The sequence below is a fragment of the Siphateles boraxobius genome, unplaced genomic scaffold (genome assembly GCF_051911475.1).
Source record: "Siphateles boraxobius isolate OS27281-9 unplaced genomic scaffold, OSU_SipBor_1 195, whole genome shotgun sequence".
Lineage (NCBI taxonomy): Eukaryota > Metazoa > Chordata > Actinopteri > Cypriniformes > Leuciscidae > Siphateles > Siphateles boraxobius.
Window position 1 is genome coordinate 107,319 of NW_027508805.1, and position 144,179 is coordinate 251,497.

Sequence of the window (144,179 nt, forward strand, 5' to 3'; positions counted from 1 at the left end):
TCTCTCCTTCCAAAGAACAACATTTCAATGATCTGCAAGTTGTCCTGGATACACTGAGAAATGCAGGACTCACTTTGAATATGAAAAAAAGTAATTTCTTTCAAGAGACCTTGAAATTCCTTGGCCATGTGGTTTCTTCTGAAGGCATTCAAGTAAATTCGGAAAAGACTCATGCCATCAAAAACTTCCCTGTGCCCTCTAATCTGAAATCCCCTCAACGTTTCTTGGGAATGGCAGGCTGGTATCACAGGTTTGTACCTGATTTCTCACAAACAGCAGAGCCACTCACTGCCCTGAAACGAAAAGGAGCGAGGTTTAAATGGACTTCTGAATGTCAAATTGCTTTTGACACCCTTAAGGAGCATTTGGTGAAGCCCCCAATCTTAGGACATCCTAATTTTGATTTACCATTTGTGGTGTACACTGATGCTAGTGACATTGGCCTGGGAGCTGTACTTGTCCAGCAGAGAGGTTTAGGCTCTGAAGAAGTTCTTGCCTTCGGCAGTCGGACTCTAAACAAGGCAGAACGTAATTATTCTACAACAGAACAAGAATGCCTTGCTGTAGTTTGGGCCCTGGAGAAGTGGCGGTACTACCTGGAAGGTCGTTATTTCACAGTGGTAACTGACAATGCATCACTAGCGTGGGTATTTAAGACCAATAAACCTAGCACACGACTTATGCGCTGGGCATTACGTTTGCAGGAATTCACATTTGCTGTCGAATACAGAAAAGGAAAATACAATAGAGTCCCAGATGCCCTTTCCCGTGCTCCATCAGACCAACCTATCCTGTCAACCTGTGCCACAGTGTTAAAATCCACCAAAAAGGAGTTGCCTGTCTTTCCTTGTACCGATGATGAGGTATGGAAAGCCCAACAAGAGGATGCAGAAGTGCAAGCGTTGTATCAATCTGTTCTTGAAGATGGAAAGAATAGAGTTAATTCCTCTATTACTCTGAACATTATTGAGGACAAAGTCTATCGTATAGTCCAGCTCCCACACCGGACTAACTACCAGGTGTGGATACCCAGTTTTTTACATGACAGACTTTTGAGTTTCTTTCATGATGATCCTCTTTAAGGTCATCTAGGGAGATACAAAACCTATAGGAGATTGCAGTCTCTTGTTTACTGGCCAAATATGAGTTTGGATGTCAAGAACTATGTCCAGAATTGTTAAATTTCTCAATGCTACAAACCAGAAGCTAAGAAACCAGCAGGCAAGTTACAGCAAACTTTGGTAACAAAATCCTGGGAAATGCTTGGTGTTGATTTAATGGGACCTTTTCCCATAAGTTCCCAGCTAAATTCTTATCTACTGGTCTTTGTTGACAATTACTCCAGATGGGTGGAACTTTTTCCCTTGCGGAAAGCTACAGCTCTTTCTGTCTCACGAATACTGGTCAAAGAAATCATTACTCGTTGGGGAGTCCCAGAGTACATTCTTTCTGACCAAGGACCTCAATTTGTGTCAGAAATCTTTGACTTGATCAACGACTTGAAAATTTTTTTTTCAAAGCTCGCCTGAGACAGCAAAGGAATTATGATAAGAAGAGACGCAATCTTGAATTCAAAAACAATGATAGGGCTTGGCTACGTTCTCACCCCCTTTCTAGAGCAGAAAAGAAATTCTCAGCCAAGCTTGCACCAAGGTGGCAAGGTCCTTATAGGATTATACGTCGGATGGGACCTTTAAATTACCAGGTTGAAATGGAAGAAACAGGAGAGGGTTTGCGTACTATACATGTATGTCAACTAAAACCATGTTATCCCACAGCAAAAGACCTGGAGGAGAGTCAGCGCGTAAAATTGACGGATCTTTTCCAAGAAGATACCGATGAAGAGGAATTCCTTGGATTTTCTGACCTCAACAATAAGCCTGTCACCTAATTGTTTTGCTTTTTACAAGGGAAAAGGAGTGTGACATATGTTCTGAGTCACATGATGTTCTGAGTCACATGATGTTCTGAGTCACATGATGTTCTGAGTCACATGATGTTCTGAGTCACATGTTGTGTGGAGCACCTGGCTTAAGAGAGTTTGAAGACGGCAGTTGAGCAATGCCTTGTGCAGTGGAAAGATGTGGGAAGTGAATCCCTGCATATCTCCTAAACAACCTGTGAGGTAAAATGAACATTTCATTGATTTGCCTTGGGATTTATGGATCTTTTGGAAGTTGGTGGATGTTCAGAGAAACTACCTATGGTCCAAACGGCAATGGAGGACAGATCATTTCTCTGACTGACTGGGACAGGTCATCAACTGACTGACTGGGCAAAAACCAAACAAGAATTGTTTTTTTCTTATATTTTCATGTTGGGTTTGCAGTTGAGATTTTTGACCATGATACTTTTTAAGTATTATTTAAAGTGCTGAGAAAGCTCTTTTTGAACTGCACAGTGGACTGGTTGCTCAGTGCTGGTCTGAATGGACTTAAAGGTCTAAGTGCATGTACCAGCACCTATGCTGGATTGAAAACTCAGTCAAGAACTGTTAATGTGGACTTGTGACACTGGGGGTTTGCACTCTAAATGAGTTGAAAAGGAATTAACTGAATTTGAATGAATTTAACTTTTGAATGAACTGATTTGTTTGTGTTGAAAGATTTTGACATGTTAAATGAGCCCCATTGAGTATTTGAATTTCTTGGCTAAATTGAATAATTTTTTGGTTTCTGGTTTTGTAGGGTTTTTGTTTGCATTTGTGAACCATGAATGTTTTCCCCTGGCTGAATATTATATTGCTCAAAAAACTAATAACAGTCTATATGAATTGAGCCTGTTGCTGGTTGTGTAGTAATTCTTCATCCACATATTAAGGGTACCAACTTTTTTTTATGTTTGCATCCTTTGTATGGTTGACTGACTTTAAAGAAATTTAGTAGGTTGAAACCCCTGCTTGGCACCCCAATTAATTAGGTCAATCGTTACACTATAGCAACAGCTTTCTGGGTGGCGTCCGTGGTTTTTTTCCGACTCAGACGCACAAAACATACCAGAATGCTTGAAGTGTGGAAGTGACGTCATATCCGAGGGCCAAGTCCGTTCTTGACAATAATAGAATGCCGGGTTAGCTCTATGGGGCTTATGGGCTTACCCTGCGTTCTATTATTGTCAACGAACCGACTTGGCTCTCGGATATGACATCACTTCCAGACCTTGAGCGTGGATGGAGCATGGCCTGCATCCAGCAGCTCTTGGAGAAATTAAAGTATCAGTAATACTTCACACAAGACTGGGTCCTGGTTCACAGAAGACGGAGCTCTAGCCTCGCTGATTGTGCTTAGGATACTCACTGGGAGGTCCACTACCTCCTGTGTAGGAGCCACACATGGAGGGCCCATAGTTTGGGACCGGGGTGCCAAATTATCCTGTTCGCCTGGGAAAGAAGGTCTTTCCTCAGGGGTATTGGCCATGGGGCTGCTTTGAGGAGTTGAATCATCTCTGGGAACCAAGGTTGGGTCTGCCAGAGAGGGGCCACTAGTAGGACTAAATGTCTTCCCTCCCTGATCCTTTTTATGACCTGAGGGAGGAGTGAGACTGGAGGAAACGCATAAAGGGGAAGCCTGGGGCATTTCGTGGGCCAGCGCATCCCTGCTCTTCGAGAAAAATATTGGGCAATGAGATTTGTCTTTGGAGGCGAAGAGGTCGACCCCTGCCCTCCAGAAAACGTTCCAGATCATTTGAACCATTAGGGAATGGAGGGTCCATTCCCCTGGGGACACGTTGCCCCGGGACAGCATATCTGCTCCCTGGTTCAGTTTGCCCGGCACATGCGTCGCTCTCAGCGAGCGCAGATTGCTTTCTGTCCATAAGATGAGACTTCAGGCCAGTTTGTACTGTTGTCTCAACCTGAGCCGTCCTGGCGGTTTATATAGGACACTACTGTCGTGTTGTCCATACGGACCAGGACCTGGTGACCTGTCAGACGGGGTAGGAAGGTTTTGGCGCACAGGGCCAGGTCTGTGGTGCTACAGAGGTCACGAAAAGCTTCTGGGTCTGGTCTAGACTCGTCCATGGAGTGGAGGAGTTTGAACTGGAAAACTTGGATGACCGCCATTGAGCCTCCCTGGCCAGAGGACACATAAGTCCTACCAGCGAAGGCTGAGGTCGTCCTGCAGGGCTTGGATGGATCAGTCACTTTAGATTTCCATCCGATGGGAGGGCAGTTTCTCATAGCCCTTCTCCTCTGTGCTGTGGATGTTTGAGAGCGCTGCTGAGGGGGAAAGTCACAGGAGGGATGAAGACTATCTTATATTCTGGTGGAAAGTGAGCAGTCACAAGACGTCTGGTCAGAGACGTATATCTCTTTAATGGTGGTAATTTGCAGCAACATTTAAACAGTAGTGGTTTGGTATATGAACACACTCTGTCAAACCGATCCAACAAGCAGCATAACTCCATCCAACTGTCTCTGTGTATGCGCTATAGACCATGCCCCAATAACTAGACTGTTCCACTAATGCACTTCTATCTCTTAACGTAATATTTACTTAGCCACAAGGGGGCATTAGTGTCTCTTATATAATACAGCTAGGAGAGCCTTTTCAACAAGGGGGCACGCCATGACTTGGGAAGTTCCTCGTGAACTTCAGGAAAGAACGGTGCGGCTCTCTGGCGAGGGGCCTGTTGGCGCCCCGGCAGGAACCATTCGTCCAGGCGGCTGTGTGTGGGCTCCTCAGGCGAGGCCCAGTCGAGACCAAGCTCATCGGCTGCTCTGGAAAGGATGCGGATCATCCTCAGATCCACACTCGCTGACTCGCACTCGCTGTGACAGTCCTCGTCTTGCAGAGGGGCTCTGCATTTGCCACCGCCGTGGCGCGACATTTGCAACAGCGTTGCTGCTCTTTTAGACAATGAAGAAAAAGATAAAAGAATACGCCTGAAGATCACCGGAGACTGCAGGGAAACAGCTCGCTTAGGATCGCGACCAAATTAAGCGCGCTGGATAAGTCAGTGCGCTAGCCTGCTGTTCCACTGCTGGCTCCACTTGTCTCGGCGAAGAAGGTGAAGGCTTCGTAGAAGGGAGTTCAGCGAAGGTCCGAAGATTGTCGCTGAAGGAGATAAATCTGAATCCATGGCAAAGTCGAGTGTCTTTTATAGGCAGATGCCCCTCCCATTCTGGCGGGCTCTGTGCTCAGCATGGCGGCTTCGCACCGATTGGTTCACGCAATTACTCTGTTCTGCAATAGGTTCGTGCAGTTACCACTGACCAGCCAATGGCGTGCGAGTAAGTCTCAGCACTATGCTGGCTGTGCAGTAGCACTGCGCTGTTATTATTATAAAAGGCTTCAGTATTCAGAGAAAAAGGAGTTTTCCCCATAGCGTATAGCTACGCAATACGACTGACTGTTCGAAAGGGAACCAAGGTTAGGTTAGTAACCGAGTCGTTTACTCGGATGTACGTCATTGGTTACACTGCACGAGCGCCCACTACTAGCGGAACTGAATTGAACTTTATTGTCCAGTCTTTTTTCACAGAGCGCAAATTTTTCTTTGACACTGTAACATAAGACACATCACATATCAACAACACAAATACAAAAAATAATATAGTTATCAAATTAAAAATATTAGCAGTTGCTCTATTGTTTCAATTAAAACACTGTACAATTTAAGATAATCACTGCCATACGAAGAAACGATCTTTTGTAGAGATTTTTTCTAGCCAAGGGAATTTTTAGTCTACGTCCAGATGGGAGCAATTCAAAAGCAGAGTGAAGAGGGTGAGTGTTATCTTCATTTTCATTTTTCCCATAAAATGATCAAACAAGCTCTGTAGTGGCTGTTGTTTTTGTCCAGTAATCTTATTTGCTTGATTGATTATGTGTGAGAGTTTGTTCTTTTGTTTCAGTGTTAGATTGCTGTACCATGAAATAATGTTATATGTGAGAATACTCTCAATCATTGATCGATACAACATAGTTAGGGTCTGCTGCCTAACATTGAAGCTTCTCAGTTTCCTAAGGAGACCGAGGTGTTGTCGTGCTTTTTTATGAATCTACTCCACATTACTTTCAAAATTGAGTTTCTCATCTATAATTGTACCCAAATATTTGAAAGTCGAGACTTGCTCTACAACCCTTGAAATGTGTTTAAATGGAATGCACTAAGCCCTTGATCACTTGAAATCCACACTGGAAATTATTTGTTTAAGTTTTTTTTTTCCCTTATGAATTTGTTTCATTCTATACTGTTGGCCTGTATGTGGAATTTTGGAGCAAATATAAAGAAATTACACAAATGAAAATTATACAATAAAATCGGTGTTAAAAAATCAGTTTAGCTACACTAACGTAACCTCGGTTCCCTGAGATAAGGCAACGAGTATTGCGTATACGGCCGTGCTATGGCGCACATGACTTTTCACTTCAGTCGATAAACCTGAATCCATGACAAAATCGAGCGTCTTTTATTGGCAGATGCCCCGCCCATTCGAAAGGGAACAAGAGGACATAAAAATAGACATAAATGCAGTGCAGATTACATTGATACTAATATATAGAACATACTTTTTTTTGCAGTTAGTAAGTAATTACTTATTCAAAATAAGTATTTACTCTAGAGAGTATGGGATTTCAGACGAGGGGTCGAGGGTCAGTCCAAATTAAGTTCCCTCGCCCACTTGACGAAGTTGAATGCACTTCAAAATGGCTGGATTGGGAAGTGCTTAGGGAAGTTTGCGAGTGCATGTCTAAAAGTGGAGTAGAACGCAGCCTGTGAGTGTTTACTTTGCTATTTGGAACAGGGCCAATAAACTCTTCCTTCTTCCTTGTTCCTGCACTCTTTCATGAAATGGGCATTGTTACACAGAAGAAAGAGTCATGGCTGTACAAAGATTAAATAATACACTGCTTTATTGTGTAATAATGTTTTTTTTACACTATAAGTTTCCTCATCTCACTTTAACTTTCTTCTATTATCTCTTGAAGCAACAATGGATTAAGAGGGGGTTTTCTCTGGTCTAGACAAAGAAAGAAAACAGATGCCAGCAGGAAGTCTGAGAACATTTAATAAAAACATAACTAATGAATGATATTTTTAAGTGATTTATCTGATGCAAACATTTTTGCTTCATTCAAACATAAATTCACTAAACATATAATGTAAAAAGTCAGATTACCCCCCCCCCCCCCCTTATTTTTTTCTTTTGGTGAAAAATACAAAAGAAAGATAAAAATGATTTTAAAGAATCCAAATATAGATTCCGACAAATGACTGTTTTGTACAATTAGGCTACATGGAATAAACTATAAAAATGCAGAGCACATTTTACAGCCACATTTAATTAAATTACAGTATATTAACACTGTTGATCAGATAAATTGTGGCAAAATACATTAAAAACAATACTTTTCAGATTATTCTCAATAAATGTAGGACTTTTATTAAAGCTGCTCTGTATATACAGTAATTCACTTTTAAAATAGCCTATTTCTTTCATGTACATTAACTAAAATAATAAGTTTATAGCTATAAAAGTGTTTTATGATAAAATATTGGGCTCTACATGGGGAAGAAAACTATGATGCCCACATGGACTTAAAGGACACGCGCATACGGCAGCCATTGTAAGTCGACAAGACCGAAAGTGCATATGAAGTGTGGCGTTTGGTTTGGGACAGGGCCAGTGACGCTTAAGTTTTAAAGTCCCCTTGAAATAAAAACAATTGGGGCTTTTAGTATGAATATGTTAGCCTTACTGTTATCTATAAGCTAGTGGGCTCCAAAACAATGACACAATTTGCCTTTAGAAGATATTAGCATTCAAAACTTACAGTTCTGCATAGAATACTGTATTTTAAAGTGATATGGAGGAGATTATGAGGAGAAACGGTTAGAGATTAGGAGGAAACTGCTGGTCAACGGCTCTGGCCGAGCTGTAATATAAACTAAACGCTATTGGCTATTTCTTTGAAAAGGGGAGGAGCTGTTCGATTTGCCCCGCCCTGTTTTCCTGTTTCAGTGGAAATTACGTCAACACACTAAATAATGCTGAGCGCTTATGTAGTGTTTGGAGTTTTCCTGCAACTGTTCCAGCAAACTTTTATTTGTTCAATAATTAAATTGGTTAAATAGAATTCAATTTACATCATCAATATAATCTTTATTTTGTTCTGCAAGACAGGGAAAATATGTATTTTTGGTTATAATTAATATTTTGAGTTTGTTCTGTGAATGACGTCATCGGTAATGGACCGGTCGCGCGCGCGCCTGCTCTCTCTCAGAACAGCCTGTGACTGGAGAGAGTCAGCTGGAAAAGAGTGAACCTTGAAGGCGTGTGTGTTGATTGTCTGTCCTCTGTCAATAAACTGCAGGTATGTTTAACAACAACAAGGGAAAAAAACCACTATACGAGCTGACAAATTGAGACATAGGCTATTGCTATAATATTAATGTAAAAACATGTACTTTTGATGGAATTTAATTGCTTTAATTTGATTTTTGTGAATGTGAATTGTCATAAATGAGACGCAGAAAGAAATTAATTGTTGTAATACAAGACTTTATTGTAAAAACTGCTCTCAGAACAGCCTGTGACTGGAGAGAGTCAGCTGGAAAAGAGTGAACCTTGAAGGCGTGTGTGTTGATTGTCTGTCCTCTGTCAATAAACTGCAGACGTGGTCCACCGAAGCCAGTGGTGTCGTGGGAGTTTCTTTGTAGCGTGAGACGAGATCCGCTACAAATTGGTGCCGTGACCCGGATCAAGGGATCAGCCATCGCAGATCACCGGGAAAAGTCATCGACATCACCAGTCAACAGAACTTTTGTGGTAGATAAGCAGTGTGACTTAAACATGGACAGTTACGGATTTACACACAACAAAACACCAGAACACATGTCAGATGCAGATGTTAATCATGCAAACGTGACACCTATCTGTGTAAGGAGTAGTGTTTTAAGCTCACAGAGGTTCTCTACTGGAATGGGGAGGGGGGCCCAGTTAAATAGTATGCTAGAACAAAACAGAGTAGCTACTCCAGTACGTCTAGCCACTCCAGCACGTCCCTCCACTAGTAGCCCAACTATGCAAGGCATGAGTAGTGACACAACAGTGCCTCATGGAGAAAGACTATACAACTCCCCAGTGGGCGAACAAGTAAATCAGTGGCAAACAATGGCAGATTTGATGAAGCAACTGGGTAGTGAAATAGGGAACCAAATTTCTGCAAACCTGAGATCTGCAGGGCCAAATGCTCAGAGAGACTATGTTGATGCCAAACAGCCTTCACCTCAAATTCCTGATTTGTCAAATTTTAACCTAATCGTGAGGCATCAAGATATCAAAGAACCACCTACCTTTAGAGGTGATAAGACAGATCGATGCACCATTAGTGAATGGCAAGAATTGATGCAAGCTTACTTGAACAAGAAGGGCTTCAGTGAATCTGAACAGGGCCAAGAGATTCTCGACAAGCTAATGGGCCATGCCAAAGATGTCGTGAGGACATGTATTCGCAACAATCCCCTGCTTGATGTGGCTAGAGACCCGCATGTCATCTTTTCAATTCTGAGGCAACATTTTGGAGATGCAATTTCCTCCACAACACCTTTAAGAGACTTTTATGAGACCTTGCCAAAGCAGTCAGAGAGTGGCTTGGATTACTGGATCAGACTAAATAAGGCTGTTGACCTAGCTGATGAATGCCTAAAAAGACAAGGGAAAAGAGTTGAAGACCCTAGTCACGAAGTGACAATGATGTTTGTAAGGTATTGCCCTGAGCCTGGTCTGTACACCGCCCTTCGGAGTAAACCATTAGAAGGTTGGAATGCACATGAAATTCAAGCATTAATTGACAGCCACCACAGAGACAAACAGTCTACAAGAGTAGATAGGGAGAGAAGGGTTGACGAAACCTCATCTAATGCCTGGTGCATGACCCAACAGCAGTCCACTACTGTTAATCAGGCAAGTGGTACAGATTCTGTTCTCCTCGGGCGAGTGGTTTCTCTTCTAGAGCAGTTCCTTGTCAAACAGAAGGGGCAAGAACAGAAAACTGAACAGGTCAAGGCCGTGCCTGAAAGCTCTGCAGTCCCCTGCAAAATATGTAGGGCTCAAGATCATACTACAAAGATACTACATACTCACTGTTTTAAGGAGGGACTGTGTTTTAGGTGTTTCAAGACCGGGCACAGGGGTTTTGAATGCCCTGACAAAAGACAAGTAAAACAAGTCACAGACAGCATAGCCACTAGACCTGAGCACGATTTAAACTAGAAAACCTGCACTGTGGGGGGGACAGTGTGGGTGTTAGACAAGCAAAGACCCCAGAAAACCCATTAGCTGTTCATGTAACTACTAGTGACCACTTAAGTCAAAACAGTGCAAGTGAAGTAACTGCAGTTCAGCAAAAGACTCTCTGTGAGGCTCCAAAAGCTACCTACTAGAAAATTAATGTTGAAGATGATCTGTTCTATGCTCTAGTATCGGTTGAGGGGAAAGTGAAACTATTAGCCCTCGTCGATAGTGGATCCGTTACCTGTACATCGAGTGAAGCAGCTGAACAGACACTTAAAGATTGGAACTTGATCTGCACAGATTCGAGTAAACCCACAAAAAAAGTACTTACTGGCTGTGGAGGGAATGAAACAAAACCAAAGTGTACATATGAGTTGAGTGTGGATATGCTTGAATGCAAGATGACAATCAACTTTCTAGTTGTCCCAGGTCAAAAAGATGAAATGATCGTTGGATCGAATGTCATCAGGCATGTGACTCGGCAGATGAGGAAAACGGAGTGGTACTGGAAAAGCTTATCTCAGCCAGTTCAAGATAATGTTCAAGAACCCTTGCTGAATGTGCTTTCTAATGTTGACCGCTGGCATGGAGATAAGATACCACAGAGAGTTGGCACAGTAGTATTGAGACAATGTCTCACACTAGAGCCACAACAAGAACATTTGGTTTGGGGAAGATTAAAGGAAGAAGTTCCCTTGTCTGTTGGAGAACTGTAATGCTCGAACCCTCCACTTCCCGTTCTGCACCAAGAAATGTTATGGTAGCTCGCAGTGTTTGCCCACTCTGGGGTGATAAGTGGATTCCTATGAGAGTGATCAATATGATTGACCGCCCCATTGTTTTGCGCCGCAATACTAAAATACCTAACGTGCACCCATGCCTCGGGCTAGAGGAACTAGATCTCGCAGGAAAAAGTACAGAATACCAGCAGGAAGGGGTTCAGCAGAATGTTGTTCAAGTTAATGAGCTTAATGAGAAAAGCAAACTGCATTCTGACTATAAAGTCAAGCTGAGAGAATTGGGGCTGACAGAAATTGACATTGAGTCTTGTGAAGTAAGTGATTACTGGAAAGGAGAGCTGACTGACCTCATAGTACAGTATGAAAGTACCTTCTCTCGTGACAAGCTAGATTGTGGTGAAGTAAAGAACACTGTTCATCGGATACGACTCAAAGATGAGAAGGCTTTTCGACTGCCTTACAGAAGGGTTCCACCCACCCATTATCAAAAATTGAGACAAACATTGGATGAGATGGAGGTGCGCGGTATCATTCAAAAATCAAACAGTGAATGGGCGTCACCCTTAGTCTTAGTTTGGAAACCATCTGGGGAGTTAAGGATATGTACAGACTTTAGGTGGCTCAACCAAAGGAGAGAGAAGGATGCATATCCTTTGCCCCATCAAGCTGATGCCCTCGCATCATTAGGAGGAAATAGTTATTTTAGCACCATGGATCTAACATCGGGCTTCTATAACATTCCAATTCATGAGGATGATCGGAAATATACAGCATGCACAACTCCAGTAGGGCTCTATGAATATAACCGTATGGCTCAAGGTTTATGTAACAGCCCAGCAACGTTCTCGCGCATGATGACATCTATCTTTGGAGACCAGAACTTCCTTTTGCTTCTTTGCTACTTAGATGATCTACTCGTCTTCGGTAAAACTGAGAAGGAAGCGCTTGATCGCCTTGAGATGGTGTTTTCCCAGCTTAGAGAGCATAACCTGAAACTGGCACAAAAGAAGTGCTATTTCTTGAGAAAAACTGTCAAGTTTTTAGGTCATATTGTAACTGAGAGTGGCATAGCAGCCGATCCAGCAAAAGTGTCTGCAATCAGTGACATTAAATCCACAGATCTGATGGAAACAGACGGAAAGACTCCTTCACCAACCAAAGTAAAGTCTTTTCTTGGGATGGCAAATTATTATTCCCATTTCATTGAAGGCCTCTCGACTTTAGCGAAACCATTGTTTAAACTGACTGCCGGGCAGAAAATCGGGAGGAGACATGGACAAAAGAAGCCCTTCGTTTCCAAACCTAGGCGTTTAAGACCTGAAGACTGGACTGCAGAGTGTGACACAGCTGTAGAAAATATAAAACATGCACTTTCTCACACCGTTGTTCTTGCCCACCCAGACTTCCACAGACCTTTTCTTTTGTCTACCGATGCATCTATGGATGGTTTTGGTGCAGTCTTGAGTCAGATTCCAGAAGGTGAGACAAAACCTAGACCAGTCGCTTTTGCAAGCAAGACCCTGTCAAAAGCCCAGTCCCATTACCCTGCTCATAGGTTAGAGTTCTATGCACTGAAATGGGCAGTTTGTGATAAATTCGCCCATTGGCTGAAGGGGACTCAATTTACAGTGCTGACTGATAACAATCCCCTGACGTACATTATGTCAAAGCCAAAACTAGATGCCTGCGAGCAGAGATGGGTATCTAAGCTTGCCCCTTTTGCTTTTGACCTGAGATATATACCCGGTACCAAGAACATCCCTGCTGATCTTTTGAGCCGCCGACCTTTTGCCAGAACATTAGAGGTCTGTGATGCGCTTGAGATTAAATCTAAACATGTGACTTCTGAGACCATACAGGAAACTTTCCGGTTATCAGTGAATGTGCACCATCAAATGGGTGAAAGCAGCATGGATTCCCATGGTGAAAAACTGAAGGTGGTTAGTAGTGAAGGGGTGAGAGCTGTCTTTGAGTCCTGTCTCAACTGGGAAGCCAGCAGTCCAGTTCATAGTGTTCATCTAGCCCAGAATAATAATTTTGTCCTTGGAGGTGTCAGCACTCTTCCAGTTTTCTCTATGGAGGATATACGGATGAAGCAGAGAGCAGATCCCACGGTGTCCCGTGTCGCATTCTTTGTCGAAAGAAAAAGGAGACCATCACGCAGAGAGAGAGACAATGAAACTGCTCCAGGAATGAGACTTCTGAAACACTGGGAAAAGCTTGAAGTTAAAGATGGAGTACTGTACCGCAGGTCCAAAGATCGGGTCGGTAAAGTCAGGTATCAGCTTGTACTTCCACTGTCACTGAGAATTGTTGCTCTCAGAGGAACTCATGACGATGCAGGCCATCAAGGACAAAGCAGAACCCTTCATCTTGTACGCACGTTTTTTTTGGTCTGGAATGGACACAGATGTTAAGAAGTATGTCTCGCACTGTAAACGATGTGTTGTCGGAAAGACGCAGGAACCTGAGGCTAGAGCGCCACTAGAGTCTATCAGAACGAATGCACTACTTGAGCTTGTGTGTATAGATTTCTGGTCTGCAGAAGGAACACATGGAGAGAGTATTGATGTTCTGGTCATAACAGACCATTTCACAAAACTAGCCCATGCGTTCCCCTGTCCCAACCAGACAGCCAAAGTAGTTGCTCAGAAATTGTGGAACAACTTTTTCTGTGTGTATGGCTTTCCACAGAGAATACATTCTGACTAAGGTGCAAATTTTGAGAGCAAATTGATCGCTGAGTTGTTGCTGGTGTCTGGTGTTGAAAAGTCACATACCACACCATACCATCCTATGGGCAATGGTCAGACTGAGAGATTTAATCGCACTCTTGGTAGCATGATCCGCTCTTTGCCTCCTCGAGCAAAGGAGAAGTTGCCACAAATCATTCAGACACTCACGTTTTCCTATAATTGTACTACCCACGAAACAACAGGGTTTGCGCCTTTCTACTTAATGTTTGGAAGGATTCCAAGGTTACCTGTAGATGTCATGTTTGGAAGTGCCCTCAGAAATGAGGATGTTCAGACTTATGATGAGTATGTGAAATCTCTTCAGAAAGATCTCAGAGAAGCTGTGCATATTGCTAAAAGCAACACTACTGATGCACAGAGAAAACAGGCACAAGGGTATAACAAAAGATCTAAGGGCGCTCCTCTGGAAGTTGGAGACCGTGTTCTCTTAGTAAATAAAAAGGAAAGAGGAAAAGGGAAGTTGGCAGACGTGTAGGACTCAGCAGTTCATGTAGTGATATGGAAAGATCCATCAATGCCCATCTACAGAGTTGAGAATCCTACAACAAAGAACAGCAAGGTTGTCCATCGTAACTTCCTCCTCCCAGTCAATTTCCTTCCATTGGAAGAGCCGGACATCGAATCGACAGTCTTATCAACAGTGTCAGAAGACCAAAGATCTTTGCTCAGCATGGAAAGAGAATCGAGGAGCAGTAGAACAGCTGCATGGATTTTTCAAGGTGTAGGCCCAAAAGCACCTCAGAGCACTGGAAAATGTGCTGTGAAGAAGACCAAAGAACGTGTCACAGAGTTGGAAAAATCAGTCTGTGTAAGTCAAACAAGAGAGAAGAATCTTTCTACCAGAAGTGAAAGTGAACACACTGAAAGTTCAAGTGATGAACATGAAGCTAGGGATATGAACTCTGACAGTGAGCAGTCTGATGATGACAATGGTGTACATGAATTCGAACCAGATCAATTGTGCTGCAGGAATGGGGAAAGGCTCAAAGAATCTGTGAGCAACCAGAGTGTTCCAGCTGAATCAATTGTCATGTCAAATGATGCCAGTTCAATGAGCAGATCAGTTGGAAGCTTCAAGCATCCAGCCTCAAGTTGCAAAAGTGGACACGCACAGAGAAAGTCCCCAAGAACAGTGACTTTAGCAGACACTGCCTTGAAACCAAATGAAGGAACAGTGAGAACCAGGGCAGGACGGCTAGTGAAACCTGTCAGGCGCCTGCTTGAGTGTATGAGTATGATATTGACTGAGTCGGGGCAGAGAGATCCTCTTGCAGAGTTGCTCAAAATTCTGTCAAATTTGGTAGAGGGTTGAATTGATCCTTGAAGTCAAATATTAAGCTGACCTTGAGAACTGATCAGAAATAAGAACTGAGTGAGCTTTAAATAGGTTTGAGAAGTACTTTTTGTGGGAATGTATGGTAATATGTATAAGGGCATATTTCTCCCGAGCAAAATGTTTTGCTATTCATTTGAATGACTATGGTCTGGGTATCCCGCTTCAAAGGAAAATGTCTCTCCTACAGCCTTAAAGTTTGCTGAAATTTAGGAGGGGAGAGTGTAGTGTTTGGAGTTTTCCTGCAACTGTTCCAGCAAACTTTTATTTGTTCAATAATTAAATTGGTTAAATAGAATTCAAAATAATTACTTACATCATCAATATAATCTTTATTTTGTTCTGCAAGACAGGGAAAATATGTATTTTTGGTTATAATTAATATTTTGAGTTTGTTCTGTGAATGACGTCATCGGTAATGGACCGGTCGCGCGCGCGCCTGCTCTCTCTCAGAACAGCCTGTAACTGGAGAGAGTCAGCTGGAAAAGAGTGAACCTTGAAGGCGTGTGTGTTGATTGTCTGTCCTCGGTCAATAAACTGCAGGTATGTTTAACAACAACAAGGAAAAAAAAACACTATACGATCTGACAAATTGAGACATAGGCTATTGCTATAACATTAATGTAAAAACATGTACTTTTGATGGAATTTAATTGCTTTAATTTGATTTGTGTGAATGTGAATTGTCATAAATGAGACGCAGAAAGAAATTAATTGTTGTAATACAAGACTTTATTGTAAAAACTGCTCTCAGAACAGCCTGTGACTGGAGAGAGTCAGCTGGAAAAGAGTGAACCTTGAAGGCGTGTGTGTTGATTGTCTGTCCTCTGTCAATAAACTGCAGACGTGGTCCACCGAAGCCAGTGGTGTCGTGGGAGTTTCTTTGTGGCGTGAGACGAGATCCGCTACACTTAAAGCCACTTCATTGGGCCTTAAAGATCAGTTCACACTACTATAAAAATAAAGTTTATAACTGTATTAGTTTTCACTCGCTGCAGTTTTGTGGTCTGTCACTTTAAATGCTCGCGCTCGTTAAAGCAGGATGGATTCTGATTGGCTGTCAATGTTTTTATGGTTCATCAGCTGGAAAGAAAAAAGTTCTGAAAGTGATTTCAACAATATCAATCCTCTGTGTCATCATTATAGTTGTGCTGCTGGACTGCTGTTCTTTTCATTTCAATTCAGTGGGCCTATAATGTGGTAAGATGTAAGTAGCATTTTTGTATGTAATATTAAACATTTAATATTTGACAATTTTTTTTTTTTATTAATTAATTCACAACAAAATTCTAAGGTTCTAATTCCCTTAATTCTCCTTTAAACGTATTTAATTCCTTTATTTCTTTAATAAAATTAAATAAATAAAGGATTTTTGAAGACATTGTTACGGGACAAGAAGCAGCAGCACCTCCAGTTCGGCAGGGGGCGATAATTCGCCCTTAGGTTGTTTGACAACCGGCAATAGACGCTAGAAGAAGAGTTTTGCTCCTGTAGTCCTAAAACAAAAATGGCAGCGCCAACGCCGGAGGTTTTGTCGAGCACACACGTGGAGAAAAAGAGCAAGCAAAAGGTAAATATTATCAATCTTTGCTCTGGTTTCAACAGCAGTCGCTTTTCACTAAGATGTGAAAAGTCTATAACCATAGTATTAATGTCTAATTTAATATATCGGATAGTCAAAGTAAAGATAAGATGTTGTCATCATCGCAAATTACGTCGCTTCTTGATTTTCACGGCTTTATAATATTATACTCGACATTTCTTCTTGAGCTTTTTGATAGAATGTAAGAGTAAATCTATCGTCTAAAAAGTGTAGTTACAGTGTGGTTGATGGTGTCATGTGTGGTAATATCATGGTACTCTGATATACAATAGTACTGAATAAATAGTATATTAGCTATTATTATCGTATTATTTCAATGTTACACCTTTTTTGCAATGAGCATGTTTTGAATTAATATTCATTAAGAAAAAAATCCTTATTGAGCAATGAAGTTCTTGAAAACATAAATATCATATCTATATTATTTACATATTATTTCAATACACCTCTTCTGCAATGAGCACGTTTTGAATTAATATTCATTCAGAAAAAATCCTTATTGCGTAATGAAGTTCTTGTAAACAGAATCTTAAGAAGTTTAAAAATATCTTAAAACATTATCACTGCTTTTCAAAAACCTTTAATCCACTTAAACAAGTGTCACCACATTTGCAGACACTCATTACTGTCTGTATTTCTAAGAACTTCTAGAATTTTTTGGTTACACTTTATTTTAATGTATCAGTGTTACAGTGTGTAATAATAATTAAATTACTCACTATAGTGTTCAGTTTAGGTTACTTGCATGTAGTTATGCATAATTTATAGATATTACATGTAATGTGTAACAAGGACACTGAAAAATGAAAGGTTGCCAAATTTTATCATGGACACTGGACAGTTTTATTTATTTACCCACCAAGGTAAATATTGTTTACCATTCAGGGACAATTGTTGTCATGATCATCTGCGTTTGTTTTTCCCATGGAAGACATTTGTTCTTGATTGAAAATGTAAAATAAAGAAAATAATCATGAATTTTTTTGTCTTTTTCTTGCTCAGGTTTCAAAACGTTACTGGGAGGAAACAAAAAACACAGAGCAGAAGAAACCCGAGGAAGAACCGAGTAAAGATGTGCAGAACCAGAATGAAGCCACAGTAAAAGAAAGCTCATTAAAAAGGAAGAAAGGTGAAAGTGACAAACCAGTGGTAAGAGTTTGTTTTTCCATTCAGTGACTTTAGTTTACTAGTATGCTATGTATGTATGTGCTAGTATGCTAATCAGATTAATGCTTCTACTCACGTCTTGACATAAGCTTTTATTTTTACAGCAGCCACTTTGGAAAAAACAAATGTTTATGATTCTTACGTTTTGATCAACTTTTATGTATTTTGGAGCCTAAATGCAATCGGCAGAAGTCCAAAGCTAAACGCAGGCTTTAAACAAACTACATAAAATACGTTCAATTTTTTCCCAAATTATTTTTTTTCCGTTTTAATATTTCTGGATTCAGTAAAAAAAAAAAAAAAATGACTCCATTTTAATGGTTAAATAAGAATTTTAGTAATCAAAAAGCATTTCCAATTAATTGAAATCATGAAACTTGTACAATTTAACAGCAATTTATTAAATATTTTACAAAAATTACATGTTGGCTTGTGGTTTGCCAAAGTTAAAACTTAGCCACTCAGCATTTTCACTGGCCACAATTTGGACTAGGATTGTAACGGTATGGCGGTTTATCACGATATTGACATGTATGATTATCATATCGTGAACATTTGCTTATCCAAGGTTTTGGATAAAGAATTTAACCAGATCTCACCTGCGCATAGGCAACTTCTTTCCACTTGAGCTTAGACTCCACCCATACAGAGGTTGCGAATTCTAATCTCTTTCCCCCGCAGAAAAAAAAGTTGAAATCTGCAGTGTGGGAATACTTTGGGTATCCGAAAAACGAACGCAGGGTTTTCCTTGAAGGTGGATATCCAGTTGTGTCCAGAAATGTGGACGAAGAGTGGCTGCAAAAGGAGGATACGTCGAACATGTTCTCCCATATTCGCGAACACCATCCCTCCCTGCAGATAAAGTTCCTTTTATAACTCAAGGCCTTATTATTTCCATTTTGAAATATGTCACGAAGATGTCACGAAAAATGCGCGATTTGATAGATGGATGAATAAATCTAGAATATAGCTGTGCAATAAATCAAATCGATATATGAGTGTGTGTCAAAAAACTGCTATACTGTAAATCTATATTCTGTAGTATGTCTCACGCTCATGGTGTTTAAAGCGTCTGCCGTCTCACTCACTATATGAGGACGTGAACACATGAACATATCCAGAGCTGCTCTGAGAGAACTAAATGAGCATTTCATAATTTTATTTAAAAGAATCATCGTCAAATACACTCTTGACTGAAACTCATAGGAGTTTAGTACAACCTGTCAAAATAAAAGTTCATAGACTCATTAAAAATTTTCATTAAAAAAAGTTTCTTTTAATAAACCATGTTCAACCAAAAAACCCTATCTGTTTTCATTCATTTTAGGGTCATTGTAGCTGATGATTATAATAATAATGATTCTTTAATACCGTATACCGTGAAACCATGATATTTTCTGAGACTATTATCATACCGTGAAAATCTCATACCGTTACAACCCTAATTTTGACATCGATATCATGGTCAATGATATCAAACTGCCATAAAGATATTTTTATCTCTTTATCTCGCAATTCGGCCGCAGGTTTGTTAGGCTGCTGTCACTTTAAGGCCTGACACATGTTAGCAGCCGCTTTTACAGGACGAATAACAGCTTTAAAGAAACACAAGAGGATGTTATGTTACTGATGTTTTTTTAATTTTGTTGAATAAAACGTGAAAATACTTTGAGCTTGTGCTCACCACAGACCTTATTTCAGGCATTTAACCTATTCAAAAAACCCATTGACTTCAGGAAGATGAAACCAGAAGTGCTAAAGTACATGCATTTTGAACAATACCTGTTCTTGTCTTAGGACAACTTTAATAAACTTTTCTGATCCACTTCAAATGTTTATTCTTCTGCTTCTCTAAAGAAAAGCACTATAAAGGGTTGCCTTGATTTCAAAACATTTGAGAACAACTGCTTAAGGCATGAAATTTGCTTATTTTGCACCATAATCGTGGTTCTCAAATAATCACAATTAAATAATTTAACAATCGCCAACGTCTTAACTTAATCACACCCCCATAATTGTTTTAACTTCACCTTTGGCTTCCTGCACCTAGAAGTTTTTGCTTCAATTATATCCTAATTTGAACAGTCAAAAAGTCAATATTTCAGCAGCCCTTCTCATCGGATCATGTTGTGTATTTAGAAAGAGGACCCTTTTCCCGGTCAGGCTCCGATACCAACAGAACGGCTCCAGAAGTTCCAGAGAGGAGAGAAACACAAAACGGTGAGTCCGGAGTTATACTCATATTTGTGACATTGTCCAAATGCGTTCCTGTATATTCTAACACTTATTGTTTTGAGTCTATTCAGCATATAGAAATGGATGCAAGTTGCTGTTAGGGGTGGGAAATATGATCAAAATCTTATATCACTTTATGAGAATTATGAGAGTTTTTTTGTTGTTGCTTGAAATAATATTTTTACAACACCAAAATGATAGATCCCAGTGAAATTTCGTACATTTCAATACCAATTTCATATGCCATTGCTAGTATGGTCATTAGATTCGCTGTTTTGGATTGTAGTCTTAAACTTAAATACAGAATGACACGACCAGCAGATTTTGTGAGATTCACCGTGTTTAACCGTGTCAATAACTCTTGATACATTATCTGAATCTTTACATAAATTCTAGGGATGCACGATGTATCATGTCAGCCACCATGTCGGTATCGGCCGATATGTGTTCATTTTCAATGTTATCGTTATCGGCATGATAAGAAAATTTGGCCGATATATTAAAGCCGATAAATAATGGATTATTTCCTTCATCTGAGACGCTTCAGATGCGCAATGTTCAACATGATGGTTTTGAATTGCTTGAAATAGGATTAAAATTACTTCAAAAAAGGAAAATACAGTAAAGTGCAACATGTGCAGCGCAAGTCTGTCATATCAGCTACATAAAATTATTATAAGAACATTATAATTGTGTGTTTGGGACATGGATTTTAATGATGAGACTTTTGTTTTTGTAATCCCAAATTTGGATTTAAGTGTATCGTCCAATATATCGGTTATCGGCTTTTAAATATAAACAATTAGCGGTATCGGACACAATTTTCATATCGTTGCATCCCTAATAAGGACTGTATTTTGTGTTTTCACACTCTTTCTCTCTCGTCAGCCCGCAGGAGCCAGGAGAAAGCTGAAAGAGGCCATTGTGTTCTCGGAGTCCGTGTCTGAACTCGCTCAGAAACAGGCCGCACGATACGATCTCCTACTTCCAGAGGATGCTGGGTAATGTAGTTCACATATTGTGCCAGATGAAAAGAAGAATGACATTATGACAAACACCCACATGATCTCATTCCTAAATGACAACGATTCAGCCATGTGTATTAAAAATACAGTTTGCGCTTCAGACAACGAGTGTAAATTACACCAGTAGGTGGCGACAAGTGACTAAAAAAATGCATTTGTCATTGAATCATTGAAGAAATTCATTCAGAAATGCGTATTCATCCAGTAATGAAACAAATGAAGTATTTATGAGTGAGCCATTGAATCAAGTTACAAGTTACAAATGGCAGTGCCTGCTCTTGGATAGAAAAGATTAGCTTGGACATTAGGTTTAACTACTGTTTGTGTGTTTGTATTCTTCATATATTCGTGAATGTACACACACATAGAGCTCATGTCTGTCTGCTTGTCTTCAGCTTCCTTGAAGGAGACGAGGGTGAAGACACAAGTACAATCTCTCAAGATGACATCGCAGATGCTGTTGACATCACTTCTGGGTCAAAGGTGAATTATTTTAGCATGTTTGAACACTAGAAACTGCAGCGAGACCAATAATAATCAGTAGAGTTTGTTGACGATCATTTGGTGATCGTCATTTGGCAAGCATTCAAAAATTCTAGGGGTACCAACGTGTTTTGGAGAAAAACATTTTTCATAATGTGATTTTCCCTCCACTTTCAATTCTTTTACTTCAATGAAAGGTTAAATTTTTGGCAATTTTTTGAATGAAAGATCAAAAGGATAAACGATGCAGATTTATTTTTTACAGCCAGTTTTGATCATATTTATCAGGGGTGCCATTAATTCTGACCATGACTGTAGGTGTATCGTCCCAGCCCTAGTTTTCAATAGTTTTTCTATTATATGTAAACTTGCGCTTGATGGACGTTGGCCGAGATTCATCATCATCATCACTGTGGATACTATTGTGTGACGTCTGGTGTTTTTAAGAGCAAAAATGCATTCTGTGTGATCAGACCCTTTACGCCTGTCACTCAAAAGCAAAAAAGGCTAATTACCGAGGATTACCAGTATTTTTGGTGCTGATGTGTAAATGGTCTCTTAATGGTTAAAAAACTCAATGTCATTGCTTTTGTGAACAGCATATATAGTGCATTTACCAGAAAAGTCAATCTGGTAATTTACACTAAATTTAACATGTTTAGTGTATAAAAGGTGGTAATGAATTTCATAGATGGAGGATTTAGCGTTTGCTTTGAGATTAATATTAGCATAAGCATCACTGGTCAAAGTTTGGATAAGGTGTTTTGAAAGAAGAGCGTTTGTGTCCTCAGACTGAAGCCTTTCATAAGTGTGTCAAATCAGTCCCTGCGGCCTCGTCCCCGGATTCACGGATAAAAGCCTGAACATGAAGGGTCTTTTCTGCTTGGATGTTCCAGTGATATTTTTAAACTGTTTTAATTCAGATCATCAAGCCACATGCAGAAGCGTTGCGAAAGAATCTAGAGGAATGAATCAAAGTAAATGGATTACTTCTTTAGAAATCTAGAAAAAATCAAGTATTTCTGCTTTGCTACTATATATTTGTTCAACATGACATTTTAGAAAGTGAACAAGCATGTATAAATAGTAGTGTAAAATGTTCTTTTTCTGTCCCCACAGTACTTCAACCTGCATCTCTCCCAGTTTGGGCCGTATAGGCTTGACTACAGCAGAAATGGACGGTATGTGCTAAAGGTTTATTACACATGTGTTCTAGTTCAGAACTGATGTATCACTACATGTACTTGTATTAAAAGGGTCAGTAACAACTAAGAATGTGTTATATGATGAAAGGGAGAAACCTTTAGAAATCTTTTTTTCAAACATGCCCAGTTAAAACTTGTTTATTAATAAATGTTGGTAAAAAATACTCTTTATGCGTTTATAAAATGAAAAACCCAGATGGGTCATTTAAAAGAAGTCTTTCACTTTTAATATTTTGTCTAATATGTAAAAAACGCAAAACATTTCTTGTCTTGTCACTTCAGTTATGTATTACATGATTGCCATTTTCAATTCAAAAATGGCAAATTTTGATAAAACAGTTGCGTAGTTTGCATCACTGGATTTTACTGTCGATCATTATACATTTCTATCATAACATGAACAAATTTGTATTTTTATATGCATGAAATTGGGAAAAAATGTCTTAAAGGATGAGTTTGACTATTTGTGTCGACACCTCAGTATTTAAATTATTGTACCTCTTTTTTTTCCCCTTAATGTACATTATTTATATCACTGTACCTTGTCTAATAATATTCTGACTGTTGGTTTCGTTGGGAGATTGTTTGGATTAAACTCGTAATCATATAAAGTGTGAACGGAAGTAGATTTCTTCACTTGTCTCACTCACATTTACACACACCTTTTGGAACCTAGTAATTACATTTCTGTGTTTTCTATAAATAGCTTTACACATTAACTGACAAAAGTCTGCAATTAATTGTGAATTCTTTTCTTTTTTAACAGCCAACCCCGTTTTGTTTGTTATTTTACCATTTAACTACCATAATTAATCTTATTAATTCAAGTAAACATTTAATCAGATTTTTAAGAAGGAATAAAAATGTGTGTGCTTTCTGCACTTTTTCTTTATGATCTCAGGACATTTACTTCAATATACCATGAACATTTTAATCCAGAAATTTAAAATGTGTTCATAATATGAAGAGGTTTATTTAAAATGCCTTTTTATTGCATGTATCAAAATAATTAAACTATAGATCCATACCAATTATATTTGTCTGCCACAGGCATCTGCTATTGGGTGGAAAGAAAGGTCATGTGGCCTGTATCGACTGGCAGTCCAAAGACCTGATGTGTGAGATGAACGTCATGGAAACGGTGAATGACGTCAAGTAAGTGCACATTCATTAAGACGCATCTTGATTTTAAATTTTTTTTAATATTTTTTGTTATATTTTGTTTTGTTGTTATTAATATATTAGATTTTGTTTTGCTTTGCTGGCTAAAACAATTTTTTTAATACTAAGCAAGCAACCTCTTCCAAACTCTTGTCTTGGGTTCATGAAGAGTAATGCCACTGTCTGACGGGCCAGTTTTCAGTTCTGCTGATTTCTACTTGTGAATCTCATTTCTGTAATCACTGGGAAATCAGAGGGAGTTATTTTGGGTGCGGCAGCATGAGTTAATTGTTTCTTTTCCATCTGTAAATATACTTGAAAATATCAGCCTGTCGGCAGCTTGCAGTCTTCAGGCCGGGGTAGTAGGCTGGGTAATAAAACTGTTAAAATGATGATTATATATATATATATACATATATTGCTGAAGATATTTCTACCATTTTAAATATTTTTGTGTCATGGTTATAAAACTTTCCAGTAGGGCTACATGATATTGAAGAAAAATGCGATGACTCATTAAATAATGTGATACGATAATGCTTAGTGTGTAAAATAAACTTAAATTATCTTAAAAATATATTTTAAAATTATTTTTCTTGTTTCACATTCTTTTTGTGACAAGAAAACATCCCTGGAACTTCTGAAAGTGAACCTCAGTGTTTTACTGTCGCATAAGAAGTGTTATTTTAACATCAGTGTAAACCACAGGGTTTAGGGGTTCAGGTTATCCTACATTAGGTTTATTTAACAACAGAAACTGAATAATCAAATGTAAAAATAAACACTGCTTAGTACCAGGGCTGTCACTTTACGTTCGAAAATCGATTGCACAATCGATCGGACCAACCAACACAAGTTTCGGAAACGAAAATAGGGAATCGATTTTAACTGCCTTTTTTTTTAAACCAAAAATGTGTTTTAGGTAGACAGATTAATACAGTACACAGAACATGTAGGATGTTGGAAAATAACAATGTCTTTTCTGTTAACCAAATGCTTTTTAATATTCGCTATTACTTCAGTGCAAGTGAACAAGCGCGCCGTTATTTGTTGCTTAGTGACGTGTGTGTTCAAGCAAGCCAGAAATGCGCAGATTCTGCGCAATACACTGTATTTAATATATCATGAGGACTCACGAGTTGCGCTAAATCAACGCAGATTTGGCTTACACGAACTTCCCCAGCAAAGTGAGTAAACATAGAAACACGCCAAATTGGCTCGTGATATGACAGCGTTACCCGCCAAAGTTCATTTTTATCCGAATTTGGCGGGTGTTCATTTCAATCCTTGAATGTTGCACTCCTGTTTGTCATTGGGCAAAAAACTTCACGCCAATAAATCATCAGAAATATTGCTGACTTCTGCGCGTCTCAAGCGCCCTCTTTACGTTCATCCTAATGCCTGTTAGTTGTCCGTGGATTTGCCAATAAGTGAAAGTGAAAGTGAAAGTGACACATGATGGCCAAGTATGGTAACCCATACTTGGAATTTGACCTCTGCATTTAACCCATCCAAGTAAGTGCACAATATTTGGTGTTGAAAATGGAAACGTCTTTAGACATGCGAAAATTGATTTTACAATCGATTCAATGAACACATATGTCTCAAATCGAACAGGATTTTTTCACAACAGTGACAGCCCTACTTAGTAGACATTAAAATGTATACTGATTCTTATTAAAGCTACAAAAGTTATTCAGCCAAGAGCAGTGAGTGATTTTCTCTGTCTTTTGTTCATGACCCCAGTTATTGCAAGCTGTTAATATACATTTGCGATATTTTGATAATTTCGATATATTGTGCAGCCCTACTTTCCAGCAATGCTGAATCTTCTGTGTCATGGCATAAAAACAAGAATAACATTTTCCCAATTTGTCATTTTGCGGTCTTAATCAGTGCAATGTTCATGACAATAAAAATAAATAAAAAAACTCTGTATTTTCCTTTTTTGCAGCGATTCCAATTTTATTTTAAGCAATTTAAAACCATCATGTTGAACAGTGCGCATTTGAAGTGTCTCAGCTGAAGGAAATAATACATTATTTATCAGCTTTAACATATCGGCCAAATAATTTCCTTATCTGGCCGACAACGTTAACATTAAAAATGAACACATATCAGCCGATAACGATATGGTGGCTGATATATCATGCATCCTTTTTTTTAATGCATTTTTTTCGTGCATCCCAGATTTATAAGTTTTTGCTTCATTCACCCACCCCAACTGATCCATTTCCTCAGCCAAAGTAAAGCAACACAACAAAAACCCTGATTGCATTCAAGCTTTTTTTTCTGGGTGTCTCTTGAGGCAGAACAGGCTGAGTTTGTAGAAATCCTGGAGGAAGTTCTTTTTTTTAATCTTTTTTCTTTATTTTTTCTTGGATTTTTTTATTATTATTTTTATTTATGTTTGAAATTAAGTCTGTCCAGATTCAATTTATTTAGGTTTTTATCGCTATACATCCTATACCCCTGTGCTTCAGGAATGAGTAATTGTCTCTCGTTCTACCTCCAGGTGGCTTCATACGGAGGCCATGTTTGCTGTGGCACAGAAGAAATGGCTCTACATCTATGACTCTAAAGGTGTGGAGCTCCACTGCGTGAAGAAGTTCAATGACGTCTTGAAAATGCAGTTTCTGCCCTACCACTTCCTACTCGCCACTGCGGTGCGTCACCAGATGCTTTTGGACAAACTTTGAACTTCTTGAAGGCTTTGTTAACCTTCCAAATAGGATTCTTTTCAAAGTAATGAAAAAGTTGTTAAAGGGATAGTTCACCCAAAAAATAAAATTCTGTCAGTATTTACTCTCCCTCATGTTGCTCAACCCCGTAAGACCTTTGTTCATCTACAGAACACAAATTAAGATATTTTTGATTAAATCTGAGAGCTGGATCACTCGTCCATAGTCCCGCCCCTTACCATAACCAGTTTAACACACTACTAACTAACTCAACCAGGCCCCGCCCCTTTATTCTGCATATGTGGATCCTGAGGCTCAAACAGTAGAGCGTTGGCGCTTGCAACGCCAAGGTCATGGGTTTGATTCCCAGGGAAAGCAAGAACTGACAAGAATGTAAATGTGTACCTTGAAATGCAAGGTAAGTCGCTGTGGATGAAACCGTCTGCAAAATGTAAATATGAACATTTTGTCTTCTACAATAATTCTTTATATTTGAAGGCTAATAACCGATATATTGGCCGATAAATCTAAATCCAAATTTTTATATAAATTGAGTCAAAAATTTTAACCATTAAAAGCCAGGTCCCAAACACACAATTATAACATTCTTATTATAATTTTATGTAGCTGATATGACAGACTTGCGCTGCACATGTTGCACTGAACTGTATTTTAATTTTTTGAGGTGATTCCAATCATATTTCAAGCAATTCAAAACCATCATGGTGAACAGTGCGCATCTGAAGTCTCTCAGCTAAAGGAAATAATACATTATCGGCTTTAATATATCGGCCAAATTTTCTTATCGGCCCTATAACATTATAAATGATCATATGTAGGCCGATACCAATATGGTGCATCCCTAAATTATTCAAATTAGGAATATTGTGATGTGTTCGTTCCCGGAAGAAAACTCAAGACTCCAATGGAGGCGTTTCAGGGAGTTTCAGACAATCAAAGTTTTTGTGTATTTGTATTTCAAACTGTATTCCTTACAGGTTTTCCATAATGTCAGTAATAATGTTTTGAACTTTCAGAGTGCCACAGGGTTTCTGCAGTATCTGGATGTGTCGGTTGGTAAAGAGGTCGCAGCCATCGGCACGAAACTGGGGCGTCTAGATGTGATGGCGCAGAATCCCTATAATGCAGTGGTTCACTTGGGTCACCCGAACGGGACCGTCAGTCTGTGGTCGCCCAACCAGAGAGAGCCGCTTGTGAAGATGTTGTGTCATCGGGGTGCTGTGCGTTCCTTAACGGTGGATAAAACCGGCATGTGAGTATCACTATATACTGGGGGAATTCACTTCAGTGCCTGACTCAATAAATTATACAAATCTGCTTGTTGACGCTGAGTCTCGGTTCATTTGTTCACGGAGTTTGTTTGTATATTAAGTTATGCCCCGTTTACACGAAGGGAAGACGCAGAGATTTCACTGCGGTTTGGCCTCTCATTTTTTATTTGTTCTTTTTTAATAACTTAAAAAAGAGTGTTTACTTGTTTTTAATAATACTTTACTTTTATATTAGTCAGGCTAGTTGTTTTTCTGTGGTATTTTTAAACCGCAGGCAAACGTTCCTTGTGTAAGTGTTCTTTAGCATGCTGAGTTTTGTTCATGATATTCAGCTACAATTAAATGTTTTGCAAGAAGACTAAATCTCAATGATATCTAAGTTTTTTTACCTTATTGGAATCAAAATTAGGAATCGATAAGAATCGGATTCCAATTAGCAGAATCATAATCGTTAAAATTCAAACGATACCCAACCCTAGTTGTAAATATGTAAGTGTAATGATTTGTTTTCTTCCCCTTTACTGTAATCTGTCAACATTCTAGCTTTACTGCTTCACCCAAAGTCCTTTTACATTATTGCCAATACAAAAGCACAAATTCATTTGGAAGAGGTTTAAAACACGTAGCCTACCGACTAGCAAACCACAACCATCCAATCAATTCCCCACAGACAAAATCAAGCCCCGCCCACATTTGTTCTTGTTTAACGCCCCGTTTACGAAGGGAAGACGCAGATATTTCCCTGTGGTTTGGCCTCTCATTTACACGAAAACCCCGTTTTTATCACAGAAAACGATTATTTCTAAGAACTCCGGCCAAAGTTGAGATTTCTGATAACGCCGGTTATGTTTTGCCGTGTCAACTGGGAGAAACGGGGTTTTAGGTTCTCAAACGTCACATTATGTGGCATAAAAATGTTTAATGTCATGTGAGCGCCCAGTTTGGCGTAGTTATTACGAAGGCCCTCAACGGCGTATTTATGCGGGTTGATGTAAATGACAACTTTTTTGAATACGATTTTGTGTGCACGATGTTATTATTGAAAACGGAGGGGGGGAAATATATTCGTTTCTCTAAATACCCGGCTATGTGTAAATGCGGCCTCAATTTATGTTCGCGCTCCAGTTCACGGAGACCGTCACTGCAGAAAGCACATTCTGTTTGTTTTCCTAATTTTACAAAAGCACAATGTTTTGTTGTTATTGTAAGTTTACTCAAATAAAAGTAGACCCTTCACAGTTTTGAATGATGCATTACTCATACTTATCTGTATGACAAAAAACAAGTACTGTTTATAGAGATCACTTTATACTGGGGGAATTGAATTCAAGAAATTATACGAATCTGGTTGTTGCATCTTTAAAAAAAGAAAAGAAATCTAATTTTGCCGTGGCAAAACACCAGTTCTACTGCTTTCTGTGGGTATAGTCAAGTCACCTTCATTTATATAGCACTTTTTACAATACAGATTGTTTCAAGGCGGCTTTACAGTGATGATAGGAAATTAATGCAACAGAGATTGTCCAGCTTAAGTTTTTAATTGATTAATTTCCATTGTAAAAATCATTAGTTATTAACTTAGGGGCCGCTTACACTGCACTTTTAATGCGCTCTGGTTGTTTATTCACACAATAACAGCATTTCAGTGGTCTAAGAACGCAAACTTTGAAGTACGTTTCAAAATTGTAGTAATTGTAGTATCTATTATTATTGATTTAGTCGTTGCAGTGCTGGACCATACCTTACAAGACCCTTCATTTATACCAATGAAATGTCAAATTTGTTTATTGCAGGTACATGGTGACGTCAGGTCTGGACCGGAAGCTAAAGGTGTATGACATCCGAGCGTTTAAACCCCTTCACTCCTGTTTTCTCCCTGCTGGAGCCTCTTGCTTGTCTCTGAGCCAGAAAGGACTGCTAAGTGCTGCTACTGGAGATGTTGTACAGGTAGTGTACATGGACACATGATACACACACACACACAAGATCAACATCCACAGTCCTAACCCAACCCTTAAAGTCGTCATGAAACGGAAGTTGAGATTGTCCTTTTTTCCTTATTGTGACGTATGTCCGAGTGAAACGGCTTCTGAAATTAGAAAAAAATGTAGGGCGGGGCTTGATTTCGTCCTTCGGGAATTGATTGGATCGTTGGAGGTTGGGCGTTGCTAACAAAATGGAGGCAGATTAAAAAGCCAGTTTACAGGTCAGTTATGGAGGATTTCTCTCCACCGGATTTACCACCGTTACCCTCCCATGAAGCATTTTTAATTGAGGAACCCGACGATGAGAACGAGGACGAGCAGCCAAATTTTCCGGAAGGAATCGCCCCATATTTATATGAGCCTCCCGCGAACCAAGATGAGGCGTAAATAGCCACGCCCTCTAGTAATAGATTTTGACCGGAAGAGAAGTCGTTTCGAGGGGGGAGGGAGTATTTGATTACAGATTATAAGGGTACATGAATTTTTAAAAAAATAATAAATTGCACAGATAAATCATTTATAATAAATACTACAATATTATATATAAAAATACGAATGGTAAAATTTGATTTCATGACGACTTTAACAATAACCTATCCCTGAAATCAGACCAGCGCGTATTCAGTTGCAATTATACCGAAACAAATCACTCTTAAGTCAAGTCATCTTTATTCATGTAGCGCTTTATATAAAACTTAATGTTTCAAAGCAGCTTCACAATAATAAACGGGAAAATAACAGAATCAAATTCTGCTGTAAAGCAGCTCTAAAAATACTTTTTAGTGGTTTGTGACGGCTGTCAATCAAAATGTGGACCGGTGATTCGTTCCATGTGTTTCTGTCAGAAAACAAATGGATAATTTGGTCAATTTAACAGAATTTATCAACTTGTTCCCTGCTGTGGTTGTTTAATTCACATCCTTTCTAAAAATATGAATGTTTTTGGTTTAATATATTCTTAATATATAAGACTGTCAATGATCTAATTTCATGTTGTTTTATATTTTATTTGTTCATTATTTATTTTGTTGGATTTTAGTGGGACTTGGTCAGAACCGTTTCAGAAATAGTGATCTGCATGATGCCTTTGGGCTCAGTGATGTTGAATTTAAATGACATGTAAAATAAAGACATGTTACATTGAGATGTAATGGTGTTTTCTGGAAGGGACTAAAGAACAAATAATTTTTATCAGCTGAAAGGCAGAATGCAAATGTTTTTATTAAGTTAGATAAACATTATATAACAGTTTCAGGTTATGTTTTAGTGTTGGTAACATGTCCCACACAAACTTATAATCGTCCCACATTTGGTTTGTTTGATGCTGGTGAACGTTTTCTTAGAGTTGTCTGTATGCATCCACAGGTTTATAAGAACGCTTGTGGAAGCAGTACTTTATCCAAACCCTACATGGCTCACCGCCTTCGAGGGCAGGTGTGTGGTGTTGCGTACTGCCCGTTTGAGGATGTTCTGGGAATCGGACATGAACAGGGCTTCACCAGCATGATTGTACCAGGTAAGACACAAATACATCAAAGTTCACTCATAGGACATGTGCACTCCTTCATGCCTGCAGTCTTGCATGTATAGTCCGCTGTTTCATGTACGATGGATAGATGCGGTCTGTTCCCAAACCTAGTGAAGCTTATACTGCACTGTAAAGCTGTTGGCACTACCAGAGAAACACAGCAACATGACATTGTTTAATGCCAATGAGCAGCAGTTTTCGAGAGTTAAGTCAGATAATGAAGAGTTTCTCAGTGTTATTTTAATATTACTATTTATACTTTTTCAGTATATTGCAGAGCTTCATGACTTAGTAGGGCTGTAACGATACACCAAGGTCGGGGCTGTTGGAGGAGAGAAAAAATGAGATATTTTGAGGGGAAAAAATATATTTGTATTAAATAACATTTGAAAAACCTACAGGTAAATCTTCTATAAATATTTGTTAGTCTTCATTTTCTTTTGTTTGGCTAAACCAGTTCTTGTTAAAACTCACTAGATATGTTTATTCTGTGCATTTTGTGAAATCATTACGGCCGTTACAGGTAAAATTAAAGAATTTATACTCAACTAGTTTTGTGGTGTAGGTCTACGTATTTTATAATGTTAACTTCAAATAATACTAATAGTAATGTAAAGATGTGGTAGCATTGGATCTGGACGGAGGGATAACTCTGGGAGTTGGAAGGGGGTGTGTGTCGGGATTCTGCATTCTCACACGCAGGTTTGTGGATCTGAGTGTCGCTATTACGGTTTCATATCGCATATTGTTACAGCCCTATGACTTAGGTCTTGTTTACAGCTGGTATTAAGATGTGTTTTGGTGGATCGGATCAGAAGTGGACGACTCAAAATACTGGAGTACACGGCTCTAAAACGCTTCGAGCTCGTCCAGTTTCCTCACTTCCCGAGTTAGTTGAAAACACATTAGACCGGATTGCTTTCGTACTGTAAACGCTCGTGTGATCGAATGTGTTCAAACAGCCACTAAAGCCCGTCTTCTCTCCGTCTACTGATCTAATGCGGGAACATTATGGGAAGAGCGATAGCCAGACGGGATTTAAACTCTGTCGACTGAAGACTCAAGTTTGGTTTGAAGATGAAAAACGTACCAAACACAATGTTCTCTCTCCATTCCTGATGTCTAACACACACTCACAGCGTTCGGCTGATCTCGCGTCTGTCAGAGCAGAAACTGAAGCTGATGTGTGTTTCTCCGTGTGTTTCTGTCGTCTCCGGTCGCGTTCATATGTAAATTATATGAGCTTATTTCATCCATTAGATCGTAACATCTGAAAAGCCCAAACATTTACTCACCCATAGATCCTCCCCTCGAAGAAATCAGGACAGAAGTGTTTGAAAGTGGACAGAAGAGACGGATTAAAACACCAGCTGTAAACGGGAATGTGTCTCTCGTCTACTTGTGATCCGTTCAACCAAAATGCATCTTAAAGGGGTGATGATATGCCCTTTTTTACAAGGTGTAAAATAAGTCTCTGTTGTGCCCAGAGTGTGTATGTGAAGTTTTAGCTCAAAATACCCCACGGATAATTTTTTATAGCATGTTAAAATTTTCCTTTTTTGAGGGTGAGCAAAAATGTGTCATTTTGTTTGTCCCTTTAAATGCAAATGAGCTGTTGCTCCCGGCACTGAGGGCGGAGCTTGTTCTTAGCAGAGCTATATATAGCCCTTTGTTGCGAGGCGGGTTTATGTAAATATTAGGGTTGGTGATGTCCCTACCAGCCGTTTGTTGTAGTCCTTAAAAAGTGATTTCTGTAAAAGAAAATATCTCCCTTTGCTTTGAACTTTGAGCTTTGTAACTTTGCATATGTTTGTGCTCAAACAGCAACATTACACACTAACTAAAATTAGAAAGTGAAATCATAATCGCCTTTTAATATCAGGTGTAAACGAGGCCTGAATGTCACAAAAAATGTACAGGTCACATTCACTTCAAAAAAAGGAGAATGCAAGCTCTTGAATGTGTCTCCAGGTGCAGGGGAACCGAACTTTGATGCCCTGGACACAAACCCGTACCGAAGCTTTAAGCAGAGACAGGAGTGGGAGGTCAAGGCCCTGCTGGAGAAGGTGCAGCCTGAGCTGATCGGCTTGGACCCGGGGCAGCTGGGTAAAGTGGACCAGGCCAGCTTTGAGCAGAGGCACAAGGAACGGGTTGAGGCATTGGTAAGTTCAGCACTGGTAACCCTGCACAAATACATATGGGCGAGAGTGCAGTAAGCTGGAACATCCGATTAGTAGTGGGCGATATGACCAATATTTTCACAATTATTTCATTTCACGATAAAGATATACATCACAATTTGTTTGTATTTATGTTATAAAATGTATATGGAGCCCCTAGAGGGACATAAAAAAATTCTCACGTCTCATTTTTTTTCTTCATGTCAATGCTTTTGCGTTCCTGCCCGAGAAACTCACAACACAAGAACATTGAAAAATATTTTTTTTTCCATCTCATCTAATTTTTTTTCATCACCATGTCCCTTTAGGGGCTTCGTAAAAATAAGCATATTTAAAACTATAGTAAGAAGGTACAACTTAGATCACGTAAAAATTATTTAACATGTATTAAGAAATGCTGCTATAATCAAATGTAAAAAAAATACTGCATAGTATGAATGAAATATAAATTGATTCTTATTAAAGCTAGAAAAGTTATTCAGTCAAGAGCAGCAATTTAATGAGCATTAATGACAGTTTTCACCTTGTTTATGTTCACGTCAGACTAGACATGTAACAGTATTCGCTAATATACATCGTAATAATGAAACAAGCACAATATTGTTATTGTTGGGCACTTCAAAGTACTGTGAGAACTTTCCTCATAATCTCCTCCATATCACTTTAAAATACAGCATTCTGTGCAGAATTTAAGATGTTTTCTGGTCTGAGCGACTCGATCACATGATCCGCTCTGTGTTTCGTGTCTCTGGACCGGAGCTTACGAGAAACCAGACGATTTGATGTCATTAGTTTAGACTTTGTCTTGTCTTTATTTCAGGGCTTTGATCCATTGGCAAAAGAGAAGTTTAAGCCCATAAAAAAGAAGAAAGGAAGAAGTTCGGCTGGTTCCGTTGAGAAAAGAAAGAGGAAAGTCGCCCATGAGGATCAGAGGGTATTTACTTATACTTTTTCTTTTTGTGTCTCTGTCTGTCGTCTTTAATGTATTTGCATGTTTAAGCTCGAGAAGAGCACCTGAGAATGTTTGTATTAGTGGTATTTGATACTGATAATGTTTGAGGTTTGTTAAAATCATTAAAGGAACACGCCACCGTTTTTTGAAATGGTGGTTATTCACCGTCTCCCCTACATTTAGATAGGTGGGCAAACACAGTTTTGTCTCAGTGCATGCATGTCTTAGTCTGGCAGCGTCGCCGCTAGCTTAGCTTAGCATAATGAATGGAATCCTTTGTTGCCGGATAGCATGTCGTTAGGAAAAGTGATAAAAAAAACAAAACAAATTACTTCTTGTAATTCCTGCGTATGACCTGCGTATTCACAACGAGTACAAATAGCACTGCTCATTAAGACTAGACGATTTCCTAGGCAAAGATTGACTTGGGACTATATTGGGGCGAAGCACTGCTGCTTGGGTGTAGAGATATCAGACAACTTCCGTCAACATACCGGTGTGAATATTAGCTGGGTATTTTTCCCACAGTAGACATAGTGAATGGCGATGAACATGGTGGATTTTGTAAGAGTCGAAGAGGGTGACTTCTGAGACAGTCAAGATCCAGAACCATACCTCTACGAACCCGAGTTTTCAGAAGAGGAGCTGCGTGCTTTGGGAATAGACCGACAGGAGGAGGAGCTTGCGATCGCTCAACAGCCTGAGGACGTGAGGATGAGAGCCACCATGAACTGGGGGTGTGAGTGTGGGGGAATATTCCAACCTATGCCGACTAAAGCGTGTCGGTGGTGAGTGGGACAAGGCACTGCCATCGATGACCCGGCTCAACGTGTCAGATCAAGATGAGCGTGCCCGCAGTTGTGTCACAGCTACCTAACTTGCGTGATATCTCTGCGCCCAAGTAGCAGTGCTTCGCCTGTGCTTCCCCCCATATAGTCCCAAGTCTATCTCTGCCTAGGAAATCGCCTTGTCTTAATCTGCATTGCTATTTGTACTCGTTGTGAATACGCAGACCACAAGAAGTAATTCAATTTTTTTAAACATTTTTGATCACTTTTTCTCACGACATGCTATCTGGCAACAAAGGATTCCATTCATTATGCTAAGCTAAGCTAGCGTCGGCGCTGCCAGACTAAGACATGCATGCACTGAGACAAAAAATGCGTTTGCCCACCTATCTAAATGTATGGAGACGGTGAATAACCCCTATTTCTAAAAAACGGTGGCGTGTTCCTTTAATCCTAAGTATTAGACTGGTGTGTTTGCAGTCGCCTCGCACCGTTTGAGACACAGTTTGTTGAGTGTGTTTGCTAAGATGGAGAGGTAACTTTAACCAAGCAGATTCAAATTTATATATATATATTTATATAAAAATATATTGCGTAACTGGCCAGAATATCACAGACTTGAGGGATTTTTACAGTTAAAAGTCTAATTTACCCACAAATCCTCTCTCAATATAGTGTTTCTCTTTTGCTATTTGTTCACATCACTTCCTCTCTCGTGTGATTCTGCAGGATATAATTCGACAATCTGTACAAGAGAAAATGGAAAGACAGAAAGAGCTGGAAGAAAAGTCCAAGGAGAAGAGAGAGTTGGGAGTGAAGACAACTCTTGACCGTTTCAGGAAGTAGAGCAACGATCCCTGACCGCTGTGAACATGAGGACTAATGCAAAGGAGGACACAGTATTCATAAGACATTTTTATAACAAAACCTCTGGGTGTCATTTCTACTGTTCCCCGATTGTGTACAAAACAAAGCTATTTGCTTGTTTAATAAAATACCTAGAATATCTATAAGAAATTGCACATGTATTTATCTTTAAAGACTCGTTTTCGTTTTAAACGCTTTCCACCCACACTAGCTTTTTGCAAAAGTTTCTTGTCGACACTGAAATCATCTTAATGCGTAGGCCAAAAACATCATAAAATCTCACTGAGATGATAGCGAGAGACCAGATGTAAAGGTATCATGCTATTCTATTCTGATAATTTTATTAGCAAAACATCTCAGCGCTAACTCACTCACTGGTGCGTTCGGGTCTCACCCCATGTCTGGTCTAAAACACATCGCACTTATGTTTTGACACAGGACAGAAATTTAGTACATTTTCTGTCGTCTTTGCAGGATATACAATATTGAGATTGTATGAAGTAACATTTATCTTTATTAACACTGACAGTGAACAGCACATAGCAGTATAAACGCGTATCTATGGGTACAATATGCATCACATGACTAAACGTGTCATCGTTAGGGTTTGGTATAGTTTGAATTTTAACGATTCCGATTCTTATCGATTCCTGATTTCAATTCTACTAAGGTAAATAAAAAAATTCTTATTGCAAAACATTTCATTGTAGCTGAATACCATGAACAACAATCAACAGAGGAACTGAAGTTTAAAAATACCACAGCAAAAACAACTAGCCTAACTAATACTAACTACATTTTAGTTAAGTAAACGGCATTTAAAAAAATAAACAAATTAGCAATCACACAAATAAATACAACTGAGCAGAGATATGATTGAAATAAACAGTGTTTTAAGGTTTTCAGGTACATTTAAAATAACCGCACTTTATACATTTATAGTTACAAAAGATATTCAGTCAAGAACAGCGGGTGTCATTGTTTGATTGAAACTGTTATAAAGATTATATACAGTATAAAGAATATTAGGCTGCTGACACTTTAAGAGCTGCATGTATCCAATACACTGTGACATGTAAAAATTTGTCAACTGTTTGTTAACTTAAGACATGACTCACTGTTTATGGGGATATTTTTGTGTATATTTGTCTGTTCAAGTTTTCTCCCTTCCATATGTAAAGCGCTTTGATTACTTAGAAAAGCGCAATATAAATGTAACTAATTATTAATTATTATTATTCAAGTGCAAAAAAACACAGAAGAGAACTCAGTCCAGTATCGCGCACTATACGTTACAGTATGAGCTTTCTGTGAGTGCGTGTTGAATGTAACCGAAAACAGCCCGCGGGTCGTCATGTGCTTGAATGGTTTAATATAATATCACATATTCCAGTATATCTGCATTAGTGTAGACGTGTCTTAATCAAATCACCGGGCTTGCCATGGTTCAGTGCTCCTTTTCTCAATATGCAGAAACAACTTCACTGGAAACAATGATGAAGCATTTTGGCTTCAGTTCAATCTTGCCAAACCAGAGCAACCACATCACTGTTCAATAGGGTTCAACAACACTAATGGTGAGCATGACCGCAAGAAGACTAGACTATTCCTGCAATTCCCTGTTGGCTGATCTTCCAGCCAGCGTGAGTGACTCTACACACCCAGTAGTTTGAGTTTTTCGCGACCAGACGATCATCGTCAGAACGATCCCTATTCACACGGATTCACAAAAACGACTACAAACGCTGTATCCTGCCTCCAGGCCACTGAGGCCAGTAGATGGCGATGAAACACTACAGATTGAACACATAATGAGAGTAAGGGGAGGCTGCAGACCTGGAGCCGGCAGATATACGCCCCTGACAGTTTTACGCCCCTGTTGTTCCTGATGCGTCCAGTAGGGGGAGGCTGTACAGCGACACAAATTGAGTTATGTTAGTAAATAATCGTCTTTTGTTTTTTAATTAATACATTTATTTATTTTGTATTGCAAATGAAAGGATACAAGACAATCACAGTGAGAAAGAGAAATTTTACGTTTTGTCAATATAAAAAATTAAAGGTGCTTACATCAGACTCAACGATATTATTTATTTTAGAAACCTTTGAGTTTAAAGGTTTTGAAATTTTCTTAAAAGAAGAAAAAAGGGACTTTATATCAGAGGAGAATATTCTTAAATCAGGATCATTGAATGGTTTTGTCTTTATAAGGATGAATCTTGCCCAGAAGACAAAGTAATAATACCGTATAATCAAGATTTTTATCGTTAGAATGAAAATCTGACAAAAAATTATAGATTCTGTCATTTGTGTGCTAAATAATCTGCTAAAGTTATTGTTGTTTAGCAATGATGCAACATTTATTATTTATAAACAATTAGCTTGGTATAGGTAGCCTATCAATTCATTTCTATATCAATGGATGGGTCTATAATTTATTTCGAGAGACAAAAAGTACTTGACGGTCAGGTTTATGTTCTATCTGGCTTAAACTCAGCTATACCACGTGTAGGTTTAGTTGCCCCTAGTCTTCTCTACTCACTTTAAAATGCATTTTCTTTTTAATTTTCTTTTGTTGCCTGTCTTTAGCTTGTCTGAGATCGCCTCTTCTGGTAAGACCCTGTTTACTCCTTACATTAAAACACACTCCACATGGTTTCTGGGGCAACATTACAGTAGATATTGGAAATATCTGAACTTGTTTTTTTACAGTCTTTGATGTGAACACACAAAAGACACATTTATAATAGGCATGTATATGTATGTAAATCTCTCTCTAAGTAAAGAGTTGAACTGCACACTCACTCAAATATTTTGATTATTTCCAACATCATTTTTTTAAATAGCTTACTGGTCGGGACTAAAATGTAGGGTATGTGCACTTAATGTGGGTTTTATCATACTCTGTCTTTACCAAATTCTTTTTAACTTGCATCTCATAAAGGTGTGTGTTTGCTTTAGCTATAAGAAAATGAAAATCTATCTCTAAACTTATAAACACTCATTATTTTTTTATGACTTACAAAATGAACAACTTACAGAGACATACATGGACATGGTTTTAATGTAATTTTCAATTTTCTCTGCACAGTCCATCATTGGTGGCCAAAAGAAATCAAAGTGGCTTGACACTTTTTTCACTATTGTTCCATCAATAAGTGCTTGTGCCGCTGTACTTTGAAGATCAGGAGCAAATTGATGCAATCCACACACACCTGACATCAATTCTACACACACACACACACACACACACACACACACACACACACACACACACACACACACAAACGATAAAATCACCATGGATGTCCTTTTAAAAAATAGTTAAAGAAGAGGGGTAAACCATAGGGGAGTCATCATAATTCATAAATGGTGTCAATAAAAAAAATTGTGAACAACAGTATTGTGTCTTTCTTTTAAATGGCCCTTGGAATTTTAGAAAAGGGATAAATTGTGTTTGTCTTCATAAAATGCCGTGTAGGATACTGTTTTGTAGCTGTACAAAACATAACGACCAATAGAGAATGGTACTACAGCTAATCAAGGATCCATATAATTACACGGTACTGTATGTCTAATGGGCTAAATTTGGTTAATATCTGAATGTAACTATAAATTCACAACAACATATTGCACTCAGTCTTCCATATAAAAAGCTATGGTGAATAGGCCCATAACTGCATTAGGTCATATACTTTTCATAACATAGTTGATCCAACTGTGTATTTTTAAATTTTCAATTCACAAAAACACATAGTCTTCTGTAGGCTGAGTGAAGAGAGTGAAGCCAAACTGAATAGCTAAAGACATTTTAATCCGTGCAGATCTAGACTGTAACATTTATATTTAAATGAACAAAAAACAAACAAAAAAATTTCTATGTACAGGTTATTCATGTGTAAGAGTCGATTTATGTTATTTTGAAGTATATTCTCCTACTGGACGCATCAGGAACAACAGGGGCGTAAAACTGTCAGGGGCGTATATCTGCCGGCTCCAGGTCTGCAGACTCCCCTTATAGTGTAAACTTGGCGAGGCCTCAGTTCTTCACAGCTGAAGATGTTATTTCCAAAAATGCTTTTCAATGCCTTGCATTAGAGTCATTCAGCTGTATTAATAACACTGTGTTTTAGTGTTCTTTTTTAAATGTCATTAATATAGTAATAACTATAAATTATACCTAATAACATGCACTTAACCCTATAGTAAGTACATGTTAATTAATATTACTCAGTACCTAAATGTGTAATTACTGTCTAACAAAGACCTTGAAATAAAGTGTTACCCTGTATTCATACGACAAGATATCCAAATGAAAAAGCTCTACATTTTCATTAAATTTTTACAGTGAAATGTTAAAGCCAATGCTTTGCATTAAATGGTACATTTGCATCATGCTGGTACCAAGTAAGAAATATTTTTCCAAGTTGTAAATTAAAAGAAAATACTATTTCAGTTTTTCAACATCATATTTTCAGCTTTGTGAAATTTCCTAGCAGTTTTTGAGTGAAAATTGTTTCTACAGTTCCACAGTTGGTGGAACAGCAAGACATAACTAGCTCGTAATGATTAACCAAGATAATCTTGCTATAAATGTATAACACAAAGCACTGTATTCTGTGTACAGCAGATGATCCGTTGGCAGTCAAATGTTGAAACCAATTCTTTGCATTAATTTGTAGATCTGCATCATGCTGGTACCATGTAAAAATGATTTTTCCATGTTGTAAATTAAACAATCTCAGGTTTTTGCAAGAAAAACGGGGTTTCAACTTAATTTTCGCGTTTCTTTGTGCAATTTCCGGAACGGTAAGACATAGGCTAGCTCGTATTGATTAACCAAGATAATCTTGCTATAAATGTATACCACAAACCACTATATTCTGTGTAAAGCAGATGTTCACAAATGACTTCCTGGTTTTGAATGCGGCTCACTAATGACCTTTGTTCTGTATTAAAGTCCTGCTATTGATTGAGAAGATGCGAAACCCTCCCCCTATAACCAGTGAGAGCTCAACAAGGCCTTCAGGAAAGGAGAAGACAAACGCTAAGGCTTTAAAAATAGTAATAGCACATTTTAAAACAACATGAGTCGGCCAAAGTGCTTTCCATTAAAAACAATATTCAAACAGCATAAATAACAAAAAATACAAAAAACATTAAACACCAAACCAAAGGACAATTAAAATGCATGACCACAGTAACACAAGGTACAATCAACTGCTCCTCAACCATAAGCCTGAGCAAGTAAATGTGCCCTCAAATGTGATTAATCAAAAAAACAGTGTAGGATAACATCTAGGTTATTCCAGAGTTTATTGCAGCAATTGAAAAGGCACGATCTCCTTTGGACTTTAGATGAGGTTTAGTATCTTTTAAAAGTAATATTTGAGATGACCTCGATGGCCTCGTCGTCTGATAGACCTGGATAAGACCCGACATATATTCGGGAGCTAGACCATGTAAGGCCTTAAAAACAAACAGGAAAACCTTAAAAACAAACAGGAAAACCTTAAAAGCAAACAGGAAAACCTTAAAAACAAACAGGAAAACCTTAAAAGCAAACAGGAAAACCTTAAAAACAAACAGGAAAACCTTAAAAACAAACAGGAAAACCTTAAAAACAAACAGGAAAACCTTAAAAACAAACAGGAAAACCTTAAAAGCAAACAGGAAAACCTTAAAAACAAACAGGAAAACCTTAAAAGCAAACAGGAAAACCTTAAAAACAAACAGGAAAACCTTAAAAACAAACAGGAAAACCTTAAAAACAAACAGGAAAACCTTAAAAACAAACAGGAAAACCTTAAAAGCAAACAGGAAAACCTTAAAAGCAAACAGGAAAACCTTAAAAACAAACAGGAAAACCTTAAAAACAAACAGGAAAACCTTAAAAGCAAACAGGAAAACCTTAAAAACAAACAGGAAAACCTTAAAAACAAACAGGAAAACCTTAAAAGCAAACAGGAAAACCTTAAAAACAAACAGGAAAACCTTAAAAGCAAACAGGAAAACCTTAAAAACAAACAGGAAAACCTTAAAAACATGGGGCGATTCCCAGTATGACGAGGCGGTTTCATGTCTGTGTGTGTGTGTGTGTGTGTGTGTGTGTGTGTGTGTGTGTGTGTGTGTGTGTGTGTGTGTGTGTGTGTGTGTGTGTGTGTGTGTGTGTGTGTATCTATGCAGGGAAACGGTGTATATTCAGTGTGAGTCTCCAGGGTCTCGTCGGGATTGACTGCATGTGGAGAGGAGATGGGGGGGGGGGGGGTACATTAGCATCAGAGCTCATATCCTGCTAGCGCTTCCCTAGAGAGACTAGAGCGCTTTAAACCAGTCTCAACCCCCACAGCTCAACTCAATCCAGCATAACACACACTGACCACTGCGAGAGAGAAGACGACTTCTGCGATTCAGTCCAGCTCTCAGAAGAGAGTTGAATATGAAAGGTGATATTCTGTGGATGACTTGCATGCAAATGATTTACTACAATAGAGGTGCATTACTCTACTCATACATATGCACAGACACCCCCCCCCCCTGCCATCTGGATCTTCCCTACAGCTGTTGAGGAAAGCTCCTGATCTCCATCTGCTCCAATGCTGGATCACTATATGTGACCCTGGACCACAAGACCAGTCGCATGGGTCAAGTTTTTAAAAATTGAGATTTATACATCACATGAAAGCTCAATAAATAAGCTTCCCATTGATGTATTGTTTGTTATTGTTTCACATTTGGCAGAGATGCAACTATTTGAAAATCTGGAATCTGAGGGTACATTGAGAAACATTGAGAAAATGTTCATCGATTGTGCTGCATTCACTCACAAAAATAAAAGATTTATGTATTTACGGTTGGAAATTTACAAAATATCTTCATGGTACAAGATCTTTACTTAATATCCTAATGATTTTTGGCATACAATAAAAATCGATCATTTTGACCCTTACAATGCTTTTGGCGATATCCCCGTGTGACTTATGGCTGGTTTTGTGATCCAGGGTCACATATGAGGATCTGAAGCCTCTATGGCTAACATTAGCACTGTTCCACTACCTGGTAATATAATATAATATAATATAATATAACCCTAAGTACATGTAATATAGTATAGTATAGTATAATATGAACCATCACTGAACTAACTTATGCTGGACTGACACTATTTTTTGTGCAGCAGAAACAATCTTTGTTGCATTATTTTCCTGTTATCTCTGTAAAGCTGCTTTGAAACACTCAGTATTGTAAAAAACAGCGTATAAATAAAGGTGACTTGACTATAATATAACCCTAAGTACATGTTATATTAGAAGTACACATATAACTTTCTGGACATTTAACCTTTTTTTTTTTTTTTTTGTCATTCTCTTCATCTTTTGGAAATGTTATTTTATACATGTTATACATTATATAAATGTTGTTGTTTTTTCATTTTTGTATATCTGCCTTATTATGGTATGGTCCTGTTCTATATATAAATCTGAGCTATCCTTTTTTTATTTTTTATTTTTTTATTTTTTTTATTTTATTTTTTTATTTATTTTTGGTTGATGTCTTGTTATATTTGCATTTTAAGAAAATTCAATAAACATAATTATAAAAAAAAAAAAGAAGTACACATATAATGTAATATATACATGTACTTCGCGGGCAGTACGATTTTTTTAAAATTACTTAATTATTTTAATGTTACAAAAGATTTCTATTTATAAATGTTTTTTTTTTACTTTCTTCAAAGAATCCTAAACAAAATATAAACATTTAAGCTATAATATGAAGCAGCGCAACTGTTTTCAACATTGATGATAATAATCATAAATGTTTCTTGATCATCAAATCATCATATTATAGTGATTTCTGAAGGATCATGTGACACTGAAGACTGGAGTAATGATGCTGAAAATTCAGCTTTGATCACAGGAATAAATTACACTTTACTATATATTAAAATCGATTATTATAAATTGTAATAATATTTCACAATAACTGTTTTTACTGTATTTTTGATCAAATAAATGCAGGCTTGGTGAGCAGAAGAGACTTCTTTCAAAAACATATTCAATAGGCCACTGAAAAGTATCTATAAAATAGCTTTATATTAACAGATTAACCGGATATTTGTGTGCGATATTTTAGGCTTATTACAGTATTACATTGTCAGCTTAGCAACATGCAACATAAATCTTTAGGTTTTGAAGTAGAGTTATTGTCTCATCACATCATATGTTTTTTCCTGAATCTGTTTATCAGGGTTTGAGCCTGAGTCAGCGCTGTATAAAGAGAGATAGTCTTGGGGTCATTGAGTTGTGTGTGTGTGCGTGTGCGTGTGCGTGTGTGTGTGTGTGTGTGTGTGAGAGAGAGAGAGAGAGAGAGAGAGAGAACAGCTGACTGTGGGAGTGAATATGAAGTGTGTGTGACTCAGGATCCTGTGGGGGGAAGGGCAGCTGAGACACGAGACCGACATGTTAAAGGAACAGTTCCTCCATAACAAACATCAGTTCGTGCATCTGACGCAGCGCTTTATGTTTATGTAACACTGCAGTTGTAATGCGTTATATACACAGCGCTGGATTACTGATCATGATCATGATATCCTGTGGGATCTGGTGAGTTTCCCATCAGTCGATGCTCAGCGAGAAACAGCTGTTCATATGAGCAATATTCTGTGTGAGATCTTATTCATGAGTGATGAAGAACTGCAGCCTCTGCTTTACCCAACACACACACACACACACACACACACACACACACACACACACACACACACACACACACACACACACACACACACACACACACACACACACACACACTCTCTCTCTCTCTCTCACACACACACACACACACACACACACACTTTCTCTCTCTCACACAGACACACTCACTCTCACACACATGCACACTTTCTCTTTCTCTCTCACAAACACACTCGTGCGCGCACACACATATACACACACTCAGACACTGACACACACACACTCACACACGCACTCAGACACAATCACACATACACTAACACACAGATACACACACACATACACACACCCACGCACGCACACCCACGCACACACACACACACACACACACACACACACACACACACACACACACACACACACACACACACACACACACACACACACACACACACACACACACACACTCTCTCTCTCTCTCTCACACACACACACACACACACACACACTCTCTCTCTCTCTCTCACACACACATAAACACACACTCTCTCTCTCACACAGACACACACTCACTCACTCACTCTCACACACATGCACACTTTCTCTTTCTCACACACACACAGATACACACACACACACTCAGACACTGACACACACACGCACTCAGACACTAACACACATACACACACACACACTAACAGGCACTCACACTAACACACACATACACACTCATGCGCACACACACATACACACACACACAGACACACACACACACAAACACACACACTCATACAAACACACACACAGACACACACACACACACACACACACACACACAGACACACTGTAACACAGACACACTCATGCACTCACTCACTCACTCACTCTCTCTCTCTCTCACACACACACACACACACACACACACACACACACACACACACACACACACACACACACACACACACACACACACACACACACACAGGCTTTAGAGAGAGCTATCTGTGGAACAACACTAATCTACTTTAGGATATTTGTATGATTTTGTCTGTGAGGAATTGATTGGATGGTTGTGGTTTGCTATTGGCTGATCTCATGTGATTGACAGGTTATTGCCCCGCCCTCATTATCAGAGAAGAGGAGAGATGCTGCAAGAGGGACTTATTCTGATTCAAGATTACCAGAAACAATAATGAGGTGCACATATAAATCATTTAGAATAAACACGGCAATAGCCCATAAAACAAAGAGAATTGTCCATTTTGATTTCATGGTTACTAAATAACCTAAATTCAGTATATTATTTCTGTAATAAGTAATCTTTTTAAATGTATGCTAAAGAGTATTTCTGCTTTACCAATGCAAACACTCATGCTAAAACACTCACCATAGGCTGTGTTTACAGTTTTAGCATCTAATAACCCTTCTAATATTTGATGATAATGACCAGATAGATTTTCATAAGAATGATGCTGGGAACACAGGATCATTTATAGCCTGATTTATCATCCAGCACATGCGATCTATAAACCCTGAGTGTTTAATACTAGCTTTAGCGAGCACATGGTGCACTGGACCGACAGACACTGCAGACAATTCAATAAACGCAACCCAGTGGCTGTGACATAGACTGCGATGTCCATCACACGGCTCTGTAATGCTGTTATCCGGCATCGATTATAATGTACAAACAAAACAGTGTAACAACTTAAATGTGCGGCTTTGGCTCATCTGTGACATAAATAATTCATTTAGCAGGCAAAAAAAAAGGAGAAAAAGCTTATTATGCGACAGCTGGATCAAAGGAGAAGTGGTGAAAGAAGAAAAGACTCGAGTCCTTCCTCTTTTAAGCCATTGTGAAAGAGAATTGAGCTTAATTGTATTGAGTGTAATGATGAAATAAAAGGCCACTTAATTGAACTTAAGTAGAGGAGACTTGCATGACGGCTTCTAACAATGTCAAATTAGACGTTTTTCCTTAAATTTAAATAATTATGTTATATATTTTGGCGACTAGAGAGGCGTGAAGAGAGACAGGGTGTGGAAAAGCATTAAGTCTTTATAATGTATTTAATGTCATTTTCTGCAACACTGAGTGAAAGTCAACGTGAATCCCTGTTTGCAACACATTTTCATTCTGTAATGTCACATATTTCCAAATGAAAACAATGTAGAGCAGAACATGATTGTATCCATAGTGGGGAAATTTTTTTATTTGCAATACATTTACTTTATGCTAACTATACTATGAATACATTTACATATTTATATACTACATACCCTGCAATTGTACTGTTGGTGTAAACTGATATACTTGAAGTCTGCCAAACTGCAACAACTAATTTTTAAAAGATATACTGAAGCATATTTGATTGTGCTAAAGTGGAACTATTGCATGTATACTTTAAATTTCTGTTAACGACTGATATTATACAGAGATCCTTTCTCATAGTGATATTAAAACACGTTCTAGGCTTAATATTAAGAAATGCGCATTGTGCAAGTGCTCCAAATAAAGTTTAATTATAATATTCACATCAGTATCAAGTGATATGTTAATAAATATGTTAATGGATTTGAAGTATAGTTCGTATGAAATAAATGTATTTTAAATAGATTTTGTACAGATTTTTTAGATTGTATGGATCTGGCTATTATTGGTAAACATTACTGACGTGACTAGGTGACATTAATAGAGAAGGAAAGTCATTTCCGAGGAGGATCAAGTCTTGACATTTTGATTAAAGTCGTGATAAAGCGTTAGTAGCAACATATTCTTATAACTTTAAATAATAATAATAACTTAAATTAATAACTTTTACTCCATATTGTGATGGTCATCTGAGTGTAATGGACTAGTGAAAATGACAGGAAATAAAGGGCAGGGACTCGATGCTCTGCATTGGTTATTAATTAAATTACACTCAAAAATTAATGTGACCTGGTTTTCAATTGAATGGATTTCACCCTCAAATTAACATTTAGTCATAATTTAATGCCATTCTAATGGCGAATGCCCTTTTATCTTTTATGGACTGCGAGAGGAATATAAAAAAAAATCAAACTATACATTTCTTCACTGAGTTTAAAACATTTGAAGGATGTGATTGCAATAACTTCTTGTTGTGACGAACACAACAAATATATTCACCTCTGAGAAGAAAGTACACTGACTGTGTTTAGTGTCGCTTTTTTGTTAATCCTGATTTCTCACAGTCGCAGTGACTAATCGAGTCTCATGAACGTGCAGTCAACTCAGCCAAGCTCAGGATTTTCCTTAAATAATACAACACTACGTCTTACTGTACACGTTTAATATAGTTTAATCTTTATTAAAGCTAAGTTATTCAGTGAAGAGCGGCGAGGGATATTCCTTTGTCATGTGTTGTCTGATGATCATTAATGACAGACTGCAGGTTTATTAGGATGCTGTCACTTTAAGAGCTGCGCGTGTTTTCTTTCTCAACTGTGTACGTTTACTAAAGACATAACTCACTGTGTTTACGTGAATACTCTCCAAAAGGGCATTTAGATATTTTTTACATTTGTGTGCCTTCACGTTAAGGCGCGTATCCGAAGCACATTGTCTCAGTGTCTCTTTTGCGTCTTAATGCGTATAGCAACACTTGACTGAATTTTTTCAAAGTTCATATCGTAAATCAATAGGCTTTATGCACAGCTTCACTACTTCCTGAACTTCAGCCAGTCCTTTGTTTCCTGTTTGTCATTATTGGACAAACTGATTAGTCCAGGAGTGCCTGATTATTGTTACTGAGGCCAGGCACACCTGAATTAATCAGTTTGTCCAATAATGACAGACAGGAAACAAAGGGCTGGCTGAAGTTCAGGAAGTAGTGAAGCTGTGCATAAAGCCAATTGGAATATGGGATCATTCTTTGATCCTTTTGCCTCTTTCTTTTAAAAGCTTGATGATGATTCACGGTCATTATCTGGACGAGCGCGAGCAGGGCGTTTTATTAAAAAATTCTCCTTTTGTGGTCCATAAAAGAAAAAAGGGAATACGGCATTGTTCAAAATTTGTTTATTATTAGGATAAACCCCTAGTTCTCGAGGGGGTCCCAACATATAACACGATAATTACATAACAACTGAGAAATGAAAAATCAAAACAAACAGCAACAAAAACAACAACACCTGCATATGTTCATCAATAAATTACAACCCCCAAAAGGCCAAGATGGCCAATAATGAGTAAATAAGTAAACAGTAAAGTATGAATGAATTTCTAACTACAGTCAAATCTAAACATTATGGACAGCAGTGTATTAACAACACCAGGGTGAGTAAATTATAACTTCATTTTCATTTGAGGGTGAACTTTCCCTTTAAGCTGACTAGAGAGAGATCTGTTGTTTCTCTGCAAAGTTATGACATTTAGATTGAACAACATGAGATCAAAAGCAGTTTTATAAAACAAAAAACATTTACATGCACGAATTGTTTACAGTAAGATCTATAACATGCTTAAACAAAACAAATATGGTGAATTTTACATTCATAACGACTATGTTGAATGAACACTGATTCTGCTGAACACGAGTCTATATATAAGATCTCACAAATTTGATAGACATCATAAAAATGAAAATATATCTATTTACAAATATGAATTCACATAATGTCTTTGTTTGTTCTCACTTTTCATCTCTTTTACTCACACCTTCCCTGGGAAACGGGCCCATCGAATTTATTACTGCATATATTATATGCCATATATCTCATTATATATATATCTCTCTCTTGTCAGCGTGCAAAAAGCATTCCCAATGTGTTCAACATAAGAAAATGTTTGTTTTTTCATTTTTTATTATAGATTTGGAATTAGGCTGTGCAACGATTAATCGCATCCAAAATAAAAGTTTGTGTTTACATATGTGTGTGTACTGTGTATGATTATATATAAATACACAGAAATGCATGTATATATTTATACACATAAATATTTATATATAGGCCTAATATAAATATATATACAGTATATACATGCAAATATTTCTTAAATATATTAATGCATATGTGTGTATTTATATATACAAAATAATTATACACAGTACATATATTATGTGAACACAAACTTTTATTTTGGATGCGATTAATCATGATTAATCACGATTAATCGTTACCCAGGACTATTATAAAGTCATATGGGTTTGGAACGACAAGAGGGGCAATAGATTTTGACCAAATTGCAATCATTCCTTATATAAAACTAACCGTAACTCATTAATACAGAAAAGCCTTCATGAAACCGCCATGACTCACCTGAGTAATCTGCAAGTTTTCACTGTAATTAACCTATTTTAACAGTGAAGCAATAGGAGTACACTTCAAATGAATCACAGTGTAGCATCTGCTTGTGTAACAGTATCTGCAGTCGTATCTGGCCAGCCCTCTGAAAACCTTGAGGACTTTACCCATGATGCAGCAGGACTGGGGCAAACCCTCATTCTCCAGGTTTAAGTCACAGCAACTGCGCCAAGGCAGATTACATTACCATGCATTCCCTCTCCAGATTAGTTTTTAATAATACAACTGCACCCAAACCAGAGATGTGTCTGCCTGTGAAACATGAAACCGCAATACACTTACATTTCTCTCTTCTTCACTTACACATACACACACAAGACATTTAAAGGGTCAGTTCACCCAAACGTGAAAATTCTGTCTTTAATTACTCACGCTAATGTCGATCCAAACCCGTAAGACTTCCGTTCATCTTCGGAAAACACAAATTAAGATATTTTTTATTAAATCGGAGAGATTTCTGTCCCTCCATTGACAGGCTACGCAACCACAGCTTTCAAAACATTACTGGACATCTTCATCTCTGGCTCTATGCACTTGCTTCTAGTAATAGCACTACTCAATAATGAAACAAGGAACGGTGTAACGATACCCTCGTGTCACGATTCGATACATATCACGATACTGAACTCACGATACGATATTATTGCGATACTCCAATACATAAAAGGTTAACAAAAAGTTCACAGTTGATTGTGTGTGTAAGTGAATAGACTTGGTGCTGGAAACCCAACACACAGGACAATAGAGACACCAGAATAAACATATTCATGATTCTGAAGATGAAAATACTCAATTATTTTAGACGAATATACTTGCACTCTGTCGCTGACTAGATATATTTAAAATAATGTTGGCCACTATTTACTGGTAACATCAGACATTTGGTATTATCAGGACACACAAATATTCCCCCATTGCATTATTATACATTATATATAGTAGTTTAATGTAGGACTGACACTAAAACTCTGAAAACTTCTCACACAGTAATTTTTATTTTGGGTGAATTATACACAATAAATATGTTCACTATCCACGATACATATTGTTGCATTTTTGTATTGCGATATATTGTGACAGGATATATTGTCACACCCCTAGAAACAAGTGCTTTATGTAGTAAACGCAGGACAAATTAACAGCAATGTATAATATTTTTATTTAACACTTATGGGTACTGAGCTATTCTGTTTTTTTTGTTAAATTATCTATTCAACAAAGCTTATACATTTTACTAGTTATGATATTTATGAATTTTTTTTTTTTTTGCCTGTACGTTAAATTTTACTTCCTGTTGTTATACTAAGCCTGGGAACACAGAACATTTCAGAGACATGAACAAACAAGTGTTTTCGAAATGTACAGCTTCATTACAGGGCTTTGCTTCTGTGGTATGTCAACTATTCTCTTTCTCTCTTTTTTTAATACATAACAGTGCTGCCGCAGAAAATCACACGTTAACATCAAATTTGATTGACAGTCGTTTAGGGCTAATCAGCATCCTCTGTCTCTACTGTGATTGGATAGAATGATAGTTGTGGGCGGGCTTTAGAAGGACAGCTAATGGTGCTCTGATACATACTAACCTTGTGTGTCCGGAAGGCGGGGCTTGAGGAGTCTATTTATATGGGGGAAGTGTCTTTTCCCAACCAGTTGAAGAAAGAAAAAGGTTAGTTGCCTTCTCAAATCTTATTACCCAAGACTGAAAATGAGGGAAATCGTGCATCTTCAAGCCGGACAGTGCGGTAACCAGATTGGAGCCAAGGTTTGTTTTAATTTTTTTTTTTTTTTGTTATTATTTAATTATTTTAATCGAAATTTGCAGTTGTTGTTGGTTTAATATTTGGTATTAGTGTTTATAGAATAGAATATATAATAAAAAATAATAAAAATCGAATCGTTAATATTTCCTTTAATGTGCCATATTGTACACAGTCCAATAGTCTATATTATGATCTCGTTTGAATATAGCCTAATCTAGGTCATACATGTGCTTCCTCGTTCGGGTTTATTTGGTTAGATTGAAAAGATTTAAATATTTTCAAAGATAATGTTTTTCAGCAGTTGGTCAAAATGTATATAAATAAAAAAAATTCCCCATGTCAATTGTTCGTCTCGCCGGCATCTGTCTGGGAGCTCCCTTTGTGAGATTCACTGCAGTGCGACAAAAGGAAGTGAACGTGTAAGCGCAGTCTAATTATAGCCATAACCCAGATTTGTTTAAGGAAATAATCGCACTAAATATATAAAAAGAAAATCTAATAGCCCCGGCCTGTTAATTCGGATATTTATTTATTTATTTCCGAAATGTAGACGCCCAATAAATCGATTAGGGTATGAGCGCACCGGAAATGGATTTCAGCCAACCGGTACGCGTGGCGCGCGCGCGAGTTTTGCGCGGGAGGAATTCAAAGAAGATCTTTTGCTTCACTTGCTTATTGAAGTTGTAACAAATTGTTACAGAAATTAAAATTTATAAAAGCGCATTATATGTAACAATTATGTATACACCGTATGAGGCCTAAAAGCATGTTAATGCGAAATATGCGTGGGAGTTTGTGAACAGTTGGCTCCTTTTGTTAAGCCCACTCTGTGAATATTTGAAGCGTAGTTTTATTTGAAATAAAGGCTTTATTCACAACAGCGCCTGTGATCTTTGATTTAAAACGGGAATGAAAGCGAGGCTGTGAGGGATATAGACTTTAGTCTCTTCAGTGGGTTGTGCTGTTATTTAATGTTTTTTTATTGTTCTGCTTATGAAACGCTACAAAAAATTATTTACGAGAAATTTCTGTGAAAAAAAAACCCAGGCAATTTGAGCTTTGAAAAATAATAAGTGATCTAGGAGCATTATTTGGTTTACAGCAGATACCATTGAAAGCCCTGCAAGTATTCCCCACAGCCTCTCTTTCATCATGGGGCCGTTCTGAATAAGTCTGTTTCAGTCCACAATATACAAATACATTGTTGATTTTAAATCTGGCATGGATTACTGATAACATCGTTGTTAATTGTTGCCTGTAGCTTTAAGCACAATCTACTCAAGTCACTAATAACATTGTTTATTACATCCTGTAGTTCTGGGAGGTTATCAGTGATGAGCATGGTATTGATCCCACCGGCACATATCATGGTGACAGCGACCTCCAGCTGGACAGGATCAATGTCTATTACAATGAGGCATCAGGTACATCCACATATCAATATTACCAAGTGGGGGTGCACATTATGATTTTTTAATTATGGGAAACATATTATGGTAAAATAGTTTTGTATTTTTAATTTATTAAGCCTTATTAACCCTGTGTTTCATCATGTTTTAGGAGGCAAATACGTGCCCCGTGCGGTGTTGGTGGATTTGGAGCCTGGAACCATGGACTCCGTGAGGTCCGGACCCTTCGGCCAGGTCTTCAGGCCAGACAACTTTGTTTTTGGTGGGTATTGTTATTGATTGTGTTGTCACTATACTGGAATTTCCAACTTCAGTATGATACCTTGAAAAAAAAATCAATATTTCATATCATTTTTCGATACCATAGTTTTTTTGAGAATTTGGATAATTTTGTTGTAATAGCTTACACGCTGAATAGGGAGGCTTTATTTGAATCGTTGAACAAAATGTAGTCCACCCCCCCCCCCCCCCCAAAAAAAAGACAAAAACAGTCAGTAAAATAAAATGAGAATAAATTAACAAATTAGCACATACAAAAAGAGACAAATTAAATAAACTTGGGTTTTTCAGGTTTCCTAACACTAATTTCTGTAGCATTTCTTAACTGAATATTCAAGTAATCAAATGTACAATAACACTGGATAGTTTTAATTTTTTAATGCTTACAATTAATGTTACAAAACAAGATTAACGAGCGATTTTCTGTTTGTCTTTTGTTCTTTAATTAACATGACAGACTGCAGCAGGTTTATTAGGCATTGTCACGTCAAGATCCAATATACTGTTAAACAACATGCGTTTTATATCAACTATTTACGTTCCAAAACTGACTGTTCACCAAAATACTCTGCAAGATGGGCATTTCGACATTTTTGTATGCATTTGACCTTTTAATTGCAATAAGCCACGAAAAAAAAGGTCAATTTGATTGTCATGGCTTTATTAGATTGCAACTTCTATAGATCAGTGGTGCGCGCAGATTAAATGGTGAGATTATGCGCAATACAAGCACTATTCAACCGGAGTGAATAAGACGAGTGAGTGACAGGAGGCGGGTGTGTGTCAATTCGCTGTCGTAGAGAAGATCAATATCAATAGTGCAGAAAAAGAGTCGTTTCTGATATTTCAGTATCGATACGTATCGAAATATCGATATTTTTGACAACACTAGTTATTAATTGAACGAAATGCCATTTATTTGTTCAAAATGAGGATGTTTTAAATATTTTGCAACAGGTCAGAGTGGTGCTGGAAACAACTGGGCTAAAGGCCACTACACGGAGGGAGCTGAGCTGGTGGACTCGGTCCTGGACGTGGTTCGTAAAGAAGCCGAAAGCTGCGATTGCCTGCAGGGCTTCCAGCTCACACACTCTCTGGGTGGAGGAACCGGCTCCGGCATGGGAACGCTCCTCATCAGCAAGATCCGTGAGGAGTATCCCGACCGCATCATGAACACCTTCAGCGTGGTGCCCTCGCCTAAAGTGTCCGACACCGTGGTGGAGCCCTACAACGCCACACTCTCTGTGCATCAGCTGGTTGAGAACACAGACGAGACCTATTGTATTGACAACGAAGCGTTGTACGACATCTGCTTCCGCACGCTTAAACTCACCACACCTTCATACGGCGATCTGAACCATCTCGTATCCGCTACTATGAGCGGCGTCACCACCTGCCTGCGTTTCCCCGGCCAGCTAAACGCCGATCTGCGCAAGCTAGCCGTAAACATGGTGCCTTTCCCTCGCCTCCACTTCTTCATGCCTGGCTTCGCTCCTCTCACCAGCAGGGGGAGCCAACAGTACCGTTCCCTAACCGTACCAGAGCTCACTCAGCAAATGTTCGACGCTAAGAACATGATGGCGGCTTGCGACCCGCGCCACGGACGCTACCTCACAGTCGCCGCTATCTTCCGTGGCCGCATGTCCATGAAGGAGGTCGACGAGCAGATGCTCAACGTTCAGAACAAGAACAGCAGCTACTTCGTCGAATGGATCCCAAACAACGTCAAAACCGCCGTTTGCGACATCCCGCCTCGCGGGCTCAAAATGGCCGCCACCTTCATCGGGAACAGCACTGCCATCCAGGAGCTCTTCAAGCGCATTTCCGAGCAGTTCACCGCCATGTTCCGGCGCAAAGCTTTCCTCCACTGGTACACAGGAGAAGGTATGGATGAGATGGAGTTCACCGAGGCCGAGAGCAACATGAACGACCTGGTGTCCGAGTATCAGCAGTATCAGGACGCCACCGCGGAAGAGGAGGGCGAGTTTGAGGAGGAGGGAGAGGAAGAGCTGGCTTAGATCTCTCTTAATATACGTGTCATTTTCCAAGCTGTAACATTTTGCTCTCGTACAAGGAAAAAAAATGCAATTTTCTTCTTTTGTTCTCGTCTATTGGTTGTACAGATGTCATTAAAAGGCTTTTTCTTCTGTTAAGATGTCTTCCTCTTCATTTAATTACAGTAGTCAACATTTGAAGTGGATCAAAACCTTTCATCAATGTTATACATGAATTACAACAATACCTGTTCTTGTCTTTGGACAACTTTGATTACCTTTTTTGATCCACTTCAAATGTTTGTAAAGATGTCATTAAAAGGATTTTCTTCTGTTAAGATGTCTTGCTCTTTATTTAATTAGTTTGCACTCAACTTAACCCATCCTCACTCTTTACTGGTCACAGACACTTGTCAAACCTGTCAAGTTTGTCTCCAGACATCACTGGTTGAGTTCACATTAACAACAACATTATCATGCCAAAGTATATTTACCTTACCAGTCACAAGTTTCATAATCCTTCATACATGATTAGGAGAATATTAAACCCATACAACAGGGTTCTATATGTTAACCGTGCAGTTACTATCATGAAATAGAAATGAACAGTGTTTTACCATATTTATTAATCTTGATGTTAATTTCTACACATATTAATGCATTGTAATCATTAACAGTGAAAAGGTTCTCTTAAAATTGTTTATGGATACAGAAAAATGTATGCCTTTTCTTAGTTCATGATACTAGTGTTAAGTTATCAAAACTAATAACACAACTGGTTGTTATGTTGTGGCCAGAAACGTTGAATATAGTATAATTTACTAATCTTCCTGTATGACTGACTTTATTCTGTAGAACACAAAAGAAGATATTCTGAAGAATGCAGGAAACCAATTTTTAATTTAGATTGAACAAACCTTTAATGTCAAAGGGAGGTAATGAGAAACGTATCAGTCATGTACAGCAAAAAAAAACACTTATTAAAATTTAAAGGTGAGTATTAAGTCATAATTGAAAATAGGGCTGTTATAATCAGCTGTTCTCACTGGAATCTGAATTAAAAAGGAAAGTTTATTCTTCACAGTTACTTTCACAGCATTATAACAATTTGGGTTTATAGCTTTAAAACTAGTAATACTTAAACATGTTATCATGATCTTGGCACCATAGGTATATACGGTAAATTGCTGCCTCGTTAGCGGCCGTTTCCGCCATATTGGAACGGTCAAATCCGGTCTGTGAACGTTCGAGAGCAAGTTTACTGAGTGTCTGACTGTAACCCTAGTTAGGCGCATGTGTTAGACGAATATCTATATATGAAATAGACTTCCGCAGATGATTTTGCTAAACTAACACAATACAACAAGACAAAGGCGTTAGCGCGTAGCCACGGGTGTGCCGTTGCCACCCACAGTGGCAGCTGGCACACCTAAAAATAGATGCAGAATTATTTTTTCAAGTCTTAATAAAAATGTTTTTCAAAACTTGGACTATTGTTGTTTACTTACAATATCTGTACATTTAAAATGTATTTTAATTTTTAAAATTATTATCGTTAAAAAAAATATCTGCCGACATTCGAACTGCCAAACATCCGCAACAGCCGCTCACTGTCTGACTCTGACGGGAACAAGGTTGTGCTGTTGAGGCTCGCACAGCCTCATGAGGAGGAATAGAAACAATGAGCGCAGTTCACACAAAGAAACTTAATGAACATACATCGGTTAAAAAAAAGGGGGAGTTTCTATACTCAAAAAATAGGAGAGAGGCCGCACTATGCATATTCGTTTTATTTATATGCACAGACGCGTTTCGGCGTATATTATCGTTTGTATATTAACATATGATACAGTTAAGCAACATCATACGACCACGAGTGCTGAATACCATCACAATTGAAAATGTGACACTGATTTCATATGAAAGTTCAATAAACAAGTAATTACTATCAAGTAACTTACATTTTAGACACAACATTGACTGTTTTTGTTCTATTTGAGCAGCGAACATTGTTCAAAACAAAGATCACAGCAGAACCACAGCGCATCTCACTGGAAAACATAAACGCATTACTGATGATTCAGCGCTTTACATGAATCGGTTGAGTCAAAGATTCAATGACCGATTAAACAACTGCATCATCCCGAACGATTCAGCCGAATCATTTGAACGAATCATTTGAACAAATCATTTGAACGAATCATTTGAATAAATGACTCAATAACTCACTCATTATGACGGTCATCTGACGCCCCCTACTGGTGGTCTAGTTTCGTGCCTAAAAGTAGGCTATCATTCAAAAATATTTAAAATAATCTCTTAACATTATTTAATGCAGTTGTAATATTACAGTGTAAATTAATTAATTTGATTGGTAACAGCCATATAGTTTCTTATTATTTCAATTGAATTTATTGATCAAATTTAAGAATTTAAAATGAAAGATGAAGCATATGTTTAAACCGATTAGGGAAAAATGCTCTTTATAAAGGTTAAAATATCATAAATATGCAGATTTAAATAGGTAAAAGATGACTGAACACTAAGGAGAATATTGCTTCAGAATAAACTGTATTTATAACACACACAAAAAAAAATCCCATTTTTTTACTTGGACAAGTGAATGACCGATTTACTTGTTCGAACGACAAGCACATGAAAAGCCTTAATGTTGAGCCCTGAGTTACATTTTATATAGTATCATGTTTATGTGCCGAGCCTGAGAATAGTTTTACACATCAGCCCAGTTTATTCTGTAAAGTTAGTGATACGCCCGGTCAAGGTTTTTTTAGACATTAATCTGACAATAAATGTACACCCAGTTTTTCTTATGCACACCCAGAGACACTTTTCTGGCTACGCTAGCACATTAACAAGTTAACATAGTAAAAGTAAAAACATTAAAAGTACCATAGTAAAAACATGTTGTATTAGTTGAATACATATAAAACACAAACCATCACATTATCACTTTTAAAAGGTTATTCCAATTATTTTCTTCGGGAATTTAAAATTGAGTGACGAAACGCTGACCGTTGCAAAATGGCGGGCGCGCCGACGTGACTGGACTGGAGCGGCATCTACGTATATAAACCTATGCTTATCACAACCAAGCGAATCATGGGTGTTTTTATTACAGTTTCTCAGAAGATGGCGCTGTTGTCTAAGTTTTCCTTTTCGTCCATACAAAGTAGGATAAGATCCCAACACACAGCAAGAGCAGAGACCAGCAGCAAGCCCGCTTCACCTGGTCTTCAAGATTCTGCTTCTCGCCAAAACGAGTGATAAAACCTGACTGAGAGCAAAACACAAAGTCAGATATGTAATAACAATATTATTAACAATAACAAAAAAAACAACAACAACAACAACAATGTTTTACTACAATGTGTAATAAAAAATCCACTTTATTTTGCTATGCAGAAGTAGCCTAATGCGCGAGACTTCCAATAACCCGCCATCCCATGGCTAAAGAATAACTGCAGTTAACGGTAAACATATGTGCTGAATGATGGCTCCACTTTGTGGAACAACAGAGTGATAACTATAAGTAGAAAAACACTTTTTCTCAGAAATTGGTTTGAAAAGGGAATCATTTTCATCACAGATATATTAGATGAACAAGGTAATTTTCTTAGGTTTACGGATTTTAAAACAAAATGTAATATACAAAGTTTAATAAGGGATTATAACAAGGTATGTAAAGCAATACCAATAGCCCTATTAAATATGATACAAAACTATTTAAATTATTCCAAAAGTCAAATAAATTTGCCTAAACTGCAACTAAACCAAATTCCCCTAAATAGCAAAAAAATTAATAATAATTGTATTAGCAAATTATTCAAATGTAGACTATATCATGATTTTGACCAAAATATTAAAATAAGGCATTATGATGACAAAATAACAAATAAATACATCAGGTTCATGAAATGGCCTATACCTCCTAAAATCAAAGAAATGCAATTCAAAATTATAAATGGATATTATCCAGCAACAGCAATGCTTAAAAAGAGATTTGGTTTTGAAGTGGAGCAATGTGTGTTCTGCTCCCAGGTAGAGGAAACTATAGAACATTTGTTTTTCTCTTGTCCAGTGATAAAAAGATTCTGGCAAGATGTCATGAATTGGCTGGAAATAAAAATGGAGAGAAGTATACAATTAAAGTTAGAGCTAATTCTTTTTGATAATGAAAACCTTCCGAAGGAACTTATTAGAATTTACAGTATCATAATAATTATGGGTAAATACCATATCCATAAATGTAAATGGCAAAACAAAATTCCATCCCTAATGGTGTTTAAAATTGAACTGAGGGAATACTTTGCTTCTTTGAAACTTCTGAAAGACTCCAGTGATAACATTTACTCTCTTTGTGAAGATGTCTCAAAATATTTGTCATTATAATTTGTAAAGCTTCCATGTAACTTTATTTTAAGAATATATGAAGACTGAGGACAATATGTGTATGTGAATAACTTTGACATGCCTTATGGACTATGCCTTTGCTTAATTTATTTTATTTAATATTTATTAGTATTTTTTTTTCCTTTATAGAATCTTGTTTTATTTAACTGTGTTTTAACTATGTTCTGCACATGAGTCTCCCAACGAGAGATTTTGTAAATTGTGTTTTGTAAATTATTGTTCAATAATAATAAAAAAAAAATAATAAAAAATATCTTAAAAAAAAATGTGCTGAATGATTTATGATTACGATAATAAGTAAAAAATAATATCATAACAAATATCAGTTTACAACAAGACTAAAATAACACCGGATCCTCGCACGTGTACATTCAAGTTAAAAATAGCTTCCACTCTTACCTTAAAATTAAGGTGTTTACTACAGCACTAAATATTCTTTATTTCTGATAAAGAATCTGAAAAATGTTTGAGTTACTCAATGCATATGATAGTGATAATAAATAAATAAATAAATAAATAAATAGAATAAATATGATCATAAAATATGTCCCATGAAGCATGAAAAACCATGAATTCTTCTTGTTTTGCTCAAATCATGGCATTATTTTGTTTTGTTTACCTAGTGCATACACGTCCTAGATGGAAAAGACGGTAACCAATGATGCAATTTGCTCCTACAGCTGCCATATTAAACTTTGATTTTTTTTCATATTTTCTCTGCTAATTAAAAAAAAAGTGTTTGTTACAGTGCATTAAAGGTGCAGTGTGTGATTTTTAGCGGCATCTAGTGGTGAGGTTAAGAATTACAACCAACAAAAGTTACGGTGGCCGACAGGAAAATATGTCATCGTCTGAGACAGCAGAGGCGCATTTCAATGTAAGGCGACCCACGGTGTATGTAGATAGAAACAGCTAATTCTAAGGTAATACAAATATAACGGTTCATTAAAGAGTAACTAAACACTAAAACAACTTTTTTTAGTTAATATCCGTAAGAATGGAGCTTCATGAATGCTGTTCATTGATTCGAGTACATTTTTTGACATTTGGGTATAAAGTGTTTTACTTTTCAAATATATGGTGTAAAAACGTCCGAGTGCTGCCCTCTTCAGGTTAAAGGGAAAACTCCTGCAGTAGGGGTACTCTCTGACGTAGAATACTCTCTGACGTCACTCTGTCACGCCCTTGGTGCGAGCTCGCCACGCTCTTGGCAGCCCCTGGTATAAAAGCATCTGGGTCCGTCAAAACTACTGTAGCGAGTCGGAGTTGGAATTACAAGTATTGAAAACGGATTGATATATATTAGCATATAGTTAGCATAGCATTTATATAGTTATTTAGATTATTTCGTGTAGCCTAGGTAGTTAATCTCGCCTATCGCTCCAGTGTGCAACCTGCATTTTACGTGGGATTGCTTCTCCAACGCAATGGAAGTGGAAATGGGCTTCTCCACACAACTCGCGCTGCCAAACGCTGCTGTTCCTGCATGAACTCCACCACCGCAGCGGCGTCATGATGTGAGTGAGCATATATTTTTAATCACAATTTATGTTCCTTCTTATTAGGCTAAAGTTAATCCTCTGGTGTCGACAAACGCGCCGGCGCGATTTGCTGATTATTTTTTTCACATAGCAGCAAAATATAATGAACGTAATAGTAATAATAATCCTGGAAAAAATTACCTCAAAATGACTGAATATAAGAATAATCGGATGCCGATCGCGATGCGGGAGTTAAGACCGCAGTTTGAGCTGGTGTCCACAGACAATTCACCCTCCTCCACTTCAGGTGAAGGTGGGGGAGAAAAGTTCTCGACTTCAAATGACCGCTCTGTTGCAAAGCTACTTGCGTCACTCCATTTTAGCTAGTTTGACAGCAGCTGTCACTGCGGGTCTCAGGGGCACGCCCCCCCCCCAACTCAGCCTCGCCCTCGGTATGTCCCCACTATCTTCGCTGGGGTCTGCCCACTTTTCCAGCATTTTTCAAATATTGCCAGTGGGTGGAGTCAGGCTTTGACCAGGGGTTTAGTTACCCTTTAAGTAAGGTCTTTATACACCACTGAAAACTTATTTTTCAAGGTAGTGACGAAACGCTGTAGCGCTGTTTGTTCGCTGTCGGCTACGGTAGAAACATTATGACACAATATGTCGGCCTCCATAGAAGGGGGCGCCCGCGGTAATGGAGATATAAGTGTCTCATTCTAAGGTAATAAAAACATAACGTTTCATTATGCATTATGCATTATGCATTATGTCCAGAATGCTTATATCATTTCATTCAGATAATATTTTTTCTATTTAAAAAAAAAAAAAATTGGGAGTTTTTTTTGTACAGTGTGTGTGTGTGTGTGTGTGTGTGTGTGTGTGTGTGTTTGTGTGTGTGTGTGTGTGTGTGTGTGTGCGCGTGCGTGTTCTGCATTGGGGATGTTCTATAGTCTCATGCCTTCATTTGTGTGTTTGTTCCAGATTGTGCCAGATTTTATATCTATTTTGACATAGAAAAAGAAAATCCCCATTTCCCATTCATTCCTATGGGGGTCAAATTGACCCGTTTAAATTTTTAATTACAACCAGATAAACTCCTTGAATCCAGTCCAAAACATTTTGTGTGTGTATTCCACGTTCAAGTGCAACAAAAGTCACAAGGTCTTGGACCCCTCCGATGACGACAAAATGTTTAAAAATGGAAAGAAAATGAATTAAAGAGAGTATAAGGTTAAATGTGACATTCCAAATTCTGCAGGAAACTGGATCTTTCTCCACAGCATCTTGCAGATTTCACTTATCTCCAGTATTTTTGAAACACCTGAATCAAGCATCAGATGGAATCATCATAATAATTCAGACGGGAACCAAAGGGGTCCTGACGCTTAACGATAAGAGACTGTTAAATAATATGGATGTAGTGTCGTGACCTTTATATTTCTGAAGAGCATTTTTAAAGCCCAAAATGGGCAGAGCTGGCCGTCGCAATCTTGGCAGCGCGTCACTCAAACGTCCTCGTTTAACATTGGGGTCAATGGGACTCTCTTTTGGAGCCTCTCTTTTGGAGCCAGTCTCTAGTGGCCAGTCGATGAATTTCACCTTCCTTCGCGTTCTGTAACTAATCCTTTCTTCGTGGGTCAAAATGACCCGAAGCCCTAAAATTATACGTAAATTTTTTTTGTCAAGAAAGCTTATTATATTTCATTTTGATAATATTTTTTTCTATTTTTAATGCAATTTTTTTCTGAGATTTTTGTTATTTTTCTTATACCTTTAAATTACTAGATTTGATCAATAAAAAATAAATAAATAGTAATTGAGTAATTTAACTTAAATTCAAAATAACACAATTTCGTGCATAAACCTTTTAATTCAGGCAAAAATATTTTACATTAGGTGTTTTTGCCGACCTCTTGTGGAAAAAAAATAATATAACATGATATTTCATGACTCTAGATGGCCTTATAGCTCTATATGGAGCAAATGAGCTGTTTCCGCTGAGTCCTAAAGTCAGTTCTCTTTCGAGGGAACTCAAACTGCATCGACTACGACACTTTGGGGAACGCCCTTTGCATAACGCATCTGAAGTATGAATGAAACTAATCCAATCCTGATTGGCGCTGCGTCGTGACGTAATGTGACGGCATACACGGAAGCTACAAAGGGACGCCGGCACATAACAGAGTTAGCTTTTTGCTCTTCAGCAAGCACTCTGTGTCAAACTGTCTGTCCTATTTGGTGTTGTTTGTCCCATAAGAATTGTCCTAAATAAAGGTATGCATTGCAATATAGAATATATTGGCTCGGATCTCGTGTTTGCCGAGGCAGCGCGTAGATTACGGGTCTACTCTGCAATAAAGATTCTGTGTGGGTGCGAGGCATGCACAGTCAGCTCCTGGGGGTGCTGGCTGTGTTCATTGAGAAATATTTTGACGCACACAGCCGTGCTTTTTCGTGTGTTTCAGCCTCGCGCCCGTTTACTTTCTTCTCAAGAGATGAAAGTCAAATATATTGTTCCGTCCGCACATCGAAAATCGTTTTCGATTTTTCCCTGCCGAGCCGAAAATAGCAGGGCTGTCCCCCCCGTGGAGGGATGAGCAAGAATCGCTCCTCCGCGGAGCCTTCAGGAAATCAATGTTTGTATCCAGCATCAGGGCTTGCGGTACAGGCAGTGTTCGCGTCCGCACATCTGAAACTGTATTTGATCATTCCCTGCCGGTCCTTCGCTTCAGGGTGTCGAGAACGAAACCGAAAGAGCCTCCCCTCTAGGGAGCCCTCAGGAAATCGATGTCTGTATCCCGCCGTTAAGTGCGCTTCGGGACACATCGGTTTCCAGCGAACGCATGCTGCTCTGTCTGCCCCACAGGCTTTGGGCCAGGCAGCGCTCGCGTCCGCACAGCGAGAATTATTTCGACCAAACCCTGCCGGAGAGCCGCTTCAGGGGATCGAGAACAAATCTTGATTAATTACCGAAATCAGTCTCGAGAGGCTGGTTCCCTTAGTAGAATATTTCAAAGCATAGCAAGACCTGCAAAATATTTCTCCTTGGGTCCTGTGCACAATAGAGAAGGGTTACATGCTGCAGTTTGATTCCACCCACCAAAGTTACACGGGTTGGTGTGGACTGCAGTCGACCCAGTGCAGGATCAGGTATTGGAACAGGAAGTAAACTCCCTGATGGTAAAGGAGGCCATAGAGCGTGTTCCTCCGCCGGACAGGGAGTCCGGGTTCTATAGCCGCTACTTCATAGTTCTCAAGAAGGATGGAGGGTTGCGCATATTTTAGATCTAAGGCATTTTAATCCGTCTCTCAGGAGATTCAGGTTCAAGATGAGCAGGTTCAAGATGCTCACTATTCCCATCATCGTGAGTCAGATCAAATCTGAGGATTGGTTTGTCACGATAGGTCAAGGGACACATACTTCTACATGTTCATCCTTCCATCTCACAGGAAGTTCCTGAGTTTCGCTTTCGGGGGCGAAGCATTCCAATATTGGGCTCTTCTGTTCGGTCTAGCTCTCTCCCCTCGCATGTTTACCAAATGCATGGATGCAGCTCCAGCTGCATATCAGGGTATCAGGGTGCTAAATTATATTTAGAGATGTCGAGATGTCGTCCTTTCCCACATCCAGAGTCTGGGGCTGAGACTCAACACAAAAAAAAGTGTGTTGGCACCAGCCCAGAGAACCACGTTCCTGGGAGTGGTGTGGGACTCGGTCACGATACGGGCACAATTGTCTCCTGCACGAATCGAGTCACAGTGAGCAGTATAAAGCTAGGCCAAACCATCACTGTAAAACATTTTCAGAGAGTGCTAGGGCTCATGGCAGCAGCGTCCAACGTCATAACATTTGGCGTGCTGCACATGAGGGCCCTGCAGTGGTGGTTGAAAACCGAGGGGTTTTCCCCAAGGAGCAACCCGTGCCGCATGATCATGGTTACGCACAGATGCCTTCGTTTCCCTATCTATGTGGAAAAATGCTTGGATTCTGTCCCAAGGCCCCGTGCTAGGAGCGCCACGTCGCCGGAAAATCCCTTCGACAGACACCTCCCTCATGGGCTGGGGCGCAGTCATGGATGGCAGGGCTCTGAGGAGCTTCCTCCCAGACCTCAGGGGTCACCACGCAGACAATGTGTCGTGGTCTCCTGCTTGATTCATCAGGGGGTTCTGAGACTGCACCCTTTATCCAGATTGGCGCATCAAATCCTTCTTTGGTCCCAGGGGAAACGGTTATCTATCAGAGTAATGCATGTCCCAGGGGACCAGAATCAGAGAGCAGACATCCTGTCAAGGCAGGGGGTGAGGCCCGGGGAATGGAGACTTCATACCGAGGTGGTGAAGTCGATATGCGAGAGGTTCGGCTCAGTTGAAGTGGATTTGTTTTGAGTCTCGAGGGCTGTCCCACTGTCCACTGTAGTTTTCTCTCACCCATCCAGCCCTATTGGGTTTGGATGCCATGGCACAGACGTGGCCGAGGCTACGCATGTACGCTTTTCCCCCGTTCGCTCTGCTCTTGGGAGTTCTGGAGAAGGTCCGTCGAGATGGGATCAGCCTACTTCAATAGATTGTTTCCCCGTACTGGCCGGCCCGGGTATGATTTTCAAACATCATAGCACTCGTGGCAGGCCAGCCTTGGTAGATCCCTCTGAGGAGGGATCTGCTTCCACAGGCTGGGGGCTCAATATTCACCGCTGTGGAAACTTTGGGCCTGGCCCCTGAGGGGGCTCTGTACCTAGAGGCTGGAGTGGTTGGGACCATTTTTCTCAGGTTCCAGGTTTAAGTTACAGCGCTCCTTCCACAAGGAGATTGTACAGCCTAAAGTGGAATGTGTTTCGTCTTGGTGTAGCGAGCATGAGGTGGACCCAGTTAACTGCCCGGTTGGCTTCAGTGCTGTAGCTCCTCCAAGATAGCCTCGTTGCTTCTCTTACCCTGTCCACAATCAAGGTGTACGTGGCTGCCATTAGGGCTTTCCACGCCCCTCTGGGTGATGACCTGGGGCTCGTACCAGAGTTCCCACATGGGACCTGGCAGTGGTTCTCGAAGGGCTGGTCGAGGCCCCCTTCGAACCTCTGAAGTCGGCAGAGGCCAAGAACCTTTCCCTCAAGGTAGCTTTTTAATTAGCTATTACTTTTCTGAAGAGAGTTGGAGACCTTCAGACACTCTCTATATCTCATGGGTGCCTGAAGTTTGCTCCAGGCAACATCAAGGCTAATTTGCATCCCAGGCCATGCTTTGTGCCTAATGTGCCATCTAATGTGGCACGGCCTACGGTTCTGCAGGATTTCATCCTCCACCTCACGTGACGGCGGTTGAAGAAAGACTTCATTTGCTCTGCCCTGTCAGAGCTCTCAAGATATATGTCCAGAGGTCTTCTTCATGTCTGAAGTCAGAACAGTTGCTGTTGTGCTTCGGGTAGCCCAAGAAGGGGCTTCCTGCATCCAAACATACCATCAGTAACTGGGTCGTTCAGGCTATCTTTATGGCCTATCAGGTGCGCAGCTTGCCTTCACCTTTGGCCATGAGGGCTCATTCAACCAGAGGCATGATGTTCTCTTAAGCCCTCCTTTCTGGGGCCCTGATAGTGTGCAATGCAGCAGGATGGGCCACCCCTCATACATTTATCAGATTCTATAGCCTGGACATTTCTTTTACGCCAGGCACTCAAGTGCTCCCGTCCTAAGTGTACCTGTGCGCAGCTTCACACTGGGACAGGCAGGGCTCGTTGTGGCATAGTGGGTACTCGTTCCCCAAAGTGTCGTAGTCGACACAGTTCGAGTTCCCTCGAAAGGGAACGTCTCGGGTTATGACTGTAATCATTGTTCCTTGAGAAGGGAACGAGACACTGCATCCCTGAAACACGCCTTCCCCTGCCTGGGAGCGACTTGCTACATAGCAGAAGCTAACTCTGTTGTGTGCCAGAATCCCTTTGTAGCTTCCGTGTATGCCCTCACATGTTACGTCATGACGCAGCACCAATCAGGATTGGATTAGTTTCATTCATACTTCAGATGCGTTACGCTAAGGGCGTTCCCCAAAGTGTCGAAGTCGACGCAGTGTCTCGTTCCCTTCTCAGGGAACAAGGGTTACAGTCGTAACCCTAGACGTTTTTCAGCAATCAGATACAGATGTAGACATTATAAAATATTTTTTTTGGTAATGTTTTAACATTTTTAGTTTGAATTTTGAGCATTTTTAGGTTTATTGACCCACTAGGGAAGGATTTGTTACTTTTTTAAACTCCTCGAATCCATTACATTTTTTTGTGTTTTTTGGTTTAAGTGCGACAAAAGTCATGGGGAATTGGACCCCTCCGATGAACACTAAATAAAAAAATAATGTAAAAAATAATGTCCGGGTAAAAATGACCCGAGGGAAGGATGGAAACATCCGTTGGATTCAAGAGGGAGACAGTAAGGTTGCCGTGCCACACAAGTCCTGAAAGTGTGAAGCCAAAGCGACACACTGATGTAAATTTAAGTGTTCGCTTTTTTAAAATAAGTTTGAACTTACTTAGTTATTTGATGCTATAAAAACGGGAATGTGACGTCATAATTGACAGCTTCTCTAAACAAAATAGTCCCTGACTGAGGCACCAACAGACATTTGGGGGGGATTTTTGGGAGGAGCTTCAGCTTTAATTTCTACTTGTCCATAACTGTTTATTTCACACTTACATAATGAGTTGTTCTGCAGTAAACTTTAAAATAAGGGTTTCTGCGAGTGTGAGGGTGGACCTTGACATTGCGGCTCCACTTCACGCTCACTACTGCGCAGAATCAGGTCTCAAATCAGCGCAAGATGTCAGCGCCATATTAGGACTTCGGCGGCTTCACTTTTCACCAGTGGAAGAGAGTGAAGGGGTGTCGTCCATCTTTTTGTACAGTCTATGGTCCTGAGACTTAACGAGAAGAGAAGATATTTTGCCCCTTGACTCTTACCCATCCTTCTCTCTCCCTGATCTCAATCTGGGCAAAATTAGCTATATAGACCAAAACCACTTTTTGCACTAGGCTGTAAATACATTTTTTTCTGCTGTAAAGTTGGGCATTTTAACATTGGGGTCTATGGGATTGATTATCTTTTGCATTCAGTCTCTAGCGGCCAATTGATCAATTGCTTTTTAAATCACTTCTATGTTGGTTTCAAAAGAGAGACAGGAAAGTTGCCGCTTGGATAGAATCTGAAGGGTACATATTTACTACTCTAATGTATTAAAACACACATTTTAGTGGCAGATGAGGACCAAAGTTGTCTCTTTAAGGGTACTGCCCCAATGCTCCTGTGTGTGGGTAAGTAAATAAATAAATAAGGGACATTTTACTAATTTTTCTGACAGGGTGAGTACAATGTAACAACATGTAAAAAAAAAAGTTGGTCCAGGTGTCTGTAATGCTACAGGTACTTGTGTTGTGTAAAGAATTTCAGAATGCAACAATATGTTAAATCAAGATTTAAGATCATGTTTTTTGGCCCCTTCTAAAGGGAAGGGAAAGTCACTTCTGTGTTGGATTCAAGAGAGAAACAGGTTGCCAGTTTGAGGACATACAACAGGAACGAGGCCAATGGAAAATGAAAATTGGCAACCTGCAGTATCACAGACCAAAACAATAACAAACATTCCAACCTGGAAACTCACATTTCAAAGTAAAATAACTGGCTGTAGAAGTGTTTTTCAGAGAAACGAATATGTGAACTTAGCATGCTTCCTCAATATGTGACCCTTGACCACAAAACCAGTCACATGGGTCATTTTTTGGAAATTGAGATTTATACATCACCTGAATGCTGTATAAATAAGCTTTCCATTGATGTATGGTTTGTAAGGATAGGACAATATTTAGCCGAGGTACAACTATTTAAAAATCTGGCATCTGAGGATGCAAAAAAATCGAAACATTGAAAAAATCACCTTTAAAGATGTCAAATTATGTTCACGGTTGTGCTGCATTCACTCACAAAAATAAATATTTTATATATTTACGGTAGGAAATTTACTAAATATCTTCATGGAACATGATCTTTATTTAATATCCTAATGATTTTTGGCATAAAAGAAAAATCGATAATTTTGACCCATGCAATGTATTGTTGGCTATTCCCACAAATATACCCGTGCGACTTATGACTGGTTCTGTGATCCAGGATCAAATATATGCAAACATATCATAGTATTTTTATTCTTTAGTAGAGTGAAAAACTTACATACAGCACCTTTAATAAAGAATCTTTGGCCCTCGACACTTACCCATCCTCCTCGGTCCCTGATCTCGGGGCAGACGACTCTCTCTACGTAACTGCCCACACACTCCTGGATCTGGGGCAGGACCGCAGACATGCCCCTCTCCTGGCAGTGCAGAGCCAGCTGTCCCGCCAGAACGAACACGGACAGCACTGCACTCCAGGCCAGTTCTCGGCGTCGAGAGGGAGCGAAGTGCTCGTCCAGGATCGACACCAGGGTCGCGCAGGCCGTGTGCTCCGAAACGTCCTGGAAAACCCGAGGCCAGCGCCGAAAGAAGATTGGGAAGCGATTGAGCAGCTCGTCTCCAGCGTGTCTCAGCGCGGCCGAGGCTCGGGACGGGGCCGAACCCAACGGGGCGCCGGGTTTCACCGTCACATAATTGATATAGTCGTACGCCATCAAATAGGCCTCGCGCACCAGTGGGTCAGGACTGTTCAGGCCTCGGGTGATCACTGCATTATCCGACAATACCATCACTTCAGATTATAACAGTCAATGTCAAACAGCGTCTCTCTTCAGCACCCACTCATATTAGACGTTCAAGCTACTTTCCATTGATCATCTACATAAATGGCCTGTTCTGATAATCCGGGTCCTTGGGAATAAAAAGAAAAAATCAGATAAAACCTTATGCCAGTGCTTCTCAACCTTTTAGGCCTTGTCCACACCAGGGGCGACACTAGGCTCATTTTAAGACCCTACATTTCCACCCAGGCAACCTAAAAATTTGTGATTAACTCCATAATATGTAAACTAATTAGTGATTGCCTCAGTCCCCTTTAAAACTCACATGCAAACCGGCGGGAGGCTTCGGCTCATCCCCTTATTTTAATCCGTAGCGCAGCGCAGCGTCAGAAGCAGAGGACATTGTGCGTGCATTTATTGATAGATTATGATATCTGCATCTGTGTAGTTCCGCTTTGTGAGATCACTACAACATGAGTCAGAAGTGGTTCTAACGAATGGGGATCGCTTGCAAGAGCCTATCTACTTCGAGTGAAATAAAACGAGCCAATGCATATTGGCATGCGATAATTGCACCAGCTGCTGTGCATCGCGGCGCGAGCATATAATAAGCAGCAGGTGCGTTCGCATCCTTTTCTTTAGCTTTGGAGCCAGATGCTGTATGCTGTTCCTGTCTCCTGCAAAGATGTACTGAGTGTCTTCGAGTCTCTGCCAAGAAGAATCTCTGGTTCGTGGTGTAGGTGTGACGGCGCTGACATTGAGGGTCGTGATCTCTCAGCGTCTTCTCTTCAGAGCATAAACAGCTGTTTTCACAGCTTTGTAGGTTCGGTGGGCGTGACGATTGAGTGTGAGTGCTCACACTAGGTTGCATTCCTGGTGTGTAGCCGCGGCTATCTCCCTGGGCGTGTCAGCACCTCAGAGCACTTCTAAAAGAGCTAACACGATCTGTCTGCGTCTTTTTCAAGATGTCATTCAGATCGTGTGTTTCTGGATGCGGCCAATGTTTGACTCCGGCTGACGGGCATGATCACTGTATCACATACTTGGGCTATAGGCACGCTGAAATGGCGCTCATGGATGACTCATGTTCTCATTGCGGGAACATGACCATCGCAGCGTTATGGTCGAGACTCCGTTATCTCAAAAGAGGTGGAGCCCCTTCGCTTATTCCCCGATCTAGCGCTTCTTCTGCCCAGCAGAAGAAGCCTACTTCGGTTAATAGCCTTGGTGACCCGAGGATCACAGTGAGAGGTAACCCGCCGAGCCAGTCTCCTCGGGCCCCTCACTCTTCTATAACGCTTCCCGCGGAGCCTCCAAGAGAGCGCACTGGGCCGTCCCCGGTAGTCCCAGTCGTTTCTTTTGGAGCTCCACCGGCTGATCAAATGTCGGTCGCTGCATCGGAGGGTGAGCAAGAGGATCGCCCAGCCCTGCCAGGCCCCCGCTAAATCAGGCGGCAAGTGTAAGGGCAGGCGGCCCTGAGACGGGCGACCCAGCGATAGAGGAAGCTGCTCTTCGGGAGATAGTGTCCGCACCCCCAAGTGAAAATTAAAATGAAACAAAAGATCTTTTGTTTAATTTTGTTTCTGTTAATTTTGTTTCTGAGCCGCTGGCTCCACGGAGTCCAGCGGTACCCACATTTTCAATAAAAGAGCAATTTCTTCCATCTCTGGGTCACAAGAGAGGACGGATTGCAGTGAGTGACAATTCCATGCCTTAGCACTCCTTTCCCCCTCTTCCATCGCCAGCGGGCAGCAGTGTGCGGTTCGGGGATGCCACCAAGCCTTCCCACACAACCTCTGCCTAAGTGTGGCACAGCACACTCAAACTCCACTTCGGGCCGTCTCAGTGCCTCCCGAGCTGAGTCCCTGTGTTCCACCTCGCTGCCCCACCCTGGGTACGTCTGTGGTCCCGTTGGTCCCACTTGCACGGTGTCTGGGAGCCTGGCTAGCACTTCCCAGCCCGTCTCGCTGGCTCATCCGTACCATCAGATTCTGCTATGCGATTCAGTTCGCCTGGCGCCCTCCCAAGTTCAGGGGCATCCACTTCACTGTGCGGAGTTGCGATACAGGGTTCTACAGCCCCTACTTCATTGTACCCAAGAAAGGCAGTGGGTTACGGCTGATCTTGGACCTGTGAACCTTGAATCGGGCCCTGCACAAGCTCCCGTTCAAGATGCTCACACAGAAACGGATTTTCGAATGCATCCGTCCCCAAAATTGGTTTGCAGCGATCGACCTGAAGGACGCGTACTTTCATGTCTCGATTCTTCCTCGACACAAACCATTCCTGCTGTTTGCGTTCGAGGGACAGGCATATCAGTACAAAGTCCTACCCTTTGGGCTGTCCCTGTCGCCCCGCGTCTTCACGAAAGTCGCCGAGGCAGCCATTGTTCCACTACGAGAACGCACGAGAATGCAGAACGTTCATATTCTCAACTATCTCGATGACTGGCTGATCCTGGCTCAGTCTCGAGATCAGTTCTACGAACAAAGGGACATGGTGCTCCGTCACCTCAGCCTGTTGGGCCTTCGGGTCAACTGGGACAAGAGCAAACTCACCCCTGTGCAGAGGATCTCTTGTCTCGGTATGGAGTTGGACTCAGTCAACTAGACAGTGTTTGACCAACCAGGCGTCCGGTCAGTGTTGAACTGCTTGAGTACAATCAAGAGCGGGACAGCGTTCTTACTGATACTTTTTCAGAGGCTCCTGGGGCATATGGCATCCGCAGCCGCAGTAACGCCACTCGGATTGCTTCATATGAGACCGCTTCAGCACTGGCTTCACGGCCAAGTCCCGAGATGGGCGTGGCAGAGTGGCATGTACCAGGTGCACATCACCCTGCACTGCCTCCAAACATTCAGCCGGTGGTCGGACCCTTTGTTTCTGCGGGCAGGTGTTCCCCTAGAACAAGTGTCCAGGCATGCTGTGGTCTTCAGAGATGCCTCTGCTACCGGCTGGGGGGCCACGTACAATGGGCATGCAGTTTCAGGTCTGTGGACGGGGCCTCAACTGCATTGGCACATCAATTGCCTCGAGTTGCTCATAGTACGCCTTGCGCTGGGCCGCCTCAGAGGGCCGCTACATGGCAAGCACATACTGGTCCATACGGACAACACTGCGACCGTTGTATACATCAACTGTCAAGGTGGTCTACGCTCCCGCCGCATGTCACCCGCCATCTCCTCCTATGGAGTCATAAGCATCTGAGGTCGCTTGGTGCCATTCACATCCCTGGGGTGCTCAATCGTGCAGCCGACGAGCTCTCACGACAGCCTACGCCTCCGGGAGAGTGGCGTCTCCATCCCCAGGTGGTCCAGCTGATATGGGACTTCTTCAGAGCCGCTCAGATAGCTCTGTTTGCCTCTATGGACTCGACCCATTGCCAGTTGTTTTATTCCCTGACCGAGGGCACCCTCGGCATGGATGCACTGGCGCACAGCTGGCCCTGGGGCCTACGCAAGTATGCGTTTCCCCCAGTGAGCCTTCTCGCACAGACACTGTGCAAAGTCAAGGAGGACGAGGAGCAGGCCCAACTGGACCTGGTTCCCAGAGCTCATGCTCCTCGCGATAGCACCTCCTTGGCCCATTCCTCTGAGGAAGGACCTGCTTTCTCAGAGACGGGGCACTCTATGGCACCCGCATCCATACCTCTGGAAACTCCATGTCTGGTCCCTGGACAGGATGCGGAGGTTGTAGGTGACCTACCCCAGGCGGTGGTAGACACCATCACTTCTTCTAGAGCCCCCTCAACGAGGCGCCTCTATGCTGTGAAGTGGAACTTGTTCGTTGAATGGTGTTCTTCCCACCGGGAAGACCCCCGAAGATGTCCGATCAGAGTTGTGCTTTCTTTACTGCAAGATGGGTTGGAGCGAAGGCTGTCTCCCTCCACCTTCAAAGTGTATGTTGCCGCTATTGCCGCACATCACGATGCAGTTGAAGGTAAGTCATTAGGAAAGCATGACCTGATCATCAGGTTCCTGAGGGGAGCGAGGAGACTAAATCCGCCTCACATATACTCACATATACATATCTGCGCACTGCAGAGACCTCCCTTTGAACCATTACAGTCAGCTAAGTTAAAGATCTTGTCACTAAAAGCAGTGCTCCTGACTGCTCTGACTTCCATCAAAAGGGTAGGGGACCTGCAAGCATTTTCGGTCGACGAATCGTGCCTGGAATTTGGGCCGGCCAACTCTCGCGTTGTCCTTAGACCCTGGCTTGGATATGTGCCCAAGGTTCCTACCACTCCCTTCAGGGACCAGGTAGTGAACCTGCAAGCACTGCCTTCGGAGAAAGCAGACCCAGCCCTGGCTTTTCTATGTCCCGTCCGCTCCTTGCGGTTTTACGTGGACAGAACGCACAGCCTTAGGACCTCAGATCAGCTCTTCGTCTGTTATGGAGGCCAGCAGAAGGGAAAGGCTGTCTCCAAGCAGAGGATGGCCCACTGGATAGTAAATGCCATCGCCTTGGCTTATGAAGCCCAAGGCGTGCCTTGCCCATTCGGGTTGTGAGCACACTCAACTAGAAGTGTTGCTTCCTCCTGGGCGCTGGCTCAAGGTGCCTCGCTGACATATATATGTAGAGCTGCGGGCAAAACAATTTGATTTTTTTGGCAGATAATTTTGCTTATTTTAAGCAAAAACTAAGTTAATTTAGTTGTTTTTTTAGAGAACAAGATATAATTTCTTGTCAGTTTACTCATCTTGATTTAAGAATGTTTAGATATTTGGACTGGAAACAAGACAAAAATACTAAGTAAGAAAAGCATTTTTTTTGCAGATCAACGTTCTCGTTGCACATTAACAAAGGAGAAAGTTTGTGTTTGTCATCCTGATGCCACGTGCCTTTACAGGATGCGTGTGAACGCTTGCACAGATTCCAGAAAATCACTGGTTGTGTGAATGAACCAAAAATAAACGATCCCTGGAAAAATCAGTGTATTTTCCAGGATCTCTGTGTGAAAGGGCCTCATGTTGAATCAGCGTTGGGTCAGTGAGAGAGATCAATCTGATTGGGTGTTCAGTTTAGAAAAATTATTGGCTTTGTTTTTTTTTTTCTGTGTATTAATGTATTACAAATTACATTGCAGACAGTGACTTCAATACACATCTTCAATGATGACCATTTTAAATGTCAGTCTTGAAAATGTATCAAATAGTGACATTATTGGCCTTTATCATTATCAATCAATCAATTAATCAATCTTTGATTGATTGATGGATTGATCGATTTATCATTATAGTTGTTTGTGTACCAACATGCCAAAAAACAACACAAAAAAAGCAGGAAATGATATCACAGAGAGTACTCAGACCATGACTTTCTCTTAAATATCAGCTCTACTGACCTTTTGTGTGACAATGTTAGTTTAGGTTGTAAAATTGTAGTGTAGGTTAAATGGTGTGACTCCTCAAAACGGTAATGATAATTACGGGTTATTAATTCATGATATTAAAAAAAAACGTTTTACATTGAAAATTATATAAAAAAAAATATTTTTTTAAATAATGAAAAAAAACTAATAATGGTAGTGTAAAAAAATACTTTTGAAGACTTAAAGGCTTTGAAGACTTGTTTTGCAGACTCAAATCTAAATTGTATAAAAATAATTCTTCAAATAATTATTTTTTACTTTTTACTTTAAACTATTTTACAGTCATTAATGTCTGATCTTTTCAAAGTCATTTTTAAAGCCAACATAAATATAAAGAATAAATTTCTAAGCACTTAGCAAGTGTATTTTAAACTAGATTTTTAAAAAGATTGTTGAAACCCTTGTTGCATTTGACCTCTCGATAAGCAGGCCTAACATTCAGGGAAATAAAACATTTTAACCAAACAAAAAGTTTTAGACCATCAGCAGAAGCCTTTCATTTAAACGTCCAGATTGTTGCATTACTGATACGATCATAAATGAAAGAAAATCTGACATTCACACACACACAAACACACACACACACACACACACACTGCAGTGAAGGCCCAGTGACTCACCCTTGTTGCGCAGAGGTGAATCATGCCGTAACTAAACAGTTCGGATTAGTTAACAGCTGACCGAAGGACAATCACAAGTGGAGTGAGCCGATGTCTGTGAGATTCACATGTTGTCGTCCGGCTCGGACTATATTTAGTTCCCTTGTCTGTAACAGATCCCGAAGCTCATTGCACGCACAGTCTTGGGCACGATGCTTTCACAGCTATAAATACAGGGACATCACCCACTAGGCCTATACAGTGTCTTTGTCTATAACCTAAAGCTCCAGAGTAATATCAGGCTGATGCGGAATTTAAATTGAACAATACTTTAGAATACCGTTCCTTCATTAATGAATAACTACAGAGGAACAAATGAATAACGCACTAACAACTACGATTAACTAACAAGAAACTCTGATTAACGAATTAGTAAGTAATAGCGCTCAGGGAGGTTATCAGTGATGAGCATGGTATTGATCCCACCGGCACATATCATGGTGACAGCGACCTCCAGCTGGACAGGATCAATGTCTATTACAATGAGGCATCAGGTACGTCCACATATCAATATTACCAAGTTAGGGTGCACATTATGATTTTATTATTATGTGAAACATTTTATGGTAAAATAGTTTTGTATTTTAATTTATTGAGCCATAGTAACCCTGTGTTTTATCATGTTTCGGTAACAACTTCGGTATGATACCTTGGGGAAAAAAAATCAATATTTCATACCATTTTTCGATACCATTTTTTTTGTTGAGAATTTGGGTAATTTTGTTGTAATAGCTTACACACTGAACAGAGAGGCTTTATTTGAATCGTTTAACAAAATTGTATCCACTTCAAATGTTTGTAAAGATGTCATTAAAAGGATTTTCTTCTGTTAAGATGTCTTGCTCTTTATTTAATTAGTTTGCACTCAACTGAACCCATCCGCACTCTTTACTGGTCACAGACACTTGTCAAACCTGTCAAGTTTGTCTCCAGACATCACTGGTTGAGTTCACATTAACAACAACATTATCATGCCAAAGTATATTTACGTTACCAGTCACAAGTTTCATAATCTTTCATACATGATTAGGAGAATATTAAACCCATACAACAGGGTTCTATATGTTAACCGTGCAGTTACTATCATGAAATAGAAATGAACAGTGTTTTACCATATTTATTAATCTTGATGTAAATTTCTACACATATTAATGCATTGTAATCATTAACAGTGAAAAGGTTCTCTTAGAATTGTTTATGGATACAGAAAAATGTATGCCTTTTCTTAGTTCATGATACTAGTGTTAAGTTATCAAAACTAATAACACAACTGGTAGTTATGTTGTGGCCAGAAACGTTGAACATATAATTTACTAATCTTCCTGTATGACTGACTTTATTCTGTAGAACACAAAAGATATTCTGAAGAATGCATGAAACCAATTTTCAATTTAGATTGAGTAAACCCTTTAATATCAAAGAGAGGTAATGAGAAACGTTTCTGTCATGTACAGCAAAAAAAAAAAAAAAATTTAACATGAGTATTAAGTCATAATTGGACATATTGCTGTTCTCATTAGAAACTGAATTAAAAACGGAAGGTTTATTATTCACAGTTTCTTACACAGCATTATATAACAATTTGTGTTTATAGCTTTAAAACTAGTACTAAAATATGTTATCATGATCTTGCCATAAACATTGATGCCTCGTTAGCGGCCGTTTCCGCCATATTGGAACGGTCAAAACTGGTCTAAGTTCGACATAGAGTTCGAGAGGAAGTTTACCGAGTGTCTGCAACATGAGTCTGCAACATAGACAGTAAAAGGTCTGCAACCCTAAAAAGTGCAGGACTGGGAGAGTGCATTCGAGTGAGGGCGGGGGGTTGATTTCGCAGCTTTACTTCCTGCTCACTACTGCGCATGTCTGGTCCCGAGGCGCAACTGCGCAGACTCAAGTCCCAAGATGTCAGCACCATATCGGGACCACACTGGCGGCTTCACTTCTCACCAATGGAAGAGAGCGAAGTGGCGTCGTCATTCTTTTTTGACAGTCTATGATAGAGACTTGCCACTTGCCTTCTCCCGGGCGCGATCTCAGAAGTAAACTGACACGCCAAGGCAACGACACTCATTTTGTCTGTCTCTTATTATTTCACAGGTAAAATAAGATACACTTTAAATATTCTTCTGACTGTTCACATGACGATGGGAAGGTTTAAGGAAGTAATTGTGAAGTGTTTTAAGTGACTTTTTATGTTCTAATGTGTTTATACTAATTTAATTAACTCGAGGGTCACGAATGCAAACGATTAATTGTTTAGGAAATGCATTCAAAAGTATTAGAAAAGTTATACAGCATTGTTGTGGTATTTGAGCGCATTGGCAATGCGAGGTTGCTTGTTATTTTCATGATTTAATTGAGGAGTTAAGCATAACTGTTGCATTAACCATTCAATCGCCATTTTGAGTGCTTTGCACACACATGCTTAATGTGTGACACGAGACAATGAGGGTGAAGTGGTTTATGTAGAATGGCCTTAGATGAATTAGGCTATGTAGGCTATTTCTATTTTGTGTGTTTGAGCGTCACATTTGTGTTTGGGCGTCTTTTGCTTGTGAGTTACATAAGGGTGACATTTATGTGAATCTCTATTGCTTATTCTGTACACACTCTTTTTACATATAATATATCTCATATATTGCCCAGGCTATGGAATACAGGTGTGTATGTATTCGTATACCTTATGTGTATACACCAGGGGTGCCCAATCCTGCTCCTGCCGATCTCCCCAAAACGGGCCAGTAATTTGCACATTATCACTTAACTTTTGCTGCTTGACTTCACGGAGAAAGGATCATTATGAAATTGATATTAGCCACAGAAGAGGTGCAGTTTTTGCAATTAATGCAAAACAGGGTACAGGTTGTTCGGGTCGTGGGAATGGCGGTGTTTCAATTCTAATATTATTATTATTATTAGTGTTTTAGTTGTTATTTATAATTGCTCAGACTTGCTGAAGAAACATTTTTTTCCACCGTCTCTTCCTCTTCCACCTGCACTGTCTCCTCTGTCTCCTCCTCTAATGGGCCTACCCTGCACCTTCTCTGGGCCAGCAACCTCTAAGGGCCTTTTTAGGGGCTTTCCTCTTAGGGCGAATGAGAGGATGCTTAATTGCTTTTTATCTGACATCTTTGAAAGACAGATGCAGCAGTTATTAATGCATCCATGGCCAGGATATAATTATAAAATAATATTACATGATTTTAAAAGTGACCTATAACATCGACTATGCAATACACTTTAATGTATTTAGTGCTAATAAAATGATTAAGCCTATTTGGAGAGAGATATGTTTATAATGTGACAAATATGTCAGTCATCATGTGATAATGAAAATATGACTAGGCTGTAAAACTAAACTTTCGGAAGATGTTGTAGCAGAATCACGTGAACAAATCCAGGATATGCTTTTTTTTTTAATTGGTTGCGTTAAGTCTTACCCAGATACATAGACTGTAAAAAAAGATACAATAGTGCCATTTTCTGATTGGCTATTGTGTAGCCCCTTTATTTTTTTTGATTGGGCATGCTCACTAAGAACTCCAGGGGAGACGCGCTTGTTTCCTGCCGGTTCCATAGTGAGAGCGGCGCGGCCAGATCAATTTTGGGCGCTGCGGCATATTAAATATATTATAAATAGTTTTTCCGCGTGAGAAAAACAATGTGTGGCGGGAGTGCGTGACTAAAGACTGAAATGAGTGACACTTGAGAGTGTCCCCCCCCCCCCCCCAACAACAATTCAACAATAATGATAAAGGCCAATAATGTCACTATTTAATACATTTTCAAGACTTTAATTAAAAAAATATACAAATGTCATCATAGAAGATGTGTATTGAAGTCACTGTCTGCAATGTAATTTGTAATAAATTAATACACAGAAAAAATAAATAATAGGCATTGGTACCTCAAATAATAGCCAGGGACCTCAGCAAATTTCCAGCTGGGCACCAATAATTTTGCTAAACTGAACAGCCAATCAGATTGATCTCTCTCACTGACCCAACGCCGATTCAACATGAGGCCCTTTCACACAGAGATCCCAGAAAATACACTGATTTGTCCATAAAATAACAGGCACAATACCAGTATAAACATGAATATCTATCAACACTAATGTTTTAAACACTATTCATTTTTTTAACTCTACATTTGTGGAGTAAAATTAACTTCAAAGATGATGTACATTTACCATTTTCATTCATGGAGATAACATGGAAAATGTGCCATGCTTTAGTGGAGGATTTCTGTCACCTGGTGGAAAACAAATACTCTGGCTATCACCAGACCAAGCTCAATCTTTTAAGATTGAACATTATTCTGGGGAGTCTGCTCTGTGTTTTCTACTGCACAAGAGGCGTGATCAACGGGCATAGTTCAAATGACTCTGTACGCCAGAGGTCTTCAATCCTGCTCCTGGAGGGCCAATGTCCTGCAGAGTTTAGTTCCAACCCTAATCAAAGACACCTGAATCAGCTCATCAAGCTCTTCAGGATCGCTTGAAAAGGTAGTTGTGCTGAAGTAGGTTGGAACTAAACTCTGCAGGACAGTGTCAATCCCTAAACTCAATCCAGGAGCAGGATTGAAGACTGTACGCAATTGGATAGTCCTTCAACCAATCAGACCAACGATCGATCAGGGTGACGTACTTTGCATTTGCAGAGCGACGCAAAAACTCCAGGCAGTAAACGTGTCAACAATCGTGTTGGTTTGGAGCATTGATCAGTGGTTTGGAGCATTGATCAGCGGTTTGCAGAAGCGGCAATAGCATTGAGCGATACTTGCAAGTTGTGCAAAAAGAACATGAAAGTGAATGGTATTTACACCCACAGCGATTTGTTTGCTAAACTAAAGAAGAAGAATTGGATGGAAGGTCGCTTCTCTATCGTCATCGTGTTAAACCCGCCAATGGCTGGCCAGGTGGATAGGCCATTTTGTGATTGGTCCCCGCAGATTTGTATCGGAAGCAGGATAGAAAAATGTACAGGTTTCCAGCCTGAGTTGCAGGGCGAAATCAAATCGCCGGCAGATCGGGCTGGGTTTACCCAGTCTAGAAAACAAACACGTTTAACATGAAAATGACATGAAATTACCACATACTATATAATACTACTATAACCAGTAGATGGCAGCAGAGGAGCCCTCAATAGCTCATTGCCATTTCCATTCCCTTTCATAGTTCAAGTTTCATGCCATTTAGATAAAATAAATAAATAAACTCAGATTTTACAATGGACGGGACACTGCATCACATTATGTAAAGTACATTTATGACAAAGAACTACACAGATGCAGATATCATAATCTACCAATAAATGCACACACATTGTCCTCTACTTCTGACGCTGAGCTGCTACGGATTAAAATAAGGGGATGAGCCGAAGCCTCCCGCCGGTTCCATGTGAGTTTTAAAGGGGTCAGTCCTTTACATCGCTAATTAGTTTACATATTATGGAGTTAATCGCAAATTTTTAGGTGGGCTGGGTGGAAATTTAGGGTCTTAAAATGAGCCTATTGACGCCCCTGGTGTGGACAAGGCCTAAAAGGTTGAGAAGCACTGACATAAGGTTTAATCTGATCTTTTCTTTTTATTCCCAAGGACCCGGATTATCAGAACAGGCCGTTTATGTTGATGATCAATGGAAAGTAGCTTGAACGTCTAATATGAGTGGGTGCTGAAGAGAGACGCCGTTGGACATTGACTGTTATAATCTGAAGTGATGGTATTGTCGGATAATGCAGTGATCGGCCGAGGCCTGAACAGTCCTGACCCACTGGTGCGCGAGGCCTATTTGATGGCGTACGACTATATCAACTATGTGACGGTGAAACCCGGCGTCCCGTTGGGTGCGGCCCCATCCCGAGCCTCGGCCGCGCTGAGACACGCTGGAGAAGAGCTGGTCAATCGCTTCCCAATCTTCTTTCGGCGCTGGCCTCATGTTTTCCAGGACGTTTCAGAGCACACGGCCTGCGCAACCCTGGTGTCGATCCTGGACAAGCAATTTGCTCCCTCTCGACGCCGAGAGCTGGACTGGAGCGCAGTGCTGTCCATGTTCGTTCTGGCGGGACAGCTGGCTCTGCATTGCCAGGAGAGGGGTATGTCTGCAGTCCTGCCCCAGATCCAGGAGTGTGTGGGCAGTTATGTAGAGAGAGTCGTCTGCCCCGAGATCAGGGACAGAGGAGGATGGGTAAGTGTCGAGGGCCAAAGATCTTCTCTTCTCGTTAACCGTCAGGACCAAGTGGCAACCTTACAGTCTCTCTCTTGAATCCGACACAAAAGTGACTTTCCCTTCCCTTTAGAAGGGGCCAAAAAACTTGATCATAAATCTTGATTTCACATATTATTGCATTCTGAAATTCTTTACACAACACAAGTACGTTACATTACAGACACCTGGACAAACTTTTGTTTACATGTTATTACATTACATTACATACCTTATTTATTTATTTATTTATTTACTTACCCACACACAAGAGCATTGGGGCAGTTCCGATAAAGAGACAACTTTGGTCCTCATTTGCCCTTAAAATGTGTTTATTAATACATTAGAGTAGTAAATATGCACCCTTCAGATTCTATCCAAGCAGCAACTTTCCTGTCTCTCCTGAAACCAACACAGAAGTGATTTAAAAAGCAACAGAATGCAAAAGATAATCAATCCCATAGACCCCAATGTTAAAATGCCCAACTTTACAGCAGAAAAAAAAAGTGTTTACAGCCTAGTGCAAAAAGTGGCTTTGGTCTATATAGCTAATTTGGCTCAGATTGAGATCAGGCAGAGAGGAGGATGGATAAGTGTCAAGGGGCAAAGATCTTTTCTTCCCATTAAGCCTCAGGACCATACAAAAAGATGGACGACACCCCTTCACTCTCTTTCACTTGGTGATTAAGTCCTAATATGGTGCTGACATCTTGCACTGATTTGAGACCATGATTTTGCGCAGTAGTGAGCATGAAGTGGAGCCGCGATATCAAGGTCCACCCTCAAATTCGCAGAAACCGCTAGTTTAAAGTTTACTGCTGAACAACTCATTATGTCAGTGTGAAATAAACAGTTATGGACATGTAGAAATTAAAGCTGAAGCTCCTCCCGAAAATCCCCTCAAAAAGTCTGTTGGTGCCTCAGTCAGGGACTATTTTGTTTAGAAAAGCTGTCAATCACAGCTTTCAATCATGACGTCACGTTCCCGTTTTTATGACTTTAACTTATTAACTTATTTTAAAATTTAAAACTTAAATTTACATCAGCGTGATAAAAACGACCTAAAATGCCAGAAAACATAATTGGAAAATATGTATTTGAAATGTAATTTGATTTTTTATTTTCCAACTCGTCCCATTGGACTACATGGAGAGGGAGGTGTTTATGAGCTATGCTGGGACCTGACACCGGGGGTGATTGAGTTGGTTTGGCTTCATGCTTTCAGGACTTGTGCGGCACGGCAACCTTCCCGTCTCCCTCTTGAATCCATTTCCATCCTTCGGTGAGGAATCCATCCTTCCCTCGGGTCATTTTTACCCAGAAATTATTTTTGATTTTTTTTTTTTAATTTAGTGTTCATCGGAGGGGTCGAAGACCCCATGACTTTTATCCCACTTGAACCAAAAGAAAAAACACAAAAAATTAAATGAATTCGAGGAGTTTAAAAAAGTAACAAATCCTTCCCTTGTGTGTCAATTTGACCCCCTTTAGGAAGGAATGGAATGCGAGGAATGCTTCAGTACACATAAAAAAACATAAAAATGCTCAAAATTCAAACAAAAATGTTAAATGTTAAAACTTTACCAAAAAAAATATTTTATAATGTCTACATCTGTATCTGAATGCTGAAAAACGTCTCGATTTACGACTGTAACCCTTGTTACCTGAGAAGGGAATGTTACACTGCGTCGACTTCGACACTTAAGGGGAACGCCCTTAGCGTAACGCATCTGAAGTATGAATGAAACTAATCCAATCCTGATTGGTGCTGCGTCAGCACGTAACATGTGATCGCATACACAGAAGCTACAAAGGGATGCCGACACACAACAGAGTTAGCTTCTGCGATGTAGCAAGTTGCTCCCAGGCAGGGGAAGGCATGGCAGAGGGACGCAGTGTCTCATTGCCTTCTCAGGAAACAAGGGTTACAGTCATAACCCAAGACGTTTTATTTCGAGGGAAATCGAACTGCGTCAACTACGACACTTTGGGGCACGAGTACCCACTATGCCACAATGAGCCCTGCCTGTCCGAGTGTGAAGCTGCGCACAGGCACACTTAATGTGCGTTCACACCGCCGCCGGCAAGAGCGCCAAAGTTGTCGGAAGTCATTCATTGTCAATGAGAGCCGGCGGCGAGCTCCGGCGAGAGCGGAGCGGCGCGTCTTGGACAGTGAGAGCGGCGAGGAGAGTTGAAGTCAGGTCAACTTTATGGTAATAAGCAATGACGCGGTTCGGCGGCAACCGGCGGCAACCAATCGTAATATAGAGGTGCTCCGTTTGAGAGGAGTCCAGAGAACGGAGTCCTGTAAACTTTGGTTCCGACCACATTAGTTCCCAAGCAAAATTGAGGTGGTTGATCATTTGAATTTGATAAGGCGCGCAACACTAGTATTTATAGGCAATATTTTCACGCTAGAACGCTTGTTTTTCAGCGGGAATACAAATTATAATAGCACTTAACCATGAACACAAAAGCCACACCACACAAATGGCTTTTAATTTGTTTATTTCATCAGCAAACATGTCACTATAATTGTTACGTTTTTTCCATCGATCAAATTTCTGCAAAAATAACGATCGACATGCTTGTTTGCTTTGTGGCCCCTTTAAATACAGTTGTAAAAAAGACCACGTATTCGATCTACGTCAGAGCGTCCACGAATCTTTCCACGGCGTCGCTGGCAGGGCGGCGAGAGCGAATTTTGCCGCTCTCGCCGGCGGCGGTGTGAACGTACAGTTAGGACGAGAGCACTTGAGTGCCTACCATGGAAGAAATGTACAGGCTATAGAATCTGATAAAAGTATGAGGGGTGGCCCATCCTGCTGCATCGCACACTACTTGGATCAGGGCCCCAGAAAGGAGGGCTTAAGAGAACATCATGCCTCTGGTTGAATGAGCCCTCATGGCCAAAGGTGAAGGCAAGCTGCGCACCTGATAGGCCATAAAGATAGCCTGAACGACCCAGCTACTGATGGTCTGTTTGGATGCAGGAAGCCCCTTCTTGGGTGACCCGAAGCACACCAGCAACTGTTCTGACTTCCACCATGAAGGACATGGATGGACATATATCTTGAGAGCTCTGATAGGGCAGAGCAAATTAAGTCTTTCTTCATCTGCTGTCACATGAGGTGGAGGATGAAAGCCTGCTGAACCGTAGGGCGTGCCACATTAGATGGCACTTTAGGCACATAGCCCGGCCTGGGATGAAAGATAGCCTTAATGTTGCCTGGAGCAAACTTCAGGCACCCATTAGATATAGAGAGTGTCTGAAGGTCTCCAACTCTCCTCAGAGAAGTAATAGCTAATAAAAAAGCTACCTTGAGTGACAGATTCTTGGCCTCAGCCGACTCCAGAGGTTCAAAGGGGGCCTCGACCAGCCCTTCGAGAACCACTGCCAGATCCCATGTGGGAACTCTGGTACGAGCCGCAGGTTTCATCCTTCGAGCCCCATGGAGGAAATGTACGACCAGCTGATGTCTTTGCAGAGGCCCATCACCCAGAGGAGCGTGGAAAGCCGCAATGGCAGCCACGTACACCTTGAGTGTGGACGGGGTAAGAGCAGCCGAGAAGCTCTTGGAGGGGCTACAGCACTGAAGCTAACCGGGCAGTTAACTAGGGGTGCTTCTCAATATCCCTCCTCGTCTCCTCGCTCCTCTGTCCTCCATCCTATGACCCGGAAACCAATCAAGCACAGCCATCTTGAAGGACATCTCAATTCTCTAATTGCACCGCGAAGAGTCGAGGATCGAGGAGTGAGGAGGCTTTCAGAGGAGTTCTGAGCAAGGATACACAGGTGTATCCTATGCGGAAGTGTTTTATTGACTAAACGTGACGCACGTATACATTCTCCTCCCCCTTCACATCGGTCACAATAATTTGAATTTGTACTTCACCCTTGCAGTTTATATAAACCACACATCTCACATATTTCAACAGGGTATCTTGCATTATTATTATTCATTATGAATTTCTTAAATAAACAAACTTCAACAACATAAGGGCAGATCCTTTGAGCGCTGCTGATGACGCTGTGAAGTGACGCTCGAGTGATCAAGTATTCCAATGTATAAAAAAAGCTTTCATTCGATTACTCCGTCCTCATTTTCAAAGGAAGCGAGGAAAGGAAACGAGGATGCACAAATAAGAAATGAGAAGCACCCTAGGTCCACCTCATGCTCACTACACCAAGTGGAAAGGCATTCCATACAATCTCCTCGTCGAAAAAGCTCTGGAACCTAAACCTCGAACCTGAGAAAAATGGTCTCAACCACTCCAGCTGACAGGCCAGTCTCTAGGTACTGAGCCCCCCCAGGGGTCAGGCCCAAAGTTTTCACAGGTCTGGTTGAGGGTGAATATTGGAAGCCAGTGGAATACCAAGGCTGGCCTGCCAGGAGTGCTATAATGTTTGAAAATCATACCCGGGCTGGCCAGCACGGTGCAACTATCTGCGCAGGACCCAAGGAGAAATATTTTGCAGGTCTTGCTATGCTTTGAAATATTCTACTAAGGGAACCAGCCTCTCGAGACTGATTTCGGGTATTATTCGAGATTTGTTCTCGATCCCCTGAAGCGCCTCTCCGGCAGGGTTTGGTCGAAACGATTCTCGATGTGGGGACGCGAGCGCTGCCTGGCCCCTAGCCTGTGGGGCAGACAGAGCAGCATGTGTTCGCTGGAAACCGATGTGTCCCGAAGTGCACTTAACGGCGGGATACAGACATCGATTTCCTGAGGGCTCCCTAGAGGGGAGGCTCTTTCGGTTTCGTTCTCGACACCCTGAAGCGGAGGACCGGCAGGGAATAATCAAAAACAGTTTCAGATGTGTAGACGCGAACACTGCCTGGCCGCAAGGCCTTGACGCTGGATGCAAACATCAATTTCCTTAGGGCTCCGCGGAGGAGCATTTCCTGCTATTTTCTTCTCGTGTTCGATACCCTGAGGAGGACCGGAAGGGGAAAATCGAAAATGAGTTTCGATGTGCGGACGGAACAATATATTTGACTTTCATAACTTGAGAAGAAAGTAAACGGGCGCAAGGCTGAAACACCTGAAAACACACGGCTGTGTGCGTCGAAATATTTCTCAATCAACACAGCCAGCACCCCCAGGAGCTGACTGTGCATGCCTCGTACCCACACAGAATCTTGATTTCAGAGTAGAACCGTAATCTACGCGCTGCCTCGGCAAACGCGAGATCCGAGCCACTAGATTATATATATCAATGCAGACCTTTATTTAGGACAATTCTTATGGGACAAACAACACCAAATAGGACAGACAGTTTGACACAGAGTGCTTGCTGAAGTGCAAAAAGCTAACTCTGTTGTGTGCCTGCGTCCCTTTGTAGCTTCTGTGTATGCCGTCACATCTTACGTCATGACGCAGCACCAATCAGGATTGGATTAGTTTCATTCATACTTCAAATGCGTTACGCTAAGGGCGTTCCCCAAAGTGTCTTAGTTGACGCAGTTTGAGTTCCCTCAAATGAGAAATGACTTTAGGATCAATAAAATAAGCTTTCTGGACCAAAAAAAAGAAGTATAATTTTAGGGCTTCGGGTCATCTTGACCCGCGAAGGGAAGGATTAGTTACAGAACGCGAAGGAAGGTGCAATTCATCGACTGGCCAGTAGATACTCGCTCCAAAAGAGAGTCCCATAGACCCCAATGTTAAACGAGGGCGTTTGAGTGACGTGCTGCCAAGATTTTGACAGCCGGCTCCGCCCATTTTGGGCTTTAAAAATGCTCTTCAGAAACCTTTTTTTTTGACTGGATTCAAGGAGTTTATCTGTTTGTAATAAAAAAAAGTAGGACTTTCTTCCCTCACGGGTCAATTTGAACCCCATAGGAATGAATGGGAAATGTGGATTTTTTTTTTATTTGTCAAAATATATATAAAATCTGGCACAATCCAGAACAAACACAAATGAAGGCATGAGACTATAGAACATCCCCAATGCAGAACACGCACGCGCACACACACACACACACACACACACCTAGGAATTCCCATTAAAATGAATGTCAATATAACAGGGGCAATGTTTTTTTGTTTTTTATAAAATAAAAAACAATCAATGCTAAATAAATGGTGAATATGGTAGGGCTTCGGGTCATTTCGAGCCGTGAGGGAAGGGAATGCTACAGCTACATGAGGAGAGCATACGGGTTAAATATTCTGGAAAATTTGTGTGTGCTATTAGTTTAATGCACTGTAAAAAAAATATTGTTTTTTAATTAGCAGAGAAAATATGAAAAAAAATCTAAGTTTAAAATGGCAGCTGTAGGAGCAAATTGCATCATTGGTAACCGTCTTTTCCCTCTAGGACGTGTATGCACTAGGTAAACAAAAAAAATAATGCCATGATTTGGCCAAACAAACATGATTTATCTAGTCAGAAATTCATGGTTTTTCATGCTACCTTATTATATATTTTATGATCATATTTATTCTATTTATTATCATTATCATATGCATTGAGTAACTTATACATTTTTCAGTTTCTTTATTACAAATAAAGAATATTTAGTGCTGTAGTAAACTGCACTTAAGAAAAAAACACATTTTATTCACCTTAATTTTAAGGTAAGAGTGGGAGCTGTTTTTAACTTGAATGTACACGTGCAAGGCTTCCCCAGGTATTTTAGTCTTATGTTGTAAACTGATATTTGTTATGATATTATTTTTTATTTATTATCGTAATCATAAATCATTCAGCACATATGTTTACCGTTAACTGCAGCCATGGGATGGCGGGTTATTGGAAGTCTCGCGCATTACTTCTGCTTAGCAAAATAAAGTGGATTTTTTATTACATATTGTAATAAAATATATATATATATATTTTTGTTATTGTTAATAATATTGTTATTACATATCTGACTTTGTGTTTTGCTCTCAGTCAGGTTTTGTCACTCGTTTTGGCGAGAAGCAGAATCTTGAAGACCAGGTGAAGCGGGCTTGCTGCTGGTCTCTGCTCTTGCTGTGTGTTGGGATCTTATCCTACTTTGTATGGACGAAAAGGAAAACTTAGACAACAGTGCCATCTTCTGAGAAACTGTAATAATGACACCCGTGATTCGCTTGGTTGTGAATGGTACAATGTGCAGCTCCACCTGGATGATGCGACGGCAGCCATAGTGTGCCAGATCACCCACCACACACACACACACACACACACACACACACACACACACACACACACACACACACACACACACACACACACACACAAAGCCAATCAGTACATGGGGATGATTAGGAGGCCATGATGGACAGAGGCAAAGGGGCAAATTGGGCCAGGACACCGGGGTTACACCCCTACTCTTTTTCGAAGGACATCCTGGGATTTTTTGTGACCACCGAGAGTCAGGGCCTCGGTTTAACGTCTCATCCGAAGGACGGTGCTCTTTGACAGTGTAGTGTCCCCGTCACTTCACCGGGGCGTTAGGACCCAAACAGACCCCAGGGTGAGCGCCCCCTGCTGGCCTCACTAACACCTCTTCCAGCAGAAACCTGGTTTTCCCAGGAGTCTCCCATACAGACACTGACCAGACTCAACCCTGCTGAGCTTCAGGGCGCAACCAGTCTTGGGCTACAGGGTGATATGACTGCTGGCAAACAGCTCTACATGGCTGCCCTACTCCATTTATCAGTAAACTTAATATTGTGGGTATACCAGGAAATGCTCCCTCGTGAGGTTCATTTATTTGTTTTTTGCTTTATTTTTGCAAAATGGCTCACACATGCAAAGTTGGTTGATAAAAATCACTTGTTTACAAAGTGGCGTGGGAAGACAAAATTATCATAGCTTAATTTTTTTTTATATTTGCTTATTTTTAAAATGTTCGTTTCTTATCGATTATTTTTTATTTTCCTAATAGGCATATCTGTTATATTAGCACATGAGGAAAACCAATTGTTTAGTCAATAATTCAAGAATGTCCCTACTTTAAAGCTCTTGATTCTAACTTGTACTTGGCCTTATGAAAAAGTAGTTCTTGCAATTGTTTAATATAGTATTTGTTACAATAAGGATATAATTTCAGGTAGACCATTGATGGCTCACATTTGAACTTTTTCTTTCTTTTTTTTAAAGTCTATACCCTTAACAGATTATTTATTATAAATTCTACAAAAAGTCAGTTAAAATGTAGCCTACCACAATAAAAACCATAGAACTTGATTATAGTAAAGGTGGTCATGAGAAGTTTAAAAAGCTTGCAGGAGGATGTTTTCCACTCGTTTCGTCTTTTTAGTGGCTGTTTTTAGATCATGTTTGAATTTCTCCACAGCGTTTTACTACATTCTCAATAGAATTCAAATGGGTATATTTTATCACCGGCTCGCGCAAATTCTTATCACACTTTTGTAGCGCGCTGGTGAAGGCGCCAACAGAGATTCGCGCGCCACTGATGCTTACTGTACGTATACACATGGCCGGCGACTTGAGCTTCCAAAGTTACCGGAAGTCATTCACTTTCAATGGAAGCTGGCTTCTCTCAGATGCTATAAGCAATTACTTAAATGCTATACTCAAGCACCCCGTAGAAACGGGCCTGAGTGGCAGCTCGCGCCAGGTCTAGAGATGGTGAAAGTTACCTGATTGTGACGGATGGCCAAATTTACATGACATATTTTAGATTAGCATTATAGTCTGCAATAGATACAGTGCCAAACGGAAGAGAAGAGGATAAAAGGGGATAAACACAGAGGTAATGTAATGAATGAACAGTGTATCTAATTGCATAGTAGTAAGATATATAATTTAATGGCAGTTATTTTTACCTTAAACTTTAAGTTAACAATTGTTCTGAGTTCTCCAGAGGCCCCAGACAGTGTGATTTGTAACAATCACGTCAGTTTTTTTAGACGCATTCACTATCACTTTTATTAATTAATGTTTTACTCTACAGTTGTGCAGTTTTGAGGGGGATATATGGCATTTTTTAAAATTTATTTGCCACAATTATTAATTATATTTATATAGGCTACAGGTTTATTAAAAGTAGCAACGTTTTATGTGAAATTATCATTAAAGAAGACATTTCGCAGTTACATTCATGGTGAAAACATGAAATGTGCCATAGTTTAGTGGAAGATTGCTGCCATCAACTGCAAAACAAACATTTTTGCTAGCGCTCAATGAATAGTTTGTGCATGAATGACATTTGGACGATGACATCACTGTTTTAACCAGAGCGGCTATATATACTGAACAAAATTATAAACGCAAAAAAACTGTAAAGCTGTAAATCTGCCTTGAAATAATCTATATTGTAAAAAGTGCTATAAAAATAAATGGGACTTGACTTAAATGCTAGGTGTAATGCTCTTGCTATTTGTGTTTAGGCTGTAATGTGTGTGTGTGTATGTATATATTTATATATATATATATATATATATATATATATATATATATACACATATATAGGATAAATAATCATGAACACAATGACAGGGCGAAATGGGCTGTGATGCATGGGGCACCAGGTAAAATCTTGCCTAGGGCAGCAAATTGGCCAGGGCCGGCCCTGATGCTATCTGTCTGCTCATGTAAATGTATGATAAAGTAATAGCATACTATATCTAATTCCTCTGTATATAAGATAAGTTGGCCACAGAATGCTATTTAATTACACTAATTACCGTAACTGCGCTGTGGATTGGTTCAATCAGAGTGTAATTTCGCTGTGTAGTTTGGCTTGCATACAGTTTAACCCAAGAACCAGAATTTTAAGGTCATAGTGAAATTTGACAACACAGGTTTGAGTGTTTCTCAATTAAAGATGATTTGTTCTGCCAAATTATGTATACAATGTATGATATTAATCAACAACAAAAAGGCAGTATTCAAATAAAGGAAAATTAAGAATGAAATGATTTTCAAAACCAGAGTCAACAGTTACTTTTTGTTTATTGTCTACTTCATGGGTGGAAGCATCAAAAAATAGCTTCTGTTTTTAAGGGTGGCAAATCGGTTTATCACTCTGTTGTGAATTAGGAGCTTCAGTATGTCATTTTCAATCGACATGGCTGCAAGTTTGTGAAGCCTTTTCTGCCCCATTGTTTGACGCAGCCAGGAGTGAAGCCGACGCAGTGCACTAAAGGACCTTTCACAAGAGCAGCTGCTCACAGGCACTGTGAGGGCAACTTGGATGGTTGTCCTCAGAGAGGGAAACATGTCTGGGTCTAGGAGGTTGTGGACAGCTAACATGTCTTGGGGTGGACATCCAGCCTGTTTTCCGGGCAAGAACGTTTTTTGCTACGAGAACCTCCTCTGTTTTCAAGTCAATGCTGTAGTGCCTGGCTAGCTCAGGCAAGTAGGATTCACTCAAGAAGTTCTCAGATTTAGGGCTTTTAGGAGCCCTGAATGTACACTTGAAAATCTTAGTTCAAGCTCACTAAACATCCTGTCCACACAGGGGAAAAGCAAACTGGTTTTCAACGACTCTGAGCTGATCAACTCAGTACCTGAACCCATGGTTGTCTCCAACACAAAATCCTCCATTTTCTTCTGTTAATGCCTTTTCTTAGCATATGGTTCTGGTATACTGTGTGTGTGGCACATGGCCTTGGTTCTCTCATACAGGTCTGTGGCAAATGCATCTGTGCGTTTGCCCCTCAGTGTGTCACATACAGCTTATTTGCCCATAAAAGCTTCTGCCAGGTCTAAAGTCTCCTTCTGTAGGAGCATGTGGAGTTACAGACAGAATTTCCTGAAACATCAGTTGTGCATAGACTGTTGAGAACTTGTAGAGCTTTGTCTAAGAGCAACAGCTATGGGGGATCCAATGACAGAGAGACACTCAAAAATGGAAGGTAACGCAGATGGCACACCCAGCGACTGTTTGAAAGTTGTACGAGCTCAACTGCTGTCAATCCAAGCCTGGACTGAGCCTCTATGAACTAGGGGGCTTTCACACTAGCACTTTTGGTGAGCACCCGGGTTCGAATGACGTCATTGTTCGGTTCGTTTGGATGATGTAAACGCTGTCTTCCGAACTCGGGTGCGCACCTGCGAACCGTACTCGGGTCCGTTTAAAAAGGTGGCCTGGGGTACGGTTCATGTGAAATCCAGTACGGTTCGCTGTGAACGCAATCGAACCAAACCACGGAAGTAAACCGCTATTGATGACGTATGATGTATAATGTGGTCGACATGACAGTCGTCAGTGCGTGTGTGTGTGTGTGTGTGTGTGTGTGTGTGTGTGTGTGTGTGTGTGTGTACACTTACCTTGATAAAAAGCGGGATTGACGCACTGCAAGCAGAGAGATGATTAATGCTTGCCGCAAAAAATGTCTTCGGCTGACAGACAGCTGCTTTGGAACGATTTTAATACTTTTGCGGCAGACAGACGCAAGTGTGTTTCTGTATTTTTTCTTCGAAAACAAACAAAAGGTTAAAAAAAGAACAACAAATGTGAAGCGACCAATTCTATCCATTTTGACGCCTTTTCATTCATAGCGATGTCGGTTACCAAGCAACACGATTATGCGCCAGCTGCAGCTTGATGATGCAAGCGTACCGCGGTTCGAATACAAATAATATAACGTGAACACAGTCCATCGGGGGCAGGGGGAGGGGGGAGCAATCGAACTCGGGTTCGGAACAGGCAATCGAACCAAGTGCCTAAGCGCCTTAAGATGATTTACTAGAGAGGTGCTGAAAAAAGAATACATGCTCTCCAACAAGCTGAAAAGCTCCACAGCCTCTGAAACAGCCCTGCAAATATGGCACAACACTAGTTTTAGCTTATGGGCATAACAATGCACATAGATATAGCCTCAGGATGGAACTTTCTAAAATATGCTTGCACACCTCCAGTGGACTCACTCATAACAGCTGCGCCATCATATGCTTGTGCTACACACTTAAGGTCTGCTACACCATTCTTCTGGATCTGCTGCTGCAGCTCGTTAGCAATGGACTGGCCATCAAATGACTTCATCTCTGTAAGTGTTTGGAAACGTTCCTTCTGACACGTACCTTACACAAACAGCCAGCTGTTCTGACCGTGCATCTCTTGCCTCATCTGCCAGATTTTGGATTTTGTAATCTCAGATACAATGACATTGGTCACTTCTTGAGCACAGTGTAGCGAATTTAGCTCTAGGAAATATTAATAATCAATAATTACTTATGATTAATTATGAATATTTGGGTCAGTTAATTGGATTAACTTGACATGGCTAAATTAATATTACAATCAATTTCTCAGTTCGTCCAACAAACTCTTTTGATTATTCATTGATTCTAAGAAAAGGGTATCTACCATGGCCACAGAAGAATAATTATTTCTTAGCATGTACAGCGCTTTGAGCATGTAGCAAGATCAAGATCGTAAAAGACACTTTGCTGCAAGCAGTAAATCAGAACCAAATACATAAAGTGCATAAGTTTTATTAACTAAATCATAAACATGAATAAACTAAACAAACATACATAAATACAGGTGTAGGAAAAAGGAGTGAGAGATAGAATGATGTAACTATGGAGAAGATCCATCTAACTATGAGAAGAACCAACAGCATTTCCTTTTCACATTTCATTGAATACTTGCATTTGTAGTGGGAACAATTCTTGAAGTTGTGGAAAATTGAAGTCGTTGATGGTTCCGGCAGTGGCAAGTGGAAGTTGTTTGAAAGTTATCTTTCTCCAGGAGCACATGGCTGGTTTGGTCAAGGCCTGGGGCCCTGTTGAGGCCACGCCGAGCACCCAGGAGAAGTGAGGAAGTCGGAAGAGTGGGTGATTGGAGTCGTTGTTGGTTGGAGTCGTTGTTCCAAAACTCCTGAGATTGTCCTTGGTTCTTTGTGAGAGTCTTCTCTCTCCTGCATGAGCCCATATCTGGTTGGATCGAGGCCTGCTGGGCCCTGAGGCCCCCGTGGAGGGGGAGGGGGTTCCCCAGTATCACCAGAAACAGTGTTTCGGGACACGTGGACTGTCTCTAATAAAGCCTGAGAAAGATCCAACCCCTAAGTGTTGACTGGACCAATAAGCAAGGTGAAATGTCCGAGTGGGAAGGTTGCTCTAGTTAATTTACGAGTCTTTGTCCCAAGCGTGGTTATACCTTCATTAATGCTCAGATAGCTATAACACATCCACACTGCATTCTAGAAGAAGGTGATGTACATCAAAGTGTGAGTCATTAAATGAGGCATGTTACATTGATCGTCAGTTGATTGTATACCAAGGTACATACTATAATATATACATAATAGTACACAAGACAGTAAACCATTTACACTGTTTTTCACAGTTTTATGCAATTCATTTATAGATCAGTTAGTCTATGATTAATGCAGCTAAGTCTGTTTTAAAGAGGGTTTCTGTCTTCCATTGTCTCTCTCTTGTGAACGTGGCCACATTAACTGTAACATGACACTGTTTCTGCCCTTCTGTTCCTGTCATTTGGGATGTCAGTTTTGGAGTTTCATAAACCTTTGTATATAATGAATAATTAGTGTGTGTCTGATGGGTCCAGACCCTACAACAGCAATCAATAATTTCGTTCTGAGATGTAGGCGAGATATAGGTAGCATTTGATGGAGGTTTATATTTTTGAAGGAACGGATCAAACTCCTTTAAAAGCTCCATAAAAGCAATAAAGTTGCCACTGTTTGGTCCGTCTTTGCCTTCTTTATTACCACGAAAGGGGATTCCCTGTCTCCCTAACATGGAAGTTACTGCAACAATTCGCCTTAGATGCTGTCTTCTCTCTGCTATCTCACTTGCATTTGCAGATCCTATCATCTGTGCAACATCTCCCTGTCGGCAAGTTGCCGGGTAGCTTTTCCATGCAACAACACTATCCTTATGTGTGTGTGCCATCTCATGCTTGCCAAATATAAACAAGGCTTTCTTCCAGTTCTTGCAACCACTACTGACCAAAGTATCATGTTTTATGTTTTTGCCAAACACTCGACATTGGAAGCGTAAGCTGCATTATGGTTGATTGAATATTCCAACCAGTTGTGCTTTTCAAACCAGCTGTGGTGAAATGACCTGTTCTGTGTACCAAAGCTGTCTTGTGGGTATCTTCAGCTTCACCTGTCGGGGCCCTGTATCTTTGTTACCTAAATCAAGCACATTACTGGAATAAGTTGCTGCAGTTGCTTCTTCATTTTCCTTCTCTAGGTCTGTTTGCTCCTCTCTCCCTGGATTAGTTTGGTCTCCCTCTCTCTCTATTTCCATTTGATGATGCTAATTTCATGACTACGAAATGCATATTGGTCACATGAAACAACATCCAAAATGTCCAAAAACAGACAAACAGAGGCCAAACAGCTAAAAATTAAACAAATATGACAAAAAGCAGTACAAGAAAAAGAAAAAAATAGGCATCACTGCATACTTTATCATGTAAGCTATTGATACGGATCCTATTTAAAGTGGCTACTGTCTAAATACAATAACCTGATGGTGGAAGGAATAAAAGATTTGGAATAATGATTACTGTATATATGTACTGTATGTACAATTGCTTTCATTCTTTCATCTTTAGCCTATATTTAGGTAACATCAACATATTTATTTAATTTATCACAGCCAATGAATGCAGAAAGTTAAATTGGTATAGCTAGCATATATAATAAATATAATGAAATAATTTAGTTTACGCTATGCATAGTGCCTAGACCTGCCAACAAATGCTTATTGCTAGAAGAAAACAAAACAATCCTTAAACCTATAGACCATTACCGACCTCAATCACACCGTCTCCCTCAGAATCAACCGGCCTGCTAATCTCCCCTACGGCTGCTTCTCTTTCTCTCTGCTAAAATATCTTTGAATATCCATCTCATCTGCTCAATGAATTGAAGTATACAACGATAATAGCATTAACAGGGACCCTATGACATTTAGTTTTCAGTGACAACAACATTCTATGGGGATTGATATTGTTTTAGAATATGCCTATTATAGAGATAGGTTATATTATTGGCAAAGAATAAAGAGTTGTCATTAGCTTGCTAAGTTAACCATTTCTTGTATTTTGCTTGTTCATTCTAGCTAGACTAGTTTTCCATAGCAAACCAAAATATCCCATATCCCCTTTACTTTACCTCAAGAAAACGTAGCTAAAGGTAAGCAGGTAATTCAAAACAACTTACAATTTCACTCTGTATCACGACACTTACCAATCTTCCTTTCACCATTAGCGTGTGTGTGTGGGCGGTAGTGCATAGCGAGTTCAGCTTCAGACCAAACTAGACGACGAGACGAGATGAATCCTCCAGTTACTTGCAGCCTCCGGTCTGCAACGCTCTGCCACAGTTCACACCAATGCAATGAGACGGTGCGGTGCATCATCTTGATAGCACAACGAGTCTTTGTACTTCTGTCCAACTTCCGACTTTTCGGCTATTTATTGTAGCTGGATATATATCATTAGTTGCGTCTAATTCTAAATATGAATTAGGATACTCATTCCAATGAGGTTATTGATAAATCAAATTGTTATAGTTGTTCTTATCATTTAGGGGGGCTTTGGAACATTTTGGGATAGCTCCCCCTAAAATAGGCCTAACGACGTCCCTGGTTGACACCATTATGCTTATGAAGTAAGGAGTACATGATTTATGGGAAGTGTAGTAGTAGTGAGAAAGGTTGATATGATGGAGCATTTAAATCTCCAACCTCTGGAAAATCACCCATTTTAAACAAACGCTGAACAGAGGAGAAAAGAGAAGGAGAGCTCATTATAAAACAAGAATCAACATCGGCTTGGCTTTTCAGAGAGGACGGTTTGAAATGTTGTAAATGCGACTCTGAGATGATGGCGTTTTTATTATTCAACAGGTGTTACGGTTGTGACGTAATGCAGCTATGTTGTTTCTGCTGTTGTTGCTGCTGTCTCCTTCTCCTTTAGGATTGGTCCTGGATCTAATGCAACGCTATGGGTGGTTGGACCAGAGAAGAGGCTTGGACTATAAATTCCCTGGAATTCCTGTAGAGGGTGCTCTCTGCCACTTTGATTGCCCCGGTGTTGTACTGTGTGTTTGTCAGCCGGTGAAAATGTAGCCCGATTGTGTGATTATGTGCTCTTAGCTTGTGTTAGCAGAGTATTGTGTAACTACTTTGATACTGTGTGATCTGTACCCAGCACATCAGTGCCCGTGATCGTATCTGTATGTTTATAATTAATTTGAGAAGCCGTAGGGGGTGAGTGCCTTGTTTTCTTTGTAGGCCGAAAGGCCGTTATTTTTCTCCTGGTTATTGTGCTAGTTAAGGAGATAGGGTATTTCATTGTATGTTTTGTTTCTTTTTCTTGATTCACAGGGAAGGTAGTTTTCGTGGGAAAGTTAGTTCTGTTTGGTTTATTGTTTTGGCATTAGCTCACCCCTGAAGATCTTGCTTCCAATCTTTTCCCCTGCTTGTTTGATTGTTTAATTCTGTATTTTCAAGATATTGTTTTATGAATGTCAACACAATGCAGCCCTGAAAAGAACTCAGAGGGCAAGAAAATAGCAATAAACTCAAGCTAACTAAAGGAATTGGTTTTGTTGTTTATGTTACACCCTGACCTAGACCAGGGATCGTAACATAAATTGGGGGCTCGTCCGTTGCATATCATTGAAGGTAATTGATATTAGTTTCACATGCATTTGTTGCCTGGTAATTTTCCTTGGGTGCGGGACGAATTTGAGGAGTGTAAGCATGGAATTTGATTTAACGTCATTTACGTTGTCTCCTACCACGGAGGAATTTAATAAATGTCGTAAAGCTGATTTGTTACAAATTGCAGATTTCTTTAATATTGTTGTTCCTAGGGAGGGGCGAAAACAAGTTGTTAAAGAGAAGTTGTATAGCAAATTGGTGGAGGCTAGAATTTTGCCTGATGAATCTGTGGAAGGAGTAACTGGGACGGGTGCTGAGGCAGCAGTTGATGGAGATACCTTTTCTTTTCCTAGCATAGATCCTAGTCATTCCCGATTTGATCCTATGCTAGCTATTAAATTGAAAGAGTTGGACTTGCAGTTAAAAAAACAGGATTATGATGCACAGCTTCTTCACTTTCGGACTCGGGAGTTAGAGGCTGATAGCAAATTTAATTTACGCAGGTTGGAACTACAAGCCAAATTGCCACCTAATGTGCCTGTGCCTGTGCCCAGATCTAGACCACCATCTCCTCGTTTGCCAGTTTCACCTGCACCGAATCAAAGTCTACCCATTACCTCCTCTGTTGGTGCGTCTGTGACCAGCTTTGATGTGAGTAAATACGTTACACTTGTTCCTCCTTTCAGGGAGACGGAGATAGACTTGTATTTTGTCGCTTTTGAGCGCATAGCAGCTACATTACATTGGCCAAAAGAGTTGTGGTCGCTGTTATTGCAATGTAAATTAGTGGGTAAAGCTCAGGAAGTGTGCACATCTTTACCTATTGAACAAAGTTTGAATTACGATACTGTGAAAGCTGCTGTTTTGAGAGCATACGAATTAGTACCTGAAGCTTATCGTCAGAAATTCAGAAACCATCAGAAAATTTCCAGTCAAACATTTGGCGAGTTTGCTCGCGAGAAAACTGTGTTGTTTGACAAATGGTGTGCTGCAAGCAGAGTTACAACATTTGAGCAATTACGCGAACTTTTGTTGCTAGAGGACTTTAAAAGTTGTGTTTCAGAGGACATTGTTGTGTATCTGAATGAGAAGAAGGTCTTATCCATGACTAATGGCGCTGTTTTGGCAGATGAATTTGTGCTCACGCACAAAACTGTTTTTACTCCGTCTGTGTGTAGAGAGAAACATGATTCATCTGTTGAATTTCCTGTAAGAAACGATTCAAGGGTTTTTTTTAAGGGTAAGGGAAAACGAGAGAACAGAGGGGCAGCCTCGAGTGTGTTTCGTAATACAAATGTGGCTCGTGAGGGAGAGAGGCGCGTGTGTTTTTTCTGTCGTGAGCCGGGTCATTTGATTGCAGATTGTAAGCGCTGGAATCAGAATAAACCATCTGAGAAACCAAAGGGAGTTGCTCTAGTTCATATTGCGCCCTCTGCGTGGAACACTATTAATCCGCATACAAACTTATACTGCCCATTTATTATGAACGGTTCAGTATCTCTCTCAGGTGAACAGGGACACTTGAAGCCGATTACGATCTTGCGAGATACTGGTTCGGTTCAATCTTTTATTGTGGAGAGCGCACTCGATTTCTCAGAACGGTCATACTGCGGATCTAGCGTGCTAATCCGTGGCATTGAACTCGGTTGTGTTAAAGTTCCCTTGCACTCTGTTTATCTCCAATCTGATTTGTTCACTGGAGTTGTATGTTTGGGAGTATGTGCTCAGCTTCCGATAGAAGGAGTAGGTTTGATATTAGGCAATGATATTGCTGGTGGTAAGGTGTTTCCTCAGCCCATTGTTGTGGACAAGCCAGAGGTGTCTGGGTTTTGTGAGCGGGTTGATGTGGGCCAACAGTTTCCTTCTGTTTTTACTGCTTGTGCGGTAACCCGTGCTCAGGCTAGGAAGTTTGATGATGTTTTAGATGTGTCTGAAACATTTATGACTGATAAAGTTGACAGAGAGGAATGTGTGCAGGATGTTTCTCCTAAGGGGTGTGATTTCGACCAGGATGTTGCAGTCCAGTTTGAGTCTATGTGTGGAACCGGCAAAGAACAGCTGGCGGCTGCGCAGAAAGCTGACCCGTCTCTGGTCAAATGTCTCACTGAGGCTGTACAAAAAGATAAAGTAGCAGATAAGGATGTGGCTTATGTTTGGGAGGAGGGAGTGCTTATGCGTAAGTGGTCTCCATCAGAGAAGGATCTGAGCTGGAAGACTGTTTTTCAGGTAGTGGTTCCTCATAATTATCGTGAACAGATTTTGTATTTAGCCCATGATCATGCTCTCTCTGGCCACCTGGGAGTAAACAAGACTTTTAGTCGCATCCTTCACTATTTTTACTGGCCTGGCTTGAAAAAAACGGTTTCAGAGTACTGCCGTTCTTGTCATGTGTGCCAGCTAACTGGTAAACCTAATCAGGGAATTCCTAGTGCTCCTCTCCATCCTATTCCAATTGTGTCTGAGCCATTTGAGAGAATTATTATTGATTGCGTCGGTCCATTACCCAAGACCAAGTCTGGATATCAGTATTTGCTGACTCTAATGTGTGCTGCAACGCGGTATCCTGAGGCGATTCCTATGCGTACCATTAGGGCTAAGAATGTGACTAAAGAGCTAGTCAAATTTTTCTCTACATTTGGTATTCCTAAAGTGATACAGTCGGATCAAGGTACAAATTTCACCTCCAAGCTGTTTTCTCAGGTTCTGGACTGTTTGTCAGTAAAGCATAAACTTTCTAGTGCTTACCATCCAGAGTCACAGGGAGCACTGGAACGCTTTCATCAGACCCTGAAAAGTATGTTGCGTACGTACTGTTTTGAAACTGGGAAAGATTGGGATGAGGGCATTCCCTTGGTCATGTTTGCGGTACGAGAGACCGTTCAGGAATCCTTAGGTTTTAGTCCTGCCGAATTAGTGTTTGGGCACACTGTGCGGGGCCCGTTAAAACTGTTTCGTGAACAGTTGCTGGCAGAGACAACCCCCCAAACTAGCGTACTTGAGTATGTGAATTCGTTCAGAGAACGCCTACACCGAGCTTGTGAAGTGGCACTTTCGGAGTTAGGCCGCACTCAGGTTAAAATGAAGACCCGCTTCGATAAAAAGAGTGTCTTTCGAAGTTTTCAGGAAGATGATTTGGTGCTTGTCTTTCTTCCTCTTCCAGGGTCGCCATTGCAGGCAAAGTTCTCAGGTCCCTACACCATCAAGCAGAAATTAAGTGACACTGATTATGTCATTAATACTCCTGACAGAAAACGAAAGACCCGAGTGTGTCACATTAATATGCTAAAAGCCTATGTAATGAGGGATGTAGTTCAAAAGGATGACGTTCAGAATATGCAAAAAAACACTGATTCCATCTCTCCTGCTATGGCAGCCGTATACTGTCCTGAGGATGATGGGCTGCGAATGCGAGATGTATCGTGTGCTCGGTTGGACAATTCAAAGCTTTTAGTGGATTTAAAGTCCCATCTGTGTTACTTGAGTGAATCTTGTCAAAGTGATGTTATTGCGCTCATTAAAAAATTCCCTGCTCTTTTTTCTGATGTGCCAAGTCAAACTACAGTGTTGGAGCATGATATTGATGTGGGTGATTGCTCTTCTATCAAGCAGAATTCCTATCGTGTAAACCCCATCAAGAGAGAAATAATGCAAGAAGAGACTGCATATTTGTTAGAACATGGCTTTGCTGTGCCAAGTTCCAGTTCATGGAGCTCACCCTGTCTGTTGGTGCCTAAATCAGATGGCAAATTTCGATTCTGTACCGATTACCGCAAGGTAAATTCCATAACGAAACCCGATTCCTATCCTTTACCAAGGATGGATGATTGCATTGATAGGGTTGGCGCTGCAAAGTTTGTGACTAAGCTCGACCTGTTAAAAGGTTACTGGCAGGTACCTTTGACCGCCAGGGCTTCAGAAATCTCTGCCTTTGTTACACCTGATCACTTCCTAGAATACAAGAGGATGGCTTTCGGGATGCGAAATGCACCCGCCACTTTCCAACGCCTGATGAGGATAGTGCTGGCTGGGTTAGGAAACTGTGAGGCATACCTGGATGACATTGTCGTTTGTTCATCTGACTGGGAGCAGCATCTAACAAATCTGTATTCAGTTTTTCATCGATTAAGTGATGCATCGCTTACATTAAATCTTGCTAAATGTGAGTTTGGTAAAGCTGTTGTGACATACCTTGGGAAATGTGTGGGTCAAGGGCAAGTGCGTCCTGTTAATACAAAAGTTGAGTGTATTATTGATTTTCCCGCTCCTAAAACGAAACGAGAGTTGCGCCGCTTCTTGGGAATGACCGGGTATTACCGTGCTTTTTGCAAGAACTTTGCTGAAGTTGCATCACCCCTTAGCAACTTACTGAGTCAATCTAGAGTGTTTGAGTGGACTTCAGAGTGTCAGTCAGCTTTTGATGCGGTTAAAACGCTGCTGTGTAGTGCCCCAGTTCTATCAGCTCCGAATTTTTCACAACCATTTAAATTGGAAGTGGATGCGAGTGAGGTGGGAGCAGGGACAGTCCTTATTCAGGAGGATGCTGTGGGAATTGATCACCCGGTATGTTATTTTTCAAGGAAATTTACGAAATCGCAGCAACATTATAGCACAATCGAGAAAGAGGCTCTTGCGCTGTTACTTGCACTTCAGCATTTCGAAATTTATCTTGATGCTTGTAATGTCCCTATCCTGGTGTATACTGATCATAATCCCCTGGTTTTCCTTTTTCGAATGTCAAATTCGAATCAAAGACTGATGCGCTGGTCTTTGTTGATACAAGGTTTTAACTTGGAAATTCGGCACAAGAAGGGGTGTGAAAATATACTTGCTGATGCCTTGTCACGTGCGCCATGTTAATTTGGGGATTAAGAATTGTTTTGGTGGTTACAAATAATAATTTGTAATTTTAAGGGTGGGGGTGTTACGGTTGTGACGTAATGCAGCTATGTTGTTTCTGCTGTTGTTGCTGCTGTCTCCTTCTCCTTTAGGATTGGTCCTGGATCTAATGCAACGCTATGGGTGGTTGGACCAGAGAAGAGGCTTGGACTATAAATTCCCTGGAATTCCTGTAGAGGGTGCTCTCTGCCACTTTGATTGCCCCGGTGTTGTACTGTGTGTTTGTCAGCCGGTGAAAATGTAGCCCGATTGTGTGATTATGTGCTCTTAGCTTGTGTTAGCAGAGTATTGTGTAACTACTTTGATACTGTGTGATCTGTACCCAGCACATCAGTGCCCGTGATCGTATCTGTATGTTTATAATTAATTTGAGAAGCCGTAGGGGGTGAGTGCCTTGTTTTCTTTGTAGGCCGAAAGGCCGTTATTTTTCTCCTGGTTATTGTGCTAGTTAAGGAGATAGGGTATTTCATTGTATGTTTTGTTTCTTTTTCTTGATTCACAGGGAAGGTAGTTTTCGTGGGAAAGTTAGTTCTGTTTGGTTTATTGTTTTGGCATTAGCTCACCCCTGAAGATCTTGCTTCCAATCTTTTCCCCTGCTTGTTTGATTGTTTAATTCTGTATTTTCAAGATATTGTTTTATGAATGTCAACACAATGCAGCCCTGAAAAGAACTCAGAGGGCAAGAAAATAGCAATAAACTCAAGCTAACTAAAGGAATTGGTTTTGTTGTTTATGTTACACCCTGACCTAGACCAGGGATCGTAACAACAGGTGACTCAGGTGTTTAATTGAACTGATTAATTGTCATTCGTACACTCTCTAACAGAGTTGATTGTAAAGCATTATATATTGAGAATGGTCATATTTATACGCACAGTCACACAGAGCGAAAGCACAACTAAGATGTTCTGCCGCAACATGCATGTAGTTTTGTTTTCAACCACTAGAGAGTCACGAGTTAAATAGGCCTACATTAAGTAATTTTATTTTTGTTATCTGCAAACAATGATTAACTTTCTTAAAACTAAAAACTTTCAATTCAATGACTTAGAATCGGATTTAATAAGAAATATATTTAAATCCAAGCAGGGATTTCTGGTTTATAATTAAGTCAGCTCTATTCGGACGGGACTAGTTTTCTAAACAACATTTGAGGTACAATTCTTATCACTCGATGTCGGACGGGACTAACATCCATGTTTATTACAGAAGTAGGAGTGTGTGTTTTCTAGACTTGGCCGTTACAGAAAGTCATGTGCTGTGCATGCGTCATGTATGTCTTTTAATTTGTTGATATGATTTTAACTTTTGTTTTTGATTTTAATTAATTAATTTAAATTGCCCTGTAAAGGGACAAATAAAGATTTTACTACTACTACTAATTTATTATATAAAAAAAAACATTTAAAGGTTCTGTACGTAACTTTTTTACTCTACTAAAGCATGAAAATACCATAATATGTTTCCAGATATTTAGGAAACATGGTAAGTTCACATACTTGTTTCTCTGAAAAACACTTCAACAGCCAGTTATTTTACTTATTTTACTTTATTTTACATGTTCCATGTTGTCGTTTTTGTTTTGGTCTGTGTGACTCCGCCCACTGCCAGTTCAGCCAATAGTATTTCGACACCCCGGGATGCCAGTTGGCGGGAAACAGAGCGTATCGCAGCCATGGAAACGAGGAAACAATCTGGTCAAATATTGACGATTCTACCCGGCCTAAAAAGCCTCAATATCCATATAAAATCTCTATAGAGCTCAGGCGTAGACGTTATGGCATGGTGCATTGTGGGTAATGGCGGCAATTTTAGAGGCAACGCAAAGGCATACATGAATATCAGTAACATGACCTCTTACGTCATCCGCTCTTTTTCCAGTTGACTGCCGCCATCTTGAGTACCTGCCGAGTACTGTCTACAATACTGACGGCATTAGCTAGGAATCAGATTTTCTCTGTTTGTTTCACTTTATACATAACCAACTTTGTTTATGTAAACCCTGTGTGTATTTGACAGTATTCGCGCAATAAGACTAGAAAGATAACTTCGTTCAGTAACCTGTCTCTGTTGTTAGACAGGCTTAGTGCGCGTGCACTTCGGGTGTACGCGCTCAGAAAAGCACTCGACACGTGCATCAACACGTGAATGACTTGTTAGCACATGCAAATAATGAACTTATGTGAACTGCATTGTCCCGTTCCTTTGCGTTAACATTTGATGTGAATATACGTCGCGTGTAGCCTATGCTGAGACGGAGGCGTCAGAACTGCAACTGATAGAATGCACGATACTACGACATTTCTTCAAAAGCAGATGGTGGATATATTTTAATCCACGATCATAAATCGTAATATCGCACACCCCTAAGCTAGCGTAAGCTCATTATCATTTACATCCACTCACCACAGACAACATGAACACTGCACAGAGAGTTTGCACACACAAACCACTGTTATAACATAAAAGCAAGCAGCTTCGTGCATGGTTGGGCATCATATGATTGAAGGATTTTGACTGAATGTGCGCAAAGTGCGCTCCCTTAATAATTCCTAAAAAGCTTACATTCTTCATTCTCCCTGCAACGGGCACACACACAGAGAGTGCATTGCCGCTCGCACTCGGCCATCAAATCTAGTCCCGCACCGCACTCTTTTGCATTGGGAGTGCACACCTCTAGATCAAGGGCCCGGCCCGAGGATAGTGACGGGAAATATCGGCCCGCAAGTTCGGGCTCGGCCAGACAATAAGCTCTAGTTCCTTTGCGACTGACGTATCGATCTTGCCGAATCAGGTACTCAAGATGGCGGAAGACAAGTTTTAGAATTGAGAGACGTCAGTGAGGAGACGTTGGTGACATCATCTGATATTCAAGTATAGACAGTAAAAGAAATGGACACAGCGACCCCCTTGATTTCAACGGAGAAACGTGAAGCCCATTAGAAGCACTCACTTCCTGATGGCTGAGCGACTGAGCAGGCTCAAACTGAGCTTGACAACGTAGATGTGATGTGAGCAACCTGTCTGACAGTTGTAAATCTTCTAGTAGCTGTGCCAAGACAAACCTGAATCACCTAAGCTTGCAGAGACGACGAGCGTGACCTGGAGCAACTTTTGGTAAATATTCTGATTAATTATTTAGTCATTTTGACTTTATGCCTCTATGTCCCCCCCCGATTCCTTCATAGACAACAAAAGATTGCCTGCGAGCTTCTCCTCCTGTCTATACGGTAATTTCTCTACTGTGCGACAGAGAGTCGCGTGGTTATGATGCAATCGTTAGCCTATTTTTACAAAAACGGTTTCTACAGGGCCATAACGTAAGATACAAAGTAATGGAGCCTTTTATACATTGTCGTGTTTCTTTAGAAATAAATAATGGACAAATGAAGTCTTTGGACGCCTCAGATGTAAAGTTCACTGTCAAAGTGATGCCAAAATGAATGGGAGTCACTTGTTTGGAATAAGGTAATAGCGTAACCGTCCGGTCTCCACCAGCACCAAGAAAGAGTTATGGGCCGTGACAAAAAAAGTTGGCAATACTGTACACTGACAAACTTAATAATGAAGCCAAACAACGCTACTTAATTTTTTTTTTGAGGATATAGGCGGAATCGATCCCTATGAACAGAGTATGGTGTAATAAATATGAAAGTTGACCAAGCCTCAGTTTCCCTGATATTCTCTCCTAACGTTACCTGGTCTGTGGAGTGAGCACTTACACTTCCGATCAATTTAAAAACTTCAAGTCACTGAAGGCTCACCTGCAGTTCACAAATGGATAGGTACAAGATCTGCAGATCTACAAAGTAAACGCGGAGAAAACAATCGTTCGCACTAAGTTAATATTAACGTTAACCAAGCATCAGTGGTGACAGACACAGACACACACACACACACACACACACACACACACACACACACACACACACACTTGTATGATTCTGTAAACTACGAAGCTTGTCTATGTGGGTTTGTTACACTTTATGAGCAATTACTCACATATCATACGTGCAATAATCCACTGTTTCCGTCCGGTAGTTCTGTAATCCGGTATGATATTGACGAACATTCACCTCAGACACAACGTTCACCAAAACAAGACGCCTCACTTCCTATTTAGATTTTTTTACTTTGTGAAAGTGCCGTGAGCAAACAAGCATGTATTTGGAAATATTATCGAAGGTGATGGTTTTCCTCCGTACAGCGGCGACCCAAACCATCCGACGCCTCTTTGTAAATCCAGACACCAAGTCTCCTCGTGTTTTTTTCCAAGTAGGAAAATGGTGAAAACTTGTATGATTCATGAGGCGTTTGCCCTCAGACCGATTACAGCAGTTCACAATACAGCAATACTGAACCATTTTCATAAAAATAATCCAAATTAAACCTAATATTATCTAATAACCAACGTAATTACCTACTGCCTACTATACAGTACATCTACTTCCGTACCATGATTCCCACAATGCATTGCGACCTGACGAAACGATCCCAAACACTATGAATGAGAGTATATTAAAACGCAGATAAATCAACTCATTAACTTACAGTCACCTCGGCTTTCATTGTCAATTGCGCTCGTTCTCGTAGCGTGTCCTCAAACTGGCAACATGAGTGGGGAAACAACGATTTCTGATTATTTTTATTCTGACTGCAGTACCTATTTCAACCACTAGCTGTCATTCTTACAGACGTCACCATTAAGTAAACTTCACGAGTTTATAGCAGTGGCAATAAATAAGTGAGCAGCGAAATCTAGACAAGTATCAATCTTACTTTCCGTGATTTTGCCTTATTAGCTATTTATTAGCTAATTGTTGGCTATATATTTTTTAAAACGAAAAAAAGCATGCCGAAGATTGGTGCGCAGATGGTTGCTCAGGTAGGTCAAAAACACAAGAGGAGAAGCGTTAGGATAATGCAGACATTGGCATTGGCATTCGGACGGGATTAGATTTCTCAGAGTTTCCAAAGGTTGTGTGAGAAACACAGACTTGGCAGATTCGGAGGGGATTAAAATTAAATTTAAGTAAAATTAGCTACTTAAAATTAAAGTACATCTGTGCAACACGAATTTCTAATAGGGGTAAATTATTTCTAAAATTTCTGTTTCGGTAGTAGTAGAAGTCTGAACAGTCAGTAGGCCTAACTTAAAAAGTTATTTAAATTGGCTGGTATGTGAAAAAGTTCATTTCAAACCCTGCAAACAATGTTTTGCGGACTTCAATATAAATTGTCTAAATATAATTCTTCAAATAGGCCTACACTTGTCCCAAAAATGATGATTATGTCACAATTACAGTAAAATGTATGAATGTCAGTGCATCATAACAAATATGAATGCATTTTTCATTAAATAAATATAGCATTTAAAAAAACTTCATTAAAAAAACGCTTCATAGGCCTATCCACTAAATTCACTTTGACACATTAAATAAAAGTCTACAGCATTAGTTTGCCATTGTCACTGGTTTTGATAATGCATGTACTATTATAATTTCTACTACGATAATGCATCCAACTACTATTAAATCAATTAAACACAACTCAGTATTAATTGTTTTCACCATTGTTGTGTGTTCAAAATGTGTATCGGATGGCAGTGCATTTGATAGCGTGTTTTAAAAGAAAAATAAACCACTCCAGACAGACTTCTACTGGCCACTAGGGGGCGTTGCTACTCTTATAAATGAGCTGTAAAAACCAGTCAAATATCTTTAGTTGTAGCCTATTCTCTTTTCAGAAATAACGACGACATCAGATGGGGTTGCTGCCATGTGTGTGAATTATTCACTGAATGCATTTTAAACGGTGATAATTAATGAATCATTAATATTCTGAACATGTAGCCCATATCACCCACAGAGCGTTTCAAGTAGGCACATTACTAGTTTCACACAGAGTAGATAGGCTAAATTATTTTAATAAGACTAGACTTCATTAAAGTGCACTAGTCATTAATAAGCTAGTAGCCTACTACACAACTGTATAAATCAACACGAAACACAATGTGATATTATATGCTTTTGAAGGGTCCTTAATTATGGTCTTTCTTAATAGTCTATTTTAATTCAAATGATTACCCTCCGTGTTTGAATGATTGACCTTGATTTTTCAAAGGTGCTGACATTTATTTGCAAATAATTTTGGAGAGGGCTGTGGAGTGCGCGTGCACGCTGGGCGAGTTATCAAGCGCGAGAGATTGAGAGCCGTCGTCATATTCTTCACCGGTCCACTTTAAAACTGTGATTATTCAGTGATTATTTTCTCATTTCGGAGCCTCTGTGGTTTACGGGTAATTTTAAAAGGTTTTTAATTTCCTGTCGAGTGCAGAGCGCTCAGATGTGTCCGTGTGTGTGTGCGTGTGCGCGCGCGCGGGGGATTTGTGTGTATGTTTTTACAGCGTGCTGTGGTTAGCACTGGGCTCGTGTGTCATGTAGGGTTTTAATATGAAGCTCATTTCCTGAAGTATCTAAGATAGAGATCAAAGCCTGTGCTTGCTGTCATTGCTAAGTGTGGGGCAGTCAGGAGGTTTGGTCTGCTGCATATTTAAGCCTATAGCTGTCATTCGTTTTCTCTCATATTGGTCTAAAAGCTCTTTAATTGTTTTACCTTATGTTTGTACTTTCTCTGCTCTAAACCAGATAAACCAGTTTCGTGACTCTATGACACAACTATACTGGTATGTCCGGTCATTATTAGTTTGAATCTGGCTCAGCCCACTGACTGCATGCAGAAAATGTTTACACTTGTGCTACTAATGTAAATTGAACTGGTTTCTAACTGTGTCACTTGACTGAATAATAAGATTGTACTAACTAGATAACAAAATATTAATTGCAGTAGCACATATTAGCATGCTAAGTGCTAAGCATTACTCGTTGAGCATAGCAGAAATAGCCTAAGCAAATGCTCCACTTAACAGTAATTTAAACGGCATAATAATTCCAATATAATTGAACATTAAACACTATCAAGTCTTCCCCTATTCTCATCTTGCTCAAAAACACAGAAAAATAACACTTCCTTTCAACATTTTTACTCACAAGTCTCAAGCAAAGCATGCTGGGAACTGCACTAACCCTAACCTAACCCTAACTGCAGGGAACTGGGACCTCAGCAAAAAACATTTTCGAGTACTTGATTGGTTCACATTCAATAGTTCAATCTAGTAGATTGCACATTTTAGAGAATTACAAGTAATCGAAAGGAAATAATTAAAGTTCAGAAGAGAAACACAATTTTGTTGCATTGATCGCAAATAATATGATTGAGGAAATTGGACAATATGTGTTGCTTTTTTTTTGCTTGTTTACTTAAATAGTTCTATTTTTTAGAAAATGTTAAAGCCCTTTCACACCTTAAGCGAAAGGAATAAACCTCAGGCTGAAGGAAATGCAAATTTACAGTTAATAAAGTGAGATTAAATACATAAAGTATATTTGTTAAAGTTTGCATGTTACTGTTTCGATTCATTTTGAGGAATACTGAATGTGTTTTACTTATTTCAAAAAGTAATGCGTTGCTATTATCTAACTTGTGTTACTTAATTTTAATGCGTTACACTGCGGCCAATATTGTTTCTAGAAATCTGAAAAAGAAAGTGGCATGTATTGATATTTCGCATGTAATCATCTATTCACAATAGAATGTAAATGATCATCCGCTTATTTCAATGCAAGTCCAATCAAAGCTCTGGATGCTGCTATAAAGACTTTCTTATTTGACGGAGGAGCCAATAAAACACAATGACTGGTAACACTACTTACAGCCTTAATGTATAATGCATTATAAAGGTATTCATAAAGTACATTATAATGCACTGCATATTTTAATTAATAATTGTAACCAAAGTTAAAATGCGTTATAATATTTTGACTGACTGGTTGAAGTTGCTCAGAAGAACATTCAATGCATTACAAGGATAAATTAATGCATTAAAAATACTTTATACAGGCTTTTTTAGTGAAACTTGTGAAGATAAGTAATTACGAATAAGTGTGTTACTGTCGAATAAAGGCACGCAAAGCCAGGTTTTTCTCAAGCAAGATTGGTTAGTGTGAACCATGCCTCGACAGTGATGGGAATAACGGCGTTATATATAAACGGCGTTACTAACGGCGTTATCTTTTTCAGTAACTAGTAATGAAACGAATTACTGTTTCCCCCGTTACAACGCAGTTACCGTTACTGACAAAAAAATGTGGCGTTACTATAATTGAACTCACTGAAGCGGTTGTCATCAGAGTATGCTCTCTCTCTCTCCGCCATAGGACCTGCAAAGTTTTTTCTCTGGTGTGTGTGTGTTTATGAGGCGCCGGAGTGGACAAAAGCGAAGCGAACGCCGCTCAACAGTTGCGCTAGAGAGACCGAGGGTGTCCGAGCATTATATAGTTTGGTTTATAAATAAATGACAAATTTCAGCATTAGAATAATCTCTATAGCCTATTGGTATCATCTACAACGTTTTAATTAATTTACATGGTTACACAACTAAAATCTAAAAAATAACCTGCAGGGAACGTTCTGGGAAGGTTCTGTTTAGGTTATAAAAATAAAACCTAAAAATAACAGGGAACGTTCTGGGAACGTTCTCTTTAGGTTATAAAGAAAAAACCAAAATAGCAGGGAACATTCCCAGAAAACATCTTTGTTTGACGGTTGTAAACACGTGCGGCAAACATGCCTAGAATTTGGCTTAAATAACCTCTGATGATGACGTCCTCTGTAGGTTATAAAAATAAACCCCCAAAATATTATACTTTATCATTATTATATTTTTGGGGGGTAAATTGTTCAGTATTATATTGAGAGAGCACTTCATGTTAAACTGTTTACTTTTGTGAGGAAGAAAATACTCACAAGTACAGTATGTCTACTAGTTGTGAAGTTGTGTAACAGTTTTATCGTTTTAATATACACTACAAAGAGTATGTATATTTTTTATTATTATTTATTCATTTTTTGGTACATTTCTTAAGAAGCATAATTTATTTTTAAACTTATTTGTTAGCCAGTTGTGGTCTGTGCGATATTAAGTATAAACCATCTATTATGTTTTATTGTTCTACTATAGTGATGATAATATTTAGAATAAAATATTGAATTTAATAGGTTTCTCTCACATTGTCCCACAGCAACATTAAAATAGTGTAGATTAGTGTTCAATGTTTTATAATAATAATTTATTCTATTAAGTGTCCATTTCATTCATTTAACATATTTAATACTGGGGGCATCCAAGTTATTTGACAAAGGTCTATTTGAAAATTCTTTTAAAAAGTAACGCAATAGTTACTTTCCCTGGTAATTAGTTACTTTTATATAATGATGTAACTCAGTTACTAACTCAGTTACTATTTGTGAGAAAGTAAATAGTAACTATAACTAATTACTTTTTTTAAGTAACATGCCCAACACTGTGCCTCGATCACAAAAGCTTAAAAAGTGGATATCCTGCAAAGATCATTTAAGGAACACAACAGGCAATCCTAAAAGAAAACATGTAGAAAACCAATTCTGCTAACAACAAAAACAAAAGGAGTTGGAAAACCAAAACCACCTTGTATTTTTCCGCTTTTGGAAAATGTTAAATGGACAGTTGAGATAAAAGTAACTCATGTGTTTTCTATTGAAAAGACCATAATTAATAAATTAAGTCGCCCTCAGAAAAATGTTTAGCAAACACAACAGCTTGTCACCTTGTCTTATTTACTCCTAAAAGCTTTTTAGTAGTACCTTAAGGGTACATATTACTCTAAGGTACTAATATGCACCATTTACTAGTAAGATTATTGAAGATTGCAATACTGAAGATGATGCCTTACACATTTAGCTGTTTTACCTGTGCTTTTAGTAAACATGACTGTTTCGTAACGTCTGTAAAAGTGAACACCAAACCGACACGTTCTTTAAAATAACTTTTTGTTTTATTGTATATAACCTTTTTCCATTTGCTGTGATTTCTGAAATGGGTTAGCAGACATCAGTAATCTTTTCTGTGACACAGAGGGAGGGAAAGAGTGATAAAAGAGCGAGTGAGCATGTGTGATTTGATAGAGAGAAGAGCAGGGAGTCACTGCAAATTACAGGATGTTTTTATTGTATTGCACCAAGGGCGCTTCCAATTTCAACACCTAAACCCCTGTCTCTCACAGTTCATCTATCTACCCTCTGAATCGCTCCTTTCCCAAAGTGGAGGACGACATCGAGCGGAAGAAAAGAGGGGACATTTTCTCTGTTATTACTATAAAAATAGGGATGAGACGAGAAGAGAAAGAGGGTAATTTAGCTGTTTGGGAGTGCTAGGCTAATGGCCTCGATGGGGCTCAAACAATAGCTAAGTGTTCCTATTGACACATTCAGAGCAAGATTATGAGAATGAAAGAGAGACTGAATCTATAAAACATGAGGATGTAAAAAAAAAAAGAAAAAGGGCCAGACGCTGGTTAAAATGTCCCAACATCTGCAATTGAAATACATATCTGACAGAAAAAGAGCTCTTGGCTGTGCTCAAACCGTCTTAAGAAGCTTAAGAAGTGCACTTAATTGAGTGTGCACTTGTAGTGTACTTCTAATCTTAAAAGTATATTAATATTCTGTTCACATTGTTTATTTTAAATGTTGTTCATTATTTTTTATTTCTTCTTATCCTTGTACTTCTGGACATATTCTCCTGTGGACTTGACCATGTAAGTGTTTGAAGGTTATGACCCCTTGTATAGGATATTCTTTCTGAGTGAAATTAATTACTGTAAAAGGAGATCGGAAGAATATTCAAAATAAAAAATAAGTAACAAAACAGTATATTAATAACTGGTTGCAGATCATATAATATTACTGAAATAAAAGGCCACTTAAGTGTACTGAAAGAGAGCTTAAACTTTCATGTACTTAAACTTTCATGATGTTACTTAACATTTCATTTAATAATTGTAAATAACACGCAGTTAAGTGTCTGAAAACATTACAAAGTATATTCTTTTAAAGCATATATCTGTTATACTTTTTTCAGAAGTATGCTAAACTGACTGCCAAGCTACATGTCACTCATATTTTAAAGTACAGTCAAGCTAACCTTTAAGAAGTAGTAATCTACTTTAAAGGGACAATGTCTAGTTTTTTAGGTATTTTATTATCTAAAATCAATATTGTTATTCATAAATATGTGCTCAATGGTGTACAAATACCTCTGCCAATTATCTGACTTATCCTCGTAAACAAATAATTTATTATCTTTATATAGGTGTCAATGCCAGGGGTCAGAAAGTAAAAGTCCTGCCATATGTTTATTCCGCCCATTAAACTCAGCCAGCTGATTTCACTAATTAGTTTTATCTCCTGGATAACAAACTGTGCTAATTAGCAAATCCAGGTGATTGGAACAAAATACTGAGGAATTTTTCTTTCTGAAACTGGACTTGACACTTCTGCGGGTAGGTCCACGGAGCCTTCCATGTCGTTCCACCATCTTGAAAAACTATAATAGCAGAGAGGGTCAAAAAGTACTAGGCCAACGAGTTTCCACAACGCGTTTTTGTTCAGAGCCAGCGTCACGTGACTGAAAGCAGCAGAAACGGAGGAGCAGAGCAGTGAGAGGCGCTTCACGGCCCCGGCAAGTTTAAAAGGCTGCATTGCACTGTTATTATTCACACTGTAACATTCGTGTGTTCATTGTGTCAAGTTGCAGTTTGTTTGAAATAACCAACCTGTTCACCCGAAGGAAAACTCGACGAAGCGCTATTAGAAGACATCCGGTCATAGCTTTTTGGTACATAACAGCTACCGTAGATGCAACAAGCATTTGAAAAAGCGAGGCGCTGGAGGGCACAATTCATTTGAATGCAAAATACAATTTCACCGCTAGATGGGAGAAATTCCTACACAATGTCCCTTTAAAGCTAAGAGAACAATTTATTTTAAAATGATTAGATGATACAGTTTACAACGAAAGTTATTTCTCGTGCCATTTATACGCCAAAAATAGTTTTTGCGTGCATATTGGCATTTTTCCACTGCATGGTACGGCTCGGTACGGCTCAGTACGGTTCGGCTCGGCACGGCACGGTTCGGCTTGCTTCGTTTTTCCACTGCATGGTACGGCTCGGTACGGCTCAGTACGGTTCGGCTCGGCACGGCACGGTTCGGCTAGCTTCGTTTTTCCACTGCATGGTACGGCTCGGTACGGCTCAGTACGGTTCGGCACGGTTCGGCTCGCTTCGTTTTTCCACTGCGTGGTACGACTCGGCTCGGCACGGCACGGCTCGGTTCGCTTTAGCTCGGTTGCTTTTCCACTGCAGTTAGTACCGATTCAAAGTGGGTGGGATTATGACTGATCGTTATAGTTTATCCACTCCTCGGCAAACAACAAGAGGAACGTCTGCGGTTCTCGTCCACTGACCACGATTCAGCCATTTCTTTTTTTTTCAGTAAGTTTTTTTTCTTCAAGCAAGTAGTTTTAAAACAGGTGCTACAGCGGTGGCTGTTACTGGCTATTTAAATCTAGCGGGTTTGATGTCTCGCAAATACAATGACGCTGGTAGTGACGATTCTGTCTGTCTGACCAATCAGTGATCTACAGTGCTTCCACGTCACATTTCAGTATCGGTACGGTACGCTTGGAACCTCAACAGAGGTGGTACCATTTAAAGCGAGCCGAAGCGAGCCGTACCGTACCGTACCATGCAGTGGAAAAGCAGCATAAGTGAGCCGTACCGAGCCGAGCCGTACTGTACCATGCAGTGGAAAAGCCCCAAAGCGTGCCGTCCCGAACCGTACCGTACCATGCAGTGGAAAAGCGCCGTATGATACGCAGTTTTTGCTTGCATATGATACGCACTTTATGGCGTGTAATACGCACACACTCCCCACCCTAATCCTACCCAAGGGGTTTTCAGTGCGTAGCATATGCACATAGATACACACTTTCAAGAGATTGTGTTGTTAATTCTGCAATCGTAACATTTACCTGTCATTAACACAGGGAATATAGCTGTGATGGTTAAGTCATCATCATTGAAGTTCACTGGAATTTCACACACTACTCACACTATTTATACTAAAAAATGGTATAGAACCGTGCAAATTGGGATGTATCCATTGGAAACATGTCCTTGTATACTTTTATATCATTAGAAATTATTGCTTGGTGTCTTGGGAGCTTGTCTGAAATCAGTTTCCTTAAAATGTGCCTTCATGTAAAAACACTGTTGTAAGTGCATAATATAGTCAAAAGTGAAGTTTCAAGGCTTTCGAACATTATGGTATGTATTGTTAAAGGGATAGTTCACCCAAAAATGAAAATTCTGTCAGTAATTACTCTCCCTCATGTTGTTCAACCCCGTAAGACTTTCGTTCATCTTCTAGACACGGATTAAGATATTTTTGATTAAATCTGAGAGCTAGATCACTCCTCCATATGCTTCTACATTTACATTTATTCGTTTAGCAGACGCTTTTATCCAAAGCGACTTATAAATGAGAACAATAGAAGCAGTTAAACTAACAGTAAGACAACAATATGTAAGTGCTATAACCCCTCTCAGTTTAACTTTAGTGCAGTTTTTTTAAATAAATAGAATAGAAGAGAAGAGAAAGTGTTAGTATTACTGAATCAAGTGCTGCCGAAAAAGATGCGTCTTCAGCAGTTTCTTCAAAGTGGCTACTGACTCAGAAGCTCTGGTTGAGTTAGGCAGATCATTCAACAGTCATGGTAAAGGTCCGAGAAAGAGATTTTGTGCCTCTTTGAGATGGTACCACAAGACGACATTCGCTAGCAGAGCGCAAGTTTCTGGATGGCACACAAGTCTGAAGTAATGAGTTTAGGTAAGAGGGAGCAGTGCCAGTGGTTTTTCTGTAGGCAAACGTCAGTTCCTTGAATTTAAGGCGAGCTTCAACTGGCAACCAGTGCAATTTTGTGAGGACGGGAGTGACGTGTGTCTCTTCGGCTCATTAAAGACTACTCTGGCTGCAGCATCCGGATCAATTGTAGAGGTTTGACAGAGCAAGCTGGAAGACCAGCCAGGAGAGCATTGCAATAGTCCAGTCTGGATAGAACAAGCGCTTGGACAAGGAGTTGTGTAGCATGCTCTGTAAGGAAGGGCCTGATCCTCCTAATGTTGTGCAAGGCAAATCTGCAGAACCGGGCAGTTCTAGCAATGTGGTCTGTGAATTTCAACTGATCATCAATTACAACCCCAAGGTTTCTAGCTGACCTTGATGGAGTTATGGATGACGAGCCTAGCTGAATGGAAAAGTTGTGATGAAGTGTTGGGTTGGCCGGGACCACAAGTAGCTCTGTCTTCGCAAGGTTTAGTTGAAGGTGGTGGTCCTTCATCCAGCCAGAAATGTCTGTCAGACAGGCTGAGATACGAGCAGCTACCGTCGGATCGTCAGGCTGGAATGAGAGGTAGAGTTGTGTGTCATCAGCGTAGCAATGATAGGAAAAGCCATGTTTCTGAATCACAGATCCTAGTGATGTCATGTAGATGGAGAGGAGGAGTGGTCCAAGCACTGAGCCCTGAGGCACTCCAGTAGCTAGATCTCCTCTCCACGACACCCTAAAGGACCTACCTGAGAGGTAAGACTCGAACCATTGGAGTGCAGTTCCCGAGATGCCCTTCATCTGTGTCAATAGCAGCAGACAGATCCAGCAGGATGAGAACTGAGGATTTGGAAGCTGCTCTTGCCAGTCTCAGAGCTTTAATTACTGAGATCAGGGCAGTCTCAGTTGAGTGTCCGCTTTTGAAACCAGACAGATTGTTGTCCAAGAGGTTGTTCTGTGTAAGAAAGGAGGAGATCTGGTTGAAAACAACTCGTTCAAGTGTTTTCGCGACAAATGGAAGAAGAGATACCGGTCGGTAACTTGTTAGATGTGCTGGCTTTAGATTGGGTTTCTTAAGCAGTGGGGTTACTCGAGCCTGCTTAAAAGCTGTGGGAAAAGTACCAGGTTGAAGAAAGGTGTTTATGATGTACTTGAGTGTGGGTACAACGTAGGAAGAAATGGCTTGAAGTAGATTAGTGGGGATAGGATCAAGCGGACAGGTGGAAGGGTATAAAGAATTAAATAATTATTATGCTCTTAGGGCTAATTAATACCCGGTGGCAACCACCAAAGATTGTCCGATCAGAACAATAAAGGATGTCCGTTTAGGAGGAGCCAGATGCACACACCACTCACAGACCACCCATTTCAAACATGAACAATTTAATTAAGTGTGGTTCTAGAAAGAGAAACAACAATAAAGTAAGTATAAATATACACAATGAATAACATCAATATGCAAATGAATACAATCCGTATTTCGTATGACATTAACACTGGAAATATGTCTATTCAGCGATCGTACAATATGATTAGCTTACAGACACGTGTGCTACTGCATAGCCTATGTGATAATCACATCTTTAACGACAAATTTGCGCACCCTCACAGTGTAAAAACACGGTATAATGATGCAAGATTAACTTACTCTTTGATGCACGCACACATGTGATTACTCATTATTAAATCGCGGATGAACTGGTGTTATCATCGCGTCAGGTCCGTTCTGCGCTTATAATAACAATAGCGATCGTACTTCCCACTAAATCGCGTCAGCATCAGGGTCCTAAGCACCGTCGGGTCCTTACAATAGACGAGTGACTTACTGCCTGAATGAATAACAACAGGGAATAAACTATCACACATACAAAGAACTATATGAATATAGCAACTGTAAACATATTAATGATTGTGAACATTAATTACTGGCCCTCATTTTAGTACAAAGGCCGATTGGAAAGGAGGAGTTTAGAGACTTCTGCCTCTGAAAGTAGAGAGAAGGAGGGTAGAATGTGTGCGTTTGTTGGTAAAAATGTGTGTCAGTTTGTGGATTGGTAAATTGGCCGCTGATGGTGTTTGTTTTTTCTATGAAGAATGTGGCAAAGGGATTGAAACTTGCCAGCCCCAGAAAAGTTATTAAAGACATCGTTAAAATAGTCCAAGTGACTATAGTGGCTCAATCTTAAGTTTATCAGGCCTTGAGTGAGTTCACTAGTTTAACAGCGCAGCGCTTCTGTGTTGTATGTCACACGCATCACACACATGACCAGCGTCGGCCAATAGTGAGCCACGTGTTACGTAGCTCTACGCAATCACACTACGTTAACTGACTCGAGGCCGACAGAGAAGGAAATTAATAGTTGAAATAAAGTCATTATTTTGGGGGGTTTTTGCGCACAAAAAGTATTCTCGACACTTGATAAACTTAAGATTGAGCCACTGTAGTCACTTGGCCTATTTTAACGATGTCTTTAATAACTTTTTGGGAACAAGTGTCAATCCCTGAGAAGCCTATGGAGGAGTGATACAGCTCTCAGATTTAATCAAAAATATCTTAATTCATGTTTAGAAGATGAACGAAAGTCTTACGGGGTTGAACAAAATGAGGGAGAGTAATTACTGACAGAATTTTCATTTTTGGGTGAACTATCCCTTTAATGTTACTATTATTAGACACATTATATAATGGGTAACATTAGGGCAAACAAGTCACTTTTATAAAGGTTGTTTTATAGTGTTTAAGATGTTTTTCACTACAAATACCATAGATTATTACTAACGCGTGCTTTCATGCAAAAACTCATAATTTGCAAAGAAGTGCATAATTTCTGCAAAAGTTGTCAAGTTTCAAGGGTTTCGAACACAGTCTGAATGTTTATCGAAAGACCTTCACTATTCAGTGTAAATTTGCAAACGATACTTCCTCTTGTGTTGACAGACAGTGAGCTGAAGGTGACTGTGGGAGAGCTAACAAGGATTGTGTGTGTGTGTGTGTGTGTGTGTGTCCTCCTCTTCAGCGTAGCAGCAGGACGGTAGCGGTCATCCAGACGCTCTCTCAGGCCTCCATTATTCTCACAGTATGAAGCCAGGCCACTGAATGGAAGAAATTACACTGAATCTTCCAATCATTTAAAACGGCGATCGTACCTTATGGTCTGATCCCCTCCGAGCTCGAAAAGACATGGCTCTTTCTCATGGCTCTTTCTTAGTACTATATCAACTATCTCTCTGCGCCGCTCACTCACGCGCACCAGCCCAAACAAAGGACAAGCATTTCTCTTTGATTATTCTGAAGCACATTAAATGGCCCTCTGTTTTGTCCCCAACTGCACAGAATTGATGCAAACTGGTGGCATCCCAATTATTGTCTGCTTGCAGGATAACACACACACACACACACACACATAAAGAAAGACACCGCTATGGTAAATTGCAGGTATTGATGCTGTACCTTTGTATCTGTGGGCCCAGCAGGACCAGTAGTTTGGGTAGTTAAGGGGAAATCGGGGATCCTCAGGTGGAAAAAGCTTTTATTGATCTCCAAGCCCTTTTTATTTTATTATAGCACCAGGTTTTACAGAACATTTTCAGAGCTTCTTGCCATCAAGCTTCTTGCCATCGAATTGCTAAGGAATGTAAAACAAAAAAAGATAGTCTTCATTATAGACAAAAAAATCATAATAAATGGTCAATATTATAATAACAATTGTTTACTTCGATTTTGATTGGGCCATATGACTAAAACCATATACGAGTCATTTATTTAACCATAGCGATTAAGTTTTTTGCAAAGTGTGCTTACACATATAATGAATTTATGTTGGTGACGGAAGCTTCCAGTTCAGAAAAACAGAAACAAGACTGATAATAAAAGCAAAATAAATGGTAACACTTTAGTTTAGGGTCCAATTCTTGCTATTAACTATTTGCATATTACTATGATATTGGCTGTTTATTAATACCTATAAGCACATATTAATGCCTTATTCTGCATGACCATATTCTACATCCTTTAATCCACACAATTCCTAAACTTAACAACTACCTTACTAAGTATTAATAAGCAGTAATTAGGAGTTTATTGGATCCATGAAATGGGTCCATTTAACATTCAGTAGGCCAACATAAATACAGCAGAACAAAGATGCATATGAAATAAACTTGCTTTTCAGGTAGGTTTAACAGTAGTTTTCAGCTACAGAAATATATGTATATATAATGTATAAATTAAATACATATTAATCCTTATTTAAGGTATAAAAGTTATTTAGTCAAAAAGTACTGGGAGATTTTTTTATTTTTTAAATATTCATTATTCCTGCGGTAGAAAGCATTGTGGCACCAAGATAGGCTACTATGAAGGGGGTCCTTGGGTTTGCAGTGTGTTCTTAATGCGGGCCTGATCACACACAACTCTCAAGGTTTCACATGTGAAAAGAGTCTGCATCTAGTAATGATGGAGTGATAAGAGCTAGAGAGCAAACAGGAAACTCACACTGGTTGTTAGATGGTGATAAGATGACAGAAACAGACCTACAACCTGAGAAAGTCCATCAAGGCATCCACACCTAAAGTGTTTGTTTATTAGATGTTTTAGCTAATTTGATTGTGCTTTCAGCTGATGATATTAGTTATGTGCCTATAATATTAGTCTTAAAGTTTAACAGGTTGAGTCAGGGTCTCTTTAAATGCAGAGTTTGAACTTAAAGTCAATGTAAAGTGGGCTTCGCACCCAATTTTACCTTTTGCAATGTATTTCAGATTGAAACCGGTTATTCCCTTAGAAAAAATTAACCATTTCGAATTGACTGAAAAATCGGCCAAATGCAACTAGACAATGACTATTGTTAGCATTATGTAATTGTTAACATTAGTTATGTACACTTCTACAACAGCTGTTAATCTTAGTTAATGGTATTTTTGTTATTTACAAACAAGATTTTATTTAAATTAATTACTACAGTGCTCTTGAACGCTTGAATCTGATTGTTTGACGAACGCTCTAAGGTGCGCGGTTATTTTCAGGGAAATGCACAGATAAAATAGTTCCTGCAGGTTTTGACCGCATTACATTTCTATATCACTTCGCCAAATGCTTTCAGTTATTTTAAAGGTCTCTACAGCTGACAACAACAAAAGAACCAAAACACACAACGTCACTGACCAAACAAAGTAAATATAGTAAACTATAGGATGAAAACGATAAATTATTTCCATGTTTTTTTGCCACAAAATGATGTTTTATTGTACACAGAAAGCACATAATCTTCTTCTCCCGCTCGAACACACACACACACAAAACGTGTTGTCAGCGCTGCTCTGACGATTTTAGCAGTAAAATAGTTTAGCAAACTTAAAATCTTCATGAGTTTTCTCACTAGCGATGTAATAGCGGCGCTGTTCTTGAAGCAGATAATCTTACAGTTTCTCTATTACTAAAGACGCTGCTGCCAGCCGCTGCTGGGCGCAGGGGCGTGTCTAGAAGGGGGGCACAGGGTGGCACTCATAGACATAATAAATACATAGACGCCCTTTTGGCCGCTTTGGAACGTTGCTGCGATACGTCAACACGTCCACCATTTTCCTGAGGGCAAGACTGTGCTGTAAACAAATGCAAGTAAACGGGTGAGCTGCAGTTCTCTTACGAGAGGTTCTCTCGTATTGCGTATTGAAGCCAAAAAATTATCCTTAATTTTGTGTTCATTGTCAACGCAGTGCAGCAGCTAGCAGACCTAGAGCAGGCCATCTCGCGTGCTCATTGGCTGCCCTGCGGGCAACTGCTGCAGCCTACCAGTGAGCCCGGCGTGACGTCACGCCCAATGAAGAGCGCCCGCGCCTTCATAGCGTCACAGCCCGCCAGAATGGGCGTGGCTTAGCGTATAAACATAGGCTGGAAGTAGGCTGACTTCCCTGATTTTTCATCTCTTCAGCGAGCTCTTCGCATCGCTGGATCTGAGAGAAGCCACCGCCACCGTCGAACAGCGAACAGCCAGCTAAACAGCCAGCTATCCTTTACCTTGCTAAAACCTATTCTAAAAGAGCAGCGAGTGTCTTTTTTAAGACGCCTCGTACTTCCGGGGCTGCGAGCTCTGTGAAGCGTTTCCGCTGTCGACCCTGCGGGCTCGACTCGAAGCCTTCAACACCCCCCGCCCCTCCTCACCGACGCGCAGCTGCCGCTCACGAGCCTCACTGCCGTCGCATCTGAGGATGAGGCCGAGGGACACGTACTAGCACACGGCTAGCTCTCTTTACGTTACAAGAGAGCCACCCATGTCCCCGTTCGGGCATCATCTGTGTTATATGTAGGTCCCGTGCCCACTACTCGCGCGCGTGCCCTCGTACAAACACTGTTCCAGTTCTGCTCGACCACCGAGCACGCGGCTAGCTCTCTTTACGTTACAAGAGAGCTACCCCACCCTCGCGTCCCCATTCGCGTCATGCAGCAGCAGAGCCCTCTCGAGCTCTCTGCATGACCCGGACGGGCTTGTCTCGAAATGTCTCGCCCTGTCAGTCCCCTTAGATAAGGCTACTGCAGCGGTGTATTTGGCAGCCAACAAGCCGGTAATGCAACCCGCTCGCCTGCACACATCCGCCGTTCTCGCTGCCACCCAGAGAAATCTCAAGTAAGTAGCAGTAATGTCAGGTTAAGAATGTAAGTTACGTGCCCGCTCACGAGTGCTCACGCTTCCTAACAGACACATTTCAACTCCGAAAAGACGCGCGTGTCCCGCTGCAGCCGGACCGCCGTCAAAGTTTATTCAAACTTCAAACAGGCTACTGCAGTGGTTCAATTAGCAGCCAACGAGCCGGTTTGTTTACCCTCTCGTCTGCACACAAACGCCGTTTTCACGGCGACCCAGAAAAATCTCAAAAAGAGTATAATGTCTGGTCTGGCTCATGCCGTAGGTGTAAGTGTAGTGAAAGTGCCCACGCCCAAGTGTTCACCCCTACACATAAGCACTCCGAATCTCGCAGAGCGCACTCTCATAAAGCGCAGAAAAGCCGCTCGAGTGTTGAATGTAAGAAATGTCTCCACAAGTCCGTGCCCACTATCTGCCCGCTCTGTTACACGATCAAGAAACAGGTTATGAATGTAAGTCTCGTGCCCGCCAGAGTGCGTTCACGCTTGCTAACACAAACCTCCCCCCGGGCTCCGCCCGCGCGTTTAAGTGTTATCACAAAACGCAAGGCATTAAAAAAATGCTCCCCATCCATTATGATCGGGGCGTCAAATACACTTGTAAGTCTAGTGCCCGCGCACACGCGCTCACGCTTACAGGAAGCTTCTCCGCCCGGAGCGCTGCTCGCGCGTCAAAAAGTGAAAAAAGAATGTTCCCCATCCCTTATGATTGGGACATCTCAGATAAATCAGCCGGTTTCGGCTTTCAGTGAGCAGCCATTGCCCAGAACCAAGAGCGCGCGTGAGGCGCTTTCGGCTCCGGGTCAGTTTCACAAAAGAAAGCAGGTTATGAATGTAAGTCTCGTGCCTGCCAGAGTGCATTCACGCTTGCTAACACAAACCTCCCCCCGGGATCCGCCCGCGCGTTTACGTGTTATCACAAAACGCAGGGCATTAATAAAATTCTCCCCATCCATTGTGATCGGGGCGTCAAATACACTTGTAAGTCTAGTGCCCGCGCACACGAGCTCACGGTTACAGGAAGCTTTTCCGCCCGGAGCGCTGCTCGCGCGTCAAAAAGTGAAAAAATAAATAGAATGTTCCCCATCCCTTATGATTGTGACATCTCACATAAATCAGCCGGTCTCGGCTTTCAGCGAGCAGCCATTGCCCAGAACCGAAAGCGCGCGCGCCGCGCTTTCGGCTCCGGGTCAGTTTCACAAAAGAAAGCAGGTTATGAATGTAAGTCTCGTGCCCGCCAGAGTGCGTTCACGCTTACTAACACTAACCTCCCCCGGGGCTCCGTCCGCGCGTTTAAGTGTTATCACAAAACGCAGTGCATTAATAAAACGCTCCCCATCCATTATGATCGGGGCATCAAATACACTTGTAAGTCTCGTGCCCGCGCACACTCTCTCACGCTTACAGGAAGCTTTTCCGCCCGGAGCGCTGCTCGCGCGTCAAAAGTGGCAAAAGAATGTTCCCCATCCTTTATGATTGGGACATCTCACATAAATCAGCCGGTTTCGGCTTTTCAGCGAGCAGCCATTGCCCAGAACCGAGAGCGCGCGCGCCGCGCTTCCGGCTCCAGTTCAGTTTCACAAGCCCGTAAATGGCGGCGATCTGAACCCGGAGGCCATTCGCCCCCTAGCGGCTCGCATAGCTGCGTGGGAAACTATCCCTGGGATTTCAGAATGGGTGCTGAGCACAATAAAGCAGGGCTATACACTTCAATTCATTCGCTGTCCCCCGCGCTTTCAAGCCTGGACCGCGACGATAGTGAATGCGGAAGTAGCACACCTACTTCACGCAGAAATGGCAAAGCTGCCGTGCAAAGGGGCGATAGAAAAGGTGCCGCCTTCTCTGAGCGAGTCAGGCTTTTACAGCCGATATTTTTCTCGTACCAAGAAGGACGGAACCTTCAGACCTATCCTAGATCTGAGACATTTGAACAAAGTGCTTGCGAAAAGGCCGTTCAAAATGCGTGCGACCAGGAAAATCGCCCGAGGGACTGTTTTTTATCTGTAGATCTGAAGGATGCCTATTTTCAGATTCAGATAATACCCCGTCACAGGCAATTGTTGAGATTCGCCTTCGACGTTCAGGTATATCAATACACCATCCTGCCGTTCGGCCTGTCCCTAGCACCCCGTACATTTACGAAGTGCATGGACGTGGCGCTCGCCCCCCTGAGAAGTCAGGGGCTGCGAATAATGAACTATCTGGACGATTGGCTGATATTGGCACAGTCAGAGACAGAACTGCTATCTCACAGAACAGTGCTTCTCAGTCACTTGGAAAGCTTGGGTCTCACGGTCAACTGGACCAAGAGCTCATTACTGCCCAGCCAGTCAATTTCCTTTTTAGGAATAGAACTGGACTCGGTGACCATGACGGCTCGTTTATCGACACAGCGCGCGCGCCGTGCTCGCCACCTAGCCGCATCTTTCCAGAAGGGCAGCTTTCTCCCTTTGAAAACATTTCAAAGGATGTTGGGCTGTATGGCATCAGCTGCAGCGTTGCTTCAGCTCGCTCACGCGAGATGGCCTGCTATAGGTCTGCTAGCTGCTGCACTGCGTTGACAATGAATACAAAATTAAGGATAATTTTTTGGCTTCAATATCTCGAGAAGATGAATCTTTCCCGTAGCGTAAGCTAAACTTACGGTTCCCTCTCTAGAGAGAACGTCCTGGTTGCGTATGCAACCCACCGTTCCCTGAAGGAGGGAACGGAGGACGTAGTCGACGCGACTGAAATGGGATCACGCTAGGGAGCCTATCATCTTCGATTACTATTGAACGAGCCAATGGAATTTGGCGTGCGTGATTTGCATCACACACTCCGCCCCCGCGGCGCGGGTATAAATACGGAAGTGGATGCACGCACTATTTGCTTTTCGCTGAGGAGCCGAGAGTAACCCGGGGTCAGCGGTGGTCCAGCGGTAGTGGCAAGGGGACTACGTCCTCCGTTCCCTCCTTCAGGGAACGGTGGGTTGCATACGCAACCAGGACGTTCCCTTTCAGTCGATAACGTCGGACGTAGTCGACGCGACTGAAATGGGATCAACCATTGAACACGCCACTAACGCTGCCACCTTCCAGTGCCTAAACCAAAGCCTCCTGATGCCCCCGCAAACTTAAGGCGGGGAAGGACAGGGCTTAGGCCAGGGAAGTCACTGCTGTTCCTACAGGACCACTGGGAAAGCGTTCCCCGTACGTTGGAAGGAAGGGACGCTGCGGAAGCCACATCCAACCCGAGGGAGGTAACGTGGAGAATACACATATGAACTGGGCGGAAACCGGGCAGTCTAACATATGGAATGTCACTGGGGTGGCTCCAGCCTAAGACGGGGGGAGACACACCGGACAGTGACGGCAGAGAGACTCTGCCGAGGGAAGACACGGGCTCACCGCAGGGAGCCGTATCGTGGAAGAATACACATATGGGGTCACCGAAGGGACCGCAACATATGGACCCAGCCTAACACAGGTTCCACACTGCTTACGAGTGGTAGGCCTAACACCACACGTTCCGCACGTCCGACGTCGGAGGGGTGTGGAGGAACTCAACAGGGTTCAATTTTAAGGGAACTCAACTGGAGTAGAAAGGCGCACGTATCCAGTCCATAGGAGGGGAATGGCGCAGCAAGCCGACACTTGAACCGGGCTCACGGTGAAACTGGCTTCATGAGAAGGGAGCCCACGGGAAGCAGCGGTTCAACTAGGTGTCGTCCAGCCCCCAACTCTAGAATCTGTTTAGCAAAGTATATCGTCAACGCCCAGGCGGAGCACTTTACACTCATCATAGAGGAGCTCAACACCTAAGTGGACATGTTGCATCTCGGATCTTTGCCGAAATGAAGGCAAGCACTAAGTGCAACTTTGCATGGAAACAGCCTTCCTTCTCTGCTGAACTGGTCTGAGGTCTATGACTTGCATTCTGTACACGTCCAAGCGAACGGACAGAGAAGCCAGGGCTGGATCTGCCTCCTCCAGGGCAGCGCTTGCAGGCTCACCACCTGCTCCTATTACGGGAGAGGTAGGAACCTTGGGCACAATCCGAGCCGGGGTCTCAGCTTGTGAGAGTTAGCCGGCCCAGACTCCAGGCACAATACGTTGACCGAAAGCGAGCAAGTCCCTACCCTCTAGTAGAGACCACGCAAGCAGGAGAACTGATATAACAGAATTTTTAACTCACTACCTGCAGTGCAGTCGCACCAGGGACAAGGCCCAAGAGGATAAAGAGGGACACAAGGATTTACAAGACCTTGCTCCTCAGGAACCTGACGATCAGAACGTGCTTCTGCATACTTCTGCAACACGATGAGCGTCGTTTAAACACCGAGGCAACATCATTTTGAGGGTGATCTAGGAAAACAGCCTACTGCAACCCATTTTGCAGGAAAGAGAGCACTGAAGTGATCGAAAGCTTTCAGGATCTCCTCTGAAGAGAAGACGCACTCAACGACTAGGTTCCACTTCTAAAGGCGTAAGCACGCTACCCCATTCTAGGGGGTGCTCGCAGAAGTGATGGTAACTATCACACACTCTTGTGATAGCCACCTGAACCTCCGCGTTCAGATGTAAGACCGCCCGGAATCTCCGGGGGAAGAACGCGTGTGCCATCGTGCCCCGTCCCCGAAAGAGTTTTCAGGGGAAGTCAGGAAGGCTGTTGAAGGGAACCAGGTCTAGTTGGGCCAATAAGGGGCAACTATGAAGACCTGTTCCTCTCCTGACTTGGCACGTAGGTGCAAGTGACGGGCGCAAAAGACAGGAGCATTGCTCAACACAACATGTGAAGATCACTGGGCTTCAGGAGCATTTTCTGCTCAGCACTTGGGTGTGACAAGTTCACTGAGCTTCAGGAGCATTCCTGCTCAACACCTGAGTGTGATAAACTCACCGAGCTTCAGGAGCATTTCTGCTCAACACTTGAGTACGAAGAACCTCACTGAGCGACAGGAGCATTTCTGCTCAGCACTTGAGTGTGACAAGTTCACTGAACTTCAGGAGCATTCCCTCACTGAGCTTCAGGAGCATTTCTGCTCAACACTTGAGTGCGAAGAATTTCACTGAACGACAGAAGCATTTCTGCTCAGCACTTGAGTGTGACAAGTTCACTGAGCTTCAGGAGCATTACTGCTCAACACCTGAGTGTGATAAACTCACTGAGCTTCAGGAGCATTACTGCTCAACACTTGAGTGCGAGGAACTTCACTGAGCACCAGGAGCATTTCTGCTCAGCACTGCGTGTGATGAATTCACTGCGCTACCTGTGATGGACTCACTGAGCTACAGGAGCATTGCTGCTCAACACCTGAGTGCGATGAACTTCACTGAGTTTCAGGAGCAACTCTGCTCAACATGAAGTGTGATGATCTCACTGACTTGAGCAGCGCAAGGCGACCCTGAGTCGCCGTCACTTCTTAGAAGGCTCACTGGGGTTAAACGTATTCTGCGGGCCCCTGGGACAGCTGGGACCCAGTGTTTGTCCAAGGGTAGTCCGCTCGGTTTACCCAAACACTGGCGGAAAAATAAAACCGGGGGGGCAATTGAGCGGCCCCGGAATGGTCAAGACCCAGCGGACCCAGGGGATGGAGTCTCCACTTGCCCTGGCTATAACTGTCGTGAGGCTCGATGGCGGCACGATTGAGTAAGCGGGAGGGGTGGAACAAGGCGCCCTCAGAAGCGTCTGACTCCAAGGAGGAGGTGACGGGAGAGTTTGTGACACCCGCAATGTCTAACAACTCGAGGCACGAATGCCCGTGTAGTCGGGGGTCGCCCAGGCCCCCGTTAAAACACGCCCTTTGTACATGGCCCCTCTGCTGAGGAGGGTTTGGCAGCAGACCGGGATGAACTATAGTCACACAGGGTGAGCTGCTCTGCCACGGTCACCTCGGGACTCGATCGTAAAGCTAGCGCTGAAGCGGTCACATACGGAGGAAGCCAACTTAGGCTGCGCCATCGTATACCCCAGGAGCCTCTGAATCTTTTCAGTGGGACCCTTTCTCACTTCAACACCAGCTGAACACATTCTCACTGGAGAGACGTGTTGGACCGAGTACCTCTCCAAAACTGAAAAAGAGATACTCAGCCCGTGGGCGAGATTACTCTCTTCCAGTTGACCTGAAGACCCAACGGGCTCTGGAGCACTCGAGGGGAAGGACACCACGTGTCCTTCAGGTCAAAGCTGCAGACCAATCTTGGGCCAAGATGGTCACGACCCACCACCTAGTAGCACGAAGAACGAGTTTACAACTGGCCTTCGTACCGGCTGGAGGAGCGGCTATATCAAATCCTTCGCCAGCAGGATAAGATAAGCACGCACAAGTCAGGAGCACTGCTCAACACTTGGTGTGAAGAATATCACTGAATTTTCAGGAGCACGTCTGCTCAACACCTAATGTGATGTTACTATCACTGACTTGAGCGGGGTAGCCGAGCCTGAGGTGGGGCAGCAAAGTAGAGATAGTGGTGTTAGTGTGCAGTGCAACACTTACCTGTCTCCACTAGCGGCAGGGGACGTGAGAAGGTGGATGACCGGGTCCTCGAACGCCCCAAGCTGCCTGTTGGCGACCAAGGGAAGCTGGGGGATGTAAGGCTATTATACAGGGTCACATCCGCCATACTGGCCCACTTGGGACTCAGGAATAGAAAAATTGCTCTTTTTCTGAATATGTGGGTACCGCTGACCCCGTTTTTATAGGGGCCAGCGGCGGAACAGACACACACATAACAAAAAACTCCAGCCGGCCCTCCAACCAGCCAGAGGGAGTGGATCGGCGACCACTCCACAAGCAACTCTTCCATCCCTGAGAGCCCGTCCAGGTTCAGCGTTTTCTTTTGCGCTGGAGCTTACCACCTGGCTTGGCAGCGCCTGGAGCGGGCTGGGCGCCCCTTCCGCGGCCGGCTCCGCGCCGGAACCTGGGTGAAGGCTGCTGCGGTGGTCCGGCGGGAGCTGAGGCGGCTGCAGGCGGACGCCCTCGGCGACGAGCAGGCGGAGGATCTGACCTCGGGGGGCGGGTGAAGGCAGCAGCGTCCCTCCGAGGCAGGATGTGCCGGATGGCCTCCGTCTGCTTCTGAGCTGTAGAGAACTGTTGGGCAAAGTTCTCCACAGCGTCGCCGAATAACCCAACCTGGGAAATGGGAGAGTCCAGGAACCGAACCTTGTCCGCATCTCTCATATCGGCCAGGTTGAGCCAGAGATGGCGCTCCTGGACCACTAGTGTGGACATCGCCGAACCCACCGCGCGAGCTGCAACCTTCGCCGCCCGGAGGGCGAGGTCAGTTGCAGTGCGGAGCTCACCCATGAGCTCAGGGTCCGAACTACCCTCGTGCATGTTCATGAGTGCCTGGGCCTGGTGGACCTGGAGCAACGCCATGGCATGCAAGGAGGAAGCGGCTTGCCCACAAGCTTTGTAAGCCTTGCCCGTAAGAGCGGACGAGAACTTACAGGCTTTAGAGGGGTGACGAGGATCACCTCTCCAGGAAGCGGCCGCCGTTGGGCATAACTGCATCGCAACGGCCCGCTCCACCGGAGGGATAGCCTCGTAACCCTTCACCGCTCCCCCATCAAGGGTAGTGAGGGGGGAGGAGCTACTCAGGCGGTTTCTGGCAGAGAAAGGTGCCATCCATGCCCTCGTAAGCTCCTCATGCACTTCAGGAAAGAAAGGAACCGGGGCGGCGGACTGAGAACCAGTACGGCCCGCCCCGATATACCAATCATCCAACCGAGACGGCTCGGGACACGGTGGAGGGTTCCACACGAGCCCTACCGCCTCGGCGGCCTTTTTCAGCATAGCTGACATCTCTGGATCTGGCTCGGGCAACACTGGTCTCCCGGAGGGAGGCAGTGCAGCCGAGTCATCATCTCCAGAGTTCAGCTCCCCCTCCGATGCTGCGATTGACAACGTATCCCCTGGAGGGGCCCCATATGACACGGCTGGCCCGTCCATTACAGAGGGACCAGCGGGATCAATGGGGAGCTCCACCGGTTGCGGTGTGAAAGAGGAGTGAGGGACCCACGGGGCGTGGCCGGGCGGATTACCCCTCACTGTGATCCTCAGATCACCCAGCTTGGACGGCACCCCAGTCCTCCTCTGGGAAGGTAACCCAGAGGAAGAACAGGGGCGGGGCCCAGAGGTGGGGACTGCACCAACGCTTTTAACGAAGGCGAGTCTAGATCTCAACACCGAGATGGACATGTTCCCGCAGTGAGAACATGCCTCATCCACGAAAGCTGCCTCAGCATGCTGTAAGCCCAAACATGCGACACAACTTTCGTGACCGTCAGAAGGGGATAGTGCCAGACCGCACCCAGAAACGCACGGATGGAATGGCATCTTGAAAAAGACGCACTCACACCCGTGTTGCTCTTTTAGGAAATGGGACCGTCACCAGTGCCGGAGCACACAGGGAATGACCGCGGCAAACACTGAATAGTCTTTCAACTAACAGTGAAGCACTCACTTCTCGCCCTCTAACCAACCGTCAACACACAAACAAACAGTAGAAATTTGATGCTGTTAAAACAGCAGTTGAGAGCTGAGAAGCTCGCGATCACCGCTGCACCACGCTGTAGAACACCAACACTGGAGAGGTCTTCCCGCAAGAACACCGACACACTCGCTCCTTGAACACAACAGCACTCTTCAGAGACATCAAAGACGAACGGCTCCGAAGCGAAAGGCAACTAGTGCGTGCATCCACTTCCGTATTTATACCCGCGCCGCGGGGGCGGAGTGTGTGATGCAAATCACGCACGCCAAATTCCATTGGCTCGTTCAATAGTAATCGAAGATGATAGGCTCCCTAGCGTGATCCCATTTCAGTCGCGTCGACTACGTCCGACGTTATCGACTGAAAGGGAACCGAGGTTACGTCAGTAACCGAGTATCGTTTTCCTGGATAAAAACAATAATAAGGTTTACATTTATCAACCAATTTCAGTCGTTTGTACATGGTGTACGTTACTATTACTAATTATATAATGACCAAATACAACCAGAAAAAAAATTTCAGTCTTGTTTGTGAAAGGTAATTCCCCGAGACCTGTTTTCAATTGTGTGGTAATTTGTACAGGCCTAAGAGCACACGAAGCAGGCATTTTCCTCAATTCCCGTAATGAGAGGTATGGGGAAGTTGCCCTCCGCAATATGGCGGCGCCGTTGACGTACGCTCCAGCGGCCAATACGGCGTCTATGTATTTATTATGTCTATGGTGGCACTGGCCCCCCCTGGAATATGATTGCCCTCCCTTGGTGCCCCCCAACATCTTTGGGCTAGATTTACTGTCAACCTGACAATGCCCAACGCCATTGGATCAGAGCGCTGTCAATCACTGCTTGATTTGCGATTCGCAAAGCGGAATCACAGGTCCGCGTTTTTCAAACAGTAGAAGAGAGGGAGTCATCTCGACACGTAACTGTTTATGGTATATACACACTCAATTACAGTATATATTTTCAAATATTGCACAGTATGTTAGTCTGATTACTTTCATGTGTGACTGATCAAGCCATGTTAGATTAGCTAACGTACCTTCGGCAGATTGATGACTTGTCAGTGTTGTTCAGCGGCAGCGCACGCGGCCACATTAATATAGATAGGCTACATATTACTTTATCTTTTTTTTTTAAAGACTAAAGGCTCAATAATCTTTTGCCAAAAAAGCCGTGCCGTAGTAAACATTAAAATGTGAGAACGTTAACTAACACCATAGCTATTCAACTCTGTGTATTTTAGATACTTAATGGGTTTTTGTTTATTTTCACACAACAACAGGACATCCAAAGTTTCTTTAAGAAGAAACCGTGTCAAAGACAGATTTCATGCAGAGAATGCACACACACACACACACACACATTCAATGTTTGTGTTTAGAATAAAGCATGTTAAATTACTAATTGCCTAGGGGATGTTTTCTATTTATTAGAAAAAAACTGTGGTCCAATCCATGTAGAATACAAAATGATTTTCAGGCTCTTGTTCAGTGCCACATTTAATACCATCTATATTTATCTATATGTTTTGCACTGGGCATTGCAAAGATTGTTTAAATCGTGCTTAATATTTTCTAAACAAGTATTTTTTTCCAGTTAAATTTTCTGATTTCCCATCTACTAGTGAACTCACTCGAGGCCCACAGAGAAGGAAATGAATAGTTGAAATATAGTCGTTATTTTTGTTTTTTTGTGCACAAAAAGTATTCTCGTCGCTTAATAAACTTAAGATTGAGCCACTGTAGTCACTTGGACTATTTTAACGATGTCTTTAATAACTTTTCGGGGAACAAGTGTCAATCCCTTAGAAGCCTATGGAGGAGTGATCCAGCTCTCAGATTCAATCAAAAATATCTTAATTCGTGTTCCGAAGATGAACGAAGGTCTTACGGGGTTGAACAACAATGGGGGAGAGTAAATACTGACAGAATTTTCATTTTTGGGTGAACTATCCCTTTAAGGTGTTTACATGAAGGTTTTTTAGTCCGATTGAGGCGTCAATCCGATTATAAGGGTCCATGTAAACGCAGATCCTGTCATCTCTGCAGGAGAAGGGAAAAACCCTAAAGCAGATCCAGCCTTGACAACACTACACACACTTGCTCTTCCTCGTCCTCGTCCTCTTACACACACTCTTCCTTCTCTCCCTCTTATATAGTTTCCATCCATTATTGGTATCAACATTCAGTGCAACATTTTTAGTCAATTTTGGGACTCTCAACTGACTTGTATTATATACAGTTTGTTTGATCACATCATTAGAAATAAGTGTGAACAATTTTGAGTCGTTGAGTGTTAACGGTGACAACTGTGTTGTAGTTGTGTTTAACTTTTGCCAGCCTGTGTTTGGTGTTTTGAAACATAAGTGCATCACAGTGCGAAATGTGTTTTAGTGAGTGAGAATGTGTTTAGAGTTTTGAAAAAAGAGTGCATGAGATTTGCAAACAGTGTTTTAAATACCTGAACTTGTTTAATGTTTTACAGAAAGAGTGATTTATTCGACAAATTGGTTTAGGCTATTGAGAATTTGGTTCAGAGAATGGGGTTTAGTGTTTTAGCAATTCAGAAAAACTGTAACAGTTAAATATAGGACTTTATCAGCTGTTTGTTTGCGTTATCCAATGGCTTGCACAGGAAGTGATGTCAGCAGCCAGAAACAACGCTATCTCACGACCAATTCATGAATTCGTACGATTTGGAGATTTGTCTAACCCACGTGATAGTTAGGTTTAGGGGCGGGTCAGGGGTAGGTCATTCGCCCACTAATTCATATGAATTGGGCAAATATGTAGGCCTACGATTTAGCAAAATTCATACTGATTCGTATGAGAGTGAGGTCCATGAATTCGTACGAATTAGCCACCTCGTAAAATTCGTAAATTGCCGTGAGATTGGGTTTGCAGAGAAGGAAAAATCTTTCTTCAAAATAGAATTTTTTTTTTTGATTTTTTTTTTTTTTGATTTTACAAATGCATAAAGGACAAATCTGGATTTCATATCGACTCCAGTGGAGTAAGAGCGGAGACATAGACTGGAAAGAATAAAAAGACCTTGAGAACTGCAGACTCACTGAAACTCCGAATCAAAGCAGATGGACTCATTTACAGCCAATTAGCTGGTGCACTTTAAGACCGGCCTCACCTACACAATTAAAGCTTCGGGAAAGCAACCCAACCCCCAGAGCCCAGATGGAGGCTGGAAAAGTGGCTCTCGGCGCGGGGCAACAATGGAGGAGAGGCTCACAGTCACGAGAAAAAAAGACCAGCAGACACGAGATCAAGACACCTAACTGAGGCTGGGATTCACTCGGCTCGAGATGTTCACGCAATGGCGTTCGTTCAAGATATGTTACTGGCTCGTCGTCGTCTTCATAGATCGAGCGCATGCGGCGAGAATGCGGGTTCCTCCCTGTGTATGAGAACTTAATTCAGTTTGATCTAAACATCAGCGCTCACACTATGAGGAATGTAAACGTCTGCGTCTCGTGGGCCTGGGAGTGCGGTGTATTACTTGTGTAGACTTGTTTTTTACAGCTTAAATTAAACACTAAAATGTTCAGAGAAAATGGAAATCATGCTGGAATGTTGCAGGAAATTTGGGATTATGTGTGAATTCAGCTCTAGAAACACGAACTGGGTGGTAGTGTGCCTGTTTGTGTTTATTAGAGTAGCTAAGTGTGTGTGTGTGTGAGAGAGAGAGAGAGAGAGAGAGAGAGAGAGAGAGAGAGAGAGAGAGAGAGAGAGAGAGAGAGAGAGAGAGAGAGAGAGAGAGAGAGAGAGAGAGAGAGAGAGAGAGAGAGAGAGAGAGTGCGTTTGCGGGTGGGTGGGTGATTGAGTATGTGTACGTGTGAGTGTGTGTGTGAGACAATGATTGAGTGTGTGTGTGAGTGAGTGATTGAGTGTCGTAGTGTGTGTGAGTGCGTCACTTCGCCACAAACATCTGCCATATATTACATTTATCTGAATTTATTTATCTTTCTCACTCATTTATATGCACATAAACATGCAAAAACACTTTATTTTTCAAGTATCTATAGAAACACAAAAACAGATTAGTTCACACTATTAAAATCGCATGAATGTCTTAGGACTCTATAGTTTCGCAGAAGGCGTTTGGAGTTCCAACTATCAAAGTATGCCGAAATCTCAGATAGAATTTGAGCTTCAAAAGTGGTGAAATATAAAAACTTTGGTTGCAGTGTCTTTGTTACACGCTACATGTAGTTACCGTAATAACTATAAATTATGCATAACTGCATGCAACTAAACCAAACCCTAACCAACAGACATTTCTATGATTCATTCTATAATCTCGAAGTGTAGTGTTGTACAGTAGTGTACACTGCCAGAACACTTTTACATATAAGCATACTCTATAAATCAAGTTTCATGCTAAATCAAGTATAATCTCATGTTCAGCCTCACATTGCCTTTGTTTGTTGTGTCTTCACCTTGCCAACTACTCATCTTTTTCACTCAATGCTCAAGTGTAGCACGTTATTTAGATGGCGGCGCCGATAGCTTAGTTTCATTACCACTTTTTATTGCCCAACAGATTGTCCTGTCATCAGCTGAACAGAGATTGAAGTTATGCGTACAGTGAGATATGTTTTAGTAGACGTACAACACAGGCTTTTTCCACGTCTCTACTCTAAGTTCAGTACAGGAATGTAACTACGACTCTTTGTCCTCATTTTCACTGTTTTCCTCTCCTCTAATCAGTCTTTCTATCACTCCTCCAGCCTCTGCTGGACTCCTTTTGTGATGGTCCACTTCATCTTGGTTATAAACAAAGCCCCCAACTTGCCATCATCTACACCACTCTTTTACTCGTTCACCCTAATTCTCTCTCTCACCTCCTTCTCTTTCTGCACTTTCATCTGTTCACTTCCACTTGTAAACCCTAACGCAAAGAAAAATGAATTGGTTGAGTTGGAAAAACTTAAATTAAACTAACTAGTTCAGTCAAATAAATGTAGCACTTTATTTTCTTTCAAGTTCACTGAACTGATATATTTTAAGTAATCTGAACTGTTTCATTGTTTTGAGTTTTATGAAATTATTTCTTTTAATTTAGACGAACTTAAGTTTAACTGAAACCGCTGGGATGTCTATTTCCCAGCATGCTTTTCCGATGGCACTCGAAAGGGAGAGTAAATGCTAACGTTAAGTGTGTGATCTAGTAGTGAATAATGTTTTGTTATGCTAATTTAGAAGAATTTCTGTTATTGTTGGTTTTAGGATAGTTACCATCATGGTGACAAGTGATGCATGAGCTTGATTTGAGAGCAAATACTGTCTTTACATTTATGCAAGTGCTAGTATATAACATACTATTGTTAATAAGTTTACAACTTAATATGTTAGCAAACTAGCTTGCTAAAGCTAGTTAAGTTTATACTAATACAAATTTTCACTTTGAGATTACATGAAAGTTAATTGTATGTAGTGATGGGCGATACCACTTATTTTGTTTTCGATACGATACCGATACTTTCAAGGCCAGTATCGTCGATATCGAATCCAATACGATACCTCTTAACTGAACTTTTTAAATTTAAAAATTTCTTAAGTTATTGAATTGCTAAAATTAAAATGGGTAATGATACCCACTAAACAACATTATATTTGAAAGGCATTTTAACATTCGATATGCCTTAATCGGAATTTATAAGATTACATTTTTTATTTACACATGGTTAAAATGTTTACTTGTAGTGGTAACCATGGAAAACTACAAAATATTATAGGCCTATTTGAACTATGGTCACTGTAATGTTCATTTTCAGAAGGGACTGCCAGTGACAGGCTGTTGCACCAATAAAATGTAACCTTTTTATTCTGACAGTGTATGATTTATATTAAAATTACAGAATAGAACATCAGTATGAACTTTTAACATTCAATTTTAAAACAATTTAATTGCACAAATTTGCACAATGCATTTTTGCATTTGTTTGTCTTCTGTTAATCATTGTTTGAAAAACTGATCTATAATGACGATATATAGATTAGTGGTTTGAATGCATTGTTGGCAGTGTGTGAACGCTCTCTCTGTGATTGATTGGTTCTGACTTGCAGCATTTGTGTGTTCAGTTCAGAGAGATAAGCAGGGAAGTGGTTCTACTACACAATTATTCACTAACATAGGTTATTCATCCAATTCAATGCATATTGTACGCATTAGATTTCTTGTCAAATAAACAAAATCACTGGTAAAAAACAACAACACACTGAAGTATCGATATTTTTATTTGAGTATCGATACTTTCGATTCTCGACGTCAGAATCGATATATCGATACTTCGTATCGATCCGCCCATCACTAATTAGTACTCAAACATTTCAACTTAAGAACAATTAAAATGTATTAGTAGAAGTTAAAAATCTGCCAGTTCTGCTTGCTTAAAATTTAAATATTTTAACTTAAAAAATTGAGGCAACTGATTGCCTTCATTTTTTTGACTTTTGCCAACTTTTTCGGGTTTATTAGCCTGTAACCAGGTTTTTCAAAGTCACCATGAAATCAAAATGGATGATTCTTATTTCTTATGGAACATTGCAGTGTTTATACATTATTTATCTGTGCACATCATATATTTATGTTCCTGCTAATGTTGAAACAGAATAACTTTAGAGATGGGTCAGCCATGAAAGAATTGACTCGAGACTACCGAGTTGTCTCTGAGAGTCATTCGTACATTTTGTGTTGCGCAACATATTCTGTACCGGAAAGAGAAATGATTCTCTCGAGTCTTCGAGTCTTTCATTCTTTTGTCATGTGACGTGATGTGACAGCGCTGGACACGTAAATGAGTTAATAATTCCCAAACTTTCTTATAAACAAGTCAGTTTTTTGCAGTGTTTTTGGTCTCAAATTATAGATTTTTGATTTCTTTCAATTTATAATTTTTAGAATATCTATCATGATGGTTCTTTTCCATATCAATGTGTTACTAAAGAGTTGGTGATGCTTTAAACTTTATCTATGATGGGGAAAATCACTTTGATAAAGATACCTATAGCCTAGCCTAATAACAACAAACAATTACGTGGCATTTAACCGAACGCCTCGAACCCGAGATATGAATTAATCAATTCTGTATCCGGTACTACAGACTGCATAGCTCAGTTTATGGGGATATTTCACGGGATAAACGAAAGACTCAGATCGGGAGGTGAGGTAAACTAACAGACTGCATAGCCTGAAGACCCAGATAAATGAATGAATCGTTTCTGTTTCTCATAATTTGGCCTCTTCCTTGCATTAATTTTTTTTTCTTATTCTAAATGTGATGAAAATTTGATGTGTTTGGGGAATTTTGCTATTAACATGTAACATTTTAAATACATTCTGCTGAAATGAACGAAATGACTTGAAAAGAGATTTGTTCATTTTGATGAATGAGATTCAGAGATCCGAGTCAGTAAAATGATCCAAACTTCCCACTAAATATCTTCCTCTTGCAGCATCTCTCCTCTTCTCTGATGACGAGGGCGGGGCAATAACTTGTCACTCACATGAGATCCACCAATAGCAAACCACAACCATCCAATCAAAAGCCCTGCCCAACATTAGTTCTTGTTCCAGTAACTGGCAACAACTGCTGGTTACTTTTGTAAACGGGAATCAGATTGAAACATATACCCCAGATGAGCAGTTTAAAGTGCCCTTGTTATTTAATAATTTTGTTTTTGGAGTCTCCTATAGTTTACATGCATCCAAGGTCAAAAACACTTTAATTTCTCATAATATCCATTGCCGCATCAGCTCTTTTCTCAAAGTGTTTCTGAAACGGTTCGATCAAGGATTCAGTCTCTCTAAACCCCGCCTCTCTAAACCCCCGCCTCTCTGCTGTGATTGGTCAGACGGCCCAGTCTGCTGTGATTGGGCTAACGCTTACGGTGTGTATCAGAAACCAAACAACCATTAGCGTATCTGAATCTCAGCTCTTGATACACAATAATACGAACAGTAACGATGGCGTCGGTTTTACCGTATCAATTCCAACACAAACCAAATTGAAACTTTGCAGGCATTTTCCATTCACAAAAAGTTATATTACACACTACCTGATAGGTAATATTCAAAAAAAGCATCATGGGGTCACTTTAAGAAATACCTGAGGATGGTGAGGAAGACACTGATGATGTCAGTGACAATGGTGTCAACAATTACAATACGAGATGACGAGGAGGATGATCGAATGATGATGATAATTCCATTTCAGCTCAGTAATTATTCACAGCCTCAGTTTGTCTTAAGTGTCTGTTTATGGAAGAAACACCTCCTCTCTGTTTATCCTGATTGCTATCACACCAGCAGGAATTTACCCAGAGGATCGGAGAAAGTCCCTCTACACACAAGTCAAGTCACGTTTATTTATATAGCGCTTTTTACAATACAGAGTGTTTCAAAGCAGCTTTACAAAGATAACAGGAAAATAATGCAACAAAGTTTGTTTCCAGAAGAAAATGGTGTCATAGTCCAGCTTGAGTTAGTTCAGTGATGTTTAATTTCTGTTGTAAAAAAGTTAAGAATTTAGTTAATTTATATATAGCCACTCTGGAGAAAACCGTGATGTCATCGTCCAGCTCAATTCAGTTTTTGTATAATAGTGTCAATGCAGGCATCAATAATATTGTTGAATATTAAATTAAATTTAATGTCCCCAACTAAGCAAGCCATGCCAATGGCAACCAAGGTGAAAAAGGCGACAGTGGAAAGAAACCAAAACCCATTGTGGATAGAGAAGATTGATTAGAGACGTCACCCTGAGGTAAAGAACACACTTCCACAAATGCTCTCTTACAACAGAGAGTTCTCCTAAAAGTGGAAATCCTGCAATCGTTTATTCACTCTCATGTTATTTCAAACACACATGACTTTCTTTTGTGCATGCAACACATAAGGAGAAGTTTTGCACAGTTCACACTGATTTGATGACAGATATTTTCATAATGGAGTGAACTATTCCAGACACATAATTCTTCATCCAAACAGTGTTCATCTTGTCCTAATGCTCTTCAAAAGCGTGTCGGTCAAAAATGACAGAAATTTATTGTTTTATTTAAATTAGATTAATGTGTTATATTTTGAGTACTAGTACTTTTTTGAAAATGTTTTTTATTTATTATTTTTAGGGGATTTTATGTTACTAAATTATTTTTACACTGTATTTATAATCCATTTATTCCAATTTTTGAGCATAGTTCAATTTCCAACTTAAACTGTCGTAAATCTTCAATTAAGCGCAAACTTAAGATCTCTTTTCAAAGATGACACATGGCAGATTATTGCTGAAGTGAAAAAAGTTACAGAATTGTACGTTTATTGTTATAAAAATTGTGCACAAATACTATTTTCAAATTTTTATATGAAATGTATGTTTTTGAAAATATAAAACATCTCCCGTTCATTTCCAGTGCGCTTGTTTTTGACCGCGAGGAGCACAAGTGTCACTATTAATTTCAGGACCATTTAAACTGTTCAAATCATGCCCATGATTTTTTCTTATGGGTTATGTTTAATAACCTGTAAAAAGTGTGACAGCTTGCCCCAGTTCTATCTTCATGTTTTCAAAGATTTCTAAAGGGTGAAATTTGAAAATAACTAAAAGAGAGAGAGAGAGAGAGAGAGAGACAGAGAGAGAGAGACAGAGAGAGAGAGAGAGAGAGAGAGAGAGAGAGAGACAGAGAGAGAGAGAGAGAGAGAGAGAGAGAGAGAACGAACCAGTTCCCCTCAGTATCTGCTCAGTCATCAGTTTGTCTGCTGCATAGTGTCTATAGTCTGGCTCCAAAAGTCTTATCAGTACTCCTCTGTGACTTATACAATAACCACACACACACACACACACACACACACACACAACCACACACACACACACACACACAAAGATTTTGTCTCTTGGTCCAAATGCATTCGACAGGTTTGTTAAATGTATTCGTGTATCTGATTAATGTAGAACTGCAAAGCAATGTACATCAAATGTTAGACCTGAAAGATACTTAATATGCAATGCCTATAGAAGTGCTTGACCAGCTGCTAACTGTACATACTGTGTGTGTGTGTGTGTGTGTGTGTGTGTGTGTGTGTGTGTGTGTGTGTGTGTGTGTGTGTGTGTGTGTGTGTGTGTGTGTGTGTGTGTGTGTGTGTGTGTGTACGTGCGTGTGTGTGCGTGTGTGTGTGTGCGTTACTGTGGCTGTAACAAACCTCAGGGAGGTTTCTGTACCAAATTAGATGTGTAATTATTCAGGTAATTAGTTAAAGGGACTTTAAGAGATTTAAAGGTTACTCCACCATGACAGTATTCACAGAGAAGAAGACAAGGTGGTTTATAATAAAATGGGGAAAACTACCATAGCTTTCCCAGTCATCGTAATGGCAATTGCTAATCTAGCGCTTGAACCCTATGCATTTTGAAATCTGCTGCATTTACTCGTGGAAATAGAAGTTTTTAACCCAATCACCTTAGCCAAAAATGTCATGTTACTCTGGGGCTGCAGGAAGATTACATAATGCTAATTGGCTGATACCATTACAGGAACGCATGAGAAAATGTAAATTAATTTTGTGCATTTAAGAAACCTTTTTTAATTTTAATGCTTTTGCGTTCTCTTGCAAAAAGTTTTATATTTGCCCCCCAAAACTCCTAAGAAACTTTGCGTTTGCCCCAGAAGAAAAGTTGCATTTCCCTGCAAAAGCTTTGCATGTTCCCAGAGAAACTTTAACATTCATTTGCAAAGATCTCAAAAGTTTTTTTCCCCTGAGAAACATTGCGTTCACACGAAAAGCTTTACATTCCCTCATAAAGAAGTCAAATGTTTTGCGTTCTCCCGAGAAACTTTGTGTTCACTTCAGAAACATTTTGTTCACTTGAGAAACTTGAAACTTTGCATTCCCTCGCAAAGAATAAAAATGTTTTGTATTTTCCGAGAAACTTGCAATGCATCACAAAACCTGTTTACTCGCAAAACCTTAGTGTTCACTTTCGAAACCTAAGTGTTCACAATCAAAAGCTAAGTGTTCACTCGCAAAACCTTTATGTTCACTCGCAAAACCTTTGTGTTCACTCGCAAAACCTTTGTTCACTCGCAAAACCTTTGTGCTCACTCGCAAAACCTTTGTGTTCACTCGCAAAACCTTTATGTTCACTCGCAAAACCTTTGTGTTCACTCGCAAAACCTTTGTGCTCACTCGCAAAACCTTCGTGTTCAATTTCGAAACC

At 40.7% G+C, this 144,179-nt stretch overlaps 4 protein-coding genes across 4 annotated transcripts; 3 read left to right on the forward strand and 1 right to left on the reverse strand.

The window, feature by feature from the left end:
• The first annotated feature begins 16,220 nt into the window (after positions 1 to 16,220).
• Positions 16,221 to 36,371, forward strand: wdr46 (WD repeat domain 46). The gene is made up of 15 exons (XM_077235487.1): positions 16,221 to 16,276; positions 16,437 to 16,639; positions 17,675 to 17,821; positions 19,979 to 20,059; positions 20,963 to 21,075; positions 21,495 to 21,582; positions 22,702 to 22,763; positions 23,838 to 23,942; positions 26,464 to 26,614; positions 27,667 to 27,902; positions 29,715 to 29,868; positions 31,272 to 31,422; positions 33,406 to 33,596; positions 34,435 to 34,548; positions 36,084 to 36,371. The coding sequence occupies exons 2-15, from the start codon at positions 16,577 to 16,579 to the stop codon at positions 36,198 to 36,200; spliced, it is 1,773 nt and encodes a 590-aa protein (XP_077091602.1). The 5' UTR covers positions 16,221 to 16,276; positions 16,437 to 16,576; the 3' UTR covers positions 36,201 to 36,371.
• Positions 36,372 to 51,836: 15,465 nt separating this feature from the next.
• On the forward strand, positions 51,837 to 55,849 carry tubb2b (tubulin, beta 2b). Its single transcript, XM_077235493.1, has 4 exons — positions 51,837 to 52,010; positions 53,324 to 53,432; positions 53,569 to 53,679; positions 54,654 to 55,849. Exons 1-4 carry the CDS (start codon positions 51,954 to 51,956, stop codon positions 55,712 to 55,714), a joined length of 1,338 nt encoding a protein of 445 aa, XP_077091608.1. The 5' UTR covers positions 51,837 to 51,953; the 3' UTR covers positions 55,715 to 55,849.
• Positions 55,850 to 56,584: 735 nt separating this feature from the next.
• bcl2l16 (BCL2 like 16) lies at positions 56,585 to 76,529 on the reverse strand. Its single transcript, XM_077235500.1, has 3 exons — positions 76,304 to 76,529; positions 69,851 to 70,439; positions 56,585 to 58,985 (listed from the first exon to the last, which is right to left on the reverse strand). Exons 2-3 carry the CDS (start codon positions 70,316 to 70,318, stop codon positions 58,854 to 58,856), a joined length of 600 nt encoding a protein of 199 aa, XP_077091615.1. The 5' UTR covers positions 70,319 to 70,439; positions 76,304 to 76,529; the 3' UTR covers positions 56,585 to 58,853.
• A 1,687-nt stretch (positions 76,530 to 78,216) lies between these two features.
• LOC143744107 (apoptosis regulator R1-like) lies at positions 78,217 to 91,868 on the forward strand. The gene is made up of 3 exons (XM_077235501.1): positions 78,217 to 78,442; positions 81,945 to 82,533; positions 89,453 to 91,868. Exons 2-3 carry the CDS (start codon positions 82,066 to 82,068, stop codon positions 89,582 to 89,584), a joined length of 600 nt encoding a protein of 199 aa, XP_077091616.1. The 5' UTR covers positions 78,217 to 78,442; positions 81,945 to 82,065; the 3' UTR covers positions 89,585 to 91,868.
• Positions 91,869 to 144,179: the final 52,311 nt, after the last annotated feature.

What these genes read in the sequence shown, in the direction of transcription:
- tubb2b (XM_077235493.1), top strand. Translation starts at nt 51,954, where the DNA reads ATGAGGGAAATCGTGCATCTTCAAGCCGGACAGTGCGGTAACCAGATT. An exon ending in GTAACCAGATTGGAGCCAAG is followed by an intron (nt 52,011 to 53,323) that starts GTTTGTTTTAAT and finishes TACATCCTGTAG; the next exon opens with TTCTGGGAGGTTATCAGTGA. An exon ending in GCCAGACAACTTTGTTTTTG is followed by an intron (nt 53,680 to 54,653) that starts GTGGGTATTGTT and finishes ATTTTGCAACAG; the next exon opens with GTCAGAGTGGTGCTGGAAAC.
- LOC143744107 (XM_077235501.1), top strand. Translation starts at nt 82,066, where the DNA reads ATGGTATTGTCGGATAATGCAGTGATCGGCCGAGGCCTGAACAGTCCT. An exon ending in TCAGGGACAGAGGAGGATGG is followed by an intron (nt 82,534 to 89,452) that starts GTAAGTGTCGAG and finishes TTTTGCTCTCAG; the next exon opens with TCAGGTTTTGTCACTCGTTT.
- bcl2l16 (XM_077235500.1), bottom strand. Translation starts at nt 70,318, where the DNA reads ATGGTATTGTCGGATAATGCAGTGATCACCCGAGGCCTGAACAGTCCT. An exon ending in TCAGGGACCGAGGAGGATGG is followed by an intron (nt 58,986 to 69,850) that starts GTAAGTGTCGAG and finishes TTTTGCTCTCAG; the next exon opens with TCAGGTTTTATCACTCGTTT.
- wdr46 (XM_077235487.1), top strand. Translation starts at nt 16,577, where the DNA reads ATGGCAGCGCCAACGCCGGAGGTTTTGTCGAGCACACACGTGGAGAAA. An exon ending in ACATCACTTCTGGGTCAAAG is followed by an intron (nt 21,583 to 22,701) that starts GTGAATTATTTT and finishes CTGTCCCCACAG; the next exon opens with TACTTCAACCTGCATCTCTC. An exon ending in CTACTGGAGATGTTGTACAG is followed by an intron (nt 29,869 to 31,271) that starts GTAGTGTACATG and finishes ATGCATCCACAG; the next exon opens with GTTTATAAGAACGCTTGTGG.